General features: G+C 42.4%; 5 protein-coding genes across 6 annotated transcripts; 2 read left to right on the top strand and 3 right to left on the bottom strand.

Annotated features, from left to right (window-relative positions):
* Positions 1-6,381: 6,381 nt before the first annotated feature.
* fam8a1a (family with sequence similarity 8 member A1a) lies at positions 6,382-11,222 on the bottom strand. Its single transcript, XM_010734990.3, has 5 exons — positions 10,524-11,222; positions 10,148-10,268; positions 8,476-8,599; positions 7,626-7,765; positions 6,382-7,420 (listed from the first exon to the last, which is right to left on the bottom strand). Exons 1-5 carry the CDS (start codon positions 10,939-10,941, stop codon positions 7,276-7,278), a joined length of 948 nt encoding a protein of 315 aa, XP_010733292.2. The 5' UTR covers positions 10,942-11,222; the 3' UTR covers positions 6,382-7,275.
* A 13,657-nt stretch (positions 11,223-24,879) lies between these two features.
* On the bottom strand, positions 24,880-26,412 carry fabp4a (fatty acid binding protein 4a). The gene is made up of 4 exons (XM_010734989.3): positions 26,255-26,412; positions 25,816-25,991; positions 25,606-25,707; positions 24,880-25,154 (listed from the first exon to the last, which is right to left on the bottom strand). Exons 1-4 carry the CDS (start codon positions 26,325-26,327, stop codon positions 25,101-25,103), a joined length of 405 nt encoding a protein of 134 aa, XP_010733291.1. The 5' UTR covers positions 26,328-26,412; the 3' UTR covers positions 24,880-25,100.
* A 1,366-nt stretch (positions 26,413-27,778) lies between these two features.
* On the bottom strand, positions 27,779-32,350 carry mrpl53 (mitochondrial ribosomal protein L53). The gene is made up of 4 exons (XM_010734988.3): positions 32,316-32,350; positions 29,891-30,046; positions 28,719-28,831; positions 27,779-27,974 (listed from the first exon to the last, which is right to left on the bottom strand). Exons 1-4 carry the CDS (start codon positions 32,333-32,335, stop codon positions 27,862-27,864), a joined length of 402 nt encoding a protein of 133 aa, XP_010733290.2. The 5' UTR covers positions 32,336-32,350; the 3' UTR covers positions 27,779-27,861.
* A 2,073-nt stretch (positions 32,351-34,423) lies between these two features.
* On the top strand, positions 34,424-88,936 carry pag1 (phosphoprotein membrane anchor with glycosphingolipid microdomains 1). The gene is made up of 9 exons (XM_010734987.3): positions 34,424-34,698; positions 70,245-70,280; positions 71,680-71,911; positions 72,657-72,714; positions 76,208-76,304; positions 77,469-77,638; positions 77,850-78,272; positions 86,091-86,150; positions 86,433-88,936. The coding sequence occupies exons 3-9, from the start codon at positions 71,724-71,726 to the stop codon at positions 86,793-86,795; spliced, it is 1,359 nt and encodes a 452-aa protein (XP_010733289.1). The 5' UTR covers positions 34,424-34,698; positions 70,245-70,280; positions 71,680-71,723; the 3' UTR covers positions 86,796-88,936.
* A 1,325-nt stretch (positions 88,937-90,261) lies between these two features.
* Positions 90,262-139,252, top strand: znf704 (zinc finger protein 704). 2 transcript variants are annotated; one of them, XM_010734985.3, is made up of 9 exons: positions 90,262-91,586; positions 97,500-97,684; positions 126,638-126,741; positions 127,926-128,203; positions 131,571-131,671; positions 132,110-132,404; positions 132,869-133,003; positions 133,091-133,182; positions 133,760-139,252. In XM_010734985.3, the coding sequence occupies exons 1-9, from the start codon at positions 91,326-91,328 to the stop codon at positions 133,872-133,874; spliced, it is 1,566 nt and encodes a 521-aa protein (XP_010733287.2). In that variant the 5' UTR covers positions 90,262-91,325; the 3' UTR covers positions 133,875-139,252. The 2 variants fall into 2 exon arrangements, with proteins under 2 accessions (XP_010733287.2, XP_010733286.2); XM_010734984.3 differs by having other exon boundaries at positions 90,264-91,586; positions 97,497-97,684.
* Positions 139,253-144,179: the final 4,927 nt, after the last annotated feature.

Genomic DNA, 144,179 nt, shown 5'->3' with positions numbered 1-144,179 from the left:
GAACACGGGGAAAACACACAAACTCCACACAGAAAGGCCTCAGCCGGCTGGGGAAATCAAACCAGGAACCTTCTTACTGTGAGGCGACAGTTTCCAGTGTCACATACTTTCTACTGACTCCACAGGATAAATCTACTGAATTGTTCTTAAGCACACTCCCTGGTAGTTTGAGAAATCCATCTGTCTATATATATCATTGTTTGGCAGGTTTTTAATACACTTATATCTGTAACCACTTATCCTGACATTGGGCAAGAGGCGGGATACACCCTGGACAAGTCACCAGTTCATCACAGGGCACATAGAGACAAACAACCACTCACACTCACATTCACAGCTACGGACAATTTAGAGTCAACAATTAACCTGTTATGTGCATGTCTGTGCATGGAGGAAGTCGGAGTAACCAGAGAGAATCCACACAGACACGGGGAAACATGCAAACTACACACAGAAAGGCCGCAGCTGAGGTTGAAGCACTGCACCTCCATGCCGCCCTAATACACTTACAATGGACATTTATACTGTTAATAAGTCAGATGTTTGTTTATACACAGGCGCTTTCCTTTAGGGGTCTTTCAGCTCATTGTTTTGGCGTCTGCAGACTTTACTCTGTTGCTTCATGCTCTCATCAACATAAATTTCAATTATTTGCTCTGCTTAACACACAGTTACTGAGTAGCAGGTAAACATTATAGCAGCTAATGAGTCAGATTAAATCATCAGGACTTGGGGCAGTCGGTGGCGTAGTGGGTTAAGCGGCCGCCTCGTGTGTAGAGGCTATAGTCCTCACTGCAGCTGGCCCCGGTTCGAATCCCGCATCGGACAGCCATTTACTGCCATTCCCCCTCTCTCTGCCCCCTGCTTCCTGTCTATCTTCAGCTGTACTATCAATAAAAGGCCAAAAAAAAATAATTAAAAAAAAAAAAATCATCAGGACTTAGAGTTGTCAGTTGGCTTCTGATGCAGTCGTCCTTGGCAAAGTTTTATATCACATGTATACTGTTTGAGTGCAAAAGCATTGTTTCTCTCTTTGTCTGTCAGTGAAAACAACTTTAGTTGTGTGTGTGTGTGTGTGTGTGTGTGTGTGTGTGTGTGTGTTTGGATGGGTGTATTTGCATCTTTTGTGTCCATGTGCTTGTGTATACGTGACAGAGTACAAACAGAGAAAGCTGAGCAGTGCATGGCATCTCTTGGATAATAACTGCAAGCTTTAGTGAGGCTGGATGAATTTTAATAGAGTTCTGCGGGGTATTCCATCGCCTCTGGTCCCACGGCTCAAAGATCAGAGAGAATTTTCAAGCATGGTGTCCCTCAGCCTCTCACACTCACTCCCTCTCATTCTTCCTCCCTTTTTTCCCCCCTCTCCACTTCTCTTCCCATTCTGAACTCTCTTTTCCAATCCTTTCCTTCCTCTTGGGCTTTTGTCTCTCTGTTAATCCCTTTCTGTGTCTCACACTTTCTGTTGGTTTCTCTCTCCACTCTGTCTCCCTGTGAAATTTGTATTAGAGCCACTTGAGGGGTAATTATTGCTAAGCCTCTCTCAGTTCCCTGGCACAGAGAACAACTCATGACTCTCAGCACAAAAACTTGCTACTGAAGGACAAAATGCTGTGATGAACTTTTTAAATCATACACAATGGCTGACAAAATGTTTGGATAGTCTTTTCTGTGAGATAATACAAAAGAAAGCTCATTTTCAGACTGCCTCAAAGCCATCTAAGGAGTTAAGTACTTTTTTAAACTCAGATCTAAGCTCTACAAGTTCAAAATTTATGGAAGATGTTACACATTTATAATTCAGACACTGCATTTACATATATTATACCACTCCTCGTTGCCATTAGACCACACATGTGGGTGGAGGTGTAAGCTCCGAGATGATCTACTGATCCCTAGAGGCTGGTGTTTGGAAGGAAGTAGAAAAGGGGGGGATGTGAGAGGAATTTCAGATGAATACAGCAAGGTACACATGATGCACAAACAGCTCAAGGGTATGAAATTTAAACACAAGGGCAAGTAAAGAAGTCTCAAATTATTTGATTTGTGTCTTTTGCTTCATGTGTGTTCATGTTGGAGTGAGAAAGTTGGCAAGGGACTGGTGATAATTACTAATTCATAAGGATTAATGGTTGCTATTTAAAAACCCACCATTCTGTGGAGAGCCGAACGAACGTTGTGCCGTCCTACTGGGACCGTAAGACAAAATATGCCCCTGGCTAATCTTACATGAACATGGTTCATAAAAATTCAACTCCACAGCACTTTGGCACTGGAGATAAAAGTTATGCATTAGTTCGTGTTACCTAAATAAATTGTCTCTGAATAGCATATGAGTAACCCAATTAATTATATTACACCTTTAATTAAACACCGAAAGAACACTTCTTGGTGGTGTTAAAGAAGTCAGTACTTATGGCATGAAGGTAGATTTTGTTTTAAAGCAACATTGCACAACTGTTTATTCAGTAAAATAAATATAATAATTTTGTGCTCCGGGTACGATGACCCCCAGGGAAAGTGCATAACGTTTTATGGCACTAACGCTATATGCAAACCAAATTGGCGCAGGGTGTGTGGAATGAGAGGGTGTGTGTTTATTTGTGCTGAAAGTAACTACTTTAAAACAATCAGAAAATATTATTTTATATTTAAATATTTGGCAGATTAACCAGCTTTCTCGATACCTGCGCTCCCTCTCGCTCATTCACTCTGTGTCACTCGACAGTTGCTCACTCTCTCCCTCCCTCTCTCTCTTTCTCAAACCATTGGACACAGACCTAAGGAAATTTCTTGGTGTCACTGTTTTGCAGCAATATTTTCTGGCTCTCCCTGTGGCCTGCACTGCCGTCAGCCGGCGTCAGATTTGGTCTGAATACAGCCCAAGTCACACACCACCAAGTATTTCACTGATTTTGGTGAAACTGGATCATATTTCATGGAGAAAATGTTTTCTGGTTTTTCCTTTGATGTCCTCAGGCCGCTGAGCATCAACTCTCTGTGATTTACAGAGCTAGATTTATAGCTGCTGTTAGTTAATGTTAGCTCAGTTTGTCCAGGCTCTGAGATCAGCGGACTGGGGGAGTTGTCCCACAGGTGTCATGGACCTTCAGGAAGAGGGCATTTTCAGGCCCGGAACGAATATTGATGAGGAGCAGATCTGGTGTCATGCCAGAACTGGAGCTGGGCAAACAGGCAATGTAACTCAGCAGCTGACATAATGTCAGAGGTGTAAAAACCAAAGGAGACACTGAAGGAGGAAGTTAAGAAGACAAAAGGAGACAATGAATGAGATAGACAAGAGTAAATCTGGGACTGACTTTTGGTCATTGGTGAGAGCTTGGTGAGCTTCTTGCTGTTGGACTAGTCAGTAATATTAGCTGGCTGCCATGTTTTGCGTTGTTGCACTGATGTTTGGCTGTTAGCAAAGTTGTTTGACTCACTCACTCTCATAAGTAATGTAATCAGAACAAATACAGGCGTACGCCTGTATCTATGCTGTCCATATTTGCTGTGGTATTGCAAACTGGGGGCGCTACATCACAAAATTACCAGTGTTACTTTAATTGTACATCAAGCTCAGGCTGCTGTTGTAGACTTCTTTCAGACATTTGGCCTCATCCTAAAGGCTTGCTCTGGTATGACTGACTTGTAGGGAATCTCAGGTATTATCCTTTCATCTGAATGACTATAAACCTTCATTTTACTCAGAAAGTCCCACGACTGCATCATGAAAAACAATACTACCACGTGCACAGTAACAAAACTCCTTAAAGGGAAAAACTGAAACTGTTTTTCAGTCATCTTGCTGAGATAAGTGATGGAATACTCTATACACACAATTTCCTGCTAAAGTTACAACAGTTTTGGGTATTTCACATGAGAGTTTCTGTACTTCTTTTTTTCCTCTGATGTCTTATCATTGGTTTAGAATGGGCGTGGAGAAAAAAAAAGTATGTGCACCAAAGATGCTTCAGCACCTGAATTGACTGATGTATGTAAAATGTACAAAATCGCAAACACAATCATATGCTCGAATGTTTCTTTTGTAAGGACTGTAACGCTGAACACCACGATCCCTTAGTGACACGTAATTAATAAAGCAAATGACTGACATTGCATCACTGTTTATCCGAGTAAATTACCTTACATGACGTGTGGTCTAACAACTTCTCATGCACTGATATTTTCCGTTCCAGTACTGAGTTTGCGGATGTCAGCAATCCAGAGGTGGCTGGAGATGTCACAGAGGAAAGCAATGATGTCTGGGGATTAAAAAGGGAAGTCTGTCAGCAATGTGTGTATACAGTGTGTTCACATCATTATCTGCTCAAGGTTCACGGGTGAGATATATACCTGACAAGCCACTAGAGACTGGAGACTGTGAAGTGACAAACAGACAGGTGGAAAGACAGGAAGGCAGGTGGTGCAGAAATAGATTTTTTTGGCAAGTCAGCATGTAGTTTTTGTCAATTATATAAGGTTATTTATTTATTAGGCCGTGCCTTTTACCACTCCATAAAGATTATGTGCAAAAACATATTTGAAAATCATCCAGTTATAACAATCTACTGTATCTGGGCCACAATATGTATTGATTTGTATTGGCTAATGTTGCCCCCATGTGGCATGTAGTGTTGTAGCAACTCATGTTTAAAGACGTAACTTCCCACATAAAGACCTGTTAGTTGGATGACCTTCGTCATGGTTCTTAATTAGAAGTTGGTCTGTTTAAAAACAGCCAAATGTTTCAACATTAAGGTGCATGCCACGTGTCTTTAGTACCAGAGCGTGTAATGTCTTTTACAGCTCTTAGGAAAAGCTAATCCCTTTAATCCTGTATTCCTATAGCACAGTAGCTCTATCATCTACATACTGAGACAGAGAGAATAGATTTCTTAATGTATTCTGAAGATTTGTTCACTTTTCTGCTAGATCACCTCTTTTACTAAAAGAGTCTTAACTTTAAAAAATTTAATTACAAGTGTATACACAGGGCATACTTCACATTAGAGAGACTGAGTCATATTTAAACGGATCTATCTCCTCTCTGCCCCCAGTGTAAACTAGAAGAGGGCACACTCGTACATACGTATGGTCTTGTTCTAAGTTTAGACAGTGGTAGTCTGAAGTTGAGAATATTCTTGAGAAAGTGCTGTCGCGGGATATTTCTTTAACATCTGTGATCGTAATGCCGGAAGACTTGACCGATCTGAGGCTTCACCTTTGAAAGGATAAAAAGGTTTTGTGAGCTTAGCCGTTACAGCTGCCAAAAGATGTGTCACAACTAAGTGGAATCACGGCGATCCTCCTGATATCACTCAATGGATTAATGAAGTTAATTTATGCTGTAAACTCCCATTAGAGGCAGCTTACAGCTGTGATCAGGATGATCTAGATGGGGTCCGGTCACTATGCTGTTTAACTTTTCACTATCTCATTTTAATTTTTATGTCTATGTCTTTATCTTAAGTGTGTATGGGCAGAAAGTGGAGGGCGGGTCGCTAAGCGGGAGGGAGAGGATGTGCATATGCCTGTTTCATGTCTCAAATGGAAGATGCACTCTCTCTCTTGTCATGGCACTGGTTTTGTATTTTGTCTGTATGTTATCTTGTGTCATATGTGTTACTATATGATTGTGGGGGAAAAAAAACTGTCTCAGCTTTGTCCCATACATACACCTTTTCTTTACACCTGCTTTTATGTTAAATGTTAAACTTACTGCACTGTGATCAAAGCTGTGGGCCTTTGCTCACCCCTTAAGAACAAGAGTGTTAAGAAACATCTTCTTCTTCTTCTTCTTCTTCTTTCGGCTTTTCCCTTCAGGGGTCACCACAGCGAAACATGTCCCCTCCTTAATGATGCAGCACACTCTTTGGACCAATCAAGGACACCGATTAAAATTTCATTTCACGCAAGTCATTAAATGAGAATCTAAAAGAAGCTTATATGGAATATTATATTTAATCCTCCATAGCCAGCTCCTCGGCAGGAATCAGTGTCATTTTGTAAATGCTAGCTCAGCAGCTAGTTGTTTCATTTACGTAACAATTTGCCTGAATTTTTAAATCATGCATAAGACGTTTTTCTTTTCTTTCAAATGTTATGTTTGTGAGCATGAATTAACTATAATTGCAGCTTTAACATTTTGCATAAGACGTGTACCAGTATGACACAACATGATCTTTTGTGACTGACAAATCATGAGTTGAAGATGATAGATTCAGCAGTGGTATTAAAATATTTGACCTTGTTTTTAATTATTGAATCATTTCAGTGTCCTTTTTTCTTCTTCATCTCCCAAACTGACGGCATTGCTGGGTGTAGCTACACTGTGGATTTAAGTAAGCTCCAAAGTGGACTGTCAAACCACCACTATTATATGAATAAATCATTTACAACCTTTAATACCAGAAGAGTTTTACAATGTGCATAATTAAACATCTGACATGAGCAGTGGCATTCAATTACGTGGTTCAGACAATCAGTGGTTCTTCGATGCAAAACAGTTGCCCTGAGTCACAAGAAATCGAAGTCTGAAGAAGACGAAAAACATGAAAGAAAAGTTCTTGTTACACATCACAATGACGGAAAGATAGTTAAAACAATACTTCTATTAGAATATCCATAGGCACAAAGAATGGAGACAGTTAAGCCTGCAATTATTCTGAGTGCTTCAGATAAATCACGATGTAACAGGATAACCGTTTTTACCTTGAAGAAAAAGAACAGCGCTCATATAAAAAATGTTGCAAAGTCTAGAAGCTGATCATTTTCACTCCTGCTTCAAAGCTCCTACATGTAGAACTCTTATGTGAGTGAGTCAAATTGGTTTTTGGGTGATCTTTTCTGGTACAGCCACTGGAGGTCTCCAAAGTTACATGTTATTAAATCCCACGCATGTCACAGGGCCTTTAAAAGCAAAAATAAATATACAATATATTATGACAGAGCACACAAATTAAGATTCACATTATATGAGGGGAAACTCTCAGGATATACCAGCAACATTGGACAGCACCCAACATAATTTGTGACTATTAAAAATCACAATACTTATTTCCTGACAGCTTATTTGTTGAATCAGTGGCTTAAAAAAAACAAAAAAACATCAAAAGATGTAAAGCTGGATTCTTTTGACTCCCACGTACGAGGCCTCAGTCTATATGCATCCAATTATAAAGTGCAGTTTGAGTCCTGTTTTGATCCAGTGAAGAGATGGGAGATTTTTTTAAATGTTCGTTGGAAAGTAGAGTCCGCTCGCTGGAGGAGAGGCTATCTGGCCCCTCTGCGCTGTACGACAATAGTCCCTGCCACAATGTCATACACAGTCCTGTTGTGCTGGAAGAAGAGGAGAGTGATGAAGACGGGAAAGAGGAATGCGATGGAGAAGTTCTTATTAAGTGCCCGCACTGTCGAGCTGTGGAAGTGAGGACAAAATAAGAGGTTAGACACACAGACCAGTCCAACGTGGACGATCAAACGCTCATTTTGAGGACTAATCTAGACCAACCAAACCGTTTTACAATATTATCAAGTACAGTGCATTCATATGTCGTTAAAATTTATACTTTGTTTCATCCTCCTGATTAAAAAAGTAACAAATCCAGTGTGTGAGCACTCACGCAGAGAGGGAAACATTAGACGCTGGGACTACAAGGACCCGGTTGGGTCGGACCAGAGTGGACGTGTCACACGTCACCACCCGCAGGCCAAGCAGGAACTTCCCTGGTGTGGCACCACCAGCACCCCAAATACAGATTGTCTGATTGGACAAGAAGGACAAAACGTACAGCTGGTGAGTGAATGCAGCGCTTAGCATGAGATGCACATTGTTAATAACCCTGTGGTGAGGGCAGAACTTGTTAATGATACCGCACTGTTTTACAGTTCACTGTTCAACTAGAGTAAATTCATTTCCAGGTTCGCTCACACAAGGTCAAATGCTTTGAAGGAAGGAAACATGCCAGATGGCATTAGGCTGAGTCGGAGGAGCCTGAATGTCCCAGTGCTGCTTCCCACCTGGGAAAACATGCCACTAATGCACAAGTCGAACAAGAGACGTGCTACATGACTTCATCTCAGGCAACTGTGAATGCAACGTTGCATCACTGTCCTCTGTGGGAAATCCTGTTGTGTTGTAGTGGAACTCTGACTGTTCTCATTAGACGAGGGCATGTGGCAATGAGGCACGAATATGACAGGACAGGAAAGGGAGCGTGGCATATTTGGACTGGATTTTTTATGAAGACTCGAGTCTTTCAGCAATCAACCTCCCTCCCTGAAGATGTCAATGTAAAACAATATATAAGGGCGTGATTAACGATACTGCTATCTTAATTAAGAATACAAACACCGTTACTAAGGCTGACTTCTAACCAGCTAAAAATGGCCAACCATGCCAAGAAAATAAATGTGACCTACACGGCTTGACATGATTTTCATATTGCATATCACATCTGAAATATGACTCACCTCATAAACGCACACCAGCACCCTGTAGACCAGAGCTACGGCCATCATCTTCTGGAGATCCTCCATGGACGTGTTCTCGTCGATCTCCTCCACGATGAAGTGGGTGATAAATTTGGCAATGTCCCTTTAAAGAGGAGAGCGTTATGCCTATGTGAGGATGGATCTGGTAAACAGCTCGGCATTAAAAAGCAATGATGCAAACTCTTTGGTTGTGCAAATGTGGTTTGCATAAGTGACCCACAGCCACACCTCTGCACGGCTGAAAACTGTTGGAAGGTGTTTGTGCATGGTTCATTTGAAGGTTTTACATGTGGACGTCAGGGGCGTGGCCGGGGGGGGGCTGGGGTGGGCAGTGCCCCCCCAGGGACAAGCCCTGCCCCCCTGAGAATTGCCCTGACCATCCAAAGAAAACTGTCCAGAAAAAGGCCACGATTTATGACCTCGGTTTGTGTCTTGTATTGATAGAATAAATGCTGGTGGTGATTTTAAAATATAGGCTAGTATATATGTGCAAAGTGTACTTAATTTCTTTTTTGTTGTTATCATGCCCCTCTGTAATCTGTTAGGAATTTCTAACCAGAATGCGTCAAAATAGCGAAGTCTGCGTGCGCGATACCCCTACTGCTACTGCACTATCACGAACGTGGCTACTGCTTTCCAGTTGGTTCGTTTGAATAGGGGGCGTGTCAGTGCTCCCCTCGTAGGAAGCACAACGCCATGGGAAAATTTACTGAGCTCACACAGAGCATGTGTCCGTAGCTTGAGCTTTTGTCAAAGAAATTAAAATACCTGAGAACTTAGATTCCTGTTCCTATTTCGTTTTTCTCTGTAGTTTGGTTTTTACAAAGTAGTGGTTGTAGTTTTTGTTGAACTTGTTAGTTTCGTGACGTTTAGTCGACTTGTTGATTTGTGTAGATCACATTCGATAAGCTAGTCACAGCAGTCTGTCTGACTAGAAGCCTGCTAGCCACAGGACCGGAGGTCTGTGGTGCTAAACCAGTTGAATTGCCAGGGAGGCAGCCGGCAGTGCATGTGTCAGCTGCTTGAGCTTCCATTCTTCTTCATCTTTCACAAAGAAGTGATAGTGTTTTTTGTTGAGCTTGCCTTGTTTGTACTTGTTGATTTGTGTATCTCATTGATAAGTCAGCTAGTTACAGCAGTCTGCCTGTGCTAACACCTAGAGGCAGCCAGCCCTTGTCTTTGAATAAAAAAACATAACCCACATAGATGTTTAACATTTCTTTAACTAGTAACTAGTAGGAAACACCAAAAGACATGCATAGGTGGCTCATTAAAAAGCAGACTCCGTCCGCCCCTGTCGCTGCGCAAGCTTCTGACTCCACTGCACCCACCCCCTCTGTATACAAATTGTATATAGTTCTCTGCAAACCTATGGTGGCATCTATGGCTGTTTCTATGCAGGCCTAACTAAAAGGGTCCACACCCCCCATCTGTATACAAATTGAATAGTTCTCTGCAAACCTTCGTCTCAAGGCCTCAATTGTAGTGTTTTTCCACCGATTTTCAGGTATTATTTCTGCCCCCCCAGATGAGTTAATGCCCACCCACACATGCCATTCTGCTCACACTCGGGTGGACGTTTGTTTAGTCAAACATGTCCCCCCCCCCCCCCCCCACCCCCCCCCGAGCATTGTCCCGTGGTTTCACTCACTTCATACCACTCAGATGCATGATCCACAGCACGATGGTGGCCTTCACGCAAAACAGGATGAAGAAGTCCACTGTCTCAGCCAGGAACCTCTGGAGAGGAGAGGGGATGGTGTACTCCCGTCCTGTATGAAAGGCAAGCACACTGAGAATTTCACACATTTCTGCATCAGCCTGTCTAATACACAAACTCATATGATCACTGAGAGGCTGCAGTCTGCTCAAACTTGCCCGAGGTCAACAGAGCACACAGCAAGTTAAGCATATAAGCCTGTTTCCCCAGGGAAATGTACTTAAGCCTGCTTCGCACCACACTCGTGTAAAGCCCACACAGCACTGAAGGCAAACACAGGCCACTATCCACTCAAACTGATCCATACCTGCCTGTGCTGGATTCCCATTCTGCTGCTGGGCTGGCCGGGCGTCAGTCGCTGGGGTCGCGGTCGCTGCTGAGCTCTGTTCGGTCTGGGCACCACCCGGATGAGGTGAAGATGCTGGGAAACTGAGGGGATAAGGGTAGCTGTACCAGTGCCCCGTATCGAAAGCCTGCTGACCGGTGCCGGAGGTGGAAGCAGGTGTACCCGGTGTTTGAGCGCTTGTCCCCGGCGGAGACAAAGTGCACGGCGGTGGGAAGGCTGACAGAGCCAGCCAGCTCTGCCAGTTGGCATACCCCCAGTAATACTGCCACATCCACTGCTGCAACTTTGCGCAGTATTCCGTTGTTGCGGCGGTGTGAGGCGGCTTTGCGTCACTTTCAGGGCCGTCATGGCGGTTGTCAGTCGTCGTAGTCGCCACCATGTCTTCACGGTTTCGCCTAATTTGACGTGAAAATCTCTTTAAACGTCTTTAACGTCTTTAACGTCTTTAACGTCTCCTCCGCTCCGCGCCGCTCACCAGCCTCAGCAGGTTAGACAGCGCTAAGCTAAGCTAAGTGTCTTTGTAAATACAGGGATTTCCGGGACCTCTCGGCGTTAGACGTTACTCACCACTTAGGTGTCACTGTATAATTTTTCATTAATGCACATTAAAAAATAACATTTTATTAAGAATTATAACATCTATCTCATATATGAGCAGCAGATATCGGTTAAATACCATCATGTTGTCGAAATAGGTAATACCAGCCCCCCTGCTGTCATTAATGGTATGAGCCATTTAAAGGAGCATCCCGTGTATTTTTCATGTTTAGGAACAGCTCCATCATCAGGCGCAACAGCACCTCTCATGGCAGCTTATTGACATTTAAGTCAATCAATCAATCAATAAATATAAAATATTATACATATCTATTTCTATTTTATTTTAAAGAAATAACGTTTTTATTGGCTTCTTAGTCCAAAATATATACTGTACATGTACACTCATTTCAGCTTTACCAGCATGTCTTTTATCGGACAGGCTGCAATTTAATTTCACCTTGAAATGTTTTTGTGATATCACTGTATCAGTGTATAATTAAAGAACAGAGATATACCAGCTGTAAGGAATTAAACAGGTTCAGCAGATTGTAAAGTGTCTAACATTTACTTGACTAAATAAACAAAGATTCTCATTACCAAATGTTTGTTCCTTTTGTGATGACTTGTATCCGTTAAATTTGTATTAAAATGAAGGAGATTCAGCATGTTTTGTTTCTTTTAGGCAAGGCAACTTCATGTATAACACATTTTAGTGATGGGGAACTTGTAAGTAAGTAACTTTCTTCTTTAAACTGAAGTGAATGATGACAAACAAGTGACAAACAAGTGTGGAAATACAAATATCCTGCAGCATGAAGCAACATACATGTCCCTCCTCTTGGACATAATTCCATAAACACAACCTTACCTCAACCACAAGAGAGCAGCAGAGGCCAGCTGATACATACCATACCACACGTTCCATCAGAATCACCTTTTTTATTTCTATGAATGATATATATTTGTTATATGATGGAGTAATAACATGTATGCAGTTTCTAGTTGCAGTTTTTATTAAGTCAGGTGCATAATATATTGTTAACGCATATGCACATGTAGTTTTTGAGCATTTAGATGTACTTCTCAGGGGTGAGAGTTCTGATCTCTAACATCTAAGGATCCCAAACATCTGACCTCTGTTACAAATCAGTAAAAACAAACTCTAGCTGTAAAAGCTGCTGCAGAAATGGCTTTAATTCAAAAGACCTGCTGTCCAGTCAGCTGCTGACATGTTATGCTTTGCACACACACACACGCACATTTTTTATTCCTCCATCCCACCTCTGCTTTTACTTCTCCCTGTCTCTTTCTTTGTCTCACCCTTTCTCTCATTTTACACCCCCTCCTCTCTGATTACTAAAGAGGTGGGGGTGGAGGGCGGATGGGTCAGGGGTTGTATTTGCTGACTGGGCTGGCCCGGCTCTGTGGGTTAGGTGTTAGGTCTGCCAGTTCTAAATGATTGTGCCTGGCCCAGTGAATGGAGCCAGTGAGGCGGATGCCAATCCGACCCCAATGAGCGTTATCCCTGTCGACAGAGGCCATACGATGACTGTGCCCGAAAGTAATCAGGCCCAAATAAAAGCTGCGTCCGGCAAACGCTGACCCCCATAGAACCCAGTAACCTGGTGGGATTAATGCTGTGGAGGTGTGTGTGCGTTTGTGTGTCTGGGAGGGGGGTTAGTGGATGTTTGGGTGAGCTGGTTACTGTACTAATGGTGTTAATGCAGTAGCCAGATGTGTGAAGGTCTGCAGTCTAGTTTTAAAGCTTTGTTTTTCTTCTTTTACTTCAATGAACTATTTGGCACATAACAGTGAATCTTATCCATCTTCAGTGATAGTTTCAGTATTGTCTGATTGGGCCATTGGACTTACAGCCTTAAAGGTCCAGCGTGTTAGAATCAGGTGCCTTTGTTTACAGAATATGGCAGAAATGGAAGATAGTCCTTTAAAAAAGCATGTGCTGACCATTGTTGCAATGTAGTAAAATACACATTTGCTAGAATATCAAATAAGCGCAATAGTAGTCAAATATTATATTCCAAATCACCAGGAGATAAGGGTATCTCTAGCAAATATAGAGTGTACTGCCACATCAACAGACTTCACAGTCTGTACCTTATTGGCTTAAATCATAACTAATCTAATCTATCTTTACTCTTTAGAGTCAACACAGGTTAACCCTCTAGGGTCCGAGCGATCGCCCTGCCCATGATTGCAAAAGCAATTGATAGTGTCATTGAATGTACCCCAGAGGGTTAACAGTACAGTGAGTCACTCAAGAGGGGCACTCGAGCATGCAGAGCACATGCTCTTCTGGTGGGTTCAAGTTTACAGCTAAAGCACACTGATGGCACACAACACCCTCCCCGTTCTTTCATCTGTAGCGGCATCGTGATGGGGCATTTGCATGCTTCATTTTTCCTTAATGTCGTAAAGAAAATGTTTCTTTCTACCGTGGCAGCAGCCTGATTGCTTTGCTAATGCTTGCACACGCAGTTCGCATGGAAGACAGACCCTTCAGTTAATTGAATTTATGCTTCTCGGGAAGGTCTGCGCACACCACTGAGTGCGAGACAGACAGGAGGCTGAGTGACACTGAGTGATGTTCACACAGGTCATACAGTTCTTATGTGAAAGTTTGCTGTGTCTGTACATGATGTGTACCATGCCCCTAGACATACACTGAGGAGACAAGGTCACCAAATAATTGCCCAGAAAGGCACTTTTTGAATAAAAAACTGATTTGATTGTTAATGGGTTGCAATAGATGAAATATTTGTTATCCTTCTTTGCTAAGGAGGTTATCTGACATGCCCTTTCTTACTGTAATGGGCAAATAACTTCTGCTAAAAGAATAATTTTAAAAATGTTCAATCTGAGATCATACTGCTCTCACGTCTGTGCAGTGATTGCAGGTAGCCTAGCTTAGCATAAAGACCGGAAGCACATGGAAAATGCTCCACTGGTTGCCTGGCAACACGGTAACAACAAAACACCAGGAAGTCAGTGGATTTAGAGGTGCTGGTAGGCAGATTTTGGCCGCTCGCTTTATGCTAAGCTAAGCCTAACTGGCTGGAGCCTTACATTTAATGGACAAACATGAGTGGTAATGATCATCTGCCTCTCTAAGCGTGTTTCCCAAAATATCAAATGATTTCTATTGGCAGGTTAAATGTTTTAATGTTAAAAAAATCAGCGTCCAGCTGGTTTGAAACGTGAAAACCTCACAGAAAGAAAAAGAGTTCTCTCAGGAAAGAGTTGGCACACATTAAATCTTCTAATTGTGGCATTTGCATTTTATCAGTACTGTCTATTTACAGTGGGCCACAGCTGTGTGGAATGCAGCCAGTTTAGTCTTCATAGATAACAGCATATCACAGGTCTTAGTCAACAGTGATTTGGAACTCTCTCCAAAAAGCAGTGACTCTTGGATCTTCAAATTCATCATTCAGATAAATTTGTCAGAAAGGCCAGTAGGTGAAAATATTCCACTCTTGTTAAGGAGGGAACTCAAGATTTAGGTTCCTGCAGATTTGGCTTTATTCTGTGTTCATGAGACTTTCGTACTGGCATGTTGCCTTGCACAACCATGCACTGGTTTAAGCTCATAGTGCACACAGAGGTTACAGTGTACTGATTTATCCCAGTCAGAATGTGTCTGGTGGGTTGCAGGTTAAAGAAATGAACAAAGTCATTCAGAGAATTTGGGGAAAGGGGTCACTCTTGTTTTCTAGAGAGTGGGGAGGGGAGCTGTCATGTGATTTATGTTTAAATGACTAAGACTGTTTATGTGATGGCGCAAATCCATCAACAGGCTGGAACACACGATAATGAGAGCAACGGGGCTAATTCACAAAGATTATGACCTTGGTATTTCATGTTTCATGTAGTTCTTTACAGTCTCAAATTGGATCTAATTAGTTGATTTCATGCAGAGATCAAAGAATGTTTACACAGCGCATGTTTTACTGTGATTTGCGCTTGTACTGTTTCAAATGAGTTTTTTTTTATCAAATTAACAAGGTTGTGATGATAAATGTGTGCTTTGTGCAGCTGAACCACAGAAAATATGTGACTGGAAGAGCTGAGAGGGAAAAATGTCTTCGTTTGCTGAGCCAGCAGAGGGAAGTGCGAGCTACCTTTGGCCCAGAGAGGAGAAAAATCCCTCTGAGATTCTGTTGCTTTGTCTTATGTGTAACACTGAGAACCAATTAAGTGAATTATGTCTGCTTCCCTGGAGCTCTGACAAGAACACCCAAGGGGAGAGTGAGAGTACGGCTGCTCTCCCACCGGTTCCTGCTTTGAGCAAATTCTCCTCGTCTCCTCATCCTTCACCTAATCCTCTTTATTTCCTGCATCTTCAACGTCACCTTGCTCACCTTTCCCCTGCTGTTGGCACATTGTGGTAAGGAGGTGAGAGGTTTAACAGTCCTGTTACTCCTCTTCCTTTAAAACCTTTCCTTCCCATTTCCTGTACGTCTTCCCAGCACCAAATGGCAGACAAAGTTATAAATTCGAAAGAGTTTGCTGACACCAATGCCATGTCAACTTTATAAGGTGATTTTTGTTAGTGAAGGTATAAAGCAACATTGTGTTACTTTTCTACCATAAAATAACCATAAAATCATTTTGATGCTACACCAATGTGTAATCAGGTGAACAGTGCCTCTTTCACTCGGATTTTAGTGAAACAGAATCTTATTTTATGGAGAAAATATGTCCTAGTTTTCCTACTGATGTCGCTGCTGTTAGCTGATGTTAGCCCAGTTTGTTAGCCGGGCTGCTGGGACTATGAGCTCAGAGCACTGAAAGAGTGTTAGTTGTTTTTACCTTGGCTTGGTGAAATAAAAGGCTGAAAGACAGATGCCGAGCTCAGCTGACTGCTGTTGGACTATTAAGTAATGTTAGCTGGCTGCTATGTCTTGTGAGGTTGCACTTGCTTGATTTTTGGCTGTTAGCAGAGTTGTTGACTCACTAGTTTTTGATCAAGTACAACTGTCCATATCATGAAGTTTTTCTTTCTGCAGCTTCAGCTCCCTCAAGAGCAACCATGCACTTCTTCTACATACCCTGGGGTCCAAATGATGAGTTATTCTGACGTTAATACACCATTACTAACTCTTTCACTACATAGGATCTTAACTTTTAGTCACATGCTCCACTTTCCCTTCTGCTTTTTCCCCCCTCAAAAGTGCCTGACAAGACAAAGAGTCTTACTAACATCAAGGTCTGAGCCACAGGAGGGGCTTGTGTGTTTAACATGCAGCTGTGCATCGCAGGAAAGTTCTTTCCCGGTGAGTTTCACACGGGCGGCGACTCAAACAGCTGTAAACCCATAGACCTCTGATTTATGATTATATATTTGCATAAAGAAATACAGCCCTGTCCTACAAATATGGGCTGCTTCATAACTTCTCTGTGAGCGCAGTGACAATACACTGACCAAGCACTTATACTTCAGTAAACCTATAAAAAGAAAGCTTTGTGGTGATTTAATACATCTTACCTGTACGCTTCAGAGAGGTGCTTTTACTGTTTGGGTTTACGCTGCTCAGAGGCCTGTTGATAAGCCAGTTGGGGAAAGGTTGGCCTGTGACTAATAGCTTCCGTTTTCCTCCCGCCTATCAGAGGCTGTGGTTATCTCTCCAGTGCATTGTGGGGAAGTGCATGTTCAGCCTCCAGCACGTCTCAAAGTGTCTATCAGGCCAACTTTCCTGATGACCTATTGTTTTTTTTAAACGAACGTTTCCTGAGCCAAGTCCAAACTGTCTGCACTCAGTCGCAACATCAAACGCGTAACATCACTTACTTAATGTATATACAGCTGTGTTGATGTACTTACTGTAGATGAGGACTGTAGATAATGCAATGTGGCATATTTGGCGTTAAACCTCTCCTTTTAAACATTATACAGCTAATGTGAAGTTTAATAAATCATCTGAAGAACATACACCAGCTGTACTGAACACAGAGCGATGAGTCTGGAGTTTCATTCTCTGCCTCTGTCTGCACTTACACGATTTGATAAAAAAAAATTGTAAACCATTGAAACCAGGGCAGACAAACAGAGCGTGACCTTTAAAGTATCAACACCATTCAGCCATACCACCTGCAACAGAAGGTCAGTGTGTCTGTGTGCACGCTTACAGCACAGGAACCACAAAAAAACACGACTTTATCCTCAAGTCGTGCTCTGTTTGTGCTATCATAAGTCTGCTGTATTGTCTGGCACAATGATTCTTCCTGCAGAAAAGTCAAATTTCAGACTGTAATGTCTGCAGCCACTCCTGAACTCTCACAGTGTGGCTCTTTTATGGGTCACAGAACACAGTTATGTGTGACAAACATCCCAAAACAAGTTTCTTTTTTTATATGCTATATATTCTTATTAGTACAATATGACATGTAGTAAAAAAGACAGATTAGACAGTCAATGAGAGAATGAGTGAGAGAATATAAAGACAATAATACAAAAGTAATACAAGTTATGAGGTTTATCGTGTGGATTTTGTTGTTGTTTAGGGAGTATATATAATATATGTGACTTATCAATCAATATGAATTATTGGGGCGGGTGGTGGCATAGTGGGTTAAGCGGTCGTCCCGTGTGTAAGAGGCCTCTGGACGGCCATTTACTGCGTGTCATTCCTCCTCTCTCTGCTTCTCTTCTGCTTTAACTTCCTGTACTATCAATAAAGGCATAAAAGGCCAAAAAAAAAGAATTATTATTTGAATAAAACAACAACTGTCTCTATGTACCCTGTGATGAACCCACTGACAGTATAAAGAATGGATGCAATAATCTGTGGCGTTGGCTGTCTGCTTTTTCCACCTCCAGGCTAATCTAAATATTGGCAAAGACGTGGATCATCAGCGAGCTTGACGCCTGGATGCTCAAACATGCCATTAGTAACAGCAGCCACCTGTCAATCAAAGCTGTCTAAACATGTAATAAATAAATAAATAAATAATAAATAAATAAACATGTTTATTTCTGTTGTGGAGTTGGGCATTTTATCATGGGGACTTATGGAGACTGACTTGTTCTGTAGCCAGCCTCAAGTGGACGTTCAAGGAACTGAAGGAGGTTGCTGCTTAGGTGTACCCTGCCTCTCACCAGCTGGGATAGGTTACAGTCCCCCGTGACTCTGATAAGGATTACAGAAAATGGATGGATGGACGGATGGATGGATGGATGGATGGATGGATGGGTGGATGGATGGATGGATTACAATATGGGGTAAGGTTGATTTGCTTTTCATATGTTGACTTACATATGTTGATGCAAATAATAACTTCAAGGAACATATTAGTTACATGTCACATCTTAATGCATAAGCAAATCACTTTAAAGGCTGCATACATTTTACAGTTGCGCTGATCTGATTATGTAATAATTCAGTGCTTGAAGTTGGTTTTTCCCTTACAGAAGTTCCGTTCACGCACTTCATGCTGTGGCCATAAAATAAACCGCTCTGCATGTTACAGAGTCACTGAGTTCTTTCTGAGGGCTGAGCACAAAGAAAGCTTGATGTGAACAAACAGAGATCTACAGTATGTTATTTCCCATCGGGCTGAACACAAACACACATACATTTAAGCAGAGACTTACATGCACACACAAACACACACACACACACACACACACACACACACACACACACTGATTTCTAACATCACCCCATTCCTCACTCCCCAATCACCATCACCCCCTCCAGATTACAGATCACATGTCCCATCACACAGTAGTCACAGGAGGAGGAGCGGATAAGTCCAACACTGTGACGACCTGTTAGCAGATTCAGAGCAGTAAGTGTCAAAATATCCTGACTTTTTATTACCCAGCGAGGCATTTTTTTCTGTCCTTTCTGTTTTTGAACAGACATACACAAGCACTGACACATGGAAAAAAGAGCACATGCATGAAAGCTGTAGTGGGTTGGAGTGCTCTCCAGGGGAAAGCATTGTGTAGGATCTGGTTTGTATGGCCTCACTTTAAAGATTTTTAAAGACATCCTTCCTCTGAGCTTTACAGTCGCTCACCGGGGTCTCACTCTAAGCTTTGACAGGAACTCCTGGTGGGGCGACTTGAAAAACAGCAATTCTTTGTGGTGTCCTCAAAGGCAAAAATGTATTTCCTCATATACAATGCAGAGACTCTTAGAAGTTACAGTTTGAGCTGGCTCTGCACTGTTTGAATACACCAGCTTTGAGGTTGGTACTTGTTCAGTGTTCATCAAGTATTAATGCAACCAAAACCAAAATATGTCTCACACTACTTGGCTTTCTGTCCACATTCTTTAGCTGAGCCTGTGACCTCTGACCTCTCTGTGTGGGAGCCGAAAGAGGAACTTTAAACCTATAAAAGTGTCTCACTTCTGTGTACACTGTGTATTTCCTGGTGTTGTCACTAATTTCTGCAGTGTTTGTCTCAAATTATGCACTTACAAATGATGATCACTAAATTTTACAGCTTCTTCTTCTTCTTTGCCGAATTGCAGCCGTGTGGACCATTCCTATCAACATTTGCCAGCCAAACATATGTAAAACTTACATTAGTATATTGTGCTATTCACATTATTATGGTTTGCCATTTTCACAACACCGTTGGTACCTCCCCTTCCGCTACATAGCCAAAATAGTGACCACTACATAAGTGTACTCAAAATAGTAGGCGTAAGTATGGAAGTACGCAAATTGAAACATAGCGTTAGAATTCATGAATTAATTGCTGCTGATGTGTGATAAATAAAGATGTGCAAAATTAAAAGTAATTGCCCGTTTACAGTTTTGGACTGATTGGTTGAATCCAGAGCTCTAACCTGGGATCTCTGATCCTAAACAGCGTCTCTTCCTGGAATCCCAGGCATGTCTCTCAGGGTGTTTTGGGGGGAGATAGTAGAGCAGCCTGCCTCTGTGCGACCAGATGGGGCACAGCTTGCATTGAGAGGCTCGGAATTAGAGCTCTGCTCTTGAGTATAACTGGATTGCGAGGTTCGGTGGAAAGAAAGCATGTTGCATGGCAACCAAGCCTCCCCTACAGCTCTGTGAGGCCTCAACTGACATAGTTCTGCCCAGCTGTTTTGTTGCCCTTGGAGACTGATCTTGGGTCAGCATAGGTGCCGTATGTCCCGTGGAGAAGGTTAAGGTAAAACTGATGTGTGTTAATACGGAGGTGGATATTTCACAGAAACCTCAGAGAGAGAGAGACAGGGAGATGTATCTGGGTGGGGGTTGATCCCAAGGTCGTCCCCGCCCTTTATCAGAAAAACACAGAGTGGGAGTGGGATTTGTTTTCTACAATTTCCCTGAAACCAGAGTGATTCAGACTCAACAAGCCACGATGAGAAAGCTGACGTGAAGTCCAGACATGTTGCTAGGTTTGTGTGTGTGTGTGTGTGTGTGTCATCATTTTAATGCTGACATCATCAGTTGCATTTTAACTTTTGGGGGCTTTTTGGGGCTGTAAAGGAAGTCTGTTTTTGGACTTTAAAGTCTAATTTGACAAGTCAAATGATTAAGAACAAGCATGAAACCTGTCCAGACAGTTATAGTCTAGAATATTAAACAACTTGTCTTGATTTTGACTCCTTTTCTTAAATCTAAAAACTCAGTAACTCAGTAAAAACTCAATCTGTCTAACTCACCTAATCTTCACATTTCTTCAGATGTTTGAAACATTTTGTCCCTGAGTTTGTTCCTAACTTTCCTGGGCTTTTAGACTTCCTGTGATCCTTGGTTAGGAAAAACCCAAATTCTGTTCTCCCGCTTTACAAGATTAGATTGTTGTGACTGAAAATGTACAGGCCCAGACACTCGACATATCCTTCTCACTCATTGCGCCTCAGGTCAGCATCCCGGAATTAAAGAATCAGTGAGTGACCTTGAAGTCAGTTCCTCCTCAATCCATGCCAAATACACAAATAAATGAAGTACAAGAGTCACATGCGGCATGAGAATTAAAGCTCGTACATAAGTATCTTTAGCCCCGTCGATGCACTTAAACATGAAAGGTGATTGTGTTTGACAGAGTTTAAGTTAAGGACAAGCAGAGGAAGGGTGTCAGCGCCGTAACTCAAGTGGAGCTTTCCAGATGTTATGCAAAGGATGTGAGTTCATTCTTCTACAGTCCAAGACAATCTTTCTAAACACAAAACAGCCCCAGTGTCAACAAGATACCTTTGTCTATCGGGCATGAGAACACACACACAAACACACAAACATAATAAAAGGGACCGTTGTGTGGGAAGTATATAAGTCACTTCAGTCATATAACCTTGTTATTTTTATTATGTTGCATAATTTATACATATGTGTATTTTCTTGTATATGATAACTATTTGTGGAATGTCTCTTGATGCCACTATGTTTGTCTGACAGCTTTAGTTTGTGTACACCTTTGGATACAAAATGAACGAGGAGCTCATAAAATGTGTTCTGTTATAAATGAAACTGCCCTTGTATGTTCACGAATAAAGTGCAGCTTTCAGTCATATCAATGGTCATGAATCAATTAGTTGACTGAATTTGCAGCTAATCTACATAAAAACATTTCATGGCTCCAGCTTCACAAATGTGAAGATTTGCTGCTTTTCTTTTCAATTATTTTGATATATTTTAAATCATTTTATGGATATTGTGATGGTGTCACTTTGGGTTCTGTGTCAGCATTTCTGATTGTTTTCAGAATTGTTACAAACCAAAGAACCAACTTATTATACAACAGTTTAAAATAAGCTCCACCTCAATTAACTACAGCAGTAAAATCCTGCCTTTACATTAATGCATGTGTCATAATAACCTAATGATATAATAAGAGTTACTTATACTTTTGATATTTTAGGTATATTTTCCTGATTTACTCAAGTAGGATTTCCAACGCAGGAGTTTTACTTCACTTACTGTTTTACAGTGTGGCTTTAGTACTTTTACACCCCCATTTTCAAAAAGGTTTGGCATGCTGTGTAAATAGAAACTAAATGTGATGATGTGCAAAACATTGAAAGTCCATATTTATTTTAAGATAGCACAAAGACAAATGTTATGCTTATGCTTATGTAATGCTTATCAAATATTAAACATTTTAATTTTTATTGTTTCCAGGAAATGGTTTGCCAATTTTGAATCTGATGCCAGCAACACATTTAAAAAAAGTGTCATGTTCACCAACATCACTCTGCACTGTGAGGACACTTTGCTGTAATCTTGAAAGTGAAATGTTGTTCCATTTATGCTTAAAGTTGGATTTCAGCTGCTCAACTGTTCACTTCTTTTAACATTTCACAACTTTTCCAGTCTTCTGTTGCCACTGTCCCAAGTCTAAAAACAACATTTCTCAATTTGGAACATCTGATATGTTGTCTTTTTTTAATTCAATATGAGGTTTCTTTTCACATTTCACACATTTTCACACATTTTTTTTACAAACAGGTTTGCACTTCAAATCAAATCAAATCAATTTTATTTGTATGGCCCAAAGTCACAAAGTACATTTGCCTCAGAGGGCTTTACAATCTGTACAGGGAGTGACACCCTCTGTCCTTAGACCCTCGGTTCGAGTGAGGAAAAACTTGCCCACAAAAAACCTTTAACAGGGAAAAAAGGTGGAAGAAACCTCAGGAAGAGCCACAGAGGAGGGATCCCTCTCCCAGGACGGACAGACGTGCAATGGATGTCACGTGTACAGGACAAATCAACACAACCATATTGTACAATTAAAATGACTTGAGTAAAGGATCGGAATACTCCACCACTCTTGACATTACAAGAAACGTCCTAACTGGAGGACGACAACACTAAACGTCACAGCTCCAGTTCATTCTTTGTTTTTCCGTCCTTCACTGCCGGTTAATTCTCAGCAGGCTTCTCACTATCATTCTCCTTCCTGAACAGTTTCCTAATTTGCTCTCTGTTGATGTAAGGTTTGCCTCCTACGACTGTGGGCAAGAGACGAAAGATCCCGACCTTTCCTCTCCAGTGGAATACCTCCCTTTCAATCCTGTTTGGCCCCAGGCTAATAGAGTGTTATTTCAGATGGTGTGCCTCATACACACTGTTAATGTTTATGCTTGTATGTTCTTTATACTGTCCAGCTCCTACCTTCTGAAAAAATGCTGAGATCTACTTGCAGAATGACTTTAATATTTTGTCCAATAGTTAATAAGTTGCCAGCTCTATTATGAATCATTAAAAACATCAATAAGCATCAAATTAAGATGTCTGAGATAAAACAGGGAGGTGGAGATCTGCCTCACTCCCTGCAGTCATCCAAACAAAGTGATGGAGATGCCTGCAGATCACAAGCACTGCACCTGTAAGTCAATCCGGAGCAGATGTGATCTTTTCTCTCTCTCTGGCTGTGAGAAAATGATCCTTTCAGAGTACATCTATCATGCACACAGAGAATATCCAGTGTTTTGAACACACGTTAAGAGAAGACTAGAGCAGGATGGACTGCAGAGCATTCACAGCATATATGCAGCAGCATGGCTTTACTTTTATAGTCAACAGTTAAACAGTACTAACCAGCATGTTTTATCAAAGTAGTATCAAATGCCATCATACTGGTGAAAAGTAATATCTATGTCTATGTCTATCTATATCCATGTTGACATTCATCACATTCAAGTCATAGATTTTCACACATTTGGTGAGTTTGTGGCACACAGTGAACGCAACACATTAAAGCACAAGTTCATTTAGGTAAATACATCTCATGAGCACAATATACTAAAATAATGTCAATGTTAGAACTAGATTTGATGCAGTGCCTCTCTCCAGATAGGGCATTACTTTACTTTTAGTGTTACATATAGTCAACTTTGTCCAGTTGGCTTGATTCAATGGCAAGTTGCTTCTTCTTTACTGGATTGGAATGAGTTAAGTGTTAAGCGCGTAAAGGAAATTGCAGCTCTTCTAACTGACTCAGTGAAATTTCTTAGAGGCATTAAAAACGTGGCCAATGACACACTAATACAACCCTGCACTGGTGACCTTTCCTTACTGCCCACTGTGATATCCTTACCCACTTGGCATCTCCCCAAAAGTTTAAATACTGTATCCTCGACTACTGCCGGCACCATTGTCCACGCAGAAGGGAACGAGACTGTGGGCCCACCTGTTTTTGCTGTTTTGGCTATTAGGTCCAATCAGTGACATCCGTACTCACTTTCCTGTCATGGGAAAGTGGTCGTTGCCTCTGGAACAATCCCCCAGACAGACAGAACCTTGACCAGTGGCCAAAGGGTAGGATGCTGTTTTTATTTTTTATTTTTCAGTTTCTCAGTGTGCGTACAGCTGCCAGCACATGTGCAATGGGAAATGTTCGACCACCCAAAAAGGAAGAAGGGATACATTTCCTCACTGACCTCCCTGCATGATGCTTTTAATGCTGCTAAAAAAGTTCACATTCCTCAAGGAGTCCCTGCCAACACACATCGTACATCATCAGAGTTTACTTCTTGACCTTTAAAATAGGGAATATGCTTTTGCTTTTGCCCTCTGACCAAAATAAGGAAGCGTGAAAGGACTGTGCAAGCCAAAGAAGCTGGAAAAAGTGATTGCATGTGGAATGATTACAGTAATATTCACTAAGTGTGGGAATAAACCGTTAAAGTCAGGAAATCAGCCAGTCAGATTACGGTATGTTCCAATTAGACCACTGTGTGTACAGCATTCCTCACCATTCTCTAATTGATTGAACACTTTCAATGTTGTAATTCAATTGAAACAACTACCACCACTTGACATCCAATAAACTCACAGAAGAAAAAAAAAACATTTTGACAAATTCTCATTTTTATTCAAATCACCACAACAATTCCAAATGAAACCAAATGTATCATGTTGGAGAACAGAGGCACAGAAATTTCATTCTGGCAACACAGTGAAGATAAAGAATAGAAGGAGTAGAACACGCTGTTACTTTTGGTTTTTACGCTCATTGAACTGAGCCTGTCATCCTGCGACGCGTCCCACAGGAGGGCTGAAGGGACCCCATCATGCCTCCTTGACGTACGTCCTCACTGCGACCACGTCTCCCATTCTGCATTTCTGTGGGAAGACGGAGATAGTAAATTCCTGCAGACATCATGCAGAGGTCATTCTTACATAACTGCAGAGTATTTCAACAGTTAACCTCTCTGGACTGTCTGTGTTTAGTGACTTCATCCTTTATGTGATACATACTCATGCATATTAGGGGATACATTGGGGTTTTGATGTTATAGTACGTTTCCCCTTGTTTCACAAGAGATTAGGATTCAGACCAGTGGTGGGACTAAATAATACATTTGCACTAGCAGCATATTTATTGCAATTTAATCATCAAATAAACATGAAAAGAGGATGTGACTTTAAAAAAAAGTGGTAAAAAGGCAAGGATGCTAATGTGGAGTGATGAGGGACTTCTGCACAAATCAAATTTAAAAGTGACAGAGGCAGTTGCTAGGTTACTACAAAGTTTTGTTTCCTAGAAAAGAAAAAGTCAAACAAAGATGCTTACCGCTACCAGTTTCCCATCTGCGATCTCCCTCTCGATATTCGTCTCTTTGCCGTCCCAGCTCTGTTTCTGCACAAGTTTACCGTTTTCCAGAGACACCACGCTCTGCAGGGGCAACACAACAGGCACAAGCCGTTAACGTCCCGCACAAAAACACCCCCAGGATGTCATTTATTTACGTGTTTTATTTTATTTTATCTAGACCACACTAACCGTGGTCTTCCTGTCATCTGCGGTCGTCTCTTCGAACGGCTCGTTGAGCTTGAACTTGATTTCAGTAGTTTTGAAGGTGCTCTGAGACTTCATGGATACAGTCCCCTGCTCGTCCATGGTCACTATCAAGTTGGGTTTGGTCCGATTGCCCACCTGCCGGGTCGCAAATCCCACACCTGCAGGGCGGGAGGGTAAGATCACCAAAATGCATGAATTATAACACCATTTAATGTGTAATTAATGCATTTAATGAATCAAATAATCATTATTTCTATCAGATAACTTCAAATCAAGGCAGATCACCCCTATAACACAGTATATCCAACATGCAATCAGTCAGTCAATCAGTCTCGATGTTCATTTTTAAAAAGTCAGCATCAACTGGAGTAAATTCACAATTAGCACTAATAAGGTCATGATAATGAACTCTCGGTCCTACCAATAGCTCTCATGTAGTCATCAAAGTTATCGCTGGTGACCATCTTCCACGTGCCAACAAACTTATCAACCATGTTTGCAGTTTGTGATGTGATATCCTCAACAACGAGCAGTGTCCTCACTCCGGATTCAACTCTCCTTTACTGTGGGAACAGACTCCTATTTAAAGGGCCAGACGGACATCCACAGAGGCAGGACGAACCAATCACAGCCCGCTGCGACACATTAAAATCCCGCCCCTGTGGCTCCTAGCATCTGTAACTAAACATTTACTCGTGCAGAATGCTGTGACATCTTCATGTTTTTATTGTTTATGCTCTGACATAAATGGATATCTGCCAGCTCTCTGTATTATAAAATATCAGCATGTTGCCATTTTAACAAAGGCAAACAATGTTAGCATGCAGCAACAACATATCCCATCAGCCTTAAGCCAGTGGTACACTGTCAAAGCCTCATGGGAGATGTAGTAGTGGGGTGAATGCTAACTATTAATACATTTTATTATTTTAAAAAAATGCCTGGGGCTATGAATGGCTGCCAATGGCTTTATTAATTATTAATATACATTTTAAATGATGCTTATCGATCAGTTATAAGATATTAAACACATTTGGGTTGCCAGGTTGGGGAAAATCCCTTTTGGACTTATTTCTACACATGGGCTGCAGACACTGGAGTCATATATTAACTTATTATCATTTGCAACTGCAGGCACAGACAAACTATTTATTCCCAGGTTAATGATTTATTAAATAATAAATAATATTGCAGACTTAATGGCTTGTTAGAAAGTGAAAAAAAAAACCATTAGAATTTAACAATGGATTAGTAACATTTATAACTATTCATGTACAATTATTAATGGCTTGGAAGTGATCTATAAGACACAAATCAATTATTAACTAATTAAGCTATTAGTTACATCTTAGAAAACATTTCACAGAGGCTGATTCACGAGGCTGTGTTCAAATGATTTAGCTCGGAATTAGCATCCATGAAGAAAACCATTAAGTTTACAGTTGCTAATGGAGCAGAGGGTAGCTAACGGAGAGGATAGGATTTCCGTTATCTCTGACTGGGTGAAAGGTTTTTTCTCTTTTCACTGAGGCTGCATCTGAAACTCTGTGCCAAATTACATTTAAGCCTGCTGTGTCAAAGGTTGGAGCTTGCATAATGTTCTCTCAAATGCTGGAATGGTCTCTTTTATCAGGAAAATAGCACATTATGCAAGGGCACGCCATGACCTACCTACTGATCACAACATGTTTTTAGCAGCTGAAGCATTTCAATTGATGTTTTTAATACAGATGAAATAAGCAAAGCTGATGGGGCTGATGTTAAAACTATTTATAACAAGAGTGCAATGCTTTTTCAGTGTGACAGTAAAGCCCATGTTGATGCAGAGAACATTAAATTAAATAGTGGACATATTAGGAACGTGATTGAAGAGGACTCAATATGTGCCTGACATCACATCATAAACACAGCAGAGCAGAGGTCACTTCACACCAGAACCAACACATAGAAATGAAATACTTTATTATAAACATCCAAGGACATACTCATACATACAGACATTCAGCAGCACATTTAACACGAGCATCATTATTTCTGTGCTGCAGCCTGTGGATCCTTCGCCGTGCACCGTGACTGAAATGTGCTCAGCATCTCGCTGCTGGTCAAATTTGCCCCCTTCAACACCAGCTTCTCTCCGTCTACTGCAGTGTGAAGGACAAAGACACAATGGGATGACTCATAAAGCCACAATGACTGACTTTCTGTGTGTGGAGCGCAAGGAGGGAAGAGGTGAAAAGTTTACTCTGAGCAATAATCAAGTAACGCACAATAGACAACATCCGCATAATTCTCTGCTGAACTATAGCAGACTTTTTGACTTTTGGTATAGTTGACTCACTGCATGTGATTGAGTGTCATGTCATAACAACTACACAGAATTCCAGAGACTGGGTCAAACAGTCTTGAGTTGAGTATAGTAGGTGTGGTGACAAGTGACATTCACAAATACACCCAAAAGTACACCACAGTGGTTTCACTGGGTCAAGGTTTTTGTTTTGTTTTTATTTTTTTAACATATAGATCACCTCTTGACATGAACATCTCTTATGGGACTATTCACAGAGAACCCATTGCTCTGTAGTTTCTTCGTGCTACTTAAAGACAGTCAATTAAAAGCAAATAGTCAACCCACAGCAAATATGAGGACTTTAATATATCAAAATATAACTGAAGTGTTCTCTGAAAGTTTTAGTATTAGAGTTTTTGTATTATAATTTTCTAACCCTTTGTCATCATTCTGTCATTGTCTCTCTGTCTCTTATCCAAAATGTGTTCACGGTTTCTTTAATATCATCCTTTCTGCAAACAAACAGCATAAGCTGACTTCACACTGCCCCTTAAAGTCTCACTGTTACATATCTGACTGTGGTCAGGTTTATACTTACAGTAAGTAACATCTACTACAGGCTCAGATTTGTCGTGTTTTACCACGGCTACCACCTCGCAGTTCATGTTGGTGGCTCTGACCTTCTCTGAGCCCACCATGGCCAGGAACTCCCTGTGAGGCAAGAAGAGAACGTCACAGATTTACCAGAGAAACAGATGTGAATAGTTTGTTCTCATACTGCATTACAGATTACATAGTAGAATGGTTGCTCACACATGGTGCTTACATTATGTGTCATACAACACTAAAAGCATTTATATCACGAGGTTAAAGAACCTACACACACATGCTCCACAGGCACGGGTGTTTTAGTTCTGAGGACTGTGGGTGGGTGAGGTTAATTATTTTTGGTTAATGAAGTTTGTATGTAAGTGTGTAATTAATCTGAGCAGTCCAATTAGAATGAAGTGAAAACATCTGTGTGTGTGTGCAGGATTAACTCTAACAGGAGCATTTAAAACAGCAGCCATATCTACATGAAATAACAGATAAACACAGGTGTTATCCATAATACTGATTAAGGTTCCGTTCCATTCAGGTCACACAGAATCAGGGAGCTGCTGTGGTGCATGTTGTGCTCACTGGAAAATCTCTGCTGCACTAAATGGAACTGAACCTTAATTAGTATCATTGGAAACACCTGTGTTGACCCTGCTACTAACTATTTCAGACCAAACATTGAAGACTACAGTTCACATAAACCATGTCACATACTGCTTGAACTCTGCAATAAACAAATGTTTTTTTAGATTAAAACATATTTATATATTGACTCATGTATATATGCACATTTATTTCTATATTTCATTATTGTAGGGCTATTTACACAGCCATATTTATTCATTTCAGTGGCATATTTAGATATTTATTGTTCCATATATAGGTCAGTATGCCTTTTCCCTCAGCAGTATAGTAGTATAGCAGGGATGAATACAACATGTACAAATATGTAAAGAAAATAAATAAGAGAAGGTCTGTGTCGTAGATATATAATGTTAGACAATAACAAGTTATTACCTCATAAATACAGCCTTTAGACAGACGACACAGCTCGCTGACCTGCTCAGTCGTTACCGGTCGCCTCTATCCACCGTCAGGTCACACACACACACAGCGACTTCCCGACAAAACAACACATTAAACACACACACACACACACTGACTTCTTACCGTGTGGACCGGACATTAGACTCAAAGGGACAGAACTGCACAGCGATTCTCTTCACAGCCTTCAACACCACGGTCGCCTTTCTGGAAGCCGCCATGTTTTTTCTGATGTTGTGACCTCCGGGTTGTGACGGAGACGTGTGCCGCCGGAGTGAGCCGCTAGAGGGGGGAAGATGATAAAGAACTCTCGGTGTTGGCTCAAACAGCCAAATGGATGGAAGTGAAGCACAGAATATAACTATGTAATATAACTATGTAATATAGGAATAAAAACACAAAATACAACACTAATACAGGCATGGAGACTAACATTATAACAGACGTACTACTATAAAGAATAATAGAGACTACAATAGCAGAAAACAAAGATTAAGAACAAAAAAAGGAAGAGAAAGTATGTATGCTATTCAAACCCATCATCTCACTGTTCACAGATCTGCTTTATTTAAGCCACTGGTTCTCAACCTGTGGTGCAGGCCACTGCAGGTGGGGTGTGGGTGCCCAGGGGAGCAATATGGAGTGATACTAAGATGAATGACTATGATTAATGCAAGGAAAATAACCACACAAAAGTTTATATCAATGCTATCATGCTGACCTTTTTATCAATAAAGCTATTTCACCCATATCTAACCTGGATCCCTTTTTATTGATTGCCTGCCCGATCATTGTTAATGATTGATAGACAGAGACAGAGAGACACGGCAGAAAAAGTTTGAGAACCACTGGTTTAAGCCATTTAGTATTGAAAACTTTAAAATAATCTATCATCCATCCATTTTCCACAACCGTGTTATCAGGGCCCCAGGGGGCTGGAGCTGATCCTAGCTGATATTGGCTGATAAGCAGGGTACACCCTGGACAAGCTGCCTTTTCATCACAGGACCGCTTTGAAATCAGTGAATGTTTTTATTTCGTATTACATATCTGTGGGCCTTTAAATGAAAAAAAAGAGGACTGACCAAACGTCTCCATTAACTGCTATCATAGTGGCTCCTTTGCTATGTATTATGCAATACGGCCACTTTATTGGCTTCTGACACAATATTACCCAATAAACTATATTTTTATATTTTATCCTCTGCTACTTGCTTTTCTCATTTATATGTGAACCTTTATACCTGTATAGTGACATTAAGTTGTAGGCAGGGATCATGGAATTGTGTTTTTCTTATGAATTAATTTTTTTATAATTTTTTTTAGAAACCTTATTAATCACGTTGAATGTGAAATTAAATTAAATCTATGTATGGAACCCATCCAGGCTGGCATCTGTTGGATCACACACTTGAATTGACAGATGCCAGATTCACTGGAGCGGTGGGCATCAACTCACTGTGCCTGGGAAGCAGATCTTGGGGGGAGGAGGTGCCTTGCTCAATGGCACCTCGGCTGTGGCAGTCTTTTTTGAGCAGTGAGGATCGAACTACAACCTTGGGGTTATTGGACGACCCACTTGAAACCCTTGGAAACGGTTGATTTGCATCATCTATCTGCTCTTCGAGAGTTGTTGTACTAACATTTGTGAGGCAAGGTGTGAAATCTGTTGCCTGCAATGCATTATGTGTAAAAGCATGTTGGAAATGTATGTATTTCCAATATGGGGTCTAGAGAAGGTGTTGTCTGTAGTGAGAGCTGCTGCTTTTGGGTTGTTGAGTAGACAGGTGTCACATTCCTGCTCTCTCCTATACTGTCAGGTGTAAGCACACAGTGATAGTTTAATATCAGCACTAGTAGTTATATTAACAGCCTTTATATAAAAATGCAACACAGTCAGAGGCATATAAACAGCAACATCTCATTCACAATGACATGACGAAACTCATTAAAGCAAACTCAAGGCAAACCGATTGCGACACCTTCCTGTAATCATCTGACAAACAATGTCATAGAGCTGAATTAGGTTAGGGAAGGGATGAGCAGGGGGGGGGGGGGGGGGGGGGGGGGGGGGGGGGGGGGTCTGTCAGGCACTAAGTCAATAAAGGAGGTGCTGCTCTCCAAATAGACAATCACACAGACACATCTCATAATCAAATAGAAGAGGAGGGGAGATGGTCCCCGGCTAACTGCTGCTTCCTGCACTCAGCAGATGAAGAAAGGTCAAAAGCCTGTCAAGGTATACAAACATGTCAGAAATGGAAGTGCATTTGAATTTTGTTTGCGTTGGCACTTCAGTCAAATGTAATCAAGGCATGAATTGATTCTGTGAGATAAGTAAGTGTCTGTTTAATGGAGGAGCATGCAGCATCAAATCACACCAAAACTTGCTGCAAAGGGAAGCTTGTCAAATTTGATTCCCACAGTGGAGAGTATAAACATGTGTGTATGTGTGTGCATCTATATATTTAGTTTTAGTGATCAGATATTTCTCTCTCTCGTGAATTGACTTGTTTTTGAAAGGTCTTCTAAAAAGAGAGAGAAAACTTACTTCACACCTCGTCTACCCATTTTGTAAAAGCTTGCATTTGCACTTCCCTTTTGCCTCTGGTCACTATAGCTGTGTATTTATAGCCATCCTCTTTTTCAGGGCGTGTGAAGAACAAACGTGTTATTCTCAGATCAGCACAACCGAGCTCGTACAATTTATCCTAACTTCAACATGCCTCAAGTCTCTTTCCTGAACGGGGTGACAATCCGACCAAGCCTATGACGGGTTGGACAGTGCAGGCACGGGGGGCTCTAAATTTAGATATACCGCTACTCAGAGGCAGAAGCATTTCCTATACACACCCCACGCCCACACCAACACACACACACAGATACTTACTGAGTAGTTAAACTGTAAGACCAGCAATGAGAAAGCAGGGAAGAGGGAGCTCAAAAACAATGAATGCTCAAGGGGACTGTTGACCTCAAAGAAAACAGAGGTATTGTCTCGGTGCAGGATTTCATCTATCAAGTTCACTGCCAGAGCACAATAATATGTTATGAAATCATTTTATTATGAAACCATCTTTTAAGGAAACACCAGTGTTTAGGATGTTCTGCTTGAGTCCTAATCTAATTAGAAACGCTGAGCTGCTCTTCAGTGAACGCATTGGGAAGGAGTGTAATAATGTACGTCAGAACACTCAAACACAAGAGGTTTCTTGGGAAATACCAGGCCATTTACTGTTGGAGGAAAGGTATTTTCCCCTGGAGAATAATACACAGTGTGCAAGGAAACACTTTGGTAGCACTGTATTCATTACACTGGTCACTATTCATGTTCTGTGTCCCAGAGGAACTCCCAGAAGTCCTCATGGTGTCCCCCGGGAGTGTGATGAACATAAATTCACAGTATCACTGACTAAGACTGACGGGAATAGAACAAAAGTGCAGTTTAACTTGTCTCACTTGTTTTATGACTCTGTTTATAAGTGGAATATAAGTAAACATGTTATTCATAAATTGTGGAATCATAAAAAAAAAAAATCTGTTCTGTCTCAGTAAACAACGAGCCTCAGCGATGTTTTAACTTTTTTTTTTAGAGAGATTCATGAGATGTTTTTATAGTTATTATACAGTACAGTATACTAACATTAGTGAGAAAATTGATTCAGTCATGTCCATTTTATTACTGTAACATACTGTAGCCTCAAAATTCTGCTTTAACATCTTTGTTATTACTATACTTTTGATATTATTCTTACATTCAACATTTTATACTTTCATATTGTTATCTGCTGATGTAGTGAACATTATGTGTTTCTTACAGTCATTCATTGTCTTTGTATTTTGTCAAATGGTTCTTTATTTATTATTAGTTTAGGATTCTTATTATTTTTATGCCCCTTTCTTCTCTCTTATCATTTCCCCAAGTTGAGGTAAAGAGAGGTTTATTGAATAAGCCTCCTGTCACATCTCTTTCATTTCTTGTATCTGGTTTAGGCTGTGTTACATGTGTACAAATAAAAGAAACGTATAACTAAACTAAACAATTCACTTACACTTAATATTCATACATCTCCAATACGGATGTCATGATATCAGGTTTTCACTACACAATCATAATGGCCAGAGGAATTCACGATAATGACATTCTGGTGATATTTATGGAAAAACTTTAATTTAATTTACACTCAGCTGTAACACTGGTGACCACTGTTGCCAAGGCGCCATCGGCTAAAGAAAAGAAATGTTCATGATTTAGGAGGTGCTGGGATATTCTCACAGTGTCATCATGCGTGAATATTAATTAATTTCATTAAATATCACAATTATTGTCAATATCAATAGGATATATTGCGACACACATAATATCCAAATACATCCAATATATACTGTTTTTCAATATAAGTTTACTAAAATGTATACTAAATTATGTGTTTCACCGCAAGGGCCAGTGAATGAGCCTCCCCCACATATTCTATATTTCTATCAGACTGCATTAGAAATAACAAGTCAGCTTTCCCATCATTCCTGACCTCTCTCACACTACTAAAAGTTGAATTAAAAACATTTTTCATAAGCCGACCAGCCTGAACTACATTTCCCATGAAGCAATGGTAAGCTCTCGGGCACGCCTCCTCCTCCTCCTCCTCCTCCTCCCCTGCGCAGCAGCGTCCTGCCTGCCTGGCGGAGCTCCGAGCGGAGCAGACGAGATGAGCAGCACCGCGTCTCACACACACGTCCAGAAAATGTGCGCAGGCTGAAGGAGAAGGAGTCTCACCGCTCTCCGTATCCTCCGCAAACACACACATCACTGTCACACGCTTTAACGGAGCTCCGGGAACCTTCAGACAGACTATAAAGACGAAACAGAAGCCGACCACTTTGTGCCGAAAGCAGCCGCCGAATGCTCGTTTTTTACGGATAGTCTTCTCTCTGTGGTAAGAGGAGCTCGTTTCATATCTTCATATGTGAGGGTAAAAGTTTAATGCTGTTCATTATGCTGCACCTGGCGGAGGATATATACACACATATATATATATATGTGTGTGTGTGTGTGTGTGTGTGTGTGTGTGGAGGGTCGCATCGGGAAAGTTCCCTGACAGAGGAGAGGAGTTGTGACTGCGGCAGCCTCAGTGGTCGCAGGGAAAGCCAAATGTGAGAAGCGGTGACAGCCGGAACAGAGACTTGTTGCCTTTTACCATCAACATGTCTCGTTTCCTGTTCATATTAAACAGTGACAGACACGAATATCTGTCTGTATGTCCCCCTGTCTGTATGTCCTCCTGTCTGTATGTCCTCCTGTCTGTCTGTCCTCCTGTCTGTCTGCTCTCGGTGAAGTCTGCTGTCAGTCTGGGCTGCTGCTGCATCAGGTTCATTTCTAATTCTGCCTAAAATAAATCTGGTGACAAGCCTTAATATCCAGTTATTTAAATCTGAGGTCTGAGGTCAAAATATGAATGCTTTCCTATAAATACACATATGTGGTTATGTGTGTTCACCTCATGTATGGGAAAATATGTTTACCTCGTTAAAGCGAGATAAGCCTGTGCTTGTTACGCAAATCAACTTCTCCTAGTGAAAGACTGGTTTAGGCACACATAGATTAACACTGTCCACACTGACTGCACAGCCGTGCATCTTTTTCCTTGAATGCATGCACACATGAACACACCATGTGTGATGCATGATGAAGCACACACACACACACACACACAGTGCTCGACACACACCTTCCTCTGTAATTGTAAATAAGAATTTCATCTCTGCTGACCTGCCAAATAAATAAACACTTCTTTTCACACTCTGTCAGTTCTCCTTGAGTTCTCCCATTCCCCCCTTAACTCTCTCTCTCACACACACATGAACACACACAGCCAAATGCCACCAGTAGACCCCCTCTCCTCTCCTCTCCTCTCCTCTCCTCTCCTCTCCTCCCCCTCTCTCACCCCTCAGTCTGTGCTGATGTTGAATAGGCGCTGTTGGCAGGCCTTCTTCCCTGCAGCAGACTGCCTTTCACAGAAGTTGACATTCACTTCAGCAAACACAATTTGCACTTTGTCTCGGCTTCCCTTTGCCTTCACTGAACTTCCTTGTGTTGTGTGCTTAAACATTAATGAATTTGGTATTTCTCTGACATCCTTTTGATAGGAGCGTGGTAAATAAATACCCGCCGCTCTGCAGAAACTGGCAGCAGGTCGTGGTGTGAATCCTAAATCGGTAATGGAGCTTGAGGTCTCGCACAAAGATCCACACTCTGTGTTTGAGTAAACACAGAAAGAAAATCATTTGAATGATGCCACAAACTCCCAAGTCGCATCTTTGTTTTCACGTCATCGTATTGTGTTTGGAAGAAAGTAGCTGGCAGGCTTATAACACACACACATATCGGTGTCAGTGCTGGATGTCAGTGTTTGAGTAAGTCTCTGTCACTCTCTCAGCAGACAGTGTGTGTGTGTGTGTGTGGCAGTAAATGTGAGAGGACAGCAGCATGGCAGATGCTTTGTGACCGTTTGAACTTCAGAGTATTCGCAGCACGCTGGTATTTAGGTATTTAGATGGAGACAAGGTCAGGTATGTGCAGCTGCTACACATAAGAATGGAGATAAGTGCAGAGTTTAACGAAGCGGACCAACAGGTCCAAAGAGAGTTTGTTTTTTTGGTTGATGGGTCTTTCACACCCGGAAATCGAATGGCTCGCACCTCCCCAGACAGGTTTACATGTTTTTATGGTCGTTCTGTTACGAAGTTTAATCCCTGTTTATTAATGTTACGTGTTGTCCAGTGGGATAGGTGTCATCTCCCATGGTTCCTCTGCAGACACTTTATCTTAAAGGAACAGTTCAACATCTGTGATAGATAGAGAGATAGATAGATGGATGGATGGATCGATGGATAGATACTTTATTGATTCTGAAAGAAATTCAAGCATCCAGTAGCAGCATACTGTAAACACACAATTAATCCTCTAATTGAATGGACTCATGGAACTGTATAGACTTTTGGCAGCTGGAGCCAGCATCCCGTTAGCTTAGCTTAGCATAAAGACCAGAAATAGGTGTGGGTGCGCTCGCCCTGGTTCTGTCTAAAAGTTAAAAATAAATGCCTACCAGCTCCTTTAACACGCTCTGATTGACACATTGTATTGTGTTTATTTAATACATGCAACACTCGTGAGCATGAATGCAACATTTTTACAAGTTGTGACAGGAAGTCACTGCTCCTGGCCAACAAAGAGTCCGGCGTATAAGGGGAACATATGACGTTTATCTTTTTGCACTTCAGTTTTTGTACAGCTTAGACAGAAGTTCTGTGTTAATGAACGAGTTTCACGGGCAGATAAAGCCAGGCCAGCTGTTTCCACCTGTTCTCAGGCTTTATGCTAAGCTAATAACTGTGTCCTGGCTTCACTTTGGTTTTGAACCGACAGATTTGGGTGTGGTAGAAAACAAGAAGGCACATAAGTATTGAAAACCGATCATTTAAGTGTTTGTCAGTTGCTTCCTTTAAGTATTTCACAACAGCAACTATTCACACCTACCTTTTTTAAAACCTCAGCATGCCTGTTCAATCCCTCAGGTTGGTTTTTGAGTCATAGCATCTTGTGGTTAACACACTTTGTAGAATGCAACTTGCATGACCTGAACTGTCCCCTGTTCAGGATGCTGAACAGCTGCCTGTAGTTCAGCGCTCATTAAAACTGCACCTAATGTGTCCGGACTGATGGAGAACACAGTGATGCTGCTATACCGGGCCTGGAGGTCTTGACTCTGAACGGGAGGGCATAATCACACACTGTCTGACCGCTGTGAAAGACTTTCATCATAGGCTGTCAAGATGTGGTTTAGTAGACTACACACATTTCACACTCGCTTAGGCTTCAACAAGCAAAGAACCCCCATCCCCATCATTGGTAGGCAAACAGTGGAGTGTTTGGCTCTTGCACCCCAGGTTTTGCAATTACCCCGCACGCCCTGTTTGACACCCCTGTCTATCTGAGACAAACACCTCGGGGGCATTAGAGGATTGGAGGCGTGTGTTGCTTCGACTACCAAAGACTTTTTGTTAAATGTCAAGCTCATGTGCAGTTTTTGGGAATTGTTTTTCTCTCATTGATTTGCAGTGAAATAGAGGAGCTAGATGTAATTTTCTCTTTAGATGCAGTTCATGCTGTGTTGGTCAAAAGGGGTTTTTCTTTCTTACAGGTTTGAATTAGAATTTTTCTGTTCTCATTATGTTCGAGTTGGCCTCTCCTCTGTCTCATCTTATTACTGTACACAGCTGATGTTGTTTTTATTTTTAGTAAAGGTGTGGGTTCTCACGCTACATGCATGAGGTCTCACTAATAAAGGGGAACTATGGTCACCCAGATGACACACTGTGGGTGCAAAGTGCTTCTGTAGGCTAATATTTATAACTGCAAACTGTTGAAGAAACACCCTTTGTGTGTGTCTGTGCAGCTGTTATGAGCATTAGCATCACATATAGAAGGTTCATGGTTAGGTGGCTTTAAGTCTCCATTCCCATTGCATGAAGCCAACACTGTACATTCAAAGTGATTTGAATTTAAGGCCTCGCCGAGCTGCAGGGCAGCACGTCTGTGGTAAATATTTTTGTGTGATTTAAGGGTTTAATCATCATTAGTCAGATTCAGCCCTGCAGTGGCGCTCTTTTATCTTTCAATCAGGACATTTGCAATGTGAAGTCTGTCATTTGAGGATGGAGAAATTATGGTTGTACATATTCACTCCAATCTGAATCAGGGTACAGCTTGTCTCTTCGGCTCGTAAAGATTAGATGGTCCAGAGTGACAAATGGGACAGAGGAACATGGATTCAGTCAGAGAGTGAGGTAAAGGATTGAGCAAGGGGAATAAAAAGCAATTAACAGAGGGTCTGACAGGAGAGGAGAATAAAAAACGAGACGACAATTCTAATAATAAAAAGAGGATATCGATCTACAGTGCATCAGCCGGTGGTGCTCCTCTCCATCTCCTCAACGCTATTGACCCTTGCACAATTGATTTTTCATAGATTTTTGTTCTGTACAGTATAAAGGGCACTTGTTATGCTTTTTGAAATCCCATTTGTGGTAGTTGTTAGAGCCTCTTCTTCTTCTAAAGGGACGCAAGTCTTCAAAGGAGTTTATGGACGTTCAGCTGGTTCAGCGAGGATGGATGGATGGATGGAAAATGTCTGTTTCACACAACTGTACAATGAGGAAATGCTCCACCTAACAGCTTATTCAAAAGAACGGGAACTCCCTAAAGTTGGGCTGAGCTAAAATGTTACATCAGTTGATGGATGATAAATCGAAAGCGCTCAATCATTACACACTTTTAATGGCTTCATCACTCTTGATGGTTTGCACTGTCAGGTCAGATTCCTTTTATTACTCTGTTCTCTGTCTGCGATTGCAGCACATAAAAAAGTGATGCGCCTTTAAAAAAAAAAAAGCCATATGCTTGTTGCATCATTTTTTTTCAACCACACATTGAAGTGTGAAAGTGTTTACATGCTTTACCTCTAAAAGCAAGAGGCAGCACCTTTGAGGCAACAAACAGCTGAGCTCATTACGAAACCATACCAAGCTCAGGAATGCCAAATATCACGTGTGTGTGTCTACGTCTTCGTAAGCGACATGTCACACATTGTTAAAGCCAGACTTGTTTGTCTTGACGTACAGTAGTTGGATTCCTGCCTGATCCTGCCCAGAAACACTCACACACACACACACACACACACACACACACACACACACACTTAGCAGCCAAAATACACAGTGCTAACAGCATACACCCACAGGTTACTCACACACACACACACAAACACACTCGCATAACTTAGATACAGTCTATCCAAACTCAAACTCAAAGTTCAAACACACTCACCTGAACATCAGTTTCCCCTCACACACTCCATGTTTGCTTCTTTCATGCATTCACACTGTTATCAACTCGAGGTGGACCTTAGCAATTTTCTCAAGGATAACAGGTTGTTTGAGCGTTTGTGTCGGACGGTTCTGCAGCTCTGTGTTTGTGTTCAGACTCTATCTGGGCTACAGTGCAGGAACAGACCTCAGCTCTGTCCTGCTGCGTGACAGAGCGACAGAGCGAGAGAGAGAGACAGACAGCGAGGGTTTGTGGGAGAGTGTGGCGTGTTCAAGGCGAGTAAACACTGCGGATGCGATTAACTTGGATCGCCTTGCGGAAGCTCTGATGGGAAATCAGAGTCCCTCTTCCCTGGGGTTGTGGGTAACACAAGTCGTTATGCATTCACCTCCCTGATGTTAGAAACTACTTCGAGAGTGGACGTGGAATTCGTTATATTCTGGTGTCTATTCAGAGCTTTTAACTGGATCGCATGGTCTTCATCAGTGAATACAGTCTGCTCACTACTATTCCCGAGCTCAAGACTGACTGTAATGCTTAAATGGATAGTTTCTTTGGGAGTCTGATGAGAAGATTGATACCACTCTTGCATGTGTGTGCTAAATATGAAGGTACAGCCACAAGACGCTTAGTTTAGCTTCGCATGAAGACTGTAAACAGGTGGAAAGAGCTATGCTGGCTCTGTCCACATATCAGCATCTTACTAGCATCTCTTAAGCCAGACCCAGGCTAGCTATTTCAGCTGTTTTCAATCTATATATACTTGACTAGGCTAAGTGCTATCTTAAAGGTACAGTGTGGAAGATTTAGGGGAATTTATTGGCATATATATACTATGTTTTCATTAGTGTATAATTACCTGAAAATCAGAATGATTCTGTTTTTGTTAACTTAGAAAGAGCCTTTTATATCGACAGAGGGAGCGGGTCCTCTTCTACGGGGTCTGCCATGTTTCTACAGTAGCCCAGAACGGACAAAACCAAACACAAGGTCTAGACAGGGCCTTTTACATTTCACAAGTTTCATACCCACACCCTATAGGTTCTCCCACTAGCTTTGGATAAGGTGGGGTGTGAGGTGAGGGGTGTTCATTTGGTTGCAATCTGCAAGTTTGCCACTACATGCCACAAACTCTTACACACTGGACCTTTTAGCTTGTATGCAACAACAAATCACAAAACTATTAATGTGAAGAAATCTGTGACAGAGCGAGAAAAAGTCGGCGTGTCTGTTGTCAGCCCATTATACTGGAGGTGAAACAAATTTGAAAAACTCAACCAGTAACGTCTGTTTTAGAATGAACGTCTTTATTAGATCAGAAGTAGGATGATTTGGCCAGTGGACTAATGTCAGCATATAGTTTCTTCAAATACACTCTTTAATATGTCCTAAAGATGGACTGCTTTTACATTGTGCCACCTGTTTAAGCAGGAAAATCATTTTAGTTTGCAAACAGTACCCACGCATTGTTTTCCAACTTCTACTGTTTCCAGGTCAGGCTCGTGTGTTGGAAGGCCTGTTCTCTGCGATCATGGGCTGCTATACGCTGCTATTGTTGCCTCAAGCTCTTCAAGTCAAATGGAGTGATGCCAAGGACTGGGAGGGGACAAGTAACAACACCCTCTGTGTACCAGAAGCAGCGCAGTTTATGGGAAGTGTGCTTGTAATTTTTATACATGCCATGAATATGACTTTTAAGTGGGCAGAAATATGCCGTTCAGCGTCGCGTAACAGCACGCAGACGAAGGGTGAGGTGAGGTGATGGACAGCAAACATGGCTGAGCGAACACGCTGTGTATGGACTCTGTGTAAAAGTGCTGCTGATGCAGCAGACCTTCACACACACAGTCACACGCTGCAGGGGTGGGATGCTATAATGTTACCCAAAGGGGAGGATCCTCATGTCACACTCTGCTGGCTAAAGCACTGCAGGGACGGTTCACACACACACACACACACACACACACACACACACACACACACATGCACGTACTGAAGATTATTCGTAGCCTGTGCCCACGTTTATTTTTGGTTTTTGCAAGAACAATATGTGTTTCTTTCTTTGCGTTGCACTCACCTGTGTGGGTTTCTGCATATACAAGCAACCCTTTGTCCTTGTCTGCACCTCTGTCTCTGGGCGCGTTGGCCTACAAAAACAGTAAAAAAAACAAAACAGTGAGCTAGGACTTATGCGTTTTTCATACGCATTTATTAAAAGATGCACAATCCAGCGAGGCATTGTTCAGTCAGTGTTCGTAAGGTCGTCATGTGCTTATGGGGGTCGGGCGTTTGGCATCATGTGTTTTGGAGAGAAATGGAATATCTGTTCATGCACAGTTCATGAGCGGAGCTGAATGGGGGTCATTGGGGACGAGAAGAAAAGACAAAGAGATGATTGTCGGCCGTCTTTCTGACGTCTGTTTGTATATTTAGCATTTCTCCGACATGCGTGCAGCCGAGTGTCCATGTTTACACACTCTCCATCTAAACGGACATAGCAGACATGGAGGTGATGGTGCTTGTTTGTCTACGTGCGGATGAAGTATGGCCCGGCCAGTGGATTGGCTTCCATCCATCACCAGGCACCTGATGCCGACTGACACCATTTTACACCTCCTTTCTCCCTCTCTCCATCTATCTGTGTCCATTCCCCTTCCCTTTGTTTCTTTGGCCCCACTTTCCATTTTCTATCCAGTCTACTTTGTTTTTTCTTTCTCGACCTGCCCTGCCTCTTCATCTTGTCCTGCATTCCAGTCCTCCCCCTCTCTAACCTTCTGCCATCATGCCTCGTACTTATTTCCCCTTTTTTGTGTCCTTTCCGCTTTTCATATTTATCTCTTACCACCTCCGTTTTTTCTCTGTCTCTTAATGTCTGAAAACCTGCATCCCACAAATGTGAGCAGAGGCACACACACACACGCACACACACACACACACACACACGCACACACAACACTGTCTGTCCTGCTTACAATTAAAGCATACCTCCCTCTTCCCTTTTCCCAAGCAGGCTCATAATAGGAAATGCCCCCGTTATCTCTCCGGGCACCGGTGTATTAATATAAGCCGTGGACAAACAAGGTGCGGGAACACGCTCTGCTATGTATGCACTGTGAAATTACATGTCCAGCCGTTTCACACTGTTACTCTCAAGTGATTTGCACTCTTCGGTGTAGTAATGTGGTGAAGAACGGGACAGGTGAGGAATGTGGAAAATGAAATGAAAGACGCAGCTCTCCAGGGTCACACATTGGTTTTTAAGTGCGGGTTGGTCTTTTTTGCTTTTGGACTCGGCGACGCACGGTAAAAGTCAAGAGATCACACTGAAACTCAACTTTATTTCAGGTCTGTTCTGTAATGAAGCTACAACTTCAGCAACTATCTTTCATGTTATCATATACAGTGGTCCCTCGTTTATCGCGGGGGATACGTTCTAAAAATAACCCGCAATAGACGAAATCCGCGAAGTAATCAGCCTTATTTTTAACAATAATTACACACTTTTCTCAGACAGGCATTAACATTTTCTCACATTTCTCTCTTATTTAAACACTCTCAAAGTTCAAACTTTCGCAGATTTAACAAAAATAAGTACAATACTGTATTAGTAAATGAAACCAAAGATCAAAACCTGTTTTCGAGCCCAAACATTTTTAACACATTTAATTTTAATGATCAATCTATGAGGTTTGACACATAAGAAATTATTACCAGTAACCTTGCGCGTATTTCACAGTTCCTCTGACGGTGCCTCTTTGTCCTGGTGCCGCATTTTGTACAGTACTCCCTTAGCCAATCAGGACACCGAACACAATGTGCGTTCATACTGTACAGTACGCTGTAAAAAAAAGCATGCAAAATTACACTAAAAAAATCCAACAAACAGCGAGGCCCTGAAAGGTGAATCGTGTATAGTGATGTACAACTGTATAAAACAGAGAAAAGCAGCAAATCCACATTAGAGAAGCTGGAATCAGTTTATCAGTAAAATTCTTCCAGATTAATGTTTAATGAATTAATCTATTAAGCCTCTTATCTTCTTATGTCGGGGGTTTTAGAGGCTTGATTGAAACAACAACAAGCGACAACCTCTCTGCTATAGAAGTGAGGTGCCAAAAACTGCAGTTCCTCAAACGTCCACTTGAGGCTGGCTCCAAAAGCAAGTCAGTCTCCATAAGTCCCCATGTTCAAATGTCCAACTTCACAGCAGAAATAAACATGTTTACAGCCTGGTACAAAAATCAGTTTTAGTCTCAATAGCTAATTTCCCTGTTCATGACAACTGTACTGAGGATGAATTTATATACAACTCACCTGTTCACATTATATTAAGGCTTAATTAAGAGCATGGCCGCTTTGATTGACAGGTGGGGACCATCACAGGTGGCTTCATTCAACCCGCCTCTGCTCCACTCATGCTCCCTGTCACCATTAGAAACCTGTTGGTGACATCACAGAGACGCTATCCATGTTGCCACTTGTCCGTGCTATAAACTAAACTTTGTCTGATTGCTTACTCAACACACACACAGTTGTGCAACCTCATACAGGAAAATTTAAAAAGTGACAGCCCTTTTTTTTTTCTTTTTTTAACCATTGACTCTTGACTTCCTGCAAACCAGTCCTCCTCTTTCGCCTCACAGTTAAAATAAGGTAGCTGATCTCACAGCTGATAAACTAAGATAGCCTCCTGTGTTTTGGACTCGACGTGTTACAGTCATTGTTCTTTGACTTGCAGCACAGTGTGCTATTTTAGACACTAGGTCTGATCATATGAGCAGAGCTGCAGAGGTTGCGATCATGGGCGGGTCAACTGCACAGTTCAGAGTGAGGGCCAAAGGTCAACGGCAAGCTATCGCGGCTGTTGAGGTCACCTGTATTGAGTGACGACACTAATTGAACATTTCTTCCGAGGAACCAACTAAATCTGCCAACAGCGACGGCACAATAAATGATAAAGTCATTTCCGACTAATTTTTCTCTCTTTGATCGCTCAGCTTGTTCCTCTGCCCTCACTTCAACAGATGTAAAGGAAGCGATCAGTTCTTATTTCTGTCTGGCCTCAGAGTGTTTGACTGTTTGAAGCTATTATCTGGCTGGTACAGAGGAAATGAGCAGCTAGATTTATCAATTTCTCTCCAGAGAGTGGCCTTTAGGCTGATTGTAAATGACCGTGTACTGCAGGGACAGTATTTGTTAATGGACTATAGTCACCAGAGAGCATGTGTATGTGTGTGTGTTTGTGTGGGAAAGAGAGCGAGATAGACATTGTGTGTGTTTGTGCAGTCGGGTCTGACTGCATCAATTTGCAACATGAGAATTGACAGAAAGCTTGATAAGGATGCAGTTCTGCCCATCAGGACTGTTTTTCTGACTGAAATTCACGAGTCATCCTGGGAATTTACTCTCCGTCTCATTCTGTCCCCCCCCCACTCCATCCTCCTCCTTCCTTTCCCCGTTGCTGTCGCTGCCGAGCTCTTTGAATAGGCCGCTTGTTTTGCCTCCTCTGGCTCCTGGTAAATATGCTTCACTATCCAGGAGTAGACAATGGCAACGTCAAAACGTATAAGAAGGAAGGGAGGAGCGGAAAACGAGAGAGAGCGATACGAAAAGAGAGTGACACACAGACGGAGAGAGATGTGAATGAACAAGTAAATAGATTTGGAGAAAAGATGTTTGAGCCAAGTGGGAGAACAAAGAGTCAGTTGTTGAGATAAATTAGGGGCCTTTCAGTTCCCGGACAGTCGCTCCCTGATGTTTTTCTTAGATTCCCTGATGAAAAGTTAGAGGGTTGTGCACGTTCACTGTGCTAACAGTTTCACTCCCTGCCGCCCATCAAGAAAAGGCGGCAAAGTGCAGTTTTATTATTGAAAGAATGATTTATAGCAGGGGTATTCAATTAAAAGTCCCCAAGGTCCGGTTATTACATTTTGCCCAAGTAGAAGGTCCGAGCGAAAGTCATGGCCACATTTTTAAAAAGTAACTAATTGTTTAAGTTTTTACTTAAAATGCGAGATATTAGACACATATTCAATCTCTTATCGTAAATAAAAGTAGTCCCAGGCAATCAAATACGTTTAAGGTTTTTATTTCAAGTCAACCAAAAGGGAATCCTTTTGAATCCTTTGAATAAAATAAATAATAGTGCAAGCTGAGTGGACTTCCTTTTTTCTATAATGCAACAGTCCCATGCTTGAATAATTGAAGGCCTCTTCAAGTGAAAAAAACTGAACTTCATTTTTCATAAAACATTTTTTTTGAACTGTCCTTTCTTTCTTAATTGAAGCCTTCTTCGTGTAAATAAAAAAGTAAACTCAGGAAAAATGAACAAAAAAGTGCAAAACATTTTTCATGGAACCCTCCTTCTTATTCTTGAACTTTTTCATCTTTCATCTTTTTCTTCTTTTTTTGCTTCAATGGGAGAAATGGGCATGTGGCTGACCTGCCAGGCGCTTCACGTTCCCACTTTTAATCAATGCCACGGTCTCGGAACAAATTAAGCAAACAGGCTTGGAGCTGCCAGCAGGGAGAATGAACAGATATTTAGTTGTCCATTCATCATTAAAACAACGATTTTCAGTATCTACTTTCCTCTTTTTAGAACAAGCCATGTCTCCGTTCAGCCTTGCTCTCCCTGCTTTGTCTGTGGGAATTTTGTAGGCGTCGCAGGGTGTCCTTGGCTACCGGCACGAGTTTACCGGATTGACTATAGTAGCAGCGGCCGTGGTAAATTTCTATGTGCGCTCAAATCCGCTCTATGGGGAAAACACTACTTATTTCGCCAGTGGTTCGCGGTCCGGACAGAGCCATTTCCCGGTCCGGATCCGGACCGGAGTCCGCTAATCCGTGATGCCCGATTTATAGGATCTTTTTTCTAGAAGTTTATTTGAAAAGATAAATCAAACATCAGTAGTTATTTGGTAATAACCAAAGTATGGACTTAAATATATGTTTGAATGATTGCTTAGATTTGACTCTTTGGTACCTGTGATGTTGTAACTAAAAGATTTATTAACCCAACCTAACCCTATTGAACCCTATGTCTAAAGTCAGCATAAAAATATGGACAAGTTTATGAAATTAGGTATCAAAATCAGGAAAAAAAGAATTCTCATCTCCAGGACACTTTTTGGGAGCAGTTGAGTAGCCATTCTGAAGGGACTGAAACATTCAGAAAATGACATGACTAACTTTAAAACCCTCTGAGCGAGATGAATTCATCTCTGTCTCTCTGCTAGGGGTGCAGGGGTAATCTCAGGGTGGCCTCAGCGTGTCATCGAGCCACCCTTTAAGGACCGCCCACAAAATCCTGGACTGAAAACAGGTGAAACATTTTGAACCTCTAACTCCACATATCAGTAATATATTGTTCGAAGTCTTTGCACATGTTTTTAGCAACTATTTTCCAACTTATATAATTTACAAGGACTTTAATAAATTCAGTATAATATTTTTTATAGTCACAGTTATCAGCCATTAATAACAGTTTTGGAATTGTCAGGCTGTGAAAGATGCTTTTCATCCTGAAATAAATGTTGGTAATTCATTCATTAATAATCAATAGGGATGCACCGAAAATTCGGCCACCGAAAAGACCCACAACACGGCCGAAACAGAATTGTGATGACGCAAGCAGGAAGTGCACCCAGCACACGGTTATCTGGATAAGAGTCAACATGTCTGCAGTGTGGATGTATTTCAATATCTCGTAGCAGACGTTATTCCGTTAATTGCGGCACTGAGGCGTCTTCTAAGCAAAGAGGTTGAGATGGACCACAGAGTGAAAACAATGAAAAGTACACGTTTGGAGCCTGTGAACACACGTTTCACTGAGATCTATTCGGATCCTTTGCACTTCATCGCAACTGTACTTGATCCGCGTTATAAGGATCATTACTTGGATGTGGGAATAAAGCAGCGCGCACGAGAAATGATCTAGGCCGCGATGCATGCGGACAACCCGCTCAGAGACGGACCGGAGGAGAGCGGAGCGCAGAAAAAAGGACGCGTCCCTCTGCACCAGATGTGGGGCATGCGCCTTCGTTGTCTGATATGTTCAATGAGATCCTGCAAGATCCTCTTAATGAGAGAACATATTTCATTTTAGAATCTTTCAGCAGACCTGTCAGTTATAGATTGAATTTTAATTTATATTGTGCATTGTTGTAATGTCAGTGCTAAATAAATATTTTCATACTATCATACTACATACTAATTGATTTATTCTTTGAATTGCAATTAGAGTTGCACGATACCCACGGTATACACGGTACCCCGCGGTGCCAAATCATAACCGTCGCTACTATACTAGAAATTTTACACGACGGTCCTACCGTGGATTACTATACTACCGGTGCTAGTCACCGCTACATAGCGGCCGCCTCTGCTCTCCTCCCGGCTTCTCACTGCATGCTACTCCTTTGTAAACAAACCAACATGGAACCGCAACCGAACTACACAGCTGCTGAATGATTGGCTGTTTGCCTGTTACTGGTGACGTCCAGGGATATGATAGGCTGTTTCCCCACGCTGGGTCCGCCCGTCTGTTAGCTGATTGGCTGTTCGTTGTTTCTGCCGGCAAGAACGAACTCCGCGAAGACAGCTCCGCTTCGATAGAAATTCGCTTCAAAACAAACAACAAGCTAAAATTCTGTCTCGCCCAGACACGAGACAACACACTCACCATGGCAGAAGCACCGGGCCCGAGCAGCGAGTCTGCCGTGGCGTCTTCGTCAGTGGCAACACTAATTTTGCTTAAAAAACAAACGTCGTTGTTTCAAACTAACTTGTACAAATACATTGCAGTTTATAAAAATAATAATAATAAAAAAAGGCCGCAGTATCGCGATAATACCCGGAACCGCGATACTTTGTCTGGTATAGTATCGTGGTTACTCATTTTAGTATCGTGACAACTCTAATTGCAATGCCTTCACTTTTGTGAGGTTAGTACACAGTCATAGCTATGAATGCAATGGTTCTAATAAATTTAGGGATGCACCGAATATTCGGCAACCGAAAGTATTCGGCCAAATATTGCAAAAAATGCCACATTTGGCTTTCGGTGAAGTGGCCGAATAGTAAGCCCGAATAGTGGCGTGACGCAATTAATGCAATGAAAAAACGCGCGCGGTGATCTGGCCACGGTTGCTGATTCTTTTCTCATTCACACACAATAAACACACGATGCAGGATATAGGAAAAACACAGGCAAGAAATACATCATACCCTGCTCTTTAGCGGAGCTATATACTTCTCTCTACATTACAGCATCTCACACATGCGAGGTGCGTTCATGACCGTTGGAATGACTATGATGCGTTCATAAACGTGGGAAAAATGGTAATTCACCGGAAATATAATAAAACTAAATAGTATTTCTTTCAAGAACAAATTGACAGTGATTAAAACAACATGGGCTTTCTAACAGTATAAATGAAATAATAATTATACTAACTGGAAATTTTACTGGAATATTTGAAGGATATTAAATAAACATTTACTTTGTTTGAAAAAACATGTCTACAAATTTATTCTAGGCTATTTATGCAATAGTAAAAAAATTGTAAAAAAAATTTAACAACCGCATTTCATATTCGGTTTCGGTTTCGGCCAACCATTTAATTTTTATTCGGTTGCGGGCGAAAATTTTCTTTTACGTGCATCCCTAATAATCAATGCCTTTATAAGTTGTTGATAAAGTGACTTTGGTGCAGGTCTTTCTTCAGCTTTCTTCAGAAGGTTAGTGGTCGTATGATCCAGCCATGTAAGGGTATTCTTTTCACAGCCTGTCAACCCAAACTTTGTTCTTTTAGTTACTAATCAATAAGACTTAAGTAAATAATTTCTTAACATTAGTAAAACTGTTAATATGCTAGTCTTTGTTGTCATTTTTATTTTAGGGGAAGTTAGCGTCCGTTGTGATTAAAATAAAGGGAAACAAATGTGTTCCTCAAAAGAAGATATACCAGTCTATGTTATGGGAAGAGAAGCTCATGTATTAGCATTATTATTAACATTTTCACACCTGGCAACCACTTGTTGATTAATCAGCAATAATTGAGGTCGATTAATCTTTTTTTTTTTAAGTCAAAATGCCTGAAAACTTCCTTGGCTCCACCTTCTCATGTGTTTTTCTTTGTTTTCCACGAGAGTAACCTGAACAGAATAATATTTTGGACTGTTGACAAAAGACTTGTACTGTAAAAATTCAGTTGCTGCTGAGTGCTGAAAACTGTTTGTTGCACATACACTCAGCTTTGTCAAATGCTCATCTGTGACTCGTATAATCTTTTTTTTTTTTACACAGCTCAGTGAGGTTGTGAAGACTATACACTTTGCCCAGGGAGTAGCACATTTAAAAAAAAAAAATGCCAACAAAGCGTAAACGCTTAGGTTGTGTGGCAGAAGCTGCACCTCTTCTCGTGTAGCAGCGGTGGGAGTTTTGACAGGAGGAAAAAAAAGAGGGAGGGGAAGATAAAAGTGGTTTACCTTCCAGCTTCGGGTAAAGGAAAGGATCCGAGTACCGGAGAGAAAGAGAGGGATGGACCTTTTTATTTAAGACCCACCACAGCAGGGAGCTCTGCTGAGCTGCAGTGAACAGCAACATAAAAAGGTTTTGAGCCAGAGCCAGGCCCCTGAGCTTTCTACAAATACTGAGGAACTGAGCAGAGGAGAGGAAGTGATGGGAAGAGAGAAAAGTTGAAGAAAATGGAGGATTGAAAGGGAGGGGTGAAGATTAAAAGAGGAGGAAGGAGAGGAGATGAGAGGAGGAAAATAGGAAAGGACAGGAGATGGTACTGTGGAACTGTGTGTAGTGAAGTGAAGAAAGTGCTTTCCACTGTGTTCTTTTGAGCTGACAGAGTTCAGGATGGAGCATGGTATAGATGACTGATTTCCACTGCACACCCCTCACTCTCCGGGATACTTTCTTCCTCTTATCAACTGCAAACATTCTTTGCATGGAGGAGAAACATGAACATGAAGCCTCCCTCAAAATGTGAGGAGATAACAGTTGAACTTTACTAAAGGCTGTAGTTTAGGTGGAGGTTTGGATGTTTCTGGATCCAGAGGAATGTATGAAGCATGGAGCTGAGAAGAAAAGGAGGAGGAGGAATTTGGCGAAGTTAGCCAATAGCAACTCTCAGACAGACGGGGAAGTGACAGCAGGAAAGCCAAGTTGCAATCAGATCTACTTGATGCGGTTTTTCTAGACAAAACAGACATTCGTAGCACCCACATGTAGAACGTTCAAATCTATTGAAATCTTTCTCAACAATTGTCCTAACCCTGAACGGTTTAAGGACTTATCCATTTACAGTTTGTTTCAGAAAAATCAAAGAATCAATGAAAAATCTTTGACAGTGAATGAGTCTGATTAGAAAATTGGATCCTTGTGTTCGGCTCTGTGAAGGCAGAGTCGGCCTGCTGGACCAACACTTTGGTTGAGACTGGATTTAAACTCAATATCAACAACAAATTTAGCAGAGACATTTGTGGTCCCCAGAGGCTGGATCCTTCTCACTGGTGATCCACTTATTTTTCTCTTCCAAAACCAATTGATGATTAGTTTGCTATCATATATCATGAAGAATAACCAATTAAATGTGCTGGTTGTATATTTCTGTTTGAATAATGACTGAAATCATTAATCAATCAAACAATCAATCAGCCGAAATAGTTTCACATTCATTTCCTGTTGATCAACTGATCGATTAATCAGCTTATTCAGCCTGCACTACAATCTATACTATGTTGGAGATAAAAACCAAGATGTCCAAGCCCAGGCCAGGCTGGACCTCTTCTCCAACACGTAACTCCAGCGAAGGTAAAGAAGTACAGAGTTCTCTCCAGGAGATAGAGTTTATTCTTGTTGGTCCCAGAGCCGAAATGAACCGCACAACTTTAAATCCCAGCTTGCCCTGGCCCACACTTCACCCACTCCCAGAAATAATGGTGTCATCACTTTTCACTTTCGCTTCTTCTGTATTTGGATTTCCACTTTTGGCACATCCAGACGCCGTATTAGCCCATTCTGTTGCCATAATTTACTCTTTCAGGCCCCACATTCAGAGGGGGATTTCCATCCGCCTCTATGTTGTTATCAGCTCCACTGGGCCTTGTTCAAGACGTAAGCCTGCAGTGCCTCAAGACCTGGGTTCAAGGTTCTTTCACAAACCATGGACCTCTTCTTCAAAGCCCAATGCTGCTACTTTGTCTAAGTGGATTTTTTGGAGCGCTTCTAATTCTCTGACATCATCATTTATTGGGAGTTTTTTTTTTTTTTCAGAATACATTTATTATTCCCAAGTTACATGCTATAGTGAGTGTTTTTCCACAACCAATGATTATCATTCAAACCAAGACTAAACATTTGTGTTTGAATATGTTCTAGACTAAACTCTATGGTGTATAGCACACAATATTTTACAACTAAAGATAACCATATAATAATATGAGCTGATTATGAATCCATGCCTACAGATGTAGCTGTCTGTGGGTGTTTCTCTCCTCTCCTCTGCTCTGTGTGCTGCATCCTCGCTCTGATTTGAATAAATGAGAATCGCTCCCTCTCGAGTTGTCAGGGGCAATAAAGAATGTGGTGATGAAGCCTGGTTTTATCTCCCAGTAAATAGTGCCTATTCAGTCCCCCTGTGTCCCGTTTGATAAAACCAGGCTGCAGTGCCTGCTGCAGTGCTAAAGCAGCAGACACAGGATGAGGGAATTCCACACTAAAGCTCACGCTGTATGTTACTTGTCAGTTTTGCTCCTCACCCATCCCCAAACAACCACCTTTTCCCTTTCCTCGTGATGACGCACACACACACACACACACACACACACACACACACACACATTCACTGACTCGTGGCAGTGAACACACACCCAGTCATAAAGCGGTGAATTAAAAGCCTGACTCAGAGCAACAAATGAGTCTGGGGGATTAGCTTCTTTTCAGCTGTGTTATGAAGGTTATTTTTAGGCTTCCTTCAGCCGCACAATGCCTCATAAAAAAACAAAGCTAGGATTTGGCTTTTGAATGCAGATCTGTGTGCCCGTCAACAAGGTTTCATTGGCACATCATTGATTTGAACTTCCAGTAAGTGTTGTGATGTAACAAGGGACTTCCCTCTGACTTATACATGAAAAGTGACGCCACTCCAGTATGGTGTTTACAGTAAATGTGTTTTTGCCTGTCTCTCTCAGATTTACACGCACCGATAGACCTCAGCCTCTTTTCCCTCCAAAAACTCACAAATGAACAAACCCCCTGCCTCGTGTGCATACACACAGAAATCAGTGTTGGCCCTCAGCCTCCACAGTAACTAATCACTCAGACAGCGTGGCCATGCCCTCTCATTAAGCATGCTGTACGCTGAAAGCAACACGGCTAATGACTCTGCATTGCCTGTTACACACAATACTCAGACTTAATGCCATAATAGCAAGCTTAAGCCATACAAACTGCACAGACAGACAGACGACACTCCTGCCCAGCTGTTTTTTTGCCTCTGCAGGGATGTGTTGCACTTCTGGAGAATGTGATTTTTTTCCACCATGAGATATTGAAACTAGCAGCAAATTATAGTGTGTGCTTCTCTTGTTTCTTTTATCAGTAAACAGAAGCTTTGCAGAGGTGGTAACCTAAAGCACCCCGCGGCGCTCTCCCAACAATACCGTCACTGTTCCACAAACTTCACATCCCATTTGTTCTGATGTTGGCGCTGCCGGTTCACTCCAAGCTCCTCTCCGCGCTGTCATTTCACATCCGCTGACGGCTGGAAGTTAGCATAAAGCCCGCTCATTTATTCTAGCCCGCTCGTGCTTCACGAACTTGACATTGTCGGCCGAGCGTGCACAGATTCAGTCAAGAGGAATTTGCAGGAAAACGGATCGCAGTGGTGTTGAAACCAAGACAGTATTGTGCAATCTGCTCCTCCTTCTGTGGAGCTCTCCACAAATATTGTGGCGTGGTTACCATATTATCATAGATAGAAAGAAATTGATGACTGATTGATGATTGGTGTCATTGACAGAAGCGTGGCTCCACTTTGAGGCACTCTGTGCTTCGTCCTTCGGCTGGTTTGGCTCTAAACAGACAGCCTTTTTGAATTGTCTTGTGCTGTTGGCCGGTGATGAATTGCAGACAGTGTAACAGCATCGATTTGTCTTTTCTCACTGTGAGGTAGAATATTGTATCGACTGTCTCAGTAACTCAATCACTCGGATAATAGCTCAGAGGAACGAGTGTGTGTCTGTTTACAGGCGTGCACTTGACGTCTTTCTCTTTGTGACGGTGTGCAGGTATGATGGCGAGCACGCATCATAAACATGCTTGCAGGAGGTGTCGCTTTGTGTTTGTCACACATGCACAAGTGTTTTTTTATGCCCATCTGTGTGTGTGTGTGTGTGTGTGTGTGTGTGTGTGTGTCTGTGTGGAGTCAGTCTGAAAGCTCCACATTATCAGCCTCTTGGCAACAGGCAAATGGAGAACCACTGAGTTCTGTTCTGTCTGTTCATCGTCAAGACCCTGTCGCCCCGGGTTACAGGGTTGCTAGGGGAATGGATGGACAGACTGGCATCACCAAAGTGCCAGCTAGGCATGTGGGCGCTCTGTATCCCGACTCTCTGCCGTTTTTCCCCCTCACCATACTCCACTTCTTTTTGAACCTGTGTTTGAGTTCGTCTTTTATGAACGTGCGAGCACATTTTAATTTGAAAATTCACTTTTTAAGGAGTCATGAGGCTCGCACACAAAAGCACAATGAAGGATCGACTCCAAAAGGTACTCCTACTAACAATCATCTGCACTAATACCAAGTCTAACACCAAATGATCTGGTGATTAGAAAGTTTCTGTGCTTGTGAATATTTGACTGCATAAGCAGGGTGTGTTTCATCTTCCTCCCCTCCGGCCTGAACCGACCCAGTGATTTTCATTCTGTCACAATTAGCAAAATGACAAATTGCGCGTTATGAATGGACTTCCTGTTTGTTTCCAATTATCGAGTTGTCGTGGTGACGGATGCGCGTTTGTGCGCTGGAGTCGATTGAATCCTTTTAAGAGGCCGTGTCATTTATTACTGCTGCATAAATAATCATAACCAGCATCGGATGGATGGATGTTGTTTTTTTTAACGTGTGTTGTGTGTGTGTGTGTGTGTGTGTGTGTGTGTGTGTGTGTGTGAAAGAGAAAGAGGAAAGGAAAGGAGTGGAGGTTTGAGGCGCCAGCAAAGAGGATATGTCTGGCAGCTGTGTCATTTTGTAGAGTAAAGGATTATGGGACAATCGCAACAAATGAGCAGAAGGGTCCACACACAACTTTTCCTCTACATTATGTGTGTGTGTGTGTGTGTGTGTGTGTGTGTGTGTGTGTCAAAGAGTGCGACTGTGCATGCTGTATGTTCATGCTGCCAGTGACTCGCTGCTGTGGCATTCACAGCTGCTGGCACTGATTTAGTCAGACACTACCTGAAACTTCCTGTAAACACACACACACACACACACACACACTTAAATGAAGTCATATCATTCCAAACGAGGGCGTTGAGAAATTAAGAACTTATTCAGTAACAACAAATCACAGATGTGTGCGTCATAGTAGGGTTTGATAGATTATTTACTTTACATAATCCTGGCAAATATGAAGAGTAAACATAGATTAATGCACGATTACTATAAATGTATTATAGGATTATTAACACAGTAGTAGCTATTGACTTCTTCTTTACCATCCACTCTGCTCTTTTTAATGTGAGCTGTTGCATCAACTTGTCATGAAGCCAAACTCGCACAGACGTATTCACACACACACCCCAGACACACTCCAGTGATGTCCAAAGCCAGGCAGTCATAGTCATCAAGGTTAATCGGTGTGTGATGTGTCTGTGATTTCGGCATGTCATCTCTCATCCGCTCTCACGCCACACTTCCAAGGCTGCTTTGTGATGCATTACTTTTGCCGAGTGTGTCCGAGGCCACTGTGTCATTTTTACAGCCTGCCGTTAGAACGCTGCGATGCACTGGTGTGACGCAGGCCCTGTCGAGCGATAACAAGACCTGGGGAGGTTATCCGACCTCGGAACATCAGGAGGGGTGTTAACAAGCTTTTCTGGATCACCGGGTGTTTGTCATACAACACACACATGCTCTCGCACAGATGTTTGGCCATAAACTCACATGACGTGAGTGTGGTGGAGGGAGCAAAAAATAGATACACGATTCAAAATTCATTCACAACTGACTGGAGGGCAGTCAGAGAGCTTTGATATGCTTCAGCACCACAACCACTTTTTAAATACGCTGCTCTGTTTGTACAACTGAGTTATGTATTCATTTGTTGATTCTGATGAATAATTTAGTCTAGGTAGGGTCAAACATAGTGACAAATTTGCTTATATATATATAAAGTATATAGGTGGTATTTTTACTTGATGAAAAGTTATCCATAATTGAAAGATTTATGGATTTCTGTCATGTGTCCTAACAAAAATCCTGTTTCTGGGGCTGCAGCACTGTGTAAATTGGGCCTGTTTATGAGAAAATAGTAAAAAAAATGTTTTTAAAATCCAGATTTCAAACTTGTTTTTCTCAACCAACAGGCCAAAACCAAAATGTATTTAATCTACTATCAGAGAATGTCAATAAACACCGGCACAAATCCATATTTGAGAAGCTGGAACGAGCAAGTCTTCAACAGAAAAGCATCAGTGGCTGTTTTTCTGTCAGCCGACTCACCGTGTCCACATCGACCCTCCCTGTCATCTCAGTTCCACCAAGCTGCATTCAAAAACTGAAAGACTGTAAGCCTGGCTGCACTGTCAGCTTTTCTGACACGGGTCAGTACAGTAATGAACACCGTGTGCATCGCAGGTTTGAGTCCAGGTTGTAACAGATGTCCTTCATATCGCACCTTTTCTCACATCCTGTCTCTTAACTTTTGCAACCAGCAAAATCTATATTCCCCCCAGAGACTGTGTAATGTTCCGCATGACAAATCCAAAGATCATTACTGAATCATCTTATGGATCAACAGCTCCACACGTCGATTAATAATTCATAGGGATCTCTGTGAGGTGAATAACAAGCGCTTCATTGTTGGGTTAGGACTGCTTATGTTCGTTAAAACATCAGGTCATTTTCTATGAAAAGTTTTTTAATCTTCCGAAGGTGCTCTGATTCTGCATTTTTCTCAGAGGGCTAAATTAAGACTCCCAGCAGCTTCTTGTGCCTCAGCAGTCATTTCATGTCTTTCACTTCCCTTCCACTCTATGGCTTTCATTTCCTGTAGAAATCTTAGAGGATGAGGTGGGGGGGCTTTTTGGACTCAGTCCAAACATCTGCCATAACTTTCTTTACCTTTAACGGATGTGCACATGAAAGGCCGCTCAGCTTGACACCTTCTACTGTTGCAGTCTGGCTAATTTAATGGGGCCATAATAACCGTGCAGTGCGATTTGAGGCTCGTATAAGTACATTAAGTGTGTTGTTTCATCATATTGACTGTCTCTCTCCTTCTCATTTTTAATGAATGAAGTCAGGGGATCAATGTTGAACTGATACTTAATCCACTGGAGTGGAGAGAGGTTGTTGGTAACGATGAGAGGAATCTTCTAGTCGAAGTCAAGTTTCCACTGTTGGACTTGGTTCCACTTGGATTTTAGATCTCTGAGTCACAGAGAGAGAATTCAGTATTAAAGGTTAAAAATACAATTTATTCCTCCTGCTAGCTATCTAGAAATACTGTGATCAGTTGTGGCTTTTCAATTTCTCGTGATCTATTTCTTCTGAAGAAACGTGTCCGCCAATCTTGCAAACAAAAGCACACTATAAAGGGACTTGAAAGCTGTAAGTGAACCCGCTTTCTCAGCACGCCAAAGAAAGAATTCAACTTGAAACAATGAGAATCCATCCTTCCAAACTCCTGCTCCTTTTTTTTTATTATTGTGCAGCACTTGTGGCCAGCTTAGCCACAGAAACACAGGGTGTCACCAGCTGTTTATTAGCAGCCTGTCAGCAGAACAATAGTCGCGGTAGCCACAAGCAGAAGGAAAAAGGCTAACTCTGCTAAGCTAAGCAAACCACAGGACACGAATGGGAGAAGCCAAAACACAGGAAATTAGCCGCAGTTTGTTTTTTTCGCTCGTCTAGACTTGTTCCTACTAATTAAGTGCAAATAGCCCCCTAGTGAATTTCTGATCTCTGAGGAATGTTCAAGGTTACCGCTGGGCGTTTCATTGTTGGCCCTGCTTTTGACATGAGGCAGGCGTTTGACCCATTTGTGGCCCCCAGGACTGTGTGCCGCGGCGTTAGCCCTACAGTAATCCCCCCACGACCCAGAAAGTCATTTGTGGAGCAGCTGGTAATGTGGGCCATAAGCCTAATAACACAACAATGCCGTGTCATATGGCTGAGAAAGTGTAAAGGACAGCAGGGTTTGACAACCGGGTGTGCATCTTTGAAATCAGCGTGTCCCTGGACACCACGACCTGTGAAGTTTAGCTCCGGTCTTGTTGGTTATAGTTGTCTGAAGGGAGCTAAAGCACATCCTGGATCTGTGGACCACCACTGAACACATGCACAGTCAGCATTGTAGAAAAGTGTGTGTGACCCAGAGGGTTTTATTAACAGGAGAAAGGCTGATGTCACTTATCCCAGCCATGCATGGGATTACAGTGTGTGTGTGTGTGTGTCACGGGGATAATAAGAATAATACTGTCTGACCTGTTCGATGTATTTGTGGCCAAATACAGCTGCATCATTTTTACCCATAATTCTCTCTGATTTTTGTACACAGGATGTGAAGTGCAAAACAAAAGGGTGAAGGTTGACATATTTCCCAGCATGCAGCTTGCATTCCTGCAGCCTCTCGTGGGGGCCTTTTGGAGGACAGAGGGGGGTAAAAAAAAACCCCAAAGAGGACGATCCCAACAAGCTGCGCTGTTCTCTGGGGCATCTTTTTCCAGATGAGGCCGTCATCTCACGGCCCACGATTAAGCCCTCTCAATGTGTGTGTGTGGGTGGCCTGTTTACATTCCACCGATTCCTCACGGGAATCCCTGCTCTCTGTCCTCTCTGTTCCCTCGCTTATTTGCCTGGGAAGGTACGTGTGTGTGTGTGTGTGTGTGTGTGTGTTTGGGCTATAATTAGACTTCTCACTGGAATACAATTGGCAACTGTGCTCACACCAGAGCTTACCCCTGGTTAAACCTCTCTCCCCTCACAAACACACACACATCCTGATGGACTCTTTAACCTTGAGCTGACTCCGGTTGGAGTTGAAAGTTGGAATGCGACCCTTCGTGTGTGTACAGTAAATGCATCATACATGCATATACAAATCAAAGTTTGTGTATTTCCAGGAACTCTTGTACAACACATTTGTGGTAGTGACGGGGCATCGCAGATGTCATTTTTGTGCCCAAGCAGCTTAGGACAAAAATCTGCCATCTCTTTACACTGTTAATTCCTCCTGGAGAGGTGATTTCATACCCCTCGCTGACAGCTGGCAGTGAACTGATTGCCTTTTCTATCTCTTTTAATCTTCAGAAGCAACAATCACAAAGTCGAGCTGCTGTTTATGCCCTCAAAAGATTATTTTCACCACAGTACATTTATCTTTCGTCGGAGAGTAAAGAGCAGAGAAAGACTTACAGAGGCGATGACAGGCTGCAAAGCTCAAGAGGTGGTTTACTTCACTCAGCGTCTATTTAAAGACAGCATGTCCGCTCTCCTTTAATCGACTTCCTCCTCAGGGAAAGCCTCGCCATCTACACCGAGCAACATCCTGTCTGCTCCGATCGGCCGATTCACAATAATTGATATGACGCTGATAGGAGGGTCAGGAAGTTCTCGAGTAACCAAACCATAAAGACAAGTCGTTAAACTGTAATATGATGTCATAGGTTGCATTGCACGTTTCACCCAGAGTGATATCAACCGGGGGAAATTGCCAACAGCAGCACTCGAGGGGGGTCAGAGCAGTGTGGAGTATGTGTGTGCATTGTGCAAAGTGTGTTAAGTGTCCAGGGCTTTGCTAATGGACAAATATGAGTGTGTGTGGTCAGGAGGTAATTTACAAACGCTGAAACGTAATGGCCCTTGATATCGAGGGGCGCTCCCGAAGAGTGTGTGTGCTGAGTGGTGCACAACGGTGTGTGTAAAGGACAAACGCCAACAGACGGATGCTGAACTAGCCACCTTCAGCTATATCTTAAGAACACCTTTGGGAGATTTTGGGCAGATTTTTGACGCATCCAATAAACGCCGTAAGCTTGTCAGGTTCTGTATGTGCTGACAACGACAGCACCAGCACAACGTTACGGACATCCAATTCACCCTCACCTCACCATCCATCGTCACCCTCATCGAGGCTGCAGGAGGCTGGAGCTAATCCCAGCTGACACTGGGCAAGAGGCAGCGTACTCCTTGGACAATTCAACCATTCATGCTCGCATTCACACCTACTGACAATTTGTGAGACACCAGTTTACCTGCATGTCTTTCGGAGGAAGCCGGAGTACCAAGAGAGAACTCATGCAGACGCCACACTCTGGCTTGGGGTTAGAACAAGGAACCTAAAGATCCTTTATTTTTTGCTTATTTAGTGCAGAAATGTTGTTGTTATCTTCAAATCTCTTGTTCTGTCCATCCAAAGATGTTCAGCTACCTATCATAAGACAAAAAATATGTTCTTTCCCTTAAATTGTCACCATCTGTATGAACGTCTGGGTCCGTATGCCTCTTTTATCCCCCTCAGTGTCGCTCTGTTAACAATATCAGTGGGTGTCACCCCTGCCTGCCCCGCTCTCTCCATATAGTTTGCCACATTATCCACCCACTGCGTCAGGCTGGATGTGTCTCCGGCCACCTCAGCACCGTTCAAAATGTCAGAGTGTGAAGGTGTCTCAGTTGTATTTTTCTCTCAGGCCACTGCCCGCACATGTATGCCTCAGTGTGTTCTTTCACTTCACTCACTCCATCTCTCTCTGTCACACTCATGTCTGTTGCCTGCTAATTGGTTCATGTGTGTGTGTGTGTGTCTCCGCTGTGTTTTTGCATCTGAATTCCCGGGTGTGTGCGTAAATAAATGTGTGCGTGTGTGTGTGACTGACAGCAGATTTTCTGCCACCGGCAGGCGTTGTGTTTGCTGCTCTGATGCACATTCAGTTGGTTCATTTGGTTTTCAGCCCTCCCGCGGGACACGCTGAGCCGCCCCCATTAACTGATTTGAGAAAGGCTGTGGCAGCCACCGCCGCTTTGTAAATAAATATCCTACAGTGTTATATATTTATTATACATGAGTTGGCCCTTTGGTTCCCGTAGCTGTTAGAATGTAGCAAGCAGTTTGCAGGAGGAGGAGGTGTCGCTGTGTGATTTGTAAAGAGACATCTGCAGTGATAAACAACAGGTGAACGAGAAGTACACCTTTTCTTTCTTCCTGAGAGTAAGATGAGGAGATTGGCACCATTTTCATGTCATGTGAGGTAAATATGAAGCTGTCACCAGCAGTCAGTTAGCGTAGCTTAGCACAAAGACTGGAGACAGGAGGAAACTGCTAGCCCAGCCCTGCCTACCAGCACCTGTAAGGCTCACTTGTTAATCCGGTGTGTCTTCTTTGTCGAATTTGTGCAAAAATCTGAGTGCCGAAATGACACGTGGTGGATTTCCAGGTACATGTGCCAGACTTTTTCCTGGCCCGGGTGCGGCGAGTTCTTGATTCCTTCACTTGGAATCACTCGGTGAAGGAAGCAGGTCACAGGTCACATCCAATAAATATTCCAAAAACCACACCTTAATAGATTTTGTTACCTTTGGATGAAGGTTTCCAGTGTGTATGCTAAGCTAAGCTACCCAGCAGCTGGCTGTAGCTTTACATTCAACGTACAGACATGAGAGCAGTGTCAGTCTTCTCGACTAACTCTTGGCAAAAAAACAAATGGCAGGAACAACAAGTTAGTGCACTTTCCCTGCAGATCTGCAGCAGGTTTTGATTCCTCCCCGTCCTGGATTGCCTTTCCGTCACTGAACACTCTTCCCTCATACCTCTATGAAATATGGAATAAGCTCTGGCTTGTGAAACAAGAAATCAAATGGAATTGTGGAAAAGGTGTGAGGCTGAGCCGTATCTGCCTCCTGCAATCTCCCAGAGTTGCTCAGGCGTACGGATTCAACCAGAAATCTGAAGATTGCCGTCTGAGGGTTGCCATATCTTGCACACCCCCCTCCTCCTCCTCCTCCTGCTCTTCCCTTGTCCTCCCAGCTCTTATAGAGGTTGCCATTGGCTGCAACCCCCCATGGCCAGCACAGCCGTCCACCCCAACCCCCCAGCTTCTGATCGTAGCCCCTCTCAGTCCCTACAGGCTTCCATATTTTACCATATCTTTATGGAATAGCAGACGTGTTGAATATGCTTTGATGGGGGATGGAGGGGAGATTGGAGGTTGAGGGCATCAGGATGAAGAGAGGGAGGTGGAGGGAGAACAGACCAACAGATTAGACAGACAAAGAGAGGAAGGATGAGAACCGAGATACATATTGTAGAAACAGGGGACAGGGAAGGCTGAAAAATATGGTGGTGTGTGTGAGGGGGAGGACGAGGGAGAGGTGTAACGCTGGAGTCAGATAGGGAGGAAGAGGGTGTGTTTGGGTGTGTGTGTGTGTGTGTGTGATATGAAACAATCCCAGCCAGCACAAGTATGTCTGAAAAATGGCTCAGAGCAAAAGGTCAGGAGCCGCATCAGCACGCCTTCCACTGCTTCACTTTTCCATTCCTAACTCTTCCCCATCTACCCTCCTCTCCTCTCCTTAACCTCTCCTCAAACACACACACACACACACTCCCATTAGCACACCAAACTCCAGCACAGCCCCACTGTCATATAGTCTAATGCTACAGAGGGTTGAAAGGGTCCGACCCCCTGCCATTCACCCCGTCTGGGTCGCCTAATAAAAGCCACCCCTGCTGTGGTTAGAGCCTTGTAAAGACGGATCACATTTCCATTTCAGTTGCTCATCTCCTCTCGCACACACACACACACACACACCTCATATTAATTCCCCCAATTGCCCTGTGCCTTTTGTCCAAAAGGCTGGTGTCACAGGAGGAGATAAATGGAGTGCTGCATGGCAGTTTCTCAGAGCGGCGGCGACGGTTTGTGCAGCTCTCGGGGTGTGCCTGCGAGACCGGGAAGAAGAAAGAATTCTATCTGTGCTTGTTAATGCAGCCTTGATCGGGAAAGTGTGTGTGCGCGCATGTTGTCCATGTGTATTTTGCAAGAACAAGAGTGAGATCATGCATTTCCAGGCATCTGTTGCACCTTATTAGCAGCTTTTTAGAATGAATTACCTCACACACACACACACTCACACATCATCATCATCCTATTCCATCCACCCAGATAATCCCTTTATCTTGGCGGCTATTCAACACATAAAGGCCAATGCCACTGAATAATGATGTGGTCGTATCCGCTCCTCATTTACTCTAATCTTCACCTCAAGGTGACAATGATAGAGAAATTTAATGCAGGCAGTCGCTCGGCGCCGATTAAATCTTCCACTTCCTGATCAGAGGTGTGTGTGTGTGTGTGGTTAAAGGTCCGCTCACACATGGACTCTCTTTGCAACCCTCCCTCCTTCAAAACTCCCAGAGTTCAACAGTTCAACCCTCCATTAGTGTGTGCAGAGAAGGTCACTTGTGACAATCCCTGAAATCATCACAGCGATCCATCTCTTTGTTTTTTTCCACGCTCTGCTCTCTCATTTCCATATTTGGATGACACGCCTGGCTGGTTTGTTTAATCATAGAAAATTGCTCGGCTGCACAATCAAGTTTGTCTCTTTATTTTGTTTTAACGTTTTGTTATTAGCACAGCGGCGGCGCTGTCACAAAGCTAATCAATTTGAGACAATGACAGAACGCATTTTTCTGCCGGAGCGAGGGGCATTAAAAGTGCTTTGTCAGGATGTGGAGAGAGAGAGGCCTGCGTGCGGAATTGAACTCAGCTGATTTAATTTCAATTTAAACGATGTTTGCTTGCTAAGCGGCGTGGCAGGAAAAACACAAGCGTTAACGCCGTGCCAGGAAAGTTTTCGCTCATCATAGTTTTGGGAGTTGCAGACAAGTCATGTTTTTTAAATGATGGGTGAGGTCCTTAACATTAAAAAAAAAAAAACATAAAAACACTATCCACTTCCTCTTTTTCCAGGAGTGGAGGGAGTGTATGAAATAGAAAGATTTAGCACGCCTAAGAGCGAGCCTGAGAAAGCTGATGAAAGAAAGGAGGAATGGAAGGAGAAAAGTGGAACTGAAATTAAAAGGCGTTAAGTGTTTGAGGGCGAGAGGCTGAGGATTCTTTCTGTGGAGTGTGTTAGCGGCTCGCACAATCTCACACTGTTGAGCTCGGTTGAACAAACGCTTACAGAATCAAGTCCAAATGATTTAAATGCAAAGCAACGGCCTCGGGCTTTGGTAAAAAAAAAAAAAAGACGATAATAGGGAAGATAAAGTGGGAGGAAGAGGAAAGAAGCCTACAAGAGATGCACAAATGTAAAAAAAAATTATCCCAAATACAAGCTTTTTGTTTCCACAGCGAGGTTACAATCTGCTAATAGTTAGAAAAATCCCCTGAAATTCTGAACCGAACAACCAATAGAGAGATAACGTAAAAACGCCAGAGGGGCTCCAGCTTTGTGTTCATCCAATTAAAATACAGTCGTTTCTGGTTCAGTGTCTCTGTGCACAAAAACATCTGCAGGCCTTTCCAAGACTTCATGGTCATCCGTGTCCTTGGAAAGAAAAAACAGGAGAGGAAGACAGGAAATGTTTCTTTCCCATGGGGTGTGTGTGACATTAACTAGAGGCACACACACACACGTTTACACAAACACTCAGAGCCTCAGTGGACTGTGATAGGTCAGGACAGGACACAGAAACGCTCAGGGGACACTGTCATTTATGTCATTTTTTATACGACGTAAGACACATGTTGCTGTTTCTTTCGGCCTCGCAGCTGAAAGAATTCAAGAGAAGAGAAGATGAGGGTGAAGTCTTGAAACCAGATTCTCCGCGTCGACCACGAGACCACCCTGCTGTACTGTAAAATGCGGTCAGGAAGGATTTACGATAAAGTACACAAATACGATGACTGGAAGACATATAGTTCACCGCTGGCACCATGTTTTCATTGCGGTACGATGTGCACAGAGAGAAAACGTGCAAATGTTCAGCGGAGTGAACTTGAGTGAAGAATGAAAGAGAAGATGCTCGGTTGCATGGCTGTTGTGTCTCTTTGAATCTTCTGGGAATGAAACGTTTATCCGCTCGGGGGAAAATGTTTCATATTTCGTTTCATGTGTCCCCGCTGGGAGATCGATATAAATGCTGCAGCTAGCACAAATGGCCACTGTGTCTTTGCAAGACAGAGAGAGAGAGAGAGAGAGGAGCACAGTCTTGTGTTTAGATGAAGATATAACACATATATCTGTAATATGAGAGAGGGAGAGAGCGGGGTGTAGGGGAGCCTTACTAAATTATGCAGTTTCAATTTCCCCATTTAGGGAGGACAGATCAATTTCTCATGCTAAAACCATTAACCCTTAGGATGGGCAGCGTTGCCGTGGCAACACAAATGATGTCCCTTGATTGGAAGCACCTGTTTTCATGCCTATGGACACACACACACACATTTAGATAGATAGGCACACACACATGCATGGACAGACAGTGATTAGTAAATTTGACGTGCAAGACTGACTAGCACTAGATATGCAGGGGGACTCGCCCTCGAGCTTCACACACACGCACACACACACACACACACACAAACTCACACACTCACACACACACACACACACACACACGCTCCTCATTTATGGACTGACACTTGTAAGTTTCTGAATTTGTAACGATGCAGTTAATTCAACAGATATATGTTGCTGTGTGTGTGTGTGTGTGTGTGTGTGTGTGTGTGTGTGTGTGTACTTAATTGTCTCAGGGCAGGGTCCCTCTTGCACTGCAGCCTGTGGGGAGTTGTATTTCATCAACCCTCCCTGGGGATGGGTGGTGTGTGTGTGTGTCTGTGTGTGTGTGTGTGTGTGTGAATGTATTTGTGTCACTATGGCTATGCACACTCAGACATCTCTCTCCTTCTCCCTCTTGTGTTTCCTTTCCTTCTTCCTCTCTATTTTTTCATCCTCTCTTTTCAGAGTCGTCCTTCCTCTTCTTCATCAGATTATGTTTTCATTTGGTTGTATTATAGTCCCCCCTCTTTCTCTCTTTATCTTCCAGTCTCTCCTCCTTTGGCAGCAGTCCCCCATCCTTCTTCTCTCCCTTCCCCCACTTGTTCCACCCCCACCGTCCAAATAGCCCTCCGGTCAGGACACAAGATGGTCATTGGCTTGTATATTATGTGGCAGTGTATGTCCACGCTCGTTGTTTTTCCTGCTTTGATAACGACCAATGAAAATCCCGCAAAAAAGGACTATTTCATCTAACTTTCTGTGTACACGCACACGACTTTATCACATTAATTGATTAACCCTCGCTGTGCCGCACCGCCCTCGTGTTATTATAACATCAACAAAGGAGGCAGCCCCCCCCTCTGACGACCTCTGGCTTAGCTAACAATGCCGGGGCACGATGCTGCACGCTGGGGGTGAGAACTGGAGATGACGGGGGGAGATGAAGGTTATTAGAGAAGGCTTTGACGTGAAGGAGTTCTTTTTTCTGTTTCCCTGGGATGCTGTTATTTGAAATGGTGCAGAGGCCCTGAAGGGCTCTGTGTTGTTGTTGTTTGTGAACAGAAGGTCTTTGGGTTGTGTTTAGTCCCCTGCAGAACTAAAACGTAGTGTCAGTGCTAACATGCATGTGTGTGCATGTTTTCATATTTCTATATTAGCTGTGCGTACGCGCACAATGCAGACAATAACTCCTGGTAAGTGCATAAGTAGCTCTCTGCAAATGAAGCATAGTTTGGAGCCCAGTCATCACTTTCTTCTCTCCTTACTCTTATTTTGTTTTTATCATTTTAAAAATTCTGCTTTGAGCTTCCTGCAGTGCGCCACGCTAGCATGAACGCTTCGAGAAAAGTTGAGGCTCTTTCTCCCCTAAAAAAAACTGTATTATTTATTATTGTGGAAATGCCTCTGGCTCTCCTCTGAGAAGCTTCCTGGGGCTCATTTTTCAGCAGCCATCCAGCTGTAAACCTTCCCCGTCTGCATGCACCCAGAGGACTCTGCAGAAGGAGGTGTCACACAGCCACAAAGGCATCGGCAGAAAGTGAAGCACCGCTCTCTCTCTCTCTCTCTCTCTCTCTCTCTCTGCATGTGGATGTTAATTCTCCCTTTTCCTCCTCTGTCTTTCTCTGCCGTCCAACAGCTTGTCCAACAGATGAAACACACACACACACGTGGCTTTGCCTGGCTGGTACGCTTCACTGCGATGTCAGGTAGAGTCTCTGCCTGTGGAGCAGCAGGGCTCAGATTGGATTCCTTGGCTCCTCGGCTTTAGTTTCTTGCATGGAGGGTTATGCCTTGATGGGGCTTGTGGTTAGTGTCAGGTCTTTGTGTGTGTGTGTGTGTGTGTGTACAGCTGTGTGAGGGTAGAATTTGGATTTCTGCCTTTAATTCCCAAAACACATTCCTTTTTTTTTTCAAATGGCTTTTCCAGTCACTTATTTTCTATGGCATGAAACAGTAGACGGCCACACTGATTGTCTCTCTTCCAACGCTTCTGTTTTCTTTCATCAAAGCCTGAAAGAGCTGGGAGAAAGAGAATGACAGCATGAGAGACTACAGTTGTAGTTCTTGGCTTGGTGTCTTGTATCACATGTTGGTGGCGGCTTATGAGTTTTCCACATTGAAAAAAGACACTCATAGCTTTTTATGTATGGTATTTATCAGGTATTTAGGAATGAAAGGCGTCCCCGGAGGGAAGAATGGATGGTTTACTCTACGCATATTTTCTCCTCAGCGGGGAAATATGTCTGTAATGTTATCCAGAGCTCAATCTGTGTTTGTACTTAACAGGTTCTTCATAGCACTCGAGTTAAGATGGCGGAGACGTTACATAAAATGTGTCATAGTGGAGCAGGAGAAAGGCAATGCTGAAATGAAAGGCCAAGAATGTGCTTGAGTGCTCTGCCTCAGAGGGCAGATATAATGCGGATTTGAAAGCAAGGCTATGTAATATTTACTGAACAGCAGCAATTACAGGATAATGGCACGCTCAGGTTAACAGGAGCATAAGTAGAAGAGTCATAAAGTCAACAAGCTGACTTAAAAAATGTCAACGAGACACAAATCTCTATCTTAAAGGTCCAGTGTGTAGATTTTAGTTGCATCTAGTGGTCTAGTGATCACCCTCACCTTCCTAGTGTAAAGGAGAAACAACACTTTAAGGACCCTGTCTACAGTCAGTATTTAGTTTGTCTGTTCTGGGCTACTGTAGAAACACAGGGTTTCAACATGGCGGCCTCCAAGAAAGAGGACCTGCTCCCACTGTAGATATAAAAGGAGAATTTTTAAGTAACAAAAACAAAAATGTTCTTATTTTCAGGTGATTATACGTGCATGAAAACATAGTATATATATTATATTTAATGTCTGCCTTATTCTGAAAATAATCTTACACACTGGACCTTTAAGTTCACATATAACTGCTACATTAACATGCTAGCATGCTAGCTAACATGACCCTGAGCTGCTTTAAGGTCGTACCAGGATTGGATGTATTGAAAAAGAGAAGAGATTGATTGCTTATGAGTTTAACTTTCATTTGTAAGAGGAAGAATCTTCTTCTGCTTTCTTCCAGTCACTGTTAGCTAGATTAGCAGATTGTAGATTGTTAGTTAAGATGATGAGTTGATGAGTCACGGGTTTGACCTTTTGACCTGTTGTTACTGTTTTCAGCTTCTTGCTTTTGTTATAAATTTAACATAGTTTTTGTAGTTTATTTGACATTTTATAGATTAAATAATGGATCTAGGAAAGCAATTACCATTAACACTGATTGGACAAAACAATAAACATGGCAGATTTTCCTCTTTAAGTACAGTTTTGTTGTCAGTGACATTATAAAATGATGTTTTCCATTTGCAGTTGCACACATTCATTCAGTCACAGCAGACCACCACCTTACAGAAAAAATGACCCTAGTTAGTACCATACAGTATTATATAGGAGCACCTTTAACTCATAACTCAGTATTTTTTTGATGAATCATTAAAAATGTCAAAGTTTTTTCATTTGTCCTTTGAGATTTAAAGAAAGAAGAACTAAATTGTTAATTTTAAGGAGGAGAGACTGGAAGTTAATTTTTAATGTAGAAATACCAATTTCTGTTTTTATTAATATGATTTTTTTTCTCTAATTGTCCGCTTTTATTTATTTATTTTAATTAAATGTCCCAGGACCATTATCTTGACAAAAATTAAACACAACTTGTTGTTTCCAAAGTTTTAAACCGTCATGTGGCCTTCCCTCAGCTGATGAAGTTGCTCAGTTGTCATGGAGATTTTCTCTATCCGACCTGATTTCCATACTTTGGTCACATGACAACAGCTGAACAGCTGAGCAGCACTGTGAGCCCGAGGAGAGGTGACATGTGGTTCGAATCTTTGGAGATAAGTAAGCTGCACCCTGTCGAGCAGTCCGTTCGCTGACCCTGAACTTTTACGTCGACTTCATCATCTTCATCATCACCCAGTGCAAGTACAGCAGAGGCACAGCTACGGACACGTGTGAAGACATAACCACACACGCTAGAATAACAGTAATATACCTAAACACACATCACCTGCAGCTTGATATGAGTTGAGCTGTATGAGTTCAAAACATTTCTGTGGATTATTCTTTTCTGTCTCTCTACCACCATAAATAGCGCTGATGGGGAAGAAGGGAACGTTGCCATGGTGACACAGTGCTATGGCAGCCGGTAATTATTCTGGTTTAAGTGCCAGCAGAGACACACACAGGAGCTGGCACACAGTGGCAGATAGTGACACCTGGACGCGAGGCTCCCAGACCAGACAACCAAATGAAAGAAATGAATCAGGCTGAGGAGTCAGACACGTTAAGGGTGGAAGATCTGACAACATCTTGACCACGTGTAGGGTCTGATTTTAAGAGATTTCAAGGAAAAAAACCTGGAAATCAAGGTCAAAATCTCAGTAGGTTTATAGACTGAAACACCGCAGTGTGGGGAGTGTATCAGTGTGTGTGTGTCCAGTGAATATCATGTGTTATATGATACAGTGATGTCACCTGGTTATTATCCTCTCAGTTACATGGACAGACTGGTCAATAAAGTGGGTGTGTGTGTGTGGGTGTGTGTGTTTGAGAGGTTGCATGAAGCCTGTTGTCCAATATGTATTTGATATAGGTATTAAAAAACACAAACATGCTCACAACTCCCACTCAACCAAGCTTACCTTCATGCATCCTCACACACACACACACACACACACACACACACACACACACACACACACACACACCACACACACACACACACAGCCTCCAAGGATAATATTCAGCTCAGTGCTTTACTTCCAGCAGTAATCCCCCCCCCTTCTCATTTTTATCTGCTCCCTTCCAGGCGAGGCCAACCTGACTAATCATCCAAGGTGTCAAGGTAAGGCTGTGTTTGCCTCTCACCAGACACTCACACTGATAGCAACATGAGCACCCCCGGTGTATTCTCCATTTGGAAAAACACAATCAAACGTTGCACATAACAAAAACAGGAATTCCTCAGCGTCCTTTTGAAGACAGAAGTTAAAATTGGCTTCTGCAGCACCGTCTGATTTCGCCACAGAACTTCTTTCGCCGATAAGAAGACAGAGGAGCGCTCCCCCGACTCCCACACTCCCCTCTCGCATTAGCATAGGCCAGCAGAGAGACACAATGGAGTTTTTCACCACCGGCACAATATACACATTGCTGCAGACAGGAGTTTGGCTCTTACACGCCCCAGAGAGGACGAGAAGAGGAAAGGTAGATTGACAGTTTTTGTCACTGACTCCTGATTTTTTGCCAGGTCTGCTGTAGCTGTCAAGTTGTCTGATTGAAAAGAGACAGACAGAGAGAAAACACTCCTGACTTTGTGTTTTTTTTCCTCCCTGCCTTCCCTGTCCTGCATGTCATCTCTTTTTGATCACCTCCCCTCCCTGTCTATCAGACACCGCAGTGCCAAACCATCCTTACGCACGCACACTGGAAAACAAACCCCTCCACCTCACCTCTTTATTTCTTCACAGTTTTCCGAGGCTCGGTGTAGCACACAAGCCCCCCCCCATTTTGCCGTGAGTCGCCCGCGAGACCACACAGGGGCCATAAATCACCCCGTGATAACATCAGGGGTTCCATCAGTTCAGCGAAACTCAACTTTGGTTGTTAGACAGAGACGTGATGAGGATGCTTATGCTGTGCGCAGAGCCCAGACACCAGTTGTTGGAGGCTCTGGTGTGTGAGGGCCACTGCAGCACACTCCCTGTCTGCACTGCAGTCTGACTCTGCTGTGCGCTGCCACCTGCTGGCCATGTCCAGGCACAGACTGCAGTTGAGCAGCTGGTTAAGATTTGACAGCATTATTAAACCTCAGTTCTTTTTAATTAATGTTAAGGAGTAAAGTGATCACAGACATTAAAGGGCCTGTGTTAAAGGCTGTCAGATCAGTGAAACATGTTTTATTAAAGATGTCAAATGTAGTTTTGCTTGCAGTTTTCATAACAGAATGACTAATACGGTTTCCTGCAATGAAGCAGCTGCACCAGAATCAACTCAGTCCAATGTTTGCTCAACAAACAGGCCTCAGTTTGCTGAGTTTGTCTGCTGCATCCTTCAGTAAATCCTATTCATCCTCAACCAACAATTAATGCTGCACTGAAAACACACGGATTCTTCCTCTGCATATTTAATCTCATGTAAGCAATGTAGTGTGGGGATTCAAGCAAGATTCAAGCTTGAAGACGTGATCTCACAACAGATGATTTAAGTTTGAAAGTTTTTATCCTTCTTGTGTCTCTCCCCAGCCGGTACCTGTCCGATGTCCTCTCCTGCCTCAGTGTGATGCGTCATGGCTCCGGTGCTGAGTGGAGTGTGGTGGGGGCCGGAGGCGGGTGTCGTCGGTTCGGGGGCGGCAGCTGCTACCGGGGTGGCGTCATGGCTGGGGAGTGGGCAGCTGGTCCTGGCCGTCACCCTCAGCACCCTCACCGTTCTGCTGCTGGTCTCTGTGCTGCTGCTGTTGTGTGCTAGCTGCCAGGGGTAAGTGGAAACACACACACACACACACACACACACACACACACACACACACACACACATTTACTGGCCTATATAATTGTTGTGCTGGGAAACGCTCACATATTTAGACAAATTCAGGAAAGTCTGACAGTTTCCTGTATTACCTATATCTAAACAATATCTCTTGCTGTTGCCGGCTCTGCATTGTAATGTTGAAAATAGCATGAATACCTGAGAGGGCATTCTTAGCTACAGTAATTACTATAGGTGCAGCAACAATGAGGAGCAGTTATGCTGAGTACGAGTAAAGAATGTCCTCAGGGATCACATGGCTTTAATATAACAATCACGAATAAGTGTGTGTGTGTGCTGTCGTGTAGATTTAGCCTCATAATTGTTTTTATATATACTCCCGAGAGTTAAAAGAGCTTTGAGTAGAACTCTAATGTCCCCAAGGACTTAATTTGGCTCACAGCTCACAGTCAATAAAAAAAGTACAGCAATGAATAAAACCAATATTAAACAGAAAAGTACACAAGCTAATGCCAGCATCAGCTGTGTGTGTCATTTAAAGCCACAAGCAGATGACATGTTGGTCAAAAATAGCTGAAAACCACTTTAGCCTCACCGTTATTGATTCATTTTAGCCCAGAACCAAAGCAACGCAGAGACTGCTTCATTTTCCTTTAGAGTAACACTGACACCACAAAGTGATCATCCACCTTTCATCCCCGCCTCTCATCTGTCCATTCTTCTTCCTTTGTAGGCAGAAGAAGGCAGCCAATGGACATCCAGCAGGAGACCATGAGAACCTCATGAATGGAGTGAGCTGGATTTATTATTATTTCTATTTCTATAGCACCAAATTATAGCAGTTAGCTTATGACACTTTCCGCATAGAATGAGTCTAGATTGTACTCTATATGACATTATTAACAGAGACCCAACCATGAGCACCATGAGCAAACACCTGAGCGACGGTGGCAAAAACAAAAGTCCTTTTAAAGGCCGAGTGTGTAAGATTTGGGGTCTTTATTTTCAGAATAAGGCAGACATGCAATAGAATACTCATAACTATGTTTTCTATGTTTTTATTTTTGTTACTTGTTGAAACTGTGTTTCTACAGTAGCCCAGAACAGACAAACTAAATACTGACTGTAGACAGGGTCCTTAAAGTGTTTCTCCTTTACACTAGGAAAGTGAGGGTGATGTGAGGAGATTGCAATGCAGCGATTAGACCACTAGATGCAACTAAATTCTACATACTGGACCTTTGAGTGGCAGAAACCCTGAGGAGAGGCGAGATCTGCTGGTTGGGTTTAGAGAAGGAGAGAAGGAGAGGGGAGGGATGTTGACGATATACAATACTTTGACATTTTGATCAGCTTAACTTGGCATAAAGACCTGAGACAAGTGGAAACAGTCTGATGTTTTATCAGTTTTGGACTCTTTCTTGTTCAGGTCATTGACTTAAAATATCAAACTATTCCTTTAAGCGAGTTTAAAGACGCATCTAAAATCGATTTAATAGCTTTGATGAAGGACGTGTCCCTGAGAATGAATGTGTCGTGACTTGTGTTTCACTTCTTGTGCTCCTGATGTATTCGTGCATGATAGAGTATCATGTGATATTACACATGGAGGCTAACAGCTGTGGGTTTTGAGTCAGCGCGCTGCAGTGTGTCAGACAGATTAGTAATTACGAACATTCACGCTTACACATGCACACAGCATACATACATTTCTGCTCTCTCACACAGTCTCTGGCAGACACTCGTGTGTAACTGCAGAAGTTTTTTAATGATAGGTTAGGTCAAGGTTCAGTGACACCTTCTGGGAAACTCAAGATCAAAACAAACGCTGGGAAAATATTTACTCAGATACATTCTCTATGTGTCTGTGAGGCAAGACACACACACACACACACACACACACACACACACACACACACAAACGTGCACACACACTGACATGCAGTCCTCATTAGTCACAGCGTGTGTGAGTGACATGTCTGTAATCAGGCCGTGTAACCACTTGTAAATGAGGCTTAGGATAGAGCTTCCAAATTGGCTGCATGCCTGAATAACACACACACACACACACACATACACATCTCCACCATGATATCCTATGACACACACACACACACATACCCTGACATTTGTCTTACACACTTACACACTTCCATCACACTGATTGACAGCCTCCAGTTGTTCCTCCAGCTGCTGATAAGGAAGTGCTTCCTCCATGTGGGAGGTTTCACTGATTGCTGTTTACATGTCACACTGTTATAATAATTCAGCATGTACTATTTATAGAGTTTACCTGCTCACTTTCTGGGTGTGTGCTCTGACACCGTGTGCTCTTGAACATCTTGTCACAGGCATGGATAATAATTACCAACTTGTGCAATGCTGGCTATTCTGTAACCAAGCAACGTTTAAGTGTAACAAATGCCTGGCTTTCACCGACTGAGTGACATCCACTTACTCTCTTATCCTGTCACTCCCCCTGGGGGATTTGTGTGTGTGTGTCATGTACACATACACAAGCCTTTTTGCATTTGATGGATATCTTTTCTGTAACCTGCAATTGCAGGGTGGTCAGGAGGAGCCATTTAAACGACGGACCATGTCACAGCCTGATAGGCTAAATGGGGGTCTTTGTCTTTGTTCCCTCGCCTGCACTCAGTCTGGCTGTCTTCCTACCTGCGGCTGGAACTCTGTCCCTCGCCTCCGTTTCCCTTGTTCAAATTTTTCGCCTCATCATTTAAATGTCTTTTATCCAAACTGGATTTAGACGTATTAAAATGCTACAATTGATGACGTTCAGCCATTTTGGATCCTTGTAATGTTGAAAGCACAGCCTCTGTGGTTATATTATATATGCAGCAGGTTTAATCACACACTTTTAGATGAAATTAAAGAAATCTACAGAAAGCTTTCAGTCATTTTGGAGCATTAGCTCATCCTAAACATGCTACGATTGTCTTTGTGAGCCACTCCTCACCATGACGACTTGTTGGAATGACGCTGAGAGTTTAACTATTTATTTGGTTAAGAAAACACAACACAGGATTAACATGAGGGACGTTTGGGTCATAAAATAGTTAAAGATTACATCATGTGTTATGAGAGTAATTGACCACAAGGTGGGGTGGTGGAGCTTCTAATCTGCTCACATAGAAGGGAAAAAAACAAACCTAAACAAAGAGAATCTGGACTTGCACCTCTTCATGTGTTTTCTGAGTTCTTATTAGTGAGTGATGGAGCGATATCATCGCTTACAGGTAGAAGAGAGTTATGTTTGTTTGCATCGTGCCTTAATGTGGCAGGTGCTCAGCACATGCAGTGTTAATGAATTATTGGGAGTGTTGATTCGAGTGTTTGCTCGAGCTGATTCGGCTGCTGATTTTTTCCACGTGATGAAACAGCTTTCAACTCGAAGACGCAGTATGAAGACTATGAAGTTTGAGAAAGGTCTGCCGAAGTGCTCTCGAGCAAGACTGAATCCTTGCCAGCTGCAGAGTTGTTGTTCTGTAGATTTAACGTTACTGTGAAAGGAGGGAAGGTAAAATGGAGAAGCAGATTTCCCTGTGGGAATCCATAAAGTATCATCTTCTGTGGTTTTTGATTTCATTCATGTCGTACCAACACATTCATTTCACCCTCCTCTGCAGGACGGTGCTGTTTTTCCTCACTTAGTTTCTTTTATGAATGAAGCAAAGTGACATTAAACATGAAGTGAGCTGCGTCCATGTGAGATTTTTACATTGAAGAATGATGTCAGAGGAGCTCATAAATCCAACTACAATGTAGGATGAGAACAAACAGCATTGCATCTTGATAAGGCATAAAACAGTCAACAGTTTGGTTGTTTTACACTGACAGAAAATCGTGATCTATCTCATGTCGTTTGTTTGGTGGGTAAAAATACACTGCATTTAATTAGCCATGCATAACATGCAGATAATGAGCTTCAAGTAATCAGTAGTGTGTTTGGAAAAGCTAAGAAAAGCAGAGATAAAGAGCAGGCAAGAGTGGAACTTGTAATCAGCCATCCAAATATGATCCTAAAAACTCATTTTCCAAACACATGGCCTGACTGTGGCTTCTGAGTTGCACCGAGCTGTGAAAGACATCCACGCTGTGTGAGCTGAGAAGATCAGATTGACATTTGTTCCCCTTTAGGAACTTTTCATGTGACTTTGGTGTGTAATTGAAGTAATGTGGACATTAAATGTTGTTGTTTTTTCAGCAGTGAGTTGAGCTGCCAGCCTCTGAGCGGTGTCAAACATCTTCTCCTTTGTTGTGCAGGTGTCAGAGAGAGAGACCATCAGCCAATCAGCAGACAGTCCAGCCACTGATGTGGCTGTCAGCACCTCTCACAATGGTCCTCTAACCAGCGGTACAAGTAAGCCAAGATAGACAGCGTTATCTTAGCACATCATGTCTTTGTTGCCGATAGAGTTATTAACCCTTGAGTTATTAATCCTCCTCAAATTTACCACTCTCTGGACAAAAATGCAGGTGTCCAAAAAACTGCTATTAAATCATCATACATCGATATGTTTTTCTGCTTTTTTTTTCATAAACAACTTCAAACATGCTTCCAGAATGCATGGTTTCTACTGTAATGGCAGTGAGATTTTAAAAATCAGGTTTTAATGGAAGTCAGTGAGGTATTTTTGGCCACGATTTGTCCAGAGGACACTGCATGAAAAAATACTAATGCAATCAAATCAATTTTGTTTTTAATCAACACCAAAACCCCATCCCCTACTATTTATTATAATATAAATACTATTTATTCTATTATATTATTATATAATCATTCAAATAATTAACTGGCAAGGGTTAAAATCATGGGAAAAAGTGATTGAATGTTTGGTAGTTTTGAGCAAGTTTGAAGTCGTTTTATGAGATTTATGACAAAAAAAGTCCAGAAGTGTCCAGAAGGTGCAAAATGCATCAACAGAGTATAAAACATGACATGTAAGAGTAAAAGAGAGCTAAAAGAGCTATTGGATTTCAAAAGTTTTATTAAAAAGAAAAGTTCTTGCAGAAATTCATGCCACAAGCTGTAACACAGATGAAAATCACCAAATCAAAAAAAAAAGAAAAGGTTGAGAAAATGCTCGGGGAGGTCACACGGGTTAACCTTTATAATCCAGTTACGTGAGTCACTGCTGGTAAAGTGCAGTGCATGTGTATGTTTATGTATAATTCAGCGACATGATAACAACAGTTTCTGAGCAGCTGGTGTTATGCAACGTCTTTGTTTTCTTTCAGCTTTGGTTGATTTTAAACCTCAGCTGTTGTTTTTATAGCCATATCTATGTAATGCTCTTAGTCATTTTTACCTGGGCGAGTACTGCGTATGAGTATGAGAGAACTGTAAATAGCGACGAATCTATCCTCCAGAGATAAACAAGGAAAATGTGACTCATTACAGAACTACTTTGAAGTAAACGTTGAAAACACGTCTTTGTCTCATAAAAACACGCTGAATGTCTCTACATGAGAGGCTCTTAACTCGCCCTTACTCTCTTCTTTTTTTTTCTCCCTGCTCCAATAGTCCTCACGGACACGCAGGACACCAGCCCCCAGCCGTCAGAGGAGATGCTGTCCAGCCAATCAGAGCTCAGGTCCTCCAAGTGTCCTCAGGACCGCGAGCTTCCCAGCATTCCTCCCAACAACACCCTTATTGGGGACGGACCCCCAGCCTCAGGGGACAGCACCTATGAGGTCAGTGTTTAAAAGTCACCTTAGAAAAGCTGAATCATATCTTTACTCACCCTGAGTCTGAATGTGGCTGTTACAGTGTATTGAATCATTGATCGGCTGAGCTGGTGACTGATTGATTGACTGAGCTCAGGGACAAAAATAGAGAAGATGGATTATTGAGTTTATTGTGAGAAAGCATATTAAATATCCAGTGTTTGTATCTCATATCCAGGTGGTGAAGGAGATTGCGACGGCGTCACGTGATGTGAGCGCCGAAGACTCCCTGTACGAGACGGTCAAGGAACTTAAAGACCCCCCAACACAGCTCGGCCTCCCTAACGGTACCATCCAGCTGAGCCCAGATGAACCTCCCCATCATCCCCCCGCTCTTCTTAATGGCCACCTCAGTCCCAGCACACCTGAGCGTGGGCCACTGTGCACAGGAGTGGAGTACGCCTCCGTAGACCTGAATAAGAAGAGCCGCCACAGTGCTGACATGGAGGCCAAAAGGCGCTCTGAGAATATTCCCTCTCACAGGCCTCTGGAAGAACCGGAGGACTTGCCTCCGCCGGTACCAGAGAAGGTTCTGGATGAAAATGACAACCAGCCAGTGGTGATGAATGGGCTAGCGGGGGCTGGGCTGCACAATGGAGAGGTAAGAATGGTGTGTGAGTGTGTGTGTATGTGGACACCTGTAGATTTTAGTCAGCCAACATTTACACAATGCAGCTTCAGTCCTAATTTAATGGAACAGAGTAAACCACCTATGAAGAAATGAAAAAAAAAAAAGAATTCAGCCATAGACCTTGAAAAGATTAGTTTATTTTGAAGACACAAAATTAATGTAATAATTACTAATGGCAGTTTACATACTAAACATTGGAGCACGGACAAGACAGTGGTCATCACTGTGCGTCTGCTGCAGACACAAACCCTGAATCTGTAATAATTATTATAATAATAAAATCTTGTGAGCAAACAGCAGCACGAGCTGTGTAGTTAATGTAGTTAATATTAGCATGCTAGCTAGCAGTTGCTTTTCGCCAATTTGTAACAAGATGAAAATGAATCTTTTTAATAATGTCACCAGTCAATAATCATCAGTTATGAGGTTTGAAAACTTTAATAATCTTTTGAAGTGCTTCAACAAATGGACAGAGTGCAGCAGGAACGAGGGAATTAGTTCACATTTGTTTCCTTTTGACTTAAAGGTCCAGTGTGTAAGACATGCAATGTAATATTCATAACTATATTTTAAATGCATGTATAATCACCTGAAAATAAGAATCTTTTTATTTTTATTACTTGAAAATGTGCCTTTTATATTTATATGTTCCTACGGTAGCCCAGAACAGACTTACTTAAATGCTGACTTTAGATATGGCCTTTCAAGGGACATTGCACTGCAGTGATTACACCACTAGATGCAACTAAATTCTACACACTGAACCTTTAAAGTTTAATGTTTTTTTTGGTTGGATGTCTTCAATAAGGTCTTTGGTTAACACAAACACAAGCCTTGTCTGTTGTTCTACATTGTAAAATACACAAGTAAATAACCCACTCGTGAATTTTGAAGGTTTTATGTGTCTTTTAAAAGGTGATCGCTTACGAGTGACTAAATAAGACTGCAGAGCTGGGGACATTAAAGGTCCAGTGTGTAGAATTTAGTTGCATCTAGTGGTCTAATTGCTGCATTGCAATCTCCTCACATCACCCTCACCTTCCTAGTGTAAAGGAGAAACAACACATTAAGGACCCTGTCTACAGTCAGTATTTAGTTTGTCTGTTCTGGGCTACTGTAGAAACACAGGGTTTCAACATGGCGGCCTCCAAGAAAGAGGACCCGCTCCCACTGTTGATATAAAGACAGAGATTCTTATTTTCATGCGATTATACATGCATGAAAACATAGTTATGAATATTATATTCCATGTCTGCCTTATTCTGAATATAAAGGCTCCAAATCTTACACACTGCACCTTTGAATGTCATCATGCTAAACATGTGGAGCTTCATGTCATGTTAAAGTTTGTTTATGTGCCATTATTTTCTGCAATAATCCAAAATCCAATGGGAAATCTCATTCGCATTTTGTTGAGGGAACCAGGGTGATGCAAACTTCCAAGTTTCCTGTGGAAATACGTCATCCCTGCAGCACTCTGTAGTCAGTGAACAGTGAAGTGACACAGTGAAGAAGAACCTGATTGATTGCAAAATTGCATCTCTTTCTAACTTTAGCCGTTAATCCACAAAAGTCTACACAAAATGTTATATTATCACATGACAAATCAATATAATCCCAAGGTCAGGCTCTCCTTTCTCTCATTCTTTACACCATCCTAATAACACAGTTTATACCCACATAAACTTGCTGTGTATCATCTGCTGTAAAAGACTGTGTGTCGCTGGCTTGAGAAAAAGACCGCGGAGAACAAAGAAGAGGGGAGATGTGTCGCCACTACAATTATCATGTGCTAAGCTGCCAAGCTCAGACTGAGGGACAGAGAGAGAGAGAGATGGTGCAGCACCGAAGGGAGAGGAGAAGAATAAAAATGGAGAGCTGGAGTGTGAAAAGCTGGCGAGTGTAATAGATGAAAGAGAGATAGTGGCGGAGAGATGATGGCAGATTGGATGAAAGAGAGCCGAGAGGACAGAGAGGCATTAAGGGTGAGAGAAAAGGGGTCAAGAGTGAGACACAGGGAGACACAAAAAAGAAACCCAGGCGTGTACAAAGAGTCATCTGTAGTATAGAAGATATTATATATATATATTAAAATAGAGATAGTATTGGTGGAGATGTAAAAGCAGATGAGTGTTGTGCACTGAACAGAGCTGCTGCTGCTCTCAGCATGCTGTCTTCCACATGCAGAGATCCACACTTAGAGAACACACACAAAAACCAACAGACACACGCACACTAACACACTCTCAGAGCTCCGAAATTGCGTCACACTGTTGACAAGCACACAAACATTGTCAATCTGTCACGAGCCGCACGGAGAGGCAACTGTTCCTCTCCTCCTCTTCATGTTTACCCTTCTCTCTGCGTTACTTTCCCATCTCCTATTTTAAAGCATAATTATGGTTTATGTGACTGGCACAGCTCTGAGGCTGGCAGTGCACGGTTGGTCTGTCATCCACCACTTAGGCCCCAAAGTATCTCAACAAGCATTGCATGGATTGTTATGTAGGTTTGGTACAGATGTCCAGAGGCGCCCAGAGGACAAATCCTGCAGACTTTGTTGATCCCATAACATTTTCTTTGGTGCCACCACAAAATTCAAATTTGCTTTTGAATTTGGGGCAATCCATCCATTCATGTCCCTCACAGGATGAATTCTATGTTCCATCTGTGGTTCATGACTAAACGCCTGCAGAACTATTGATCTTCTCGTCTCCTTCAGTTGTAGAACTTGGTGTTAACATGCTGAGCTAAAATAGAAACATAAACACTTTTTCTCCTCCTCCTCCTCCTGCTCTAAGCATTCTTGTCAGACTCACTTTTGGTTTTACCCATTGACACTATAAATATGGACATTGTATCCATGAATCACAGGTTTCTGAAGAGACATTGTGAAGCTTGGAGTGTGGTAGCTCTAGCTGACGCCATCTGGCTTTTTTTTAAATCAGCAAAGACTTAATATTAGCTATAGAGACAAAACAGTTTTTTGTACCAGGTTGTAATAGATAGAATATCTTTATTTGTCATTATGCAATGCATAATGAAATTTAAGTGCAAAACAAATGTGTACTATGTAAAAAACATAGTATAAAACATAAATAAAACAGATAAACTATGTAAAAAACATAGTATAAAACATAAATAAAACAGATAAAAGTGATAAAAACATGGAGAAATGAACCACATGTTTATTTCTGCTGTGTAGTTGGACATTTTGACATGTCTTGTAGCCGGCCTCGAGTGGACGTTTGAGGAACTGCAGTTTTCATGTCATGTGGAGACTGCTTGGTTTTACCACATGGCTGTATCATAGAACTGGATACAGACCCAAAGAAGGCACCTGTACAGTCCAGTGAGAATGCTCCACCTTGTGCGTACAAGAAGAAAAGTTTTCCAGCTTCCAGGTTTACTTCCTTCCTTTCTTTTTTTTTTTAATTAACTTTTTTTTTTATTGAATCCATTCAGCATCATCCCATCAGCATTTTACATCTCATACATATGTTTTCCAGATATACAGAACATATAACTCCAAAAGATACATTGCTTTTACCAGATAAAGTCTGTTCTCAATGGTGTTACGAAATCAACCCAGTTATTCCAAAAATTCTTCAATTTGAAAAAGTCAACTTTTCCATCATGTAAATGTTTTGCATCACTTCGACCCAAGCCTGCAGGGGTACCTCCGTTTTCAGCCACTTCCCAGTGATGGCTTTTTTTTTACCCACCACTCCTTACTTACCTTTTATGATCTGGTTGATGACTTGTTTACAACCTTTGTGATTGTCTGAACCATAGACATATATACATAGACGCCGCATTGAGCGCTGAATCGTACGTCGACGTCACCGCCATATTGGATAAGGCAGATCTGCCCGTAAACTAATACAAGGAAATGGACTGAACTTCATAAAGCGCCTTTCTACAAAGTTCTTTAAGTTAATGTCTCTTATACACCCATTCACACACACACTAATATATCTGGGAAACAAACAGGCACCAAAAACAACGTATGTAACTTTTAAAGTGATGATTATAAATGTTTACTCCTTATGTAAGCACCAAACCAACGTATGTATTTTTCTAATGCTGAGTGTTTACAGCTACTAATGTACGGTGTGGGTGTGTGGTGTGTGTGGGTGTGTGTGTGTGTGTGTGTGTGTGTGTGTGTGGTGTGTCACATACATATAGTATACACACACACCACATATATGTGTGTACTACTGTACCGGTATAATAATAAATAATAAATATAATATAATAATAATATAATATAATATAATATAAATTATTAATGTAATTATATATATGTATGTATATATGTTCACGTGTAATGTACACGTTAGTGCTCTTTATTCAGAAAACCCTCATGTCACATCTACATTTCAGGATCTGGTTATTATAGACACAGATTAAATGTTAAATATAAATATTTCAATATTTATCATCACAGTAACAGTGTTACACACATTAGTAGCTGTAAACACTCAGCATTAGAAAAATACATACGTTGGTTTGGTGCTTACATAAGGAGTAAACATTTATCATCACTTTAAAAGTTACATACGTTGTTTTTGGTGCCTGTTTGTTTCCCAGATATATTAGTGTGTGTGTGAATGGGTGTATAAGAGACATTAACTTAAAGAACTTTGTAGAAAGGCGCTTTATGAAGTTCAGTCCATTTCCTTGTATTAGTTTACGGGCAGATCTGCCTTATCCAATATGGCGGACCCGTTGACGTATCGCGACCAACGACCAACCCGCTCAATGCAGCGTCTATGTATATATGGCTATGGTCTGAACACTTCTTTCGTATTGGATTTATCCTAACCCAGGAAAAATAGTGCCAAAACTCAGAGCCATGTTTCAATAAAGCAGAACTATTCTTAAATATCCTCAGTCTGGTCGGTTCTCCTTGACTTATTTTCTCCCCCTCTTGTTATTTCTCTTGTCTTTAGTCACATCTCTCTGTTCCTTTGTCTCTGCCGTTGTAGCCAATTAGTTAATCACTGCTGCTCATTTGGACAGCAGGCGAGTCTAGCCTCCTCTGACCCCTGTATCCATGATGAAATCTTGATGCACTGAGCTACAATATACCTCCAAACCACACTGGCAACCACACACACACACAAAAATGTACTCATTTATGGACGCACCCAAATGTACCTCGTTGGCCTGCCTAGTCAGCAATAATTCTGTTATTTCTCCCCATCCCCCCGTATTATAGACACACAGATACGGCGACGCGAGTGTGTTTACATACATCCTCCTATATACAGACTCCCTGGGGCTAATTTAAGGTTAACCCTGAATGTTCCCGACTCCCTGTGGTTTGCGTCCGTGTATGACCAGGAGTCGTTGGTGATTTGTCTTGTCAAACCAAGTGTGCGTGTGTTTGTGTGTCTGAGCCTAGTGAGCGCCAGCTGGCCACCATCACTATGACAGTTAGTCTGGCTTCATGATGGATGATATGGGCTATAGAAACTCTCTCTCCGTCTCTGTCTCTCACACACACACACACACACACACACATGCAGACACACTCACACACTCATCTGTACAAACGCTGGGGTGCCTGTATGTAAATGTCTGAACCCCCTCAGGTTGTAGCTCAGTAAATGCTGCTTACACACACACACACACACACACACACACACACACACACACAGAGGGAAGCTTTCTCACATACACATTTTTTTGATACATACACTTGGTTTCTAGTTAAAAATTCACTGCATACACACACAGACACTCACACACTCATTCACGGCATCTTTGATCCTGTGCAGTTGTTGGACTGTCATAAACAGCAGTACCACTTGTTTGCAGTCATTTGATTGTGTGTCGCCTGTGGGCTTTTCATGCGAGGTACAGGAAATGAATTTGACCCAGCCAGTGGGCTGCTGGGATATATGCAGCATAGACACGGTCCAGGTCCAAGGTTGGTCAGCATTGTCAAGCCGCCAAAGGGAAACACTATTGTTAGAAAGAGAATTTGAGCATGCGTGTATACGTGCTTATAATCATGTCTTATAATTAGAGTCTATGAGATTCATATGTTTTGCATATCTTACAGTTCGGACTTGAATGAACACGTGCAGGATAATCTGAGTTGATGTATTCATACTGATTTGTATGTCGACATGCACGTCAGCGTGACTGACACACTGACACCTGAGTCGTCCATCTTCTGAGGCTGCTGTAATCAGCTTACTGTCATACCGGCACGTCCTGTACGTCACAGTGTCTCCTACACACACATGAACACACTCCCATAATCCCATCTCACATGCACGCACACAAACATCTTATTGTAACACGTCAAAACAAATGCCTATCCACATACTGTTAGCGCTTTATATTAGTTTAATATGCAAGTTTTTATGCATCAAATTCAGATTAAACGCTACGTTTTTTTGTTTTTTTTTTGCTGACTGTGTGACTTGCTTAATGAAAATTCCACTTTAATTTGTGTTGATACTTCAGCCAATAATAAGGAGGCTGCAAATTAGGTGAACAAATATTGCGAGACACACAGCAGCGATTGGGTCAAGTCACCTTTATCCGTGTTTCATACAAAGACTCCTCCGGGGCACTCTGCCTAATTGGTCAGCTAATTAAAGCCAAATGAAAAAGGCATCTGCTGCATTACAGAGTGTGTGTCGGATCTATAAAAGTAATCATGTCATCATGTCTCTGAGCGTGCGTTCTCCATAAAGTAATCACATTGATTTACGCTCTTTGAGAAAACGCCAGACAAACGTGTACCTGCACAAGGATACTACAACACGGCCGGGGAGGGGCAGCTTGATGGATGATCTTTGTGCACGGTTTTTCATTCAGAACATACGAGTGTAGCTTCTGTGGCGATGTGCCCTTGACAAGCACCGAGTACTTCTCCTCAACAAGTGAACAGCTTTCCCCCCATTTTTTTTTTTTTTTGCAAATGCAACATTAACCTTGGTGCCTCCAGCCAAGGACTTCGTGAATCTAAATTTAATTCAAGTCAGAAAAATAAAACAAAAAGCAGTTTTTCTCTCAGAAGTCTGTAAAAATTTCACTTGGTATCAACTATTTAGTCAACGCTGGCAGCAATATTGAAGTTCTTGTTAGACTCCTGAGGTGTTTGCCGCCGCTGTCAGATGTGCTTTGTTGATTAATGGCTCCCTCATCGATCATAAGGTGGACAGAGGCTGTGTGCACAAACATCACACTCTCTGTCACTGCCTATTGACTTTCACTCAATAATTTTCTTAATGAATGGATGGTTATATACAACATTAGCGTCATAGATACATAGATACATGGCAGAAACACCAAACATGGAGCTTGTTTCTATGCACTGCTGGGAATAGTTTAGAAACTCACTTTATTGATCGGTTACCAAACGCTCTCTTAAGACGTTCAAAGAGGTGTTTATATTTTTGAGAAGTTGTCAATAGTTTACTGCCATGTTTTAGTAATACAGATCAATAAGAACCACAACTGCATCTTAATTGCAGTTCTGCAAAGTTGCTGAAAACAGCTTTATTACAAAGTTTAAGCGCTACAGCTTGCTGCTTTTGATTATAAGTCAAACTATTTAAAGTCTACAGAGTCATACATTTTTCTGTAATTTTTTTACAACAGGAAATTCTTAAAAGTAAAAATGCGTGACAAGTCTTCAAATCCACTTTCAGGAGAAGTTAAGCTTCAACTTTGTAGCTTTAGGAGCGTCTTAAAGTCTATTCTGCGCTCAGTATTTCCTCTCTGCCATATTTAAATGTATCTTCCTGTTCTTTTCTCCTCCAGTTACACTCCCCTCTGTCTCCTGCACCAAGGTTCGACAACCACATTCTGTCAGACAATGAGGTAAGTGTGTGTTAAACTCCCTTATTCCCCAAACTGCCGTTTTCCAGTCCCGAGACAGCAGCACTTTACTCTGTGAATGCCGAATGCTCCAAGCACAAAAAATAAAAATCAGACAATACGCTACAAGGGAAAAACCCAGCAGGGAACTTTTGGCACGAATGCATCGGTTTCTTTTTGTGTTCGTACTCCTGGTATGTCAATAACTGTATGTTTTGTTTATGACCATTTTACACACCAAATGAAATATTCACATGAACATTGTGTGTCTTCTCTGTCCTTCAGTCAGCGGTGTACTCTACAGTCGACAAAACAAACTGTGATGACGCCGTGAACGAGGAAGACAAAGAGCATGACTACAGCAGCATCGCGGAGATCAAAGGCCTCGTCACGACCTCCTCCTCCAGTGACCTCTACGCCACTGTCAGAGATATCTACACCCAGCCCAACGAGCCAGAGCCAGGGGAAGACCCCATGTTGGACTGCATGGATCCCGGCTACGAAACCATCCGCATCCCAAAGACTAACAGCTCAGACGATGACTGCAGGGCCGAGCTGGGAGCGGAGGGGTCAGACGACACCAAGGCAGAGCCCGACTACGAGAGTGTCGGAGAGTTGGGTCTGAGCCGGGAAACATCCCGCCTCTGAGTTTTTCACCATCAACGACATCTTCATTCATGCCGGCTGGGGAGAAGCTTCTTCTCACTAAATCACTGTAGTGCTTTGGACCTGCCACCAAGCACGCTTTCGGTGCATGACTTGGGGGGGGGGGGTAAAACAGCAGAATATGGCTGACCACAGCATCCATCATCAACGCATGAGTGTCTTCTTTACAGCTTGGGTACGGTTTATCATATCTGAACTATTTAATTTATCAACCAGGGTGAATGTCATTGGTACTAGTCTGCTAAAAAAATTAACTGTAGCACATCAGTCAGTGGGCATTAATCATGTAGAAGAGTGCACTTTGGATCATCATTAAATCCCTCTTCTGTCTTTTCACACACATGCATATCATGGACATGTTTAACAAATTATGAAATAAATAAACTATAGAATAAATAGCAATCACAGCACACATGCAGAATTTGAAGGCATAGCTGAGGACACTATCAGTGCCTGCGATACAAAGAAGAATTCAGTGCCATATAATCCTGAATTTCATGCACTTAAGTGTACATATGAAGATAATCATTATTCTGCAGCTGCTAGTGACTTTCTAGCTTCCTTCGGGTGACCCTCAGTGTTTCATTGAGGTTTCAGATGGCGGATCTCTTGGCTATTCTTTGTCCGGCACCTCCACTGTGCATACTCTGCTTCCTATGAATGGGTTCGAGGTGCGGAAAGCAAAAGCCAGTTTTATCTGTGACCAAATGTTCAGTCGAAACAAATATAGCATTTAATAGATTACTGCAAGCGTTAAGGGTTCAACCATGTTACATGACAGGAGATGTGAAACTTGTCTGCAGAACCAAAATGGAAACCAGAGATGAGGAAAGGCAGACGGTTTCACGTGAGCGTGCGGTTTCACAATACATTTTGGAAGTATTTTACAGTCCATGTCGGCCTCTTTTGTGAAATTCATATTTATTTGAAGATGTATATCGTTGTGTACTTGTGAAATGTTGCAGAGTGAAAGTTAAATAGGGTTTTATAGAAGTTTCTAGCATTTTTATTAAGATACTAAATGAAAGTGATGTGTGAGATAGCGACAGTTGTAAAGGTACGCTTTCCCCTGACTTTTTTTACTCATTGTTTAAAAAAAAAGAGGACACGATGAGAACAGATCGTTGCACAGGGTTCAAAACAAATTCAAAAGACGTGTAATGTATGCGCGTTATAAACGCAAATCTATTGAGCCGCTGTATTTTTTTTGGTTGTCGTGTTTTTGAGTCTACTCTTGGTACAGTATACAGTCTTCAGTTGGTATCCTAGATGATTTTAAAGCACAAGGTTTGATATCACGGTACTGCATTTATATACAAAAAAAGCATCATCACAATCCAGTTCCATCTCTGCACAATTTGACTATCGAATGCTTTTTAACGCAGCAGAAACACTCTGAGAAAAGCATATCTGTCTGTTTGTAGCTTGTACTGACGACATGCCAACCAAGGCTTGTATATAGTTAGAGCACTATTTTAACCGACCGTTACTCGCTGGAAGTTTTATGTAAGCTTTTACTTATTTGTAGAGCGTCCAGAGTGGTATCATTTTAAAATAAGCCTGTTAAGAGCACTGATGATGTATGTTTGCCTTGTTTTAAGGGAAACCTGTAACCCTGCTTTTTACCTTGTATGTTACACAAAGTTGTCAAATAGCTTTTGAGCTCCAAAAAGTAGTAACCAGTCAAATGTCAAAAAAAAAAAATGGTACAATGTTTTGGTACATGCATTTTAAGAAACTGTGGTACTTTTATTTTAAAAAAACAGAATTAATGTCTCAATACTGTTGTTTGATGTTTGTTTTCAGATTAACAGGGCCTATCCTTCTTGCTGTAAATATCTCTTCCACTGCTACAGAAAAAGAAAAATGGTGTCATCTGTTTCCACCCACATCAAAATATTACAGCCAGTATCTCCAGTTAGTTCATATTTCATTAGACATGCTGGAGCTTGCTGCTGGTTCAGACAAACACAGCTAGCCCACGCTGACTGTATTAGATTCATAAATGATGTCAGACATTTGAAATGCTGTTGCATCTCCCAGTGATGTTACAGTGAAAGATGTTTTTGGATGGGATCCACTCCCTGCATTTTACAAGTGAAAAACGGGTAAATGAAGCCCTCGAAAAAAAAAATCATCTCAATTTCTGCAAAGAGCTAATTATCATCATTCACGGCCTAAAAAAAGCATTGTTCCTACCAAGGGATGCTCCTGTGTATCAGGCTGGTGCCATCATTCAGATATAATGGTGTTCACAGAATGCTATAAATGACCTCTAAGGAAATTATCTGTCAAAGGGGGGTGTTTTAGTGCCAAATCTAATCAGGACAACACACACACAGACACAGTTAATAGATACTTACCTAAAATCACTTATCCTCTCTAGCTGTCTATCTTGGACATATAAACACACACACTCACACACACAATCCCCATCAGGGACTGGGGGTGTGATAGAGGTTTAGAGATGCTTCCTCACTGCCCCTCCTTCAGCTCCACTCCTGTAATGAGACCATTTGTTCCCCCCTACAAGCAGCAGAAAACTCCACTGTGACACCTCCCTTTGATCGCAGGGCAAAGCCTGTTTTTTTTGGAAGTTATGGCCACATTTGTCACTCCCTTCTGTCCGATTTCCATTCTCTGCATGTAAATATTTTATGACATGAATTGTTCTATTAAAATATATATATAATAAATTGTGTCATTGGGTCTTTTTATTCATTTGGGGCACTGTCATGCAGAAAGATTGTGAGCTGCATATGATTTTCCTAAAAAACATTAAGTTTGACATTAATTAGGCTATTTGTTACTGTGATAACACAGTGGCTGGTATATTCTCTCTGTCACACTGGGCGATAATCACGATGAGTGAATTAGTCTCATGGTAAGCTTGATGATCTATTAAAGCACTGTGAACTTTTCCAGTGAAATTAAACAGATATTCTTTCTCGGAGAGCAACAACTCGAGTCACGTTGTGAGATCGCACTTTCTTATTTAGTACAGGATGTTGCTTTGATCAGAGTGTCAGCAGCATGTGAGCGCTGTTATGTGCAGTGTTGTGATAAAAAAAGCACAGAAAAAAAGAGCTTGGCTTGTTACATTACATCAGATGGAGGTATCAGTGCACTTTTGGCATGCTGACCTGTTCACCATATTTGCATTTCTGTGCATATTTGCATATAGCTTATCTATATGGAGTATTTGCACATGAAGCACTGTATATCAGTGTTTGTTTAAATTATCTGATGGTGGAGTGTTGTTTACCCTGTCTCTCTCTCCCCTCATTCCTGTCACTCTTCAGCTGTCTCTATCAAAAATAAAGATTGTAAAGGCCAAAAAATATATATATCTTCAAATGATCTGATGGTGCGGGCTAAGTGTTTGTTGGCTCTTGCCTGGGCTGATGTTGGAACATAGGAGAGTAAAATTAGTATTTTAATGAAAACCTCCTAAGAAATGAAATAACCTGTTGTGTTTACTTTTACAAAAAACAGACCAGTGCAGTCCATTAGTTTCACTTTAGGACCAAATCATAGTAATTTAGAAATCCCATGGCACCTGGAAAGTAGGCTACACGCCTTTAACAACTAGGTTATAGCATAAAGCCTGTCTGTCTGGTCGAAGTTTTCCTTTCCTCAGCCTAAATTCCCCTTTTTCTCTTTCTTTCCTTCTGCCATACCTCCTCCCCTCTCGTTTCCTCTCCATCCTTGCGTCATTGTTTTGAATGGAGCATCCTCCCGGCTTGCATTACCTTCTGTCGGAGGAGAAGGGGAGCGGTGGGGGTTTGTGGAGGCGTGTGCTGCGCCGACCAATTGGAGCCCGCCTCAGCCGCCGGACCGCACATGTTTACAGGCAGCATTCCGCCGGTAGAGGCTCTACTCGGTCGGAGCCAGACGCGGACTGGAGCTCGCTGTAGCCGGAGCTGGAGTCACATAACGGTCGTATTTTCATCCGTTTTCAATCTCTGCGGAGGGTCAGCGAGGTATACGACCGAGTGAGGTGAGATAATTCGACGTATTTTCTCCCAGTCTCCAAAGTCCAAGACGTTTTTTCATATATGAGCCGCCATTTTGCGAAATCGTGTACAAATGTCATCTCGGTTCCTCAAAGCGGCGGTTAGTCCGTGTTTTCCCGCCGCCCGCTCAGCTCGCAGGGAGCAGTGGGGAAAACAAACAGGTCGAACTGAGGAAGATTGGTAGCCGGTTGGATGGCAGAGGTTGTTTAGCGGCGAATGAATCGTCTTCACGTTGTCGGTTTCCGTGCTAATTCAAACTTGTTCGATTTTCGGTGCTTTTTTTTTTTTAGTGCGCTGTATTTTAGGACGCTGTTTGGAGTTTTCGCCTTCCGAGTATGTTGCCGCTTTCTAACATCTTATCAGGGCTGTTGGAGCGCGTAGTCTACCCGCTGCGGTTTTGTGTTTTTCCCGACGTTGTTTACCGGCTATAATTCGACGTTTGATGCATTAAATTCACCGGTTCACCGGCTCTGTATTCAACGAGACACTTTTCGACATGCATACGAGGCGTTTGGTGAAGCGGTCGATTCTCGGCAGCCGCGTTTATGCGCCGAGTCCGACGGGGGACGGGGGCCCGGTGACAGGAGTGGTCCAGGCTGTCAAGCAGGAAAACAGAGACGTCTCGGCCGTTGGAGCTCGTCGAAGCGTCTACACCGTGCTCATGCAGGACGGGAGCCTGAAGGAGTTCTCCGAGGATGAGATAGCCGCCGGGTTCAACCACACTGCAGCCAAAGGACCGCTGAAGTCCAGCTTGAAGGTGTGTGTGTGTGTGTGTGTGGGTAAAGCGCCCCGGCCGGCAGTCAGCGCTTCACTGTTTTTGTTGTGCGGTGTTTTGCAGCGTTTAACCGCTTCCTGCACGCAGCGGATTTAACGGTGACACCGCCGCCACTGATGCCAGATCTAACCAGCTCGGACAAAAGCAGCATTATTTATATAACGCATATTGCATGAAATGCACCAAAATAACGGGCTGTCATGACATTTGGCGACACCAAATATATGGGACAAAGGGCTTGCAACGGCCTGCGCAATGTTTATGTGTGGTAGTGGGTGGGTAAGCCGAGGCAAACAAACACGCTCTGACTGCAGCGTTTTGGATGGATGCAAAGAGCCGGGTTTTTTTTTTTTTTTTTTTTTTTTTCACACAGGCTCATTATTCATATATCACATTTATTACACCCTGCCTTTACTTGCACATTTGCACTCAAAGAATGTTGCATTTTGAACATTTACATTGATTAAAATGATGCAGCTGCTCACCCAGTTGAATATTAAATGTATTTTATTTGTCCTCGGATGGCACAACAAGCCTATTATTGTTTAAAAATAGACGGTGTGGGTTTCCTGTGGCATGCAAAGGAAGTTTAGATGATGTCCAGTTGTGAGGTCCTGATATGGGTCTAATTAGCAGTGACCCAATTGCCTTCATTGCCAACTTGCTATGCTTTGGTGTCACATGGCCTCAAAGGATGTGTGACGAAAACAAGCCAATCTAGCTCTTCTGGCATTGTGTGTGTGTGTGTGTGTGTGTGTGTGTGTGTGTGTGTGTGTGTGTGTGTGTGTGTGTGTGTGTGTGTGTGTGACTGTGACTAAATATGATCTTGTTTACAGCTGATTTTGATAAATTTTTATTGGTGTAGTTCTGTGCCCACTCACATTCATACGGGTTGTGTTTTGATAGCTTATCGATGAAGTAACTTGCATGATGTAATCCCGAGTCTTGTGTCTGTAACCAAAGCGGAAATGCTCGGCCACTGTTTTGTTACCACACATACTGGACGGCTCGCGTTCCCTTTATATAAATGTGAGCTTATATCGAGGGTGCACACCCTCCACATCCACCCCGAAACGCTCGTAAATCTCAAATGAAGTTCTAAAACTGTTGTGTCAAACTTTACACAGGGCACATCAAACCACAACAAAGGGGGAGCACAGGAGTCTCCGTGTGGAGAATCCTACGAGCTTTTGAGTGATGGGAAACGCAGTGTAAACTTGGGTTCCCCCTGTTTTGCATTTTTCACATTTGTGCATGCAGTGCTGCACTCACAAAAGCTGTCGCACAATACCGCTACAGTCACCGGTGCAGGCTGGAGTGGTGCAGCTGGGGCTGAGAGCACAGTCCTGTCAGCACAATGGTCAAGTCTCTTTCAGCACTCCGTTCCCACTGAGGTCGAAAACAAGCCATAAAACGAGGAGGAGGGGTCTGCTTGTGCGTTTGTTTGTGTGTGTGTGTGTGCATCTGTGTTGCTTTTTTGTGTGCATGGATGTGCTTTTCTCCCACGTGTATTTGTATGTTTGATTAGTTAGAACTGGCTACTTTACATTTTGGAGCAGGGGGGTTGTTTGTGAGGGCATGCCGCCGTGTTTGAGCAACAGCTGTACGGTCAACAAAGCGGGCACCCCCAGGTTGGCAATGGATGGCATGCTCCAAAGAATCTGGAGGCTTGGCACTTTGCCCAGAATGGCAAACGAATGCCCCCTGTTCTGTTTGGGGTGGGGGGGGGGGGCAGGATACCACTTGTTGACTCGATAGTTTCTGCGAGTGTGTGTTGTGTGAGCAGTATCACACAAATCTCTTGCAGCTAACAAAGAGTCGTTACTTGTTATTGGTTCGCCGGAGCTTTTGTTGTCCTCGCCGTCGTTGCTGTTTGTGTCGATCGTATGCCGAGGGTGGGAGTCAATGAAGCAATCTTGTTGACAGGAGCTCAGTGACTCTTTGTTCTGAAGAGCTGATCCCAGGCAGGCAGGCTGGCGTCGGCTATCCTTATTGGTTGGCTGAGCATCATCAGCATGAAACACGGTGACCACAGGGTCAAGTCTAGATAACCGCCCCCCAAACCTGTGGTGATGTATAAGTAATGTTTGAGGCTAAAGGAGGTATATGTGTTATACACACACAAACACAAGTTTAACACCTTCAAGAAAAACGTGCCATATTACAGTCTGCATGCAGAATAACTTCCTCTGCTGCACTAAAACAAGACCAGGCCAGGACTGGGTCATCTAATTATGATTTTTAATGCGACCATCAAGTTATTTCTACTAACCGTAGTCACAGATTTATCTAGTATGAAAACAATCACATGGAATGTTGCACCCAATAATGTAATAACTTCTTGAAAATGGAATAACAAATGAAAGTTGAATAATATTAATAATTAACTTGATTGAAAATGTAATAAAACCTAATTGTGTAATAACACGTTCTCACAGATTTTGTAACTTTCTTTGTAATTTTTACCAATATTATTTACCTTCAGATGGGTCATTTTCCCCTCCAAACTGGTGATGTAATCATTTTGATGGTTGATGTATTAATGTAAAAAACATGTGCAAATATACATAATTCATAATACTGTCAGTCTCATGTTAGCCTAGAGAAAACACTAACATTTGACATTGGTATTGGCTTGGAGTTAGTTTGAGTGGTCGTTATGCAAAGACCGTCAATTAGACTGGAGTGGATCTTGGATTAGACACAAAAGCCGCAGACGGTTGCTTATGTCAAGTGAGCCACGAAGACAACATTACATTACATTACATTACATTGCATTTAGCAGACGCTTTTATCCAAAGCGACTTACAGAGGAGGACATAAGCTGAGAAAGGTGTAAAGGAGCACAGAATAGTTGTTAGTTTTGTTAGTTTTGTTAGTTGATTTAACCTCCACAAAATGTTCTTTTTTCATCTGACTTAGATGAAATGAGTATTTCATATAGTAATGCAGTCTTTTATATTATTATCTATATCAGTTTAGCTCATATAGAACATATTACACTAGTATAACACATGATATTACTCATTAATACATGTGTTTTATGAATTTGGCTAACTTGTTAGTTGGGTAGCTACAATTGAGTAAACTTATTCCCAATTTTCCATTATTGTTCCTTAAATACATTTTTTTTTAGATTTGACCATGTGGTATTTAATGGTGCTTATACCACACTTGATACCACTTAGATTAGAAACAGTACAGATCAATGAGCGTTTGTAATCAAGACTCGATAGTCTAACAATGGCAGAGCCATCGGAGCTGAACAAAAAGTTTGGATTGAAAATCAAACAGATTCATGACCTTTTTAAAATCAAAAGTCAAACTGAATCGTAGATTGAAAAAAAAAAACATGAGATCACCATTTTAATCATTACCATTCCTGATCCTTTTCACTAGATGTGCTAATGCAAATAGTTCTTAGCAACAAAGAACCACATGAGCTAACAGACACAGTCGGTTTATGACATTGGGTCCATGGGATTTAATTTATGGTCTGTGTCAGCTTGCTTCATTATGACCTTTGACCCATAAAGGTTCAAGAATCTTTACGCTTGACAAACTGCCCAAAGCAAGTAGGTTATGAGTTTCTCTGAGTGGGAGAGAGAAGGAGAACAGGCGATAAAGAGAGGGGGGATATGAGGGACACTTGGGGTATTTGTTCCTGCACAGACACACACACACATGCACGCCAGCTTTGACACATGCAACTCAAATTTCACAACCGATTTGGCATGCTTCACAATTTCCTGGCTCCGTGAAATGTCATCATTCATAAGCCCGGCGAAAAGGACGGCGGAGTACACTCGTCCTACACACAACACCTAATCTTCCACCGAGCCGGCATAATCCATCTTATTGTTTTACTCAAGTCTGTGTTTTCACAGAGCGTTTTGCACGCCGTGGAGCGTTCCTGCGACCGGCTTCTATCTTGAGCGTTACTGGATACTCATTTCTCATGTGTTTTTACCTCGTTAATCTGAGTAAATTGTTCTTCTGGTGTTTGCGTGTACATGTGTGAGTGTGAGTGACTGAGTAAGCTACCATTGCCTTTTCCACAGTCAAGCCTAATCGTGTTACATTGCTTTGAGATAATGATCTAGATCACACACACACACACACACACACACACACACACACACACATACATACACGCACACACACACACACACACACAGGCCTACATGTCATACTCCTCCATGCTCTGTTGGCATGGGCAGCCATGTGTGTCACTATGGCCGTCTTTTGGTGTTTTCTCAGTGTGTTTCTAAGAGCTTGATGGCTTTAGTTACCTACAGAGAGAGTGTGTGTGTGTTGGTGTGTGTGTTGGTGTGTGCGTAGGTACATGCAGGTATTCATGTGCAGAAGGATGCCACTGGTTGCTGTTGTGTAAGAGATGATTTTTTTTTTTTTTTTTTTACATTGCTACAGGTAGGCGTTTTCAGAGAATTGTGATGGGAGGAATGCTCTTCTTTTGTGATTGTGTGTGTGTGTGTGTATGTGGCATTAGAAGGTCTTGTGCAGTCTTTCTTTATGTAGCATGTCCGTATGTTTATTTTTGTGTGTTGCATGTGGTGTTCAGGTCTCTGTGTGTGCATTTTGGAACTGAAACACTCAAAGAGACTCTCTAGTTCTGCCTCCCAACTTTGGCAACTTCACCTTCAACCTATTTTATTGTTAGATTCAACGAGTAATGATATTTCTCCCTCATCAGTATTCATGCTGTCAAACACAAATAACCTCTAGAGGCAGTAGTTGCAGTAAAAACCAGCAGAATTAACAAACAACAAACAAAGATTGGATATAATTTGATACACCTGCAACCAATCAGAGAAAAGACGTGCTGATTGCCAAATGCAAGTCAGGGCAGCGCTTGATCTGTCTTCATGCACAAATAGTGGCCAGTCACAAACTCTCTAAAAACATGTGAGACGGGAAACAGGCAAGGCAGCAAATAAGTCTTGATCAGCACTGCCTGCTTGGACAGATTGATCTGAGTTTTGTGAGCCAGGTGTGTGTGACAGGTGACTTTTGAAATGGTGACGCTCCTCTATCAGTCATCGTGTGATTGGTCCGACCAGATTCAAGGCTGGTGGAATTCAGTTTGAATGCAGATGCATCTGCCAGAGCAAATGAAACCTCATCAGCTCGGCGATTCCTCTGATTCCCAGGCTATTCATTGTAGGTTTCCACTACACACTGCTGATCAATGATACAGTAAGATGCCAGTGCTGTGTATGTATCACTGCACCCACATAATCATTATATAAAGAAAAAGCTGCTCATACCACAACATACCTTGAGAGTAATGCACGTGCGATTCATGTTGTAATGCCCCGCGTCCATAGAAACACCTGTGGCACACAAATGCTGACATGAATGATTTTATTTGATCAAGTAAATGACACTTATATAACAGATGCATAGTTTTGTTTATTTTTGTCCATGAGAAGGCAGTTTTGGTAGTGCTGTCAGCAGTATTTTGTGGTTCTCGGTTTGAAAACTTCATATTGCCAAAATGTCTACAGGCACTAAGAAAAACAGCTTCATTTTGTAACTGACCACTGTGCATTTCTCAGTTTGTCCACTGTGTTTTCAAAAGGCTTTTTTAAGCTCAAGAATCTCAGGAAATGTTTCTTAAACCATATTGGACCTCATACTCCTTAATTTGTGATTGTTTACTTAAGTAATAATTCAGTGATATTTTTAGGTAATTGAAATGTTTTTTTTAAACACTGTCTATGACATGTTCACTTCCCTAGGCCTTTAACAAAGGACACTTGTTTCTGTGCTGCAACATTCCTCACAGCTTGTCCTTGTATGAGCATTATTACTAACTTGTGTGCATGGTTCTCTATCTAAGCATTGACTTATTCTTCTTTGCATCCCCAGCAGAGCTCAAGTAACGGAGCTTCAGAGAGCTACAAGGTCGAAGGTGGCTCCCTCAGTCCAGAGACGGTTGAGGAGCATCGGATGGTGGACTGCAAGCGCATTGGCCGGGACCCCGACACCCGATCGGTGTCTCTACTAGAGCAGAAACGCAAAGTGGTCTCCTCCAGCATTGACGTCCCTCACGCCAGGTAGGACATCGTGTTTATGGATGCACGCATTCTCAGTTCTTTGTTGATTCCTGTCCTCGGTGATACATGGGGAGGGGCCCTGCTTTGCTGGACATGAACAGTTTCATCAGATCTGCTGAAATGTCAGGTGTACCAGAATGAGCAGTGAAAATGTTTAGTTGCACTTTTGTCTGCAGCCTGGAGCTCCGCCTGGAGGCAGTTTGGCCTGGGTTCACACATGCTAAGTTCATTGAAGGTTTATGACATAGATATGTCATGTCATAAATAGGACAGAGTTTTACGTGCTGATATCCTGTTTTTTTTATCTGATCCTCAAAGACATGTTGGCAGAACACTGACTGCAATTTGATTTGACAGCAGTCCATTTGTATTCCATTACACATATCACATGCTATCATACATGTGCAGCCGCACATCAATGGTGTCAGTGTGTTGGAATGAATATATTCATCCCTGTCCTACATATTGAAGGGTTGTGTGCGAAATGTCATTTTTGGAAGAATCCCATGCTGTTGCCTTAACTTGCTGGGGCAATTATGGTTATGGTTATTTAAAAGGCATGCCTCTGGTGGTTTCCCAAATTATAAAAGTGGTGCAACATGGACTCAAGGCCATGAGAGTCAACTAAAGTAAAGCAAGTAAATCGCATCAGTTACCGTCATGCATACGTTTCCTGCTCGGTAGCAAAGATAGTATGGACTTAGACGCCTTATAACCGAGATGTACATAAGAGGAAATGTGTTTGATATTTGAGCTACTGCTCTCATATTTTATTGGAAGTGGGGTACATAATCCACCTGCTGTATGTGACACAGAGCCAACACAAATAAAAACATGTTTATTATGTTCTAATGCATGAGCTGTCCCCTCACACATTCTCTTCATACCGCACACACAAATATTATTTTAAGATGGTCAGCATAATCCAAACACCGGTGCTGATCCACAATGGGGCAATTAAACATTAATAGGCTGCAGTGAATGGCAGTGAAGAGTCATCCAATAAAGAAACAAACAACGCAATTTCACTATTAAATGCGAAACACTAATACCTTGTAAAGCGCTGCACCGTTATCGAGCATCACTCCCCATTACTCGTCCTAGTGGCGTGGGAGGAGTCCGATCGATGGGCATCTTCCTGAAAAGTACAGTGCAAGTAGCACCTTTAAGCCGCTTTATCACTGCATCCTGAACCCTGCTTTAAATGTAATAGTTATTTGCTGATGAATCATTGATGCGGCTCTCTCTTGTTGCCCATTAAGAGAAGAAATCTTTTTTTAAATCGTGTCCATGCCATGGATCTGACAGAAGTTTTACACCTTTTCCATTATAATTACCTCCTTGCATAGGGATTGCCATAACATTGATATTTATATGGTTATTGCAGAAAGGGTTATTGATCACCGTCCATGCACAAGTTGAGCTTGTTGCCTCAGCTTAGGGCGATCACTTTATAAGCAACGTTCCTGTTTGCTCTCCTAATGAGACCATCGGATAACAAGAAAGCCACAGGGGATGACTTATGGATCGAATTTACCTTCAACATACAGTAATCCTGATCTAATGGTTAAATGAAACCATAACCTTTTTAAAAGCTTCACGTCTTTCCAGTTATTAGCGTGGGCACACACACAATTTCAATAATCCACCCAGGTTGTCTCTCCAAAATTCCAGCAGGAATCTCTTTTATTTAGCTTGCTGAGACATCTTTGAAGCATCATTAGTGTAAGAATAGCCAGCCACACACTCCTCCTCCCCACATAAGTGGAAACAACCAGTTAGATTTGCTTTCAGGTGTTTATCTTGTATCTACATTAAATAACAGTTGGTTTTTGGGCAGCGATGATGAGGAAGTCGGGAAACAGCTGAGAATCTCTGAGTGTTATGTACAGTTCTTATTGTGTGTTTCAGTATTGTGCTCTGCTGACAGGAGCTCAGCTTTACCTTTCTATTTCTGCACAGATACTGCTACCGTGCAGTCATCTGCTGCCAGGTAAGAAAGAAAATAAAGTAGGTATGTGAAGGCCATGTGTGGGGAGGAACCCTTGGAGCATTCAGAGACATCCCGGATGGTGCGTGAATGTTTGTGTCAGTGTACAGTGTTACAGTAGTAGTGTTAGTATAAAGATATCTTATCTCTGTTTTGAGTTTGTATGTCATCTACCTGCGTTCATTAGTGTGCAACGTAATCTGGTTTAATTTAGTGAGATTCAAGTTCAGCCAGTTTGTTCCTTCATGGTGTCCCAGGTTTTTTTTTTCATGTGTTATTGAAACGTACCAATTTCTAGCCAACAGACATACTTGACATCTAATTATTTTGTGTATAGCACTTCAGACCCCGGTCTTAAAATCCAAATCTATTGTGCCTGTCAAATTTTAAATCAAACCAATTGCAAAGCCAGATCTAAAAAATCAAGTTCAGCCCAATTTATATTGTGCTCACACAATCAAGAACATGGAAAGTTGTAAGGAGCAGATATGAGCCCTGCTTTCTCCAATACTCCTATAGTAACCTCTTCGAGTGCACAGTGCCATTATTACCTTAAGATTAAGATTCATAGCTCTCATCCTCTGCACACCTGCGACCGATTTTCAGCCTAGCTCTGGCACTGGGGAAGAAATGGTGTTGCCACCGACCACAAAGTAACGTTTATCTGTAATGGAGACAAGGAGGGAGGAGAGGGGGGGGGTGCTTTGAGGGACGGTGGAAAGGGGACGAGGGAGTAACAAGGAAAAAGAGTGAAGGGAATGTATGTGTGTGGAGAGGAGGACAAGAGGGTAAAGGAGATGTAGGGAGCATGTGTGAGAGTGCGTCGCAGCGAGGATAACGGCAAAACAGACGAGAGGGAGAGAATGCCTGAGGATTTTTTTTTTTCAGCGCTAACTCTCCAGAGAAGTCTGACCTTGAGGTTGTTAATTGCACTCTCAAAAGTTCCCTCTCTGCTGGTGATTTACCAAGAAAATGTCTGGCTGTTTGATGGCTCTCCAGGTCCCTTGTAACCCAGATAGAATAGGTTTCCTACCTCACTGGGACTCACTGAAGTACCACAATGCCTCGTCTGCAATCATTTTGAAAATAGAGGAAAAATGACATTGTGTCATATAGATGGTAGACCTCGGGGGTTTTGTGTAGCTACATTTTATGGTTCTGTCAGCCGGTCCGGCTCTCATTTACTTTATCGAGTTGCCTCCTTCATCGTATTTGTTTACAGCACATTTACTTCGCCCACATTTCGTCAGATCTGGCTCCAAAAATCAATAGGTGTCATTCCATGATTGACCTATTTTCTGCGTTGCCCCAGCTCCCAAATGCCTGAAGAAACGTTTTCCTTTGTGAAATGTTTTTTAAAAATGTGCTGTGTTTCAAAACACGGATGCAGGAATTGCTCGCCGTGGCAGATTTCTGATTTGTTTACGCTATATTTATCGCCAGATTCTCTCTTTACTGAGCATTCAGACATCTTTACACATTGCCAGACTGCGGTCTTAGCCAGCTGCTGGGCCTTCTTACTCCAAGGGCTTATGTTTTCTCTATGCAGGAAACAGTCAATTGTAACAGGAGCTGGCGGGGGCAGACCACTGGAAACGAATGGCTTGGCTTTTGACAAATAGCATTCTGGAAACTAATTGCTAGCAGGGGAAGCAGAGTATAACCTTAGTTGTAGAGGAAATCAAGAGAGTGCTCGACTTATTGCAAAACCCAAAAACAACAGATCTGAGGGTTCAGTTCTTCTCCTCTTTAGACCGCCAACAGTCAGTCTTCTCTTTCCAGCATGAACTGTGGTTACTCATGTTTCTGAAAATAACTGGACCCCTTGCTGGCCCTCTGTGATGTTGTAATTTTTTCCTCTTTTATACCAAAGTCCAACACAATTATGAGCACGTTTAGTTTGATTCATAGTAACTGATGACCGTCCCACGAGCTGTAATTTACTGCGAGGAAGCTGGTGAGGTCAGGCAGACTTCAAAACACAATCCAGTGACAGAACAAAACTGCTTGTTATTGTTTATCATTTTTATCGATGATCAGCGTGTTTGTAGTTCACCGCACTGAGCCAACCATGTGTTCCACACCCGGAGCCTGATGCATCAGCCAATTCAGATATGGAATGTGGCCAAAGACTCCCCATCCGGTGCAAAAAGAGGCCCAAAAGGACCGTTAAATTATCATTTGTCTTTTGATAAACTATCATGGCTTTATAATCCACTTGTTTTCACTGTGCTTGTGGGCTTTAATGGTCACTTTGTTTCGTTTTTGGAACGCGGATGCAGATATTACTCCTTTTGCACAATGTGTTTTTGTGTTTGTGGCGAATGAGAGATTTTGAGTTTCGAAACTGGAGAGAGGAGGGGCAGGACGGGGCATGTGCATGAGAGCGGCGTGGGTTCGCCAGAGAGTGAGTGACAGAGAAAGAGTGAGAGAGATGCTCAGCGTCTGCCAAAGAAAACAGTTTTTCCTGGTTTGGATGCCAGCGGAGTTCAGAAACCATGCGATTACCATCTGAAAAGACTGCTCCCATGATCTCTCTTTCTCTCTCTCTCTCTCTCTCTCTTTCTCCCTCTCATTCACGGCCTCGCTCTCCCAGACTCAATGTACTATTATCTGATTGAACGTCACGTTTTTTTCCCTCTAACAATTTACTTGACCAAACCCAGTGTGTTGACTTAAATGTGCTGTTAAACTGTATCAGATTGGCCCAACTACACTCAGCTAAAAATATCAAACAGAAATGTGCTTGTGTTTTTATAAAAAGGACATTGATCAACATATGTAATAGAGCGGCACACACAAGTGGCTTTAAAACACTTGTGCACATTGTTAACGGGTCATTCCAGTGCTCTGTTGTCTGTGCTGTAGTGTGAAAAACCTAAATAGTGACCAAAAAATATATTTATTTTTTTTCAACAGTTATACAAAGCACTTTGCAAAGTGGTAAATATTCAAAACTCCAGGTCTTAGAGTAGGGTTTAGTAAGGGATTTAAATGAATGTACAGATTTAGTCAGCATGAGCTCATATCCATCCCGATGGGAAAAGCCTGATTTGTTTTCTCTACCTTGGCTTTAGTACAGCCTATAGGGACCAAAGCCGTGGTCCTGAGCCATGCTCATACGATATGATCATATCTTGGTATCAGGTGTGTTCATGTTTAAAAAGGGATTAGCCAAATCTTACAGATCAATTCTGGGAGTATCAAATAACCAGAGCAAACATGCTAAAATTAGAGCGATAAGATCTCATTTTGGTCAGGGTTACACATCAACCAGCATGGCACCGTTCTCTAACCTCCCATTTTCCATCTTCAGTGTCTCGGTATAATATAACCCAGTATAATAGGATAAAATGAGATGTTCTCTGTGGAGGAGAAGAATAAAATCAGATGAGATAAAAAGCACCTTGTGTGGCAGAGATTGTCATTGGGATTTTCGAGCATGAAGGATTTCCTTGAGGGGGCATCTCATTAAACCGTGGCCTGTGTGAATGACTTAAATATCACACGGGTGTTTATTGGCTCTCTCTATCTCTGACTGGCTTGCTCCACTTAACAGGATTCACTGGAGTTTGCTTTGTTCGAGGCTTGAAAACCACCTCATACTGAAACTCTAATCTCACATACAATTGTTGAGTATTCATGGCTCCACCACACCCTGCTGTTAACTCGGCTTTAGATTTATTGCCCATAGACTAATCAAAGGGAAAGCCTTCACTCTTTGTCAATACCCATGGTACACCAGTGGGAGCCACATCGTGTTTGGTGTGTGCCGCCTCATTCGACAGGTTCTGGCTCCTGAGAAAATGGCCACCTGTGATGCCTCGGGAGTGGAATTGTGAGTTTAAATTTATATGCAAATTAGCTCTTTAATTAAGCGTGGTGGAATATCAGTGAGAGTGTGAGTGGGGGAATAGTTAACCGTGGATTAGTAGGTGGTCGGGATCTTTTGCCAACGCGCTGGACTGTGGCAAACGTGAAGACAGTGTGTGTGTGTGTGTGTGTGTGTGTGTGTGTGTGTGTGTGTGTGTGTGTGTGTGTGTGTGTGCTGTTGTGATCTCAATCCAGGATTTACATTCACTTCAACAACAAATAACTGGAGTGCTACTTTCGGGTTCACTGGTGTACATCTGGCATGCAAATTACACCATCAGTTATTGAGAATGGAAAGAATGTCGTAACATCTACACCGTGTTTTACATAGAAGGCTCCATGCACTTTAAGTGTCTCCAGTTTAATCTACATAACGTATCTGACACTCCAGAAGTTGTATGCTGATTGCTCCGATGCACAGAGTGAAATTGACTCATCATGTGTAACATTCATTTTGAAGCCATCAACAAAAATCTATTTACAACTTATTGAAGTTGTAAATAACGGCACGCTGCTTCTTAGGAGTCTGAGCACTCTTTATGGCTGTCAGGGGAGCGTGGCAAAATGTGTCCGCTTGACAACACCGATGTCATGAATCAACAGACAAATCAATCTGAATCCTCACACAAAATGTCACTAATGCTAATTCTGTCCTACATTGCTGTTGTTGTATCTGCAAGGTAGTTTTGTGCTCAATCATTCCCTGCTTGCTATCTATAATGCATAGTGCAGAGCCTATGTTTATGTGACAGCAGGCTCTGCAGGCCTTCTGCTGCTTCAGACTAATCCATAGTCCCCAGCTTTAATGGACTCGGAGTACAAAGGAAAAAAAGCTCTAATTGATTCTATTGACGGACGTGCATTATGGTCATCTACAGTGTGTGTATATATATGTAGTGGTACTAATTGACAGCAGTGTCAAGTGTCACACATCACATCCAAACAGAAGAAATGACAAGGTTGTGAAATTAGTGCATCTCCAACTGAACATCTCTTCTTTTATAAAGTGAGAAATGTTTACCTGAACTGGACAGTTTGAAGCAAATGGTACAAACACTAACATTCCCCTGGTGCTCTGAGCTCACAGTCCATGCAGCCCAGCTAACAAACGGAGATACAGTTAGCTAACAGCAGCTGTAGTTTACAATATTTGCCTAAACTTTGAGCATAATTCAAATGATCTTAATCCACACAGACTAGAAAGTCCAGTCATTATAGAGCAGATTACAGCATACTGTTCAGTAATTTTGGTGCATATAGATTCACCTTGTGATTCTGTTTGATCACGTATGTATTTTGTGTTCAAGTATAGTCAATTAGCTTTTTTGTTGTTGTTTTTTCTCAAACATATTAGCCATATAGGTTGATTCCAGACAGTATTCAAGCTGTTTTTTTTATTTGATCTTTATTTAAGGGCCAGAAACGTGTGAAAATGTAGTTTGTTTAATTTTTGCTTTTGTGCTGTATAATAATAAGAACAATAAATGTTTTAACTAATAAAGCAGAAAAACACTAAATTGTACATACAAACACCAGGAATCTTAAGTAGAGAATGTACAGCTGAATGAGAGATGGCCAGTTGAATGATTATGTACCTCCTGCCATAATTTAGTATTAAAATGACTGTACTGACCCATGCAAAGTTTTGGTTTGGGGCAAAGACATTGTGACACAGCGGAGGAGGCGACGTGCGTCTCAAGTGTAACCTATTAAAAACAAAGACAGCCCTGAAGAACTACCTTCTCAACGCATTATTTCTAATTATGGCCATTAATTTTGAAGCTCCATTGACCTGTCTATTTTGAATTATTGATATCTGTCACGTTGACAGGCTTTATTAATTAAAATGGAGATGTACTAATTAGGAGCACGGCATGAGGGTGTCATAATTGTAGCCCTGTTTTAATTTGAGCGTTGCTCATCAATTTTATCGTGGTTTAGCACTGTGGGCGCGGTGTGACACGAGGGGTGGGCAAACGCAGGGTGGATGTGCTTGCTTGTGACATCTGTGTGTGTGTGTGTGGTGCACTTGCCACCATTTGATAGCATTATAACTTGCCACTTTTCTGATTGTCAGCATCACCTGCTTTGAAAATCAGATGTTAAGATGACTTCCTTTCTCGAGAACATGAATTATTGTTATTATTATTATTATTATTATTATTATTATTATTATTATAATTCGAGGAGATGATAAGACAGGCTCATCCAACAACACAACATCAGTTCTTCCCATGAGCTGCTCACCACATATTTGCAAGATGCTTGATTGTTTTCCAAGGAAGTTAAGTAAAAAAGCAGTTTTTGTGTCTTTAGTGACTTGTTTAGACTCACGCAGTAACAGTTTAAAGGGTTCCTTCCGGTTCCTTCCAGTCCCTCAGATGAGATTTCTGGACTTGGAATGAAATGTCGAAAAAGTATTGTGACTGCCAGACCGTGGAATACGGTTCAGTACATCTGTTTATCAGAGTAGTTGCGTGTGCGTGTTTATCTAATTTAACTTATGTCGTAATATATCATATGAATTAATATATCAGCACTGCCATATTCCTCACCCTCCGCCCCTGAGTCATGTTAGGTCAGCCTTGGGTTGTGCAGCCGCTCAGACAAATCTCACATCTTCCCCACGTGTCCCTACAAGCCCCTCAAGCAACGCTGTTGACCACCTTCGATCCTGTCAATAGCGTCTTTACTGGTATAATGACAACTGAGTCATTGATCATGAAAGGACACCAATTACCTGCCAGTTAGCCATTTGGAAGGACAGGATGTAATGGCATCTTCTCGGAGAACTGACCTTGAATCTTCCGATCGCCCTTCAAACGCTGTCAGAAGAACCCACAATGAAAGCAGTAAGTAAACATCAGTTATCAGGATCCTCGTCATGCTTTTAAAATGTTTGAAGGTGGCCTTTGAATTCATGTTCACACTTTACAGCTAACCACAGAAAAGTGTACGTGGTGTAACAGATTTGTAAACCGTGCTTTTGTATAATTGTGACTCATGTAATTAATCCAAACCATGGTGCCTGCACTAGTGTTAGTTCCCAGATGTGGTATGAATCCACCTTCTGGATTAACAGATGTATAAAGGATATTTAAACCACGGGAGAGGCTATAATGTGTTTAGTACAGTGGCATGTAATTCCACCTCCAAGAGAGCAAAAATATAATTGTTCACACAAACAACAATTGTGCAAACTTGGCATGGAGATTGGCTTGATTTAGTGTTAACTCTTTGACAGTATCATGTCTCAGGACAGAATATCTGGGCTCCAAGAGATGATAAAGCTATTTGACGTGCAACATCTCAACAGTTGGCATCCTCTGAATATTTGTCAACACTGTTGGATCTAACGCTCAGATAAGTCAGACATTTAGTCACAACTACGCCGCAGATGTCTCCCTCAACAAAAAGACCTTCTGTTGTGAGGAGGGAGCGATAAAGTTAATTGAAAGTTAGCCATTCGTTAGTCTGACATCTAACAGCCATCTGCTGGGGCCGATCTACATAAATTGTTCCCGAATAGGACAACAGCGGAATATCCTCTTACTTCATAATCCAATAAGGGGGCTCTGTGGTCTTTGGTGTCTCCAGTAAGATCTAAAGCTGCGTGCAGTCAGTGGACCAGAACTGTAAATAAGACACTAGGCACTTCCAAAAGAAAATTTCAAAGGTAATCCATCATGTGATGGTTTCAGGCTCACGCACTTGGCCACATATACATACAGTGCAGACTAACCGGCAGCAGTTTTTAAGATTGACGTCAGTTGTAGTGAAGCATGTACCTTAATATTTGGATTTCTTATCCTTAGACGATCTTTTGATCACTGATTTATTCATCCAGCAAGCTGTTCGCAACTTTTGCTTCCAATTATTGTTGTTTCTCAGGCTCATGTGACTTTCCCTCAGAAATTCTCTTAACATTTAAAAGCCTTGAAATACATAAACGTCTCTTTTTGCGGCGCTAAAATTGTCTTTAAAAACTTTTAAATGGTGGACCCCTAGCTGCTTCATGAGCGTAGCCAGTCATAATTGGCCCTTGCCACAACCCACCCATCCTTTCAAATAAGATAAAGCTTCGATTGTTGTTTCTCTGTGGGGGTCCCCTGTAATATTTCCTCTGCCTCTCTCTCTCTCTCTCTCTGTCCGTCTCCTACACACACACTCACTTTCTCTTTTGTCCCTCTCCCTCTCTGCTATCCTTTGTTCTTCAAAGACATTTGTCATTAGCTTCACTGGCTTCACCTGCAAGCTGGCTAGCAGAGGAATGGTTACTACACAAATACACATGGACAGACCCTGAAGGTGAAGGTTAGTTTTTTTACTGTTCTGCTTATCTTCAGGTTGTTCCCTGTCACTTTACACAACAGCTTGGAAGGGGATAAACAGTCAGCCATGGCACTTTTAGCTTTGGGGTCAATAGTGTGTGTGTGTGTGTGTGTGTGTGTGGCTGGGTGTACACACTCTGGGTGGTGTTGGAATCCAGAAGACAGCTGGTACAGTTGCCCCCCTCGGCCCCCAATTTGGAGAGGTTGTTGAGACCATCTCCTGTTTTCTTCGAGACACACACCACCCCCACCATTAGAGGACTCTTAATATCAACAAGGCAGCAGTTTGCCTGAACTACAGATTCATCACCTCCCACCCTCCCTCTCATCCCCCTTCTCCCGTCCCGCCCTGTAAACAATGGGAGTCAGTGGCTTCGGTCACATGAGCTACTAGCATCTGCAGATGAGGTTGTTATTGTTTTGATTTGGGTTCCACATGCCAAACTCGACTTCCATGTGAGCCTCTGTGTGTGTGTGTGTGTGTGTGTGTGTGTGTGTGTGTGTGTGTGTGTGTGTGTGTGTGTGTGTGTGTGTGTGTGTGTGTGTGCACAATCATTTTGGTTTTGGTCGGGTGGGACTACAGTGTTCTGCCAAACTCAAGAGCTGTGTGTGTGTGTGTGTGTGTGTGTGTGTGTGTGTGTGTGTGTGTGTGTGTGGATCGTGGTAGCTTTGGCAGCATTACCTCACTGCGAGTTGGAACTGGATGTGTTTACCAGGGTCTCTCTTTCTCTATCTATCTATCTATCTATCTATCTATCTATCTATCTATCTATCTATCTATCTCTCTCTCTCTCTCTCTCTCTCTCTCTCTCTCTCTCTCTCTCTCATTTTTCTCTCTCACAGGCATTTGAGGCTCACAGCCTTGATGGAAAGGAAACACAACACCCCCATTAGGTACACACACAGTTTAGACCTGCAAACATTAAATGCGCTCACACACACACAAACACACACACACACACACACACACAAACAATGCTACACAGCCATACTCCTCCATATAGCATGCATAATTTATGACCTCCCATTGACATCTATGTAAACATGGGTGCTCCCTTCAGCTGCTCTGTAGTGTAGTCTTTGTCGGGTACTCCTTTACCCAACTCAAGCCTCACACACACACACACACTCCGTCCAGGAACAGCTTATTTCAAGACAGTCATTGTTTTTATTTCCTCTGTTAACTTGTGCCATGATGCAAACCGCAATTTCCACTAATCTGAATACAGTTGTACGGCCTTTTTCTTTAATATGCAGCACATGTCAAACATGATATTATTACGACTGTATTTGAAAGGCTGTGTAACTCTTTGTCGTCTGTGGAAAGAAATAATGTCTTCACTAAAACAAAGAGCAAACTGAGACCTTCTCCTCTTCCTCCCTCTCTCCTTTTCTTCCCTCTTCCTTACAGTACACTTTTCCCTCTCGCTGACTTCTTTTTCTTTCTTTTTTTTATTCTCTCTCTCGACGCCCCCTTTGCCCAGATGGCTGAAGGAGCTTTCTAATGTTGCCATCCACCTTTGTGTTGTTTTTCTCCCTTTCTCTCTCTCTCTCTCCTCTTCTCCTCCCTTGATTCACTGTATTCTATCTTGCTTTCTCCATCTCTGCTTTCCCGCTCTTTTGCCCCCCACCCTTCGTTCCCCCCACGGTGTCTCTCCCACCCTCCCACACTCTAGCCCTCCCTCTCTTCCTTTGTCTCCTCTCTCGATTGCGTGCTTTGTGTGTGTGTGTGTGTGTGTGTGTGTGTGTGTGTGTGTGTGTGTGTGTGTGTGTCTGACTGACAGAGAGAGATGTTAACCCGCTGCTGAGCTGTGTGCTGGCGCTGTCGAGTAGGCAGTGTGGCTACCTTGCACCAGCATATGAAATCAGTGGCGACAACCACAGCGAGGCGAGAACAAGTTGTTTTTCTGAGCTTTCTCTGACAAACAAAATCAACTTGTGTCAAATTTTGACACCAAAGCATTCTCAAATTTTGAAATCTGCCACCATACTTCAGGTTTCACATCTGTCTAATTTCTTTCAGCTGTCAATTTATCCAAGGCAAATTTAGTTACATAAAAAATAGCCCTAATGAATAACTACAAAGAAATTAACATGCGGTTTACTGAACCTGCATACAGATTCTAAACATACCACACTCACACATGCACATTTCCAATTAAGTATGTAAATATGCCAATCATTGGCAGTTAACCCCCACAGGAAGGGTTAATGAATAATGGTGGGTGCACAGCCACACATTTACAAGTGATTATGATATCAGAGACGAGGAAGGAGGCATCTTCCGCACTGTTGTGCTCCATGTTATTTGGTGTGTTCTGCTTTTGTTTACATTTTAAATGCAGGCAGCTGTAAGCGAAGGCATGCAGCGCTGACCCAAATCCTAAGTGACAATTGGCACGTCGGCTGGCTGAAAGTGTCCGTCGATTCGCTGGCGCTGCCTGCCGCTGCTTGGGGCGTCAGTGCTGAAGACGTGCGCGGCATACTGACACAAACACACAGGTGGTAGGAGTACAACTCTGGAGTCCAGATATATATTTCTGTCGGCTTCGAGGCTTTATTTGTGCAGTTTCCCGTAGTGATGTTATGTTTGTGTTGAAGCTCATAATAAGAGGATCATTTAAAAATCTCTGTAGGCTGAAGTCGCCAAGGTGTAAGCTGTGCTTTAAAGAAAGTCCTGTACATTAAGGAATAACAAAAAAGGCTGTTGTGTTTGTTCATGGGACCTGCTGTTTCTGTCAGCATCCCTGTGTCTCTGTCAGTGTTGTGCTGTTTCCCACACCCACAGTTAAGAGTTTCAGTAAGTTGTTAAATTTGGTTTTGTTGGTGTGACTTGATACAAATTCAGGTTACACAAAAGAGAGGACGTTAACGTGCACATGGATTTACAGTAACCAGGTTACTGCACTGCATGTAAACACGTTCTCCGATTACCCGTGTAACCTTTTTTCCTGAGCTACCTGGTAACTTAAGTGCATGTAATCACACTTTAGGATACCTTTGCCTGTTTCACTGCACTCACAGAATCCAAGTGTGTGAACAGCAGCAAGCACTTTGTGCCTCTTTGTCTCAAATGGTCAGATTTGATGGAGTACCTCTTGTCAGCATGCATACTGGCAGGAGCTTGCTTCATAAGAGGCAATGTGTTGTTTCCATAGAACTGACATAAACAAAAGCTTATGCAGTTGTTGTTGCTCCTCATATGATAATTAAATTGAGTGTAAAACCAGCTAAAAGTGCTGTCGACATAAATGTATAGACGTTGCTTGTATAAATGCATGAATGCAGATTTATACTGTACGGGATAATGGAGCGCAGGGGCCTTTGTGTGGACTTGTTGACATGCTTTAGACGGAAGAAGGAAGGGGTGGGCTCTCCCTCTCTCTCCCTCTTGGTGTTTTCATTTTTTCTGTCACGGCTGTCTCTTCACGCTTAGTGTCACATCCTCATACTGCACAGCAGTAAATTAATCAGAGAGATAATGCTTGCCTGATGGAGACCTTCCCCCCCGAAAACACACCCTTCCCCTCAATTTCTCTCCCTCCCTTCCTCCCTTGCTCACTCTACCCTTCGGTCTCTCGTCTCTCATTTTTTTTCTCCTCTCCAGCACAGTTTTCGTCGCTAAAGAAAGACTTAGCATAAAGGTCATCCAAACACGCATTGTGACTTGAATTGATTATCTGACCACTAATGAGTGATTGTCTCCATCCTTTACCAACAACTACTGAAGTGCCAATGGGCAAGACGTTGGCTCGCTCTCCCAGCGCAAGTCAAGGTTAACAATCACACGAATGGCAAATAAATCGGGGAGGAAGAGGAAGAGAGGAAGAATAAGAAGGGGGAGGTGTGTAAGTAAAAGGCCTTTAGGTAAATGTTGAGTGGCGGGCAGATCCTTTGTCCTGCCTGGAGGCTGTGTGAAACGATTGGACCAGCTGATAGGCCTTTTATAATGCCCTCCATCAGCTCAATCTCCGGGGCTTTTATGAGCACCTTCAGCGCACACACACTAACACACCCCCTCTCTCCCTCCCTCCTTGGAGGTGTAATTGGGAAAAAGGCCCCTTCCTCCAGTGTGTGTATCGCTCCCTGGGGAGCTGAGTGGCTGGAGGTGTGTATGGAAGTGTGGGTGTGTGTCTGTCTGCTGTGGTTAAAGGCAAGGTGTTTATAATCAAACTCAGCGGTGATAAAAGGGTGCTTGTGTGTGTTTATGTCCGTGTGGTTTATGGCACTTATTGGCAGGTTGTGTGTGTGTGTGTGTGTGTGTGTGTGTGTGTGTGTGTGTGCGCATCTAAACTCATGCTGCTCTTACTACCACCATTGTCACCACTGCACTTGCTACTAAACACTAATGAACACACAAACACACTCTGATGAGGTGGAATGTGGCTGGGGGAGCAGGTTCCCCCAATCCCTGAAGGAAGACGAGAGAGGTGATGGCTGTCCATCAACTCAAGCCGAGGAGACATGAACCTTTATTGAACGATTATTTTTTTGGCCTTTTATGCCTTTATTGATAGTACAGCTGAAGATAGACAGGAAGCAGGGGGCAGAGAGAAGGGGAGTGACACACAGTAAATTAGCCGTCTGATGCAGAATTCGAACCGGGGCCAGCTGCAGCGAGGACTATAGCCTCCACACACGGGGCGGCCGCTTAACCCACTACGCTACCGACCGCCCCCTGAAGATGTGTTTTATGACTGTAAAAAAACATGTAAACTGTATTGGGGCTTCATTTTAATAATATATATAACCGCAGTGATTATATGTGGGACATTGAATGCTGCCAAAACAGCACTTCAGCTGAATTTATTCTCCTCAAGTGCGGCTCAAAATGTCTTTTGTTCATAAATTGCAGCATGTGAAACATTGATTGTTTATGGTATGGTTTATAGTTGCACTAATATACATGGATACCGTACATGCCATGGATATAACAACAACATAAAAGAGGTCTATTATAGATTATCCATCACTAATGTTTGATATGTGTTTCTTTAAAGTTCAATATCATGCTCACCACATTTAAAAACCTGTGCTTATAATGTTTGATTCAGTTCAATAAGTTCTCAGATATGTGCCACAGTATGTCTGCCACAGCACAAATACATCATGCCATAAGACCAGGAAAAGGACATAACACGAGCCAGAGAGAAAGACATCCTCTCATGTCAGCCACACACTCTGAGGGTCTTCACTGACTCCATGTGTGACACCGAGCTCACATACTTTATTCACTTCCTCTTGTTTACTCCGGCGCTGCATCATATGGCTGAAGGGTGTCGATCCAATATGAGAGAGGGCTGGATGCAGGGGATGGAGGAAGAGGTGAAAGAGATGAGGGCTTAGAGGGACATGGGGGAGAAAGAAAGAGAGGATGAAGAGTGAGGGGGGGGGGGGTATTTACCAGCCAGTCACTCTTAAAGGTCGTCATGACTCTCATAGCTGCTGCCTTTGTTCGCATCAGTGGGCGACCCCCTCACTGCTCACACACACACACACACATTCATATACATTCACATTTGTGGCATGCGTTCAGGCATCCCTGCACTCAGGTACTTGCAAGCAGAAACATAAACATCTCACACACACACACTCACACTCAGTCACGTGCACGCTCATGTGGCCAAATGAGTAGCTTGGAGCAGTGAGATCCTGTGTATTCCCTCTGCTCATTAGGGCATACAGCAACATCAATTCAGGGGAAGCCCATCACACACAGTGTGTGTGTGTATCCCAACTCCCACCTCCTCCTTTTTCTTCTTCCATCTCCTCCATCATCATGCTTTGCATTTTAAATGCGTCCCCATCATTGCACCTATTACGGCCATTGTTATCTTTGTATTTTTAGCAGCATCTATTTTTGTTGCAGTTCTTCGGTGTTTTGCCCGTCTCGCTTTGTTTTTGTCAAGTTCGTGCCGTCATGTTGTTCTTCTGTGGTTGTTTTTCTGCTCTGTGATGCATTTGTGTACATTGAACTGATGGGACTAGTTTTGAGTTGTTTTTTTATTGTCCTTTATAGTCACAGATTATGTGACATAGAGAGCTCAGAGTCTTATCTTTCATTTTTATATCTAAAAAAAAATCTGAGTGCACAAGTTCAAGTAGAAAACAGATCCAAATCGCTGTTTGCCTCACACCAGGAGACAAGATTGCATTTGTTGTTGATTTTGTGGTTCATGTTTTCAGACTTAAGACTTATTTGATTCACAGGGAGATTCAGTTCTGAGAAGTGAGATACGAGAGCACGGGGAATAGTTCAGTACATCACAAGAGGTAAAATACAGAATAACTGAGCAAAATACAAGAGTGGAGCATGTATAAGGTTCGTATGGGTGAAATATACCTAAACAATTACATCTGACAGGATGAGACTGAAGTGAAAAAATGTGTAATAAAATCTGCTAAAACACGGCGTGGTGTACATGCTGCATGGAGGAAAACCCCTCTCCCTCACCTCCCTCCCTCTCTGCATCCATCCAACCCTGAGTTTGTTTTTGTTTACCAGCCCCCGAGTGTTTCCACCTGCCGCTCTCCTCACCTGCTGCTGTAATATAATATTGGATTAAGGGGAACCCTGTTAGGTGTGTGTGTGTGTGTGTGTGTGTGTGTGTGTGTGTGTGTGTGTGTGTGTGTGTGTGCGTGTGTGTGTGTGTGCGTGTGTGTGTGTGTGTGTGCGTTTGGCCCAGAGGCTGCTACATAAGTGGGACCTCCAACCTATATCGCCAATCTAGGGCATAACCACCCCAAGCCCAAAGGGTAGTCTGTGTGCAGGAACCCAACCCATAGTGCAAATCTAGGGCACACTACTGCAGCTTCTGTGTGTGTGTGTCAATCAAAGGGCGCATTAAAAGGTAAAGTGGAGAGTGTGGATGATCAGTTTCCCTCATCTTTGTCGCCTGAGGGGTTCACTCTGTCTTTATGGATGTGAAATGGGAAGAAATCAGGACTTATATACGTCAACTTGACACACACACACACCGTCACTCACTCACTTTAAGACCTGGCTCTCTACCTTGTAGCTGTTTTCCTACATAAACACATGCGCACACTACCTGGAGACTGGAGTTTTTCACAGGCCTTACCCATCCCTGCAGACATGCTCATTAACGTGTCGCTACACACAGCCTTTGTCATGACATGTTTACTCTCGAGTTCAAAGGTTATTCGTTTATGCAAAATAGGCTAAGACCATGTCATAAACAAAACACTTCCTTGTGCCTCTTATTACGTCCTTCACTTTATGAGAAAAGTGAAAGGAGAAGCAGAAACATAGAAGCAACATTCACAAATTTTATAGAGCTCAGCAAGCTGTGAGCCCATTCAGTCAGCAGACCCAGAATGCTGCTGTTCAGGTTGTGGAGCAGAAAAATATATAAACAAATGAAGGAGGTTATAAGACACCAAATGACATCATACAAAAGGTTTGGTGACCCACGGCAAACATGTAATATATCTCCTAATGTTTTTAAATGAATATCTTTTTAGTGTTTGAGCACAAAGACTGCGGTCGACATGATCAAAACATCACACCGCTGTTAAAAAGAGTCTTTCTTTAAACACATTTATGCCTGCATGTGTCGAGCTAACTGTTACATCTAATTGGAAGTTCTCCTCTGTGCATGTGTCTCTGTTTACATGTATGATCTAATTTCCAATTTTGTGTGTGCAGAGGTGTAAGTATTATCCGTGTGTGTGTGTGTGTGTGTGTGTGTGTGTTGGTGTGTATTCCAGTCTCCCAGCGGTGTAGTGTGTAGATGGATAACTAGGCTAAAGAGCAACAGAGGAGGGAGACTTGTTTTTCCCCAAAGCTGACTGGAGTGAGACTGGAGATCTACTTTACTCCAAGACAGAGCCAACAAGAGAGGCTGAAAAGCTCCCAGTGTGTACCTGTAATGAATAGTGCACTGAGAAAACTATATGTGAGGGAGAGAGAGGTCAGTGTCGACTTATTTTATCCACGTACGACATGAAACATCTCTCTTTCGGTCTGCATTAGAGGCGGAAAAGGACAAAGGCAAAGCAAAACATGGATAGACGTGCAAATAAAGCCATGCACTGTTGATCTGCAAATAGTTCAATATAGCTACCATGCAGCTGGAGCTGCCGGTCTACATACCCATGAAGAAGTAACATATATCACACACACATAGAGAGTCTTTGGCTCCATGCCCAGCTAATGTTTGCCACACCCTGTTTTGCTCTTACCAGAGTGTGTTCACGGCGAAGTGTGTGTCAGTCTGACAGTTTTTTGTTGTTTTTAAAAAAAAAGGGAACTAGCAAGCACTGTTTCCATTTGCACATATTGTCACTTACTCACGCGTGAATATGTTTCCGTCTATAGCTCTGTATCATTTACCCGAGTGCTGATGTGCGCTTGAAGGACAGGCCGAGAGAGAGAGACCGACAGCCAAAACATGCTAATGCATAATCAGTTAATTAGCTGCTAGCAAATGCAGCTGATTAGAGACAGTGTGGCTCTCAGCCATAATATTGTACGAGTGTTAATGACATCAGCCGTTCCCTGTGCAGTGTATTATAGTAGATAGATTGTGTGATGAAGGAGTAACCAGGTGGTTTTAGATACTTTCGATGTTTCATATTCTTCTCCGAGAAAACAAAAAGCACTTGATGGTTTTTATTGAAAAAATCTACCAACATCTTATTTTTCATGTTGTCTGTAGAAGAGTCTGTTCTCTGGATTTGATTGATATTAATTGTACAAAGCAATTGTCTGAACACGGTCCTGTTTCCGCCTTTGATCTTGAAAGCTTTGAAAGTCAGAAACCACCCATAATGATGTCTTCATTGGCCTCACTTCACTAATGAAAGTGAATTCTAGCAGCTTCTAAAGCTCAGCTGTCTTTTTTCATTTTTAAAGCAGAGACGACACCAAGAAGCTTGTACTTAATACCACACTAAGCTCCATTGTTAAAATATAGGTTAGACTTTCAGACCTTTATATATGCCAACATTTTTGGGGGGGAAATGCAGAAATTCTATGCAAATGTATTCAGTGCAAATTAATAGAAAACACAGAATTTTCAGTGGCTGTGTTTGAAACCTGCTTCCTGTTGGCAGCTTTCTGTTTTGGAAAGAAGTACAAGATGACTCTGTTGTCAGGAATCAACTGCTTTATCACAACCAAAAAAACCATTATCATCTTTATAAATATGTCCAATATGAGACAACATTTTAATACAAGATAAATGAAGAATGATCTGCTACATTGTTGTATTAATGACTTAATATGTAAAATATAAAAAAATGAATGTCATGGAATTTTTATAACTGAGGCAAATAGTGTGAGTGTTGCTATAGGCACTCTGTCTTCTCGTTAGTTAACACACCTTTCAGTCTGAGAGTCTCATTACATGTTGTCATTTAAAACCATCTTCTTTCTGAATGTTTCCGATGTGATTTATCAGCAGCGTATCGTCTGTGAATGAGGGTATCCTGACGTGTTAAGAAAGGGGGTGGCCGATCTTTGATCCAGGCTACAGTTCATTGTAAAGCTCGAGTTACAGTGAATCAGATGAAGGCTTGGCACTTGTACGCTAAGTGCTGAAGCAGAGTCTGAGTGAAGGGAAAGATGCCCGTGGCTTCTATTTCAAGGAGTTGGCTGCAAGGCCAATGCATATGTTGTTATGGCTAGGAAGATAACTTAGTCCTTTGATTGTGTGTGTGTGTGTGCGTGCGTGCGTGCGTGCGTGCGTGCGTGCGTGTGACTGATGACTTCCATCTTAACTACACTTTGTTGTAACTGATATCACTTGTAGAGTTGACAGACTTGTTCAGTCAACCGAACATTCAAGTCAAATTGAAAGTACATGCAGGTTTCAGTAATTGAAAACAAGAGGCTACAGTCATGATAGCAGCTCTATGAGGCCATACTCAATGATGATGTTTAGCATGAATAATATTTACCACATTCATCGTGACTTGTTAGCATGTTAACATTAGCTAATTAGCATTAAACACGAGGCTCAACTGAGGCTGAGACCAAGACCACATATTAGTCAGGAGGTGGAATAAGCAGTTCAGTCAACATGGTAACATATTTTTTTAGCTTTGTTAAGTGTGCTTTGGAAATCTACGGGTGACGTCACTCATGCGCTGTCCATTCTTTATGCTGTTGTTACATTTACATACATTTTGAATATAATGCCAAAACTGTTTATAATAATATAAATATATGTAAATAAACGCACATTAGGATCTATCAAACACTTATAAGGGGTGATAAAGATATGTAATCGAGGCAGCATACTTTTAGAGTTTAACAATAAACTTTATTGTCCAAAATGATCAGTACACTGAAACTTCAAACACACAAATAGATCTTTTCTGCGCTATGTCTTCATATGATGATACATCTGATCAAATCGGTTCATTTATTGGTCGGGCTCTGCTAAACATGTTTTGAACACTTGCACCAAAGATGTATGCAATATGTTTTATAGAAGTGCACGTTCTTCATCTGGTGCCAGTATATACACCAACAGCAGCCGGTCTGTGCTGATATTCTCAGTGTATAAATAAGGATTTATAAAACCAACAGACGACACCAAAGCTAGATTATTTATTTTGGACATCACCTCCAAGTGCAGTAAAACCCCATAAACACACACACACACGCATGCACGCACACACACACACACACACACACACACACACACACACACACATATACACACACACACTCCATAATAATTGCATCTCATAACCCATGTGCTCAGCTCTACAATAAGACAAACGTCAGCCCGCAGCTGTCAGCAGCACCTGTCCAAACCTCACATACACCCTCATGTGTGTCATAGGTATGAGGCCTCACACACACACACCTCCTCACAGGAAATTGAAGAGGCAACACAATGCTGTAATATGGCTTTTTGTATTTTTATCAGGTTTTATTGAAATGCTGTTTTTTTGGGAAGTGTTTTCCAACAAAGGAAGTTATCTGTAACATCTCTAGAGCCCGAACGATGCACGCGAGCATATCGAGGAAAATTCCTGCGTGTGTCGCCTCATACACATCTGCCAATCAAAAGCTGTGCCCTTCATGCATGTTAGCCCCGTGTCATATACAGATTCCTTTTGGGGTTTTGATGTGTGTGTGTGTGTGTGTGTGTGTGTGTGTGTGTGTGTGTGTGTGTGTGTGTGTGTGTGTGTGTGTGTGTGTGCGTTTGAGGGCGAGAGGAAAGAGATCAGATAAGCACATGGTAGAGGAGGAGCTTTCTGATTTATAGGAGCTTATTCAGGAGGAAATAGGCGTCATAGTCCAGTGGCTGTAATAAACGAGTAGACCTCCCTGCACTGCTCAGCATCAAAGAGACAGACCAACCCCAACACACACACACACACACACACACACACACACACACTCCTTGTTGCTGTGTTTCTTGCTCACTTACTTCACTCACAGCGTCATTCGAAGCAACAAAGGTCGAGGAGACTCAGAGTGTGGGAGGGGAAGTAAAGGAGAGGCAGAGAGAGTTTAAAGTCAGTCCAGCAGGGGTGAAGGGAGGAAGAGGAGAGAGAGGACGGAGTAGAGACAGCAGCAGGGTGTAGGACTGAGGGCCAGCGCTGATGCTGGCCTCTGTTTCAGGGGGATTCCTGTAAACTGTTGTTCAGTTGCCTGCATTAGAACTGATTAATAGTTTTTGGGTAACATACAAACTAAAGCTACAAGGGTTTTTTTTATGTGTGTGTGTGTGTGTGTGTGTGTGTGTGTGTGTGTGTGTGTGTGTGTGTGTGTGTGTGTGTGTGTGTGTGTGTGTGTGTGTGTGTGTGTGTAAAGATTGACCATGGCCCATTTAGTCTGAATTAGTTTGGGAGAGGGAGTATTAAAAAAAAAAAGATCACAGATTTTAAGTGGTGTGTTGCATTGAGGGCTTCATGTAACTTGTCAAGAATGTGACCTAAGACAAATTTGTTGACTCTGGACAGAAGTTTTCCCCTCATTAGCTTTAAGTGGAGGGATTTTGAAGTTGTGTCTGCAGCCAAATGTTGTTCTAAGAGAAGCAGTGAAAGATTCAAAGATTTGTATGGCAGTCTCACAGAAAGATTCCCTTGGATTAATTCGATGGAATTTGTTTTTAAGCATTTAAAAGTCCAATTTATAAGATTTAGAGGGCTCTATTTAGGGAATATAATGCATAACTATGTTTCATTTGGGTATAATCACCTGTTTTTGTGACCTTAGAAGCTTTTTACATCTACAGACATGGTAAGTGCACCATGTTGAACTGCCATGTTTGTACAGTAACACTGGCTTTTTGCACGTTTTGCAGCCACCAAAGTTTCTCCATTACGCTAAGAAGAGAGGCGACACGGTTGTAATCAGCAACTAAATCCTACACACTGGTCCGTTTTTTGTCTGTCGTAACAGACTTGACTTGCAGCTGCTCCACAGGCTGCTCTGGCTTGTCTAAGTGGGCATAATTGTGATCAGTGTTTAGCAGGACTTAATTAGTTCAGTAAAAACCTAATTATTTTTTAATGAAATAATATATGTTTGGATGCCTAACAATGTGGGACGCAAGGGGAAAAAAGATAGAAGCCATGATGTTTAACTCACAGTGCTGCGTTCACCATCCACCGAGTTCCTTCAATTATTCAGTGTTGTTCTGAAAAGAATGAAGTTGATGTTATCGTTCTTTTAAAAATAATGCATCCTGCTTGTTCACCCAGGACATCAAACAAAAGTTCAAAACGTGACGAAAAACAAAAAGCTGCACGTTTCGTTGGATCACATCTACCTGCCAAACTAAGATGGCCACAGTAACTTGAACCCCTGTTATTGTCCCTCTCCCTGCCCTGTGTTTTGTTTGAAACTGGACACTGCCTGTCCCCCACAATGGTGGAGACTCTCACACACACACATATACACACACACACACACACACCGTCGCCCTGCCTCCCTCCCGTCTAACTTGTTCCCATTCAAGCCCTTTGTTTCGTTGAATTCACTTGTGGTACCTAAAAAAAGAAGTTGGCACATCTGTTTAGGGAAGCACAAGTTTCAGCACACTACCCACAGACACAGACAGACACACACACACACACACACACACAGCCTGTTGGCAGCCAGTTGGCAAACAGCCCACCCATCTCCCACCAAACTCATCAGAAACCCTGAAGAGGGAGCTGTTGTTTTACTTGTGTGTCTCACGAGGGGGAATCCCAACTCATCTTTGATTCTAACTTTAGTTTGTTATTTCTCTGTTCAACATGTGTTCATGATTTTCTCATATTTTGCGACATTCATTCATCAGCCTAAGCTTTCACTGCCATGTAGTTTTGAACGTTCGAAGTCATCATTACATCTGGCATGATCATTTAAAGAAAAAATAAATTAAAGAGAATGATCCGCTCATCAACATCGTGTTTATGGCAGAGCCACATCAGGTCATATTAACTCTGCAATATTCATTCCAGTACATAGAAAGTAAAGTGTATTTTTTCCATCATGAACTGCCTTTAGAGCTGATCAGTCAGTAATTTGACTGAAATTTATCTGCAACTATTTAAATGATTGATCTCTGGTTTCAGCTTCTAGAATGTAAATATTTTCTGGTTTCCTTCGTTGTGTATAAATAAACTAGACTGATTTTTGGCCTGTTAGGAAAAATAAAACATGTCATTTGAAGAGGTCACCTCGGGCTCTGTTGTGGTGGGGACATTTAGTTAATTAATAACCTATTTTCTTAATTGCCAATAAGAGCATTCCATGATTTGGGAAGGGTTAGGAAAGGAAAGAAGGAAAACATAATTTTTCTTCCACCTTGAATATAAAGTGTAGCTCTCCATGAGCTAGGGGTGTCTCAGTATACCGATATTGACAATAACAGTACCGTAAATTCCGGACTACAGAGCGCACCTGATTAAAAGCCGCAGGTATCCCACGTAGTAATATGAAAAATTAGCTCAAAAACTCATTCATTCTTTCATTATATGTTTTTATTACTGTAAGAAATAAGTCACTGACAGCGGGTGACAAGCGGACAGGTAAGGGACAACATCCACTCTTTTCACTTGTATGTTTGTACAGAGAACTTAAATCCAAATTTTACCACATGTAAGGATTTTTTAACCTTTTTAAATTTAATCCGCTTAGTAACATAAACAAATATATTGTAAATGCTTTTTTTCTAACGGTGTCTGTAACGCAGCTACCGTGAAATATACGTTTGTATCAGCAACACACAAATTACGTTGCTTATGCTTTTTTACTCAAACAATGAACATGAAAGTGCATGAACAGCTGGTAAAAAATATGCCATATACTGCATCCTACCAGAAAAGTCACTGATCGCCTTCTTCATCCTCCTCCTGCGCACTGAAACCATCAAAGTCCTCTACTTCAGTGTCCGAATTAAACAGCCTCAGGATCTCATCACTTACTGCATCACTCTCCTCATTTTCGATGTCACTTGAGTGCGCACCATCCTCTTCATCACGCAGCAGTCCAGCCTTTCGGGAATCCGTTGGTGATGGTTGATGTTTTGACACAGCTCCACGCATTTAGGATCCACTGGCAGACTTAAAGATGATTTAAAGATGCTCTTCGCATGCGGCCTGTTTTGGTAAAAGATTTTTCGCCGCTTGTCATCCAAGCCTCCCACTCTTCGCGCAGTGCCACTTTAAATGCCCGGTTCACGCTGATGTCCAGTGGCTGGAGTATGCTAGTACGCTTGATAGTATGCTTTTTGGTGCCACGAAAAAACATGACTGATCATACAATTTCATTGGACCTCTGTCTGGACCTCTCATCAATTTTATTGGTCTACTGTTGCTAGGCAAACTGTTTTTGGCGCCACGAAAAAAACATGAATAAGCCGCACTGTAGTATAAGCCTGTTTAAAGTGTAGAAAAAAAGTAGCGGCTTATAGTCCGGAATTTACGGTAATTTTTAAAAATTAAATATTGTAACCTTATTAATAAATAAATAGAAATCATATCATATTGACCACTTTTGAGCCGGTTCACAGCCTTAGATCGTTAGGTGAGGCCCTGCTCGCTGCTCCAAAGTTGGTGCTTAAATCTAAAGATGCATAATTATTACATAATTATTACATAATTATGTAATTACATAATTACATAATTATGATAATGATAACACACATATGATAACATAGAGACAAAGTACACAGGATGAATTTGACTTGTCTTATTTAATTGTATGCTTTTTCTTTCATATTTTCTTTAGATATAACAGTAATATTGTTATTAATAAGTGTGTAGTGAATATCTGATACTGTGACAGTCCATGCTGGATGTAACAGGATACAGATGATTAATATTAGGATGGCCATGCTACAATATCAGTTAAAGAGTGAGTGTTCTTTTAAAAACAGTCTGTTATTAGCAGTATCTGCAGTCATCTGTTTGTTGGGTCCCTGAAGATGAACTCATTTCAATTTCTGAATTGCCTGCAGCAAGACAACATTACACACGTCTGCTTCATGTAATCTGCATTAGTAAACAAGCTCTTAACTTTTTTCCCCTCCTCCTGTACGGTCCGTGATATTGTTCCTTTCAGGAGGCCTCAGGGGGCTGATGTTGGTGGATGTTTTATTGCAAGTTAGTGAAGTAAGAATATTAAAGCACACACAGGCACATACAGCGACACACAAACACTCCAACATATGAAACTCATTTATCAGAATTCACTTACCAATCCATTAACCATCCCAGCGCGTCTCCTGTGTCACATGTATCATACATTTTAACATGTCTCTGACACAAACACGAACATACGCACACACACACACACGCACACACACACGTATGCTCTTGGTGTGTGTGTTAATTCTAGCTATAATAAGCACTTGGACGAAAACTAAGTTTGATAACACCACTAATGGCAAATGAGATTTGGGAAATTCCCCTTCCTGCTCTCTCCACCTCTTACTCTCATACATCACATCTTAATTATTAGTCCTCCTAATGTGCTTTTCTGAGATTTACTCTTTCATATTTCAAGATGGACAAAGCAGCCAGTAATTATTTTCTGTCACTGCTGCCATGGAGATAATATCTACAGTCACATGATGGCCTCCCAAGGTGACCAGGAAGTGGTTTTTACGGCGATGCAGGGTGGAGTGTTACGGGTAAAAGTGTCAGTTGTGTGCGCGGCTTTGTTTCTTGATTTATGTGGAGGCAGTAATGACATCATATTCAACAGTGGAAGGGGTAATAAATTAGACATCATCTAATGGAGGCCCGGGCTCTTTCTTTGTTAGCCAGCGTGCTCTTGTCTTCTCCTCTCACTGTATACTTTTACATTAATGTTGAACCTATAACACATTCCCAAGGAAATGATGGATAACTTCTAAGGATCTGTCCACAGCATTAACTTTAAGTTGTATTGCTCTAATCAAACTAATTGCTCCGTGGCTCTTAATAAATATGCATAAATGTTAGAATGTGTGAATATGTTTCTGTTTTATATCTGTCAGCTACTAATACATCACCGTATTACATCAGTGTTCTCTCAGGTGAATTCAAATAATCAAAATAGTTGTCACCTGTTTCCGTGTCTTACTTAGGACTTAGGGGTCAGTTGTAACATTTCTAATATGTTACACAAATGTTTAGCAAACAAAACTGACCAGATAGCGTCAATAGATTTAGTCACTGTGTGCTCTGTTTCAGTTTTATGAAAGCACTACAACCCAAAAATAAATCAAAAAGCCTCTAAAACTTTGTTCTTGTTTCGAAAAGAACCCTGGAAATCCCCTTTTTCTCTGCTCACCTCTTTAACTCAGCTCTCACTAGGCACCAGCAGCTAAAAATAAGGTCTGCATCTGGAGAAGAGAACAGCTGCACTACGGTCAACAACACCATCTGAAGTTTGTGTAGAGCTGCACAGACACACAACACACCTGTGTGGTGGAAATCAAACATCCATGATGTTCTATTTTTCTTTTTTTTTCCAAATCGTATATCTGTAGAAATGTGTCAGGTAGTCAGAAATGTGTCATTTCAGTCACATTCAGTCACTACTTTTCAGGCTTTGAGTCCTTCAAGTCATCTCAAACACATCTGTGTTGGTCTTGCACATCTGGATTTTGGGACTTTCTTTCTTTTTTCTAGATTGCTGAAGCTCGGTCATCTTAGACGGGGAGCATCTGTTCCTTAAAGCCATTCTAAAAATAAACACGGGGAGTCACGTCTGGGCTTCGACTGGCCCGCTGAAGATGAGCACTGTTGTTCTCAAACCTCTTCACTGTTGGTTTTCTCTAGGTCGTGTCCTGTTGGGGTGCCAAAGAAGAGACGTGTCTCCTGTCTGTCAGTCTCCCATCATGCTTTGCGGTTAACTAGCTGGCATGCCCGAGGAGCTCAATATTAATTTCATTAAATCCACTTTGTTTTGAACCTTTTGCATGTTGTCATGACACACAAACAGTATGTGGTGATCACAGCCAGAGCTCTCTTGTGACAGAGCCTGCTGTACTTAGAATTGTAGTTCCTTTCCTGTTTTTTTGTTATTTTATTGCTCTTTATATAACTACATTTAAGATGAGATGTCACTGGCAATGGATTGGATAGATGGATTCAATCCCACATCTTTAATCTCAGTGGGCCATTGGACTCAGATTTTTTACAGATGTTTATTCAATTCACCAAAGAAAATCCAAATTCTCTTCCATTCATTCTCTCTCTCTCTCTCTCTCTCTGTTTCTCTCTCTCTGTCTGTCTGTCTGTCTGTCTGTCTGTCTGTCTGTCTGTCTGTCTGTCTGTCTGTCTGTCTGTGTGTGTGTGTCTCTCTCTCTCTCTCTCTCTCTCTCTCTCTCTCTCTCTCTCTCTCTCTCTCATTGATAAAACCAGTAGATGATGATAAGTACAGACATGTTGCATCATCTCACAGATTTTGCATAACAAGCCTCTGTTGTCTCACTTCTAAGTGAGACTTTCTCTGCTGTCTGACAGGTGTGAGCAAAGAGATTTATTCCAACAGTTTGTTGCCTCGCTGGCAACACACCAATTAGGATGCATTATAACCGACCATTTGATCTCGGTGATGGGTGATGTCATGTTTTTCCGAGGCAGCAGGAAATTTCATCATTGTAACAGAAGTGACTTTGATCATTCGGCTTCCACGTGCACTTCAAAGTCTGGAACAAAACACTCACGCACAAACAGTCACACACTCAAATTCTTGCTTGTTACATTAATAGCAAGCATGCACCATCGGTATACTGTCAGTAGTAAAGCTATTGACATCTCTTTGATCACAGACATTGGCTCTCTGAGGAGTACAGGCGAGAGGATTAAGACACCTGTCTTGTAGTGTGAGTCCAATTAGAAGAGACAAATACATGTTGTGTGTTGTCTGTCATATGGATTGGCTAGTGTGTGTACTGTACAGCTTATGTCGATAACACAGGCTTCAGAGAGCCACATCAGTCCAGGTTAGTTTTATATCTATTTTTGTACAGTAGCATTGCAGCTGTTGGCTGCTGTTTTCAGTCACCCACAAACAACAACTTCATGTTGCAGGAAGATTTCTGTCTTAAAACATCTACTGAGCCAAAGGAAAAGCATGCTCACACACTCACGCTATGTGATATTATATTGGGAACAAAACAGATCCACGTAATAGTCAACAAATAACCTATTAAGTGCATGTCTTTGGTCAGTGGGAAGAGTACCCGATGAACTCCACACAGCTGAGGTTCAAACCAGGAATCTTCTTGCTTCTGCACCACTGTGAACAGAAGATGCTCAATAAAATCCTTTCTCTTGTGTTTTTAGACGGTCAGAGGAGGAAGTGGACATGGACAAGGTGACAGCCGCCATGGTGCTGACAAGTCTCTCCACAAGCCCGCTGGTGAGGAGTCCACCTGTCAAAGTCAACGGTGAGTGTCACGACTGTTAAACAAGTCATTAAGTGTCGACAGCTTGAAGAATTGAACAGAGAGTAGGCCAGCCTCAACATGTTATTTGTATGTTCTGCGCTGCACTTTTCATCCCCTCGCAGCTGTTATCTGGTGGGTGCACATGGAAGCGTAGGTTGATCAATTGCTGCCACCTGCTGTGCTTCGGGATCCTCTCATCAATGACTTCTGTGAATCCACAGTGGAGCACAATGAGTCTGGATCCCTGCCATTCGTCACAGTGGCGGAAATCCAATGCGTCCCCCATAACTGCAATCACGTGCAACTACTTAGCTCGTCAGTGCAACCAACCGGCTGCCCATTCAACCAGGCAGACATGCAGCCAACCATCCAATGCACCATGCACACATTTATCACTGTCACACTGTTACACGTGGTCAGATCATGAACAAGTACACATGTAGGAGATCATACAGTGTTCATTTACATCAGCACGTAGAGCTTCTCGTGTGTGGTGCACACTCACACATTCTGGTCAAGCCTGGCAACATGCTTGACTTTTATTTCTCATAATCTGCCATACGTCAGCCATCTTTCTTACCTTGATATTATCATCACTTCATATAATATCAGTATTTGCTTTTCTGTACCACAAAACCAAACATACACACGCACGCACGCACGAACAGCCTTCTCATTTACTGTGAAACGTAGTTTGAAAAGAAAGAAGCACTCCACCACACACACACACACACACACACACACACACACACACACACACACAAAACAAACTTTCTCATACACCCTCACATACACACTTCAACCTTCACAGAGTGAAACGCCTTTTGTAGCCGATATTCAAAAGAAACGTTTCTTTGATCTAAATAAGAATAAATTTTAAAAAAAAACAAGACCTTGGAAGGTTCTCAGTGGAATCACAGAACAAGAAAATAACCTTTTATTTTCTTGTGTCACAGTCAGAGGCTGTTTTTGTGAAGTTCAAATAAAGCTGTCTAACCTTAATTGTATATCTTGATCTCTCATCATTAACGGAAACACCCACATGTTTTGTTGTGCTTGCATCATCTGCAAATATGACTGAAGAAGTTAAACTTGTTAGATTTACTCTCATGCTCTACCTCTCCTCTCTTCCCTCCCCTCCATCCCTGTTCCTCTCCCCTCTCTGCTCACCTCCATCCTCTCAGAGGGTCTGAGTAGTTCGTGGAAGGACAACGGCTCAACTGGCCCCTTCACCCCATCTAGCAACAGCTCATCCGGGGGCTACTGGAGCTGGTCTGCCCCCAGTGACCAGTCCAACCCTTCTACACCTTCTCCGCCACTCTCCGCTGACAGCTTCAAGCCCTTCCGCGTACCCAGTCTGGGCGGAGTGGGGCCAGGCCCCGCTGGGCCTGAAGACCCGAGCCTGGATGAGCAGGACGGCAGCAGCCTGCTCTTCGATGAGCCCATCCCTCGGAAGCGCAAGGTGAATACCATAAACCATAAACCACATCTGAGTTCAGTTTCTGTAGCTGAGATATGTTTGAAAGTAAGACAACAGCTACATTTCTTATTCTTTTCCTCTACTGGTCAGCAAACATCAGAATTGTTCATGACAGCCATCATCTGGTGAAAAGTGGAACAGACACAGCCCTCTTATTCCACTGACACTCAGCTGATTAAACCCCTCTGCTCTTCATCATCACTTGTACTATTTTGTAATGTAGCTGATTTGATTGTTGTTTTCTGTTTCTGCTGTTAGAAAGTTGAATGAGCACCAAATTGTGATTTAATTTAGGTTTTAAATGTCACCCATTAACCAGGTAATTAGTCATTCCTGCGCTGCAGCATACAGATGTCAATCAAATCTCTATTTTGGTTGTTTTTGTTATAAACATCCAAAAATGTCCAAATATTCCTCAGGCAAATTATAACAACACATTCAGTCTAACCACTAAGAAGTAGATACAGGACAACAACAACACCTGTTCACACTGAAATTTAAATGTATTCCCAATAACATGAAACTTATGTATCCAAAACTTAAGGTTCTGCATGGTTGTTTTTCAGATTGATCTCCTCACACACAGAATGTCTTTTAAAATATGTGTTCTGGCGCATGAAAAATGCAAACAGAGGGTTTAGTGTGGAGAGAAGGCCATAGCAGAGAGAAAAAGGTGCATTTTATTTATGATGCTATCTTTGTATGGAAAAGGTCTAAATAACACTCGGAGTAACAAACCTTCAAAGAGTTATTTTAAAAACCCTTTTCTCTCTGTTCCAATTAAATTGGCCACTTTCCACCTCAACCCTCACACCTTCCAGGAAATAGTAATCAGGACCTCATGTACCCTCGAGGGTTAAGATACAGTCAAACAGTACTGTAAGAGTTCTTTTATTTCAGTGAGGGGCTATCATAGACTCGGTTCTCCTGATAACAGGCTGATCTCTGGATAAGAAAACAGTTAGGACCTCGTCTCTGGCGTGCTGTCAGGTGTACGTGAGCTGTGGATGTATGAATGTACTGTGGACTCTGACTGACTGATTGGCAGAGATGAAAATGTGACAGGAAAGGACACGTGGTCTTGTGGTGGTTTTGTTTTTGCTGCTCAGATGTTATGAGCACACAGACACACACACACACACACACACACACACACACACACACACTCATCATTCTATCTGCTCTCATTTCTACACACCGCTGATAGCTCATCACATCCACAGCTCAGTGTCACTCATTATTTTTCAGATGTATATTGCTTCACTCTCCCTGTCTTTATCCGTCTTGCTGGCTTATCGTTGGCTGTCAGTATCATCCATCTATCCCTCTTTCACTCTCTTTCTTCCCCACTCTCCTGTTTTTCCCCCTTCACGCTGTATGTGTGTGTCCTCTCCAGACGGTCACCCTTCATAATTACTTCTCAGCCGTCACACACAGCCCCTGCGCAAACAGCAGTAATGATTTTAATACCAGCTACAGCAAACATTAAGATCCAGCCGGCTTCATGTCACCACTAGAAATCGATAAAGACTCTTGGGTGAGCTTCACATGGGCGAACTGCACAGTATTAATTAGGGACTCATCACAAAAGAAGGACATGGAGACGGCAAGAGACAGAGAGAGACATTTAGAAGTGAGAAAGAGGTTATGATGAAGGATAAGAAGGGTGACTAGAAGTAATTGCAGGAGGAAGAAAGAGAGAACAGAGCGGGGATAGAGAGAACAGAGCGGGGATAGACACACACACACATATGTTGGATGCCAAGGTTTGACATGAAATTATCTACACGCTCCTCTTGTGCTCTCGCTTCTCTCTTGGCAAGACAATACCGTTTGGAACTCGCCATTTAATTAACTGTGAAATGCCTCCTTTAAAGGGAATAACACACACACACACACACACACACACACTAATGCACAGAACAGGCTCTTTTGTTAAACAAAAACAAAACAATGCATGGGGGAGAGATGATTGTTGCGTGTGCATGCGTCTCTGAATGGGGGAGGAAAATTAAAAAACAACTTGATGTTGTCAGAATGAAATCAGCCCCCTCAACAATAGTTTGATAGACAGGCCTGTAAGCATACATAATGGCTCCCGGCGGAGAAGCAGGAGCTTGCTGGGTTTTTCTCTCTGTGAAAAACAATGTACAGTCTCTCTAGGAGGCCAGCGGTGTAATTACAGTAGACGGATCAAAGACGCAGGAGCCTCGCTAGCTCACGACCACAGAAACATTTACTCTTATTCAGCCCCATTCAGCTCTGACATGAATGTGTGTTACAGTAAAGCTGTGTGTCCATTTTTAATGCTGGAACTTTAACAAAGATGAAGGAGCACTGCAGTGTGAGGATGTTTAATCATTTTGTTGGAAGCACACAGAGAATATTCACTTCTCTCACAGTGTTTGACAACCTTGGTAAAATAACCCGACACACATGATTTTTTTTCAAAAGCAGCACAAAAAAAATCATCTTACCCTCTCTCCCACAGTTTTACTCTACATTCAAAATATGTTCAGATAAAACCTTATAAGCCAACATAGAGGTGTTTAAAAAGTGAAAGTTTGTGACATCAAGTGACACAGTGATAGTGTATGACTGTGTGAGTGTATTCTAATCTAGAAAATCAGCTGATGCATCACTTTGACTCCTGAGGTGGACACACCCTCGCCAACTTCTTCTGTCTTCACCGCACATCTGTTGTGTGCTCTGTGCTTTGAGTTGGCGCACTTGAATTAAATGCTCCACGCTCTAGTTGCACATTTGGTTTTTGAAAGGGTGACAGCTGTAATCAGCTAGAATAACAACAGACTTCCTCCCTATTGATGCCACCTTATTTACTTTTTTGATTTCTGACTTCGCAGATGCTGCCACACTAAAAAAAAAAACAAACTGTGATGTTCTGGTAGCTCACCTGGTACAGCATGCTTAGTCTTTACCACAGTGGCCTGGGTTTGATTCCAACCCCCCCCCTCTCTTTCTACATTCCTGTCACTCTACAGCTGCCACTATGAAATGAATCCTAAACTGACCCTTTCACTAGGTGAGAAAGTTACAGTGACCAATGTGCTTGTGTGTTCTGAAACATTCTCTTACCTGCCTGATAAAGAGGAATGAAAGTAAATCATTTAAATGATGTACTTTTAGTTGACCAAACCTGGAGGGAAATACCAGATGTATGCCACGTTCTGTAATACAGAGATGCATTCAGTTTTATACATATAAAGTATGATGAGATGACAGCTCAGGGAGTTTATCTGCACACTTTGGAAGTGTTGGTGATGATGGTGGCAAATATGTGTGTGTTTTTCTAAGTGGAGCTGCTGCACTCTGTGTGTGTTTCTTCTAGAACTCCATGAAGGTGATGTTCAAGTGCCTGTGGAAGAACTGTGGCAAGGTGCTGAGTACTGCTGCCGGCATCCAGAGACACATCCGCACCATCCACCTGGGGTATGACACACACACACACACACACACACACACACACACACACACAGCATACCTTAGCTACAGTCCACTTAAAGCCTCTTTGTCACTTCCTCTCTGACCCCTCCAACCAGCTTCGTTGTCAAAACAGCAGATTAACGGTTGATGGATTATCGCCACGGTGACACTTTTTGCTCTGGGTGCAGACGAGGAGGTGACAGGTGAAAGGAAAATGAGCGCGGCGGAGAACAATGATATCACACATTTATATTGACATTCAATTAAACTGAGGCCACTCTGCCCTTCACTGATTAACTGCAGATGACGATGTGTAGGTTGGAGGAGTGACATTAATGTAGAAGGAGGGCAGCAGTCGTGTGTGATCGTATTGACACATTTACACCGTGCAGGTAGAGGAAGTAACGTTTGTGAGGAAACATGTCTTGATCTGTTTGTTTCCAGGCGCAACTGTGACTCGGACTGCAGCGACGGCGAGGAGGACTTCTACTACACCGAGATCAAGCTCAACACGGACTCTGTGGCCGACGGGCTGAGCAGCCTCTCCCCTGTGTCCCCGTCTGTGCTCTCTCCACCTCCTCCTCCCCCCTCTCCTCTCCCCTCTATCAACCAGCTGCCAGACTCCCACAGACCTCCGCAGTCCTCCGACACCAAGGAGCCTCACGCTGGCGGCACCACACCGCTCAGCCGCTCTGCGCCCAGCGCACTCTACCTCATCCACACGGACCACGCCTACCAGGTAAACACACACACAGGTCAGATAAAGATCAACATACAGCACACACTGTTATACTCATGATTCGTGAAGATAAAAGGATCGATGCACTCTCTGGATCAATATAGTTTTCGAAAAAACATTTTAAATGATGTCACAGCGACTTGTGGTCCCTTACTCCCACTGTCAGATGTGCTAACAGTTGTGGTGTATCAACACATAGCAGCAGGTTTGAACCAGTAAATGTGGGCAGAATAATGACACCATCCATCAATGTGAAGTCAAATTTCAGCCATATTATTGACATTAATGTGACAGCTCCAAGTGTGAAGTTACATGTTTTATCAGCAACAAGTTATTAGTGTTTCATTGAAGCTAACAAAACAGGAAGTCAGGGCTTTCAAAATGAGAAATGCTTTAAAGGAGGTCACAAAAACACTCCACCCACGTAAAGAAAAGCAGTTTTGACCTTTGTCCTCTGTCCTCAGGCCACGGCTCCAGTGTCCATCCCGTCCAGCAGCAGTAACTCGGCCGGCTCAGCCTCCACCAGCTTCACTCCAACTAACAGCTCCAGCTTTAGCATCTCCTGGCAGTCGCCGCCCGTCACTTTCACTGGGAGTACGGTGAGGAATCTTTACTGCCAACACCGTAAAACACACAGCAGTTCTGTTTAGGTTTTTTTCATCAAAACGTCTGTCCGCTCTCTTCAGGTGTCCCCCAGCAAAAGCCAGGGCTTTGGTGAACAGCGCTCCCAGACCATCGCCGTCCTCTCGTCCCCTCCCAGAGCCACCACCGCACTCAGGTACCGGATCCTTATCACTTGCTGACATTTACTCTTCAGCTTTAACTAAAGACAATTAAACACATGTAATGTGGCTTTCTACTCGAATTCAACAACACTGAGTGGAAATCATGTGAAAAATGTATCAACTCTTTCAAATCAGCTCAATGACTCTTGATTAAAAAGAAGGTGTGATCAGTCGGTTGAGTTCCGCCTCTGATTTTCCTGATCCACTCCGATCAGGAACCGAGCTGTTTTAGATGTGTGATTTATGTGGTGACTATCATGAAACAGAGGAAGACTCATTTATATTAAGGAGTCATTGTTGTCTGTTGATGGTGTTCCTTTGAAAAATGAGGGTTGATTTGACATTTTGAGAAAGACGAGAGTTTTTATTATCTGAACATCAACTAAGAAGCTACGGCTAGCAGCTGCTTAGCTTAGCTTAGCATAATGACTGGAAACTGCTTTGTCTAAAGGTATCAATCCTTTGGTCGAACTTGAAGACGGCAGATAATCATATTTCCCAAAATGTTTCAGCATTGAGTTACAATAATATTTATTTTTTCATATTTGTTATTCTGTCTTTCCTCTCCAGTCGGAAGGTGCGTGGTGAAGGGAAGAAGTGCCGCAAGGTGTACGGGATGGAGAACCGCGACATGTGGTGCACCGCCTGCCGCTGGAAAAAGGCCTGCCAGAGATTCACTGACTGAGTGTTTCCCTTCCGCCCACCAGCCGGCATCGCCATGTATCACCATGGAGCAGGAGGAGAGGCCCGTCATTTTGCATGCGTTTGGTTTTCTTCAGCTTAAAGTTGCAACTGTCCGTCAAGCTCCAGCTCCACTCGTCGTAACCCTCCCCACCCCCTCTCCCCTTCCTCACCTCCACTGAACCAAAGGACAGCGGAGTCACCTTTTACATTGCCGTCCAGGACTCCCAGTACTGCCTCGCCATTCCCATCTTTCCCAGTTTTTGGGAAACCCCAGTGCAGCTAAACAGTGTAAAGAAAATCGATCTAATGAGTTCTCCTGTTTTTTTATGTTGGGTTCAGTGTTGCATCTTTCTATGTTTTGTAAAGCTCTGGTTTTTAAATGGAAAGTCTCGTGAAAGAAAGAAGGGGTCCAGAACAAAGGCCAAAAGATTTTTTTGTGTGTGTTTTGTTAAACGGAAAAAAAAACAACAACTTTTTTTATTCCAGCAGAAGAACGAGCTTCTGTGCTGCGCTTTTTGAAGAACATTATAGGTAAAGCTCTCAGTTTTTGTTCTTCGTTCAACTCGTTCATCTCTTGTTTTAAGTCCTGGACTTTTTTTCGAGGTGATCTTTTCTCACCGACATCGCAGCCTCTCCCGGTTCCTCGCCTGCTCTTCACTCCTGACAGCCCCCTGGGGGAAATGTACGGCAGAGCTGGGAAGAGAAGAGAAGGTTGACATGTAGAAAGAAAGGTGGAGGAACAGAGACGCACACAAGGTGAATGATCAATGCAAAAAAAAAAAAAATCATTTACAGTCAGGGAATGCAGATGGACCATGCCAGTGATTTACTACATAAAAACAGCATTCACACACACAGATCCACAATCCAAGCAGAAGACAGGAACTGTTTTCTACATCACTTTTATACACAGCTGATTCATTTTCTTTGTTTTATCAGGGATGTGATTCTCAAGAAAGGAAAACCAGCAGCTAAAACTTGGGGTTATACTGTATACAGCACTATCTCAACAGCTTCTCCTGTCTTTCACTACACATGACAACTTTGCAACCAAAAACGACGTTATCTTCTTCTTTATGTTTTTGGTTTTCGTTAAGGTGCCATGTTTACTGTCGTTGATGTAGTTCTTCTTTTTCTTTTGGCAAAAACCAAGACTGTTTACCAACCGCCTGCTAAAAGAAAGTACGTTAAAAGACCTTCCTGACAGCACTGGAAGCATGAAGTCAGTCAGCGTGTGAGGCCATAAAAAGATGAGGTCTTTCACACACACGCAGAGAGATAGATCGCCCTCTTCCTCCTCCACTTCTACACCTTCCCAAAGGGAACAAAATATCTTAGTGTTTACGTACGCCACAGAGGCGCATCCTGATGATCTGTTAACCAAAGGGGGAGGGCTTAAAACCAAAAGTGAGGCACTTGCACAGTGTGTGTGTAATGAAGCACCTAGTACATTGTGGTTACTTTTAGAGAAATGCCTCCTTCATCTCCTACTTAACTTGTTCTAAAAGGAAGTAAAAGCAAATCCAGACGCAGATACTTCTTTGTGTTTTGGAGAAGCTCGAAGCACTTGATTAGGTCACTCCCTTTGTTGTTCAATGTGCACTGCACACTCCATTCAAGCAAAGCTTTGGTTGGAGCTCTCAGAAAAGTCGTTGTGATCGGCACGTTAAACGAGGTAAAAGGAAGCGTTGAGGTTATCTGATTTGAATGTGTTCATTAGAATTCCAGCCTCGATGTTGGCTCAAAGGCAGGAAACAAAATCACAAGGCCAAATATATCACAGATGTTCACTTTGAGTGACTCTTTTGTCACCCGGGGCTGCGTTCAGCTTTACTCCACCACGCTAAAAATAAATTGAAAAGTCCCGCGTCGAGGTTGAAACAAATGTTTCCACAAATGGGCGTGTTGTGATTCTGTTCTGTTTCTGCATTTATTATGTATGAAATGTGTCTGTATGCACGCTGAAATGATTTTTGTCACATACACACACATGCAGGATCATTATTCCAAACCAACACCAGCTAATAAACTCACACTCCCCCAGTTCGTAAACATCCACACATGGAGATCATAGCTCTGTCATGTTTTGTCTCTATATTTTTCTCTGTTCATGTATATATGTAGTTTATGAAGCTCCATGTTTATGAGCAGTTAGCACGGTTGTTACATCTGTCACTTTATGAACACGACAGGTTCAAGTGTGACGTGAAGAGCCGTTCAGCCTGTCAGGCTTCTGTTGTTTTGAATATAGGGGTAGCCTTAAAGTCACTCTTTAAAAAAATCATTGTGCTTCTTCCATGTCATGACATCGATGTTTCAGTAAGAAATATTTAGATTATCTCGAAACTGATTTGCCATTGTATTATGTGAACGTATTCTTGTTCAAGAAAAGATAAATCTATATATACATAAAGACAAAAACATGTTGAACTTTTAGATTCAAAGCAAAAAAAAACTGATTGATTTGGCTGTTTTTATTTTTCTTCCATATATATATATATATATATATGAATATATATACTGTTTCTGAATTTTGTTTTCATGTTCTGCTGAAGGATTCTTTATTTTGTTGTGTCTGTTGTAACGTTAGGAGGGAGCCCAGGATTCATCCACACTGCAAGCCAAGCTTGTTATGCTCTTTTCAGTGAGTGTGACCCGCATGCTCCCGCCCGGAGCTCCTTCACGTCACACACGCACACACTTCCCGCTACCGGCGCCACTAAGCGGTTCCAAAACCTCAGTTGATTAAATCCTTTATCTTATTTCCAGTTCTCCTCTCTCTGGTGTCACACAAGCCCACTTTCAATTAGTTTGATTGGCATCTCGCCGTGTTTGCGCCAGTGGTCACGTGAAGGAGCCCCCCCTCCCCACCCCCCGGCAAAGTATGCGGTCCGCCACTGAAGCACGGTGCTCCGTTAAACCCCCACCCTCCCCTCCGAGCGTTATTCCCACTCCTTCCATTGAGTTACACACCTCTATCAGATGGCCTGTGGCGAGTCCACCGAGGCTCCTGACAAACACACTTTGGGGGTTACAAGGATGTTTTTCTTGTTCCAGACCTCAGTGGCTGGATGTGTGTTTTATTTTTATTTTTTTATACTCCATGCACTTCCCACTGCCCTTTCTCCATCATTGTGGTGCTTCATGTCTGTTCGGACCATCTCCTCCATTGGTCTGTGTGGCAGCCAGTCGGATTCTGTCAGAGTTCGGTCCAGGAACAAGTCCCTACAGTAGTTCAGAACACAGGTCACAGGTTCTGGATATTTTAAGCGGCAGCATCTCCAGGCAGCTTATTTTAAAAGTTCTCTCTTTGTTAGCTGATTCCAGATCAGCGTGGTGTTTCTAATAAGATTTGGCCAAAATAAGCTCACACCCTTCTTCAGGGTGAATCCAAATGACCTCAGAAGATACCCGCTGCCATGTTTTCATGCCTGTCCATCTCCTCGTAGACCGGTGAGGAACTCTGGGATTTGTTTGTGGACCGTGTCCTGGCCTGTACCAACAACGTCTCGATCCCATTCACTGCCAACAGCACAAAGATGGCCTTCGCATTAAGAGGCCTTTCAAAGGCGCTCTGTCTTTGCATACTGTTACATTCTGGTGCTGAGGCCTCGGTGGGAGAGAAATGGAGGTGCTATATGTTTCTCCCATGTGTCCTCTGATCATAACTCCATTTTGTACACAATGTTATGCTGTAGAACATGAAAATAAAAACACCCTGCCTTCAAGTCAACCAAGTGTCCAGACACCAATTAGTGAGTGGGTCGCCCCGAATACTTCTGTTCTCTCTGTCCTGCTTCCTCATCAGCTTTGACGGTTTGCTTTCACTGCTCATCATTGTCACTGCATGTTTGTTTCAGCCCCGTGGGTCAGAACAAAACGGGTCAGGTTCATAGAATATGAAAGGAGTGACGACAAACCTTCAAATTCTCCTGTGTGAGGACCCAAACACCTAAAATATCCAACACTCAAGCTAAGATAACTTAATACATCGCCATGTAAAGAGTAGTCGACTGAACTTAACTCAAGGTCCATTCACTCATTGCGGTTCGTGTTGTGTTCTGGAGCTTTTTCATCAGTAGATGAATCGTATCAGCTGTCACGGAGCTGTGGATGTTCAGACTTGCTAAAAAGCTCAGTCTGCTGACGATGGTTGAAAGCTCCAGAAGGCGTCAGTCAAATGAGTTGAGATTGTTTTCTCCAAATGCTTTTGAATATCTTACATTCCACATGATAGATTAGATTTGACATGCAACACAAATTCAGCCGTAGTTGTGTTCTCGGCTCATGAGCCACAGCTTGAATCTCTACATTAGAGATGTTTGGGTTGTTGGATAATTGACTTCTGTTTGGGCAGACAAAAGAGGATCGAGACTCATATTTTTATTTCCAAATTGACACCATAATGAAGTATGCCATGTGGTTTCATCCTTCTGATGTTATCATCTGACTTCAGCCAAGCAACCTGGTTGAAGGAGGAGGAGGAGGAGTAGGGGGGCGGCGGTTCAGGATCAGGCTGCCATTATAAACGTGTTCACAGCAGAATTAAAACCGGTATCAAAGAGCCACAATAGGCGGTCTTGTTGCTCTACCGAGAGTGATATGAATACTTATGAGGACTTTTTTTTTCTCTTTATGGAGCAGCGGTGGCTGTTGTGGCTTTTGTTCTCTGCTGTGTTTACCCCCCTCCACCGCCGCCTATTAAAGGGCCGAGCGTTCAGCCGTGATTTATACCATGAATAAAACAAGATAGCAATATTCTGCTTACGGATGGTATAAAAATCAACTCTTGTGAGTTACGAGGGACCCTCAGTGTATATGTCCTTACACACACGCACGCTCACACACCCATGTAATGTCCACACAGGGGTTGTCCAGCTTAGATACTGAGCAGTGATGGCTTTAACAGCAGTTGACAGGTTTATGTATCTGATCCTCACCTAGATCAATATTTCACACATGACAAGACTTGTTTGTGACAAGAAGCTGACACTTATTATTTGTTATATCATTCAGTACAGGTCAATATATGCTACAATATATACAGATTAAGCTTCGGTACAGTATATCTAAGCTACAGTATTGGTGTGTATCAGTATATTCGTGTGATATCCCTGACATTAATACTCAAATATCTATGTGGTTTCCATTATTTGCGCTCACAGCTCCACAAGTTGAAGTCAGAGTTGTTTGAAACCTGTGAGCAGATGCCCACAGGGTGTATCTGCCGTGCTGGCCTGCAGCTCCTTCACACAGACCCTCGTGTGTTCTGCAGTAATAGTGTGACAGCAGGCGGCACTCTGGAGTCATGTGAGAGTGACTGCAAATGTAATTAGACTCATTCTGATGTCGCTTAAAAAAAAAAAAAAAAAAAAAAAAGAATGCAAGGATCGACTACGTGCACAGCTGAGCAGTCCTGGAGTTGCCTTGCATGACCCTAAGTATAGATCGAGTAGCAGCTTGTCCTCAGTGTCCAGACCCCACCAACCGTAGAGCTAGTTTCCATGGCAACCACACTGATGGGCAGGTTTTTTTTTTTTTTTATGCGTCTGCTCCTATCAGGGCAGGGCGCCATTGTTGTCGATTAAAAAAAAGAGGAGGGGACCCTCCATCCTGCCTTCATTCAGGAATATGAAGGAGGAGGAGGACGGTTGAAGAGTGGATGAAGCAGCTTCTGCAAACATACAGAGGCATTTCCTCAGTGTGTTTCTAGGAGCTGCTTCACCTAAGTTATCTTTGGAGGAATATAGGAGTCCTGAATGTGCCTTGATGAGCGTAGAGTTTCTAAAGTTAAGTCTAGAAGCTCTGTGTGGGGATGTGTTGCTGTGATGTGCAGGGCCACAGCAACGATGATGGAATGTCTCTAGTGCTGGCTAGTCTGAGTTCTTCTTTCTATACCTGTACTTCAAAGATTTGTGATACAAAGAAATGTCCTGTGAGTTGCGTTCAGAGACCCTTTTGGCCTCTCCTTGGTTCCTAGAAAGATGTTGCAAGCTCTAAAGAGTGACTTTTCTACTCTTTGCTGTAACCTGTAAACTTTTTTTTCTTTCTTCGATGATGATGATACTGTGTTTAAATGTGTCTGTCCTCTTTCCAACGCTTTGTTTTCCCAAACATGTCTCCTCTCTCTCTCTCCCTTTTCTACAAGGGCTTGTAGATAAATGTATGTCGATGTGAAGAATCGCTGTCGTGGTGCAATCTTTGAAATGTTTGGGAAATCAAGGAAGCCTCATTCAGCTAACAGCGCGTGAAACAGTCAGGTGACGTGATCCAAGTTTAGTGCGGAGCTGCTAAAATGATTTCCCGACAGGAAAAACCTGAGAAGGCGTGACTCGCTTCGTGAATAATTACAGACAACCCCTGAATTCTATCATTGGATTGAGATTATTCAAAACATTAAAGCTCCTTCAGCTTTAATTATGCAACACAGAGAGCGCTGACCCCGCCCTCTCTTTAAACTGGATCATCTCATTGGCTGTTTCTATCTGATTACAATCATGTAGACCTCAAGAACTCAAAGACTGTCGCACTGGATTTTTACACTCTTTTTTCAAACAGTATATATACTATATGCTCTGGTCTAACTGTATTTTTAATACTGCATGTGCATGCAAATAAGGAAATTATGAGATACATGACTTTATATAAATGTGTTCTATTTGTGCTTTGGTGTCCATGAGGGGTTGGGAGCAGCCGGGGTTTGCCTCACTTTATTTCATTCAAGCTGCACACGCAGGTCGGTACAGGGAAAGAAATCCCTGTCTCGTGTTTTCACGTCCACACACGAGAGTTCAAAGTATCAGCGTCTCCCTGCTGGCACGCCGATTTGTCACAGTCTGAGCGAAGCTCTCTCCATCTTTGTTGTGTGTGTATTAACAGTTAGCTGGTCCTCACTAGAGGAAGCTGTGCGCTAAAGCCTGTATCTCACAGCGAGCGCTGCAGCGATGGTGGAGCAGTGCCAGCTGGAGTCATGAAGAAGTCTTTAGGTGTGAAGTCTTAGTTGTTCTACCTCCCTCTGCATCCCCGAGCCTCTGCGAGCTCCACTGAAAACACACAGGGATGTTTCATGTGTGTGTAAACCACATTCAGTATAAGACTTTGTTGTGGTCTGTCACTGAATCATCTTACAGCACTCCAGTGTTCATGTACTTCGTGTACAGTAAGACTTGAGTTGGCTGCTCTCCACCCTGACGTGGCCGACACACTATGTTGTGTTTTCTCTCAGTTTGAAGCCTCTAAATGTAAATGTTTGATATGTGTTTTCAGACTGTAAACTAAATCATAGATGCAACACATTGTGCAGATCTGTTCATGGACAGTGGTTGGTTAGGTTGAAACATTAAGGTGAAGCCGTGTCTCAGGATGTCCGTTCAGCTTTTGGTTCAGCGTCAAAGTGTCAGGGGAGACGTCGAGGAATAGTTGAACATTTGTGGGGGATCAGCTTTCTTGCTGAGAGATGAGAAGAAATAACCATCCAAGAAATAGTGCAGCACATTATTATGTAACTTCTACTAAAATGGATTAAGCAAAAAAAAAGATTGAACGTGTTGATTGGCTTAATCCAGTATGCTAAACTAACCGGCTGTTGGTTCTGTCTAAATGCACAGTATCAATCTTCTCATCTAATTCACGGCAAGATAGCAAATATGCCCAAAATGCTGAATTATTCCTGTAATGTTTTATGTGACGTTCAGGTGATCAGTCAGTGCAGGGCAAGAATGAAAAGTACTGCGCAGGCGTGATCTGACCCAAATTTGTCATCTCGGACCTGTATCATTTACCTCAAAGTTCTGATCCTGAAACAGCAGACCGGTAGGAGGAACGGTTGAGGAATTCTTCACAACAAGAGAAGTGTCTCCTTACCGCTCTGCTTGTTTCAGATCTTAAGTGGACAAAAGAAGTCTTCTTTCAAAGTGCAGGATGAGTTCCTCAGGTGAACTTCCTCTGGGTCATCAGAGACAATGTTTATCAGTCTGTGCTGAAGAGGGTGGAGATGGAGTGTGCGTGGTGTTTGGAAGAATTGGCAAGACTCCCCCACCTTTTTCCAATCCACCTTTCAAGCAACTGCAACATTTGTATCAGAAATTATTAAGAGAGCATTCGAATATGCAACTAAATATCTCGGCTGCAAACGTTTGTGGCCTGTGTTTTATTTTTCATAAATACCTTTTGGGCAGGACTTCTGTCACTGCATGCATAAGCTGATATTACACAACTCAGACCCTCAGACACACGCGCACACACACACACACACACACACACGAGTGAAATAGGTGTGAAAGCCAACCGTGTTAGATCATGTCGTAGGGGCAATATGTGCCCGTGCTGCTCGACATATGTCCCTGTGGCTTCAGGTCTCATCCTGTGATGATGTGAAGGAGCTCGCTGCTGGTGTAGCTGATCACGTCTTGCCAGGCCTCTGGGTCCAAACTCGCAGCTCCCGCCAAGGAGCTGTTAGCATCAAATATATGTGTGTGTGCGTGTGTGTGTACAGCATGAGATGATTGAGTGTGTGTTTCAGATGACCGCCCGAGGTATGCCCCATCTGCTCAATGTAGCATTCACACCTCCTCCTGTTTGTCTGTGCGAGGAAAGTGTGAGCACAAAAGCTTACCGTGTGTGTGTGTGTGTGTGTGTGTGTGTGTGTGTGTGTGTGTAGTCCCTGATCAAGCCATTCCTGCGGCCATAAATGCACATGTTTCGATGTGCAAGCTGTCATACCTCATGCATTATCAACCAGTACATCGACATAGCATAATAAGCTTCCCCCCTGCTGCTTTTCACACACCAGCCCAAAGCCTGTGTGCTTCATTATCATACTCTCCATCAGGTGACGAGATGTAAGGACCCATGGCTGGGAGATTTCACATGACGCTAAACACAAGGTCACATTACGTCTGATTGGAGCTCCTTGACGTTTTACATGATGCAGAGATTGTAGTGATTCCTCTCCAGGCTGCAGACACATGCCGTGCACTTGTCTCTGCTGCTTTGAGCTGATTGAGCAGCAGGTTGACGTGCGGAGGAATTGCAGGCATCGGTGAGTCAAGCTCACACAAGATGTTTGGGCGAGGGGGGGTCTCAGTGGAGCTCAGGGAGCTGTTTGCATCCGTGTCCGAGTCTTTGAATAATTGATGAGGTCGATGAGAAACGGCAAATGTGCTCGGGTTCCATCTGTGACCTCAGTTGATAAGAATCGCTGCCGTCCATGAAATCGGTAGCTTCCCTTCGCTGTGAGAGGTTCAGGAGGTTCAAAGCAAGGGGGGGATGGTGGGGAGGAAGAAAGGCACACATGGATCCGTTTAATACAGGACATAAAGCTTTTTACATCGAAACACTTAACACAAAGTGAGATTTCTGCAGATGTAACGGGCAGATCTGGCTTTAAGAGCCAGAAATGGGAAGATAAATAGATTCTGCCTGTTTGCACCGTGACAGAAATGTCTTCAAGCCATAGGTCATCAAGGTCATAGTTTCACCAGAGGAAGAAATTGGAACTGATTATGGAAAGATGCACCATTGCATGATCCTGGTTTTGTGTCGATATCGTAGATGAAGTCGCAGATGACTCCCTGACCTTTGCAAAGAGTTTGACCCTTTAAATTAACAGAGTTTTCTTTTGGAAATGGGCTTATTTCTGTTCTTGCCTAGAGTTAGATGAGTAGAAAGATAAAACTGTCATGTTTGGGCATTAAATATGAAGCTACAGCCAGGAGATGGTTTGGTTATCTTGGACCAGCATAAAGACTGGAAACTAGGGGAAATCGTGGGGGGACACAGCTAACACCTCCACACTAGACTATGGTTGGGGTCTTTTTTCTTGCTGAGAGGTAGTTAAGTAAAGATTGATGGCTACTTTCATGTTGTTAGCTAGTTAGCTGAGGGAATACTACTCTAAAGCAGAAACCTTTTTCAGTCCAAGGACCCCTTGGACAAGAGACAAACAGAACAGGGACCCCCATGTGTAATTAATATGTAATTTTCACATTTTAAGCCTGGCCTAAAGTAACTTTTATTTTAACTTAATTCAGCTTTTTTATATACTGGGTTATTAGCCTGTATGTGTTTATGATTGATGAAGTGTCCACTGATTCATCCAGTTTTGGAGTTTGTAGTTTCTCAACTATCTGCACCCTTACATTGACCATTAAATTGGTGAAAATAGTCAATTATTATGACAATAATTGGCGTACCCCCTGTAGTGCCTCTGTGGACCCCCTAGGGGTCACAGACCCCAGTTGTAGCTTCATATTTAGTGTGCAGGCGTGAGAGCGGAGTCAATCCACTCATCTAACTCTGAACACTC

This window comes from Larimichthys crocea, chromosome XIII (genome assembly GCF_000972845.2).
Source record: "Larimichthys crocea isolate SSNF chromosome XIII, L_crocea_2.0, whole genome shotgun sequence".
Taxonomy (NCBI): domain Eukaryota; kingdom Metazoa; phylum Chordata; class Actinopteri; family Sciaenidae; genus Larimichthys; species Larimichthys crocea.
This window is presented reverse-complemented; position numbering and strand designations above follow the sequence as displayed.

Bases quoted from the DNA above. Each gene is read 5' to 3' on its own strand.
- fam8a1a (XM_010734990.3), bottom strand. From the start codon at position 10,941: ATGGTGGCGACTACGACGACTGACAACCGCCATGACGGCCCTGAAAGT. The intron at 10,269-10,523 runs GTATGGATCAGT...CCTTTCATACAG, and splicing joins TGGGAATCCAGCACAGGCAG to GACGGGAGTACACCATCCCC. The intron at 7,421-7,625 runs GTGAGTGCTCAC...TCACTTCCACAG, and splicing joins TCTAATGTTTCCCTCTCTGC to CTCGACAGTGCGGGCACTTA.
- fabp4a (XM_010734989.3), bottom strand. From the start codon at position 26,327: ATGGTTGATAAGTTTGTTGGCACGTGGAAGATGGTCACCAGCGATAAC. The intron at 25,992-26,254 runs GTAGGACCGAGA...CCCGCCCTGCAG, and splicing joins TGACTACATGAGAGCTATTG to GTGTGGGATTTGCGACCCGG. The intron at 25,708-25,815 runs GTTAGTGTGGTC...TTGCCCCTGCAG, and splicing joins CAGATGACAGGAAGACCACG to AGCGTGGTGTCTCTGGAAAA.
- mrpl53 (XM_010734988.3), bottom strand. From the start codon at position 32,335: ATGGGTAGACGAGGTGTGAA. The intron at 28,832-29,890 runs GTAAGAAGTCAG...CTTGCCTCACAG, and splicing joins TCTAATGTCCGGTCCACACG to GGAGTTCCTGGCCATGGTGG. The intron at 27,975-28,718 runs GTAAGTATAAAC...TTCACACTGCAG, and splicing joins TGTAGTAGATGTTACTTACT to TAGACGGAGAGAAGCTGGTG.
- pag1 (XM_010734987.3), top strand. From the start codon at position 71,724: ATGGCTCCGGTGCTGAGTGGAGTGTGGTGGGGGCCGGAGGCGGGTGTC. The intron at 72,715-76,207 runs GTGAGCTGGATT...TTTGTTGTGCAG, and splicing joins ATGAGAACCTCATGAATGGA to GTGTCAGAGAGAGAGACCAT. The intron at 78,273-86,090 runs GTAAGAATGGTG...TTTCTCCTCCAG, and splicing joins CTGGGCTGCACAATGGAGAG to TTACACTCCCCTCTGTCTCC.
- znf704 (XM_010734984.3), top strand. From the start codon at position 91,326: ATGCATACGAGGCGTTTGGTGAAGCGGTCGATTCTCGGCAGCCGCGTT. The intron at 128,204-131,570 runs GTGAATACCATA...TGTTTCTTCTAG, and splicing joins CCATCCCTCGGAAGCGCAAG to AACTCCATGAAGGTGATGTT. The intron at 133,004-133,090 runs GTGAGGAATCTT...CGCTCTCTTCAG, and splicing joins TCACTTTCACTGGGAGTACG to GTGTCCCCCAGCAAAAGCCA.